Genomic DNA, 121,470 nt, shown 5'->3' with positions numbered 1-121,470 from the left:
TGAAACTGTCTTGTCAGTTCTGATAGTGCTTGATTATTTCTAAAGGAGTCAAGCATGTTGATATGTGCTGGAGATTTTTTTAATGTTGATAAGGTTCCATTTGTTAACAGTAGTAAACTACAAACTAACAATGAAAAATACGTCTAAAGCATTTAATAATTTATTTTAATTTCAGCAGTTACTGATACATAATTAAAACAAAAAAGGTGTTTAAAGGAGTAGTTCACTTTTCAAAAAACGATTTACTCACCCCCATGTCATCCAAGATGTCCATGTCATTCTTTCTTCAGTCGAAAAGAAATTAATGTTTTTGATAAAAACATTCCAGGATTTTTCTCCATATAATGCACTTTAATGGGAACCAAATGGGTCAAGGTCCAAAAGACAGTTTCAGTGCAAACTGTTCAAAGGGCTTAAAACGTTTCCAGACGATGAATAAGGGTCTTATCAAGCAAAAAGATTGCTCGTTTAAAAAAATAAATAACAAAGTTTACATTTTATAAGCTCAAATGCTTGCCTTGCTCTGTTCTGTGATGCCCTTTTGTGACTCTCCTGTTCGAACTCGTTCATCAAAATGAACGAATCTTTTTTCAAAAACCAATTTGTTCGTTTCGTTCGTTGAATGAACCAAATGATCACAAATGTGCACTTTATACAGTGCTGCCTTGATAAAAAAAAAAAAAAAAAAGTCAGCTTCCACATGTTAGTGTACTTGGTTATGTAAGTCTTTAAATCTTGTTGTGCACCATACCAATTTAAAACTCTTATCACTTATCAGCACTTTTGTTGTCATGTTTACATCTAACTCTATTCTTCTGGCTTTCTGAAGTCTTCAGATTGTCTGAGTTGCAGACTGTCATTTTCAGCCCTCAAGGTGAAAGTGTTTACATTTCATATATCAGCTATGAATTTGTTTAAGCATTGATACCTGATAGAAATAAGGAAGATTGATAACACTGTTAAGGAAATAAGATAGGAGAGGTTTTTTTCCATCAGCAGGTTTTTCTCCCTCTTTATGAAAAGCAGCTTTGCATGGCCTGATTTTATTATTCAGCAATTACATAATTTAATAACCACACAATTAACATGTTCGGCCGTGAACTAAAAAAAAAAAAAAAAGCTATATTTCCATTTCAGTTTGCACTCATTTTGTGGATTGCACTTTAAAACCAAAGCTCATTTGTTTATTGGTATCTGTGTTTACATTCGGTCTCATCAGAGAAGCCCCACTGTGCTAATGAGTGAGTTCACAGTATGCTGCTAAATACCTCCCTCGTACACGGTAACACATTTTGCAACAGAGAGATCAGAGAGCAAGAGCAGAGAAGTGTGTTTATCCCAAGCGTTTAACTTGAAGCACTCAGTAATCCCATCTAACGGCAGATGAATTACCTCCTGACCTGCCCGTACATGTGGAGAGTCAATGAGGGTACAAAGGGACATTTACCATCCCAAACATTCAGTGGGAATGTCGTGGTTTGGAAACATCATGCATCTCTTTTATTGAAAGATTTCGCAAACATTGTAAAGCGAATATTTTTCATTATAATCCCTGCTCAAAAATGTTCCATCTCCATTGTCTCTCCACAATCCCATGTTGACATTTAGCCCACATGATTGTTTCTCAATCCCACTCTTGATCCACAACATGACGGCTAACAGTAATGGTGATGGATAAAATGGCTATTTGGGTTACAATGAAGTACACAAAGTTACTTTCTTTCGTGATCTGTTGTAGCAGTATGACAGTGAAATCCCTAGATATTACAAAATTTGCTTTTAGATTTTTAGCAAGCTGGAGACAAATTGTTCCATTCGTATTCCAAATAAAACGCTTGCTTCAAAAGATTTTTCTTCTTTACCCTTAAAGGGATAGTTCACCAAAACTAAAAACTCTCTCATCATTTAATCACCCTTATGCCATCCATGTTGAACATGACTTTCTTTCTTCAGATAAACACACATTACAATTTTAAGAAAATAATCAATCTGTGAGTCCATATAATGCGAGTGAATGGCTGCCTCTCGGTTGACGCTTGAAAAACCAAACACAGCGATCGTGGTGGCAATATGACCCCAGTGGATGAATTAATGTCTTCTGAATTGAAATGATAGGTACGTGAGAGAAAAATACTAATATTTACACTCTTTTAACTATAAAGAATCACTTGTCCTGTCCTACTGTAGGTGTGTTCACAAGTTTAGGTTGACATAAATGTAAATGCGCTGTAAAGACCAAGCAAGCTTCACAACACTCTTACGACAGTAGAGCGGAAGCAGTGGTTTATAGTTTACATAGTACTTTTCTTACTCGCACCTATCATTTTGCTTCAGAAGACGGTTCAACCACTAGGGTCGTATGGATTGACGTTATGATCACCAATTTACCATGTGTGGTTTTTTATGCGTCAACCAAGCAGCACCCATTAAATGGACTCACAAAGATGGATTACTTCCCTATTTTTTCATTTTATTTGTGTTTATCTGAAGAAAGAGTCAGGATAGCATGAGGGTAAATAATAAGAGGATTTAAATTTCTGGGTGAACTGTCCCTTTAAATGTCACAAGGTCAGTCCCTGTTGTATCTAATTCCTTGGATTTGAGATCAGAGTTCAGATCTATTCACGTATTCTGAGGTCTTTCAGTCTTCGTGTTGTCGGCTGGGTTTTGACAAAGGCCATGTGATGAACCGCATTAGATAAAAGTTGTCTTCAATGGCAGCAGGTGAAGGGCTGCAAACCTCTTACAGCCCACATCAAGGCCTAATAGGATATTGACTCACATTAAAGGTCTGAAGAGCGTGTTGGAAAATGCCACGACATTCTTTATCCCTTCATCTGAATGATGGTGTTATTTGATATGTGCAGGTGTTTGTTACACTTATAAAGATTAAAACTTTAATGATACATGCTGGTCTTGTGCAAAGCATCAGCTAGCGTAAACAGAATTCTTGCAATGGATTCAAACCGAATTCTGAAACGCCGTCTAATCGAATGTTGTTTAAACATTTCTCTATCCACACATTATTGACTGTACACATGGATGGGATTACAGGGTTGTCACTGTCCATGTGTGTTTGGGTCTCTAAAGGAATGCCCTCACCAGCACCGTCCCCCAGAGTCTCTGGTAAATTGAAGAGTAACCTCACAGTCTGATCTCACAGGGGAATGCTGCTGTGTGAGCTGATGAGCGGTTGGTTGGTCTGATTAAAGGATCCGGCCGCTCTGATGTTTCTCGCGTGTCAGGTAGACAACCATCAGTCTGGACACAGACATAAACACACTGACCTTATTTCAGCTATTGTGTCATGCATTCAGCAAGACATTTGAGACAAGACAAGTGTGGGAAAACAGCAGTGTATGTGGATGTGCTTTGTGCGAGCCTGAAACTACCTTAATTACTGCGTTTTTTTATTGGGTTTAAAAGCTAATTCTGTTTTGAATGTCTTTCAAACATTATCTTGATTTGAAGATTTGAAGAAATTTAGTGGGAATTTCGCGTGGACAAATGAGCTTAAAGTATAGGCAAGCACATTTCATAATTTTTTTTAATGATTTTATTATTATCACTAGCTCTTATTTGCTGCATATATGTAGAAAAAAAAGAAGAGGCAGGTCTGTGATCGTGTAATGGAAATCATATATATATATAATAACATTACATATTAATAATGATTTTTTTTAAAGACATTACACTAAAGTTCACTCCCTTTTGTTGTCGGTATATGCTTAAATATTGAATTTCTTTCGAAAGAAGTCTTACGCTCAGCAAGGCACAACAGAGTAAAAACAATTATTTAAAAAATATTCAAATTTAAATTAACATTTTTCTTTTTTAATATTTAAAGTGACATGACCTCCCCATTTGCAAATGTATATAGGGAAGTATGCGAATTCAGATATGCCATAGATATGCAGAATCCTTCCATTGTTGACCCGCTATAGTCAACACGATTAAACAGAAGAACGTTTGGCCACTATAGAGTGCCGAAGTGATGACGTCACTTTGTAGGACAACTCAGAAGCTAGCGGCACATGGGTTCCCTCGTTCGAAAAGCTATACATTTTCCCATAGACTTTTGGAAAATCGCAAAAAATAAGATCTGTGTTTAACAAAGAGTTGTGACCCTTACACGTTTTGTCTATCACGATAATCTTTACAAGTTAACCCAAAATTTAGACATTTTGAAGCCTATATAAAGTTTTTTTTTAAAACACAAGCAGACACAATAAAGTTTAAAAAAACACAAGCAGGTTATAGCTGTGTTCTATGTCATGGATCAAAGCGTGAAAATATTTAGAGAATATATATTGTGTCTTTGTTCACCACAGACCTTATTTCAGGCGATTTAGCAAAAACCCATTCAAAAATCCCATAGACTTTAGAGCGAGGGAACCGGGAGTGCTAAAATGCTAACTTACTTCTGCGTTTTGGCCTACAGAGTGACGTCGTAACTTCGGCACTGTAGTCAAACGAACATGCGAAAAGTGTTCTCTTCGAAATGCATAAATCATTTTAGTGACTGACTTTGCTTTCGAAATAAGTTGAGCAGTTTGTATTTTTCCACCATTGGAGAAGCCTAATTAAAAGTAAAGTAGTAAGCTGAAACCCAATACTTGATTTGGAAATTTCTCTCTCTCTCTCTCTCTCTCTCTCTCTCTCTCTCTCTCTCTCTCTCTCTCTCTCTCTCTCTCTCTCTCTCTCTCTCTCTCTCTCTCTCTCTCAAAAGAAAAAAATCTGTCATCTGTGGTGTGCAATGAATAGTGGGGTAAACAAGGCACCGAAGGATCCATCTATTCTATCCTTAATTTCAAGGTAAATGAAGGATGCATTTGGAGGCGGCATTTGAAGGAACATTCGAATAGGGACAGTCTTTGTTGTTCTGCAGTGAAGCAATCAGCCTTCGAAGGATGCAGCCTCTGAATTGGGACCCAGCATGCATATGCCGTGCCAGGCTCAAGTGGAAATATAACTGGAACCGTTCCTTGCCATTCTTAGAACCGTTCGGCCCAGCGGTGGAAAAGCAGCTTTTTTCGGTGTCTATAAAGACCTCGCAGCATTATGCAACCCTTCATTACACACATGTATCATGCCAGTGATGATACCAGCCAATCATTTCCCCCATGCCCTTCATGTTCTGCCTAAAACACCTCAGGGCTTTGATAGAGCATCACAGAGCTGCTGGTGGTTATCTGTTACTGTTACTCTTTGGCTTCCATGCGCTGAGGGGCCCTTGAGATGTGAAGAGCCGTGGGTTCAGGGAAACGGTGAGTCTGATAAAGTGTTTCCTGAGTGGAGCGCATTATCTGCCCTGATGGCTCTGACACAGAGAGCTGGAGGAGTTATCAGATGGCCTCAGTCTGTGTCTCAGCTGGCTGGCTGAGCCTGGGCACTGGAGTGGCAGATAGCATCTATCCCAGATAGCAAACTGACATTGAATCAACGTGGAAATATGACATCGAAACAACGTTGATCTGACATTGTTTTGCTCATCGAATTAACGTTGAACCAACGTCAGACGCGTCATTCTTTCAAAACTAACGGAAAATCAACTTGAAATCAACGCGTTGTTTCAAAGTTATGAAAGCAAACCAATTTTCGATTTTCATTTAGCTTTGAAGAATGCCGCGTCTGACGTTGGTTCAACGTTAATTAGATGAGCAAAATCAACGTTGTTTCAATTTAATGAGAGACGTCGTTTCCACGTTGATTCAATGTCAGTTTGCTGTCTGGGATGGCATTACTGCAGTCCATGCTATGGGTATGTAGAGGCTTTGAAATGTCCCGACGTAGGTTGGTGTCTGAATGGATTTGGATCTTTGACTAGAGTAGAAGTACAGAATATGGTATGATTCGACCCTGAAGTTAGCATCACCCTGGTTCCCTCAACAAAAATCCAATAGGCTTTTGGATTATTGCAGAAAATAAGCTCTGATGCTTACACTTTTTGTTAAATGGTGTTAAGACCTTTCATCTGTCTGTCTATCTATCTATCTGGTAATGCAAAAAATGTCATGCATATGAATATAAATGTTTCTCTGCTGTGTCTCATGACATCATCATGTAGTCATGGGGTCAGGCTTGGGTAGTTGCGTGTGGAGCTCCTGAGGTCAGGTGGTCAGTTGGAGGGTTAATGAGTAGGTGAGATGCCGTGATTGAGGCAGGGAGCTGTGAGAGAGCATGTCCCTCAGTAATGACTGGGGCTGCTTCCCTTCCTGATTAAAGGCTTAGTGCAAGTGTCAATGTAGCCGCCCAACTATTAGTTGCCCCTTTACAATGTATTAGAGTGAAATATCACAGCCAGCTGACCTCACACAGCCCTCAGGCAAAACACTATGGCACGCAGATGTTTGCTTTTATAGTTTTTCTCAGTTGCTTTGGTGCATTTAAAAAAATAATAAATAAATCATTCTTAATATTTGAAAAGAAATGTGCATTCTCAAATCATTTCATACAAACAGCACCAGACATTGTATTACCTGCAAAAGCCTGTAAGCCTCAAAATCTTTAGTTCATCTCTCAAAGGTAAGTATTTATGTCAATGAACATTTCAGTGCCGTCAGAATGAAAAGTCTTTGTGTCATTGTTCATGAAGAAGATAGTCAAAATGCTTAGTCATTTTGTCAATAAAACACTGCACTCCGCCTGATGTAGGCTAAACTAAGGCAACAGTTTGGATGACAGTTACTGTATTGAAATGTACAAAGCTGCACTTCTTCTGTATGCCATATATCCCTTTCGAAAGTACACATTTACACACTACTGTTTGTGAATTATTGATTGAAAGAGACTGGATAGGATTCACAGTTACACTTTTAGTGGTCTGACCACTAAAAAAAACCCATTACATTATTATTTTGATGAAAACAAAAAGAAATAGGGGCACAAAGGCGAAAATGCAATTTGCAAATGCGAGTATGCTTGACCATTTATGACTAGGTCAACCATTTTGCATTTTATGACTTGTGCGATGAACAAATGACTGGTTGTTTTGATGACATAAGATTATTGCACAGGGAACTATTTAATGCATTTTGAGCAACATGGGATTAGCAACTGATAATATAGGAAAACGCAGACAATAATCAATTGCATGATTCACAAACTTGTTTAAAAGAATGAGAAACAGCCTTTATGATGTGCACAAGTGACGATGTGGAGGTTGACAAGTAGTATTGAGAATTTCATTTCTGAAATGAGAAATGCACCAAAGCGACTGAGAAAAACTGTAATAGTTTAGTCTCTACAAAGAAAATTTTATGGTGTAGGACTTGTGACAAACAGGGGACAAAAATGTTCTAAGAATATTTTGCTAAAGTTCCCAAACTTCCCAAATTGTGGGAACATTTCAGAATGTTCAGATAGTATTTCTTTTTTTTTATATATATATATAACTTGATGGCAACATTTTTTGTTAGTAAGTCACAAGTCCTCCTCCATATATTTTTCTTTGCATAAACGCTGTAAAAGCATAGCATAAAAAAGCAAAACATTAGATGAACGTACAACTAAAATGTTTCAGTATTTTATATATATATATATATGTATATATATATATATATATGAATAATGTTTTGTGCTTATGTTTTAAGAACATTTTTAAGGCTTTGAAAGAAGGCTTTGTTAACGTTACTGGTCCTAACTTTGAGAAAACCTTGACAGAGCTCATCAAAAGTTCAGAGAATGTTCCCTGTTAGCTGGGGAGGGGAACTCTTGAACTTTGGTTGAAAGTTTTTTTTTTTTTTTTTTTTTTTTTTTTTTTGAGACTGCTTGAAATAGGCATATTCATTTTATTTTATACATACATACAATTTTTTTTTTTTTTTTGACAAACAATTTAGTTTAGGGTCCAATTCTCAATATTTAGTAGTATGCGCATTACTAGAATATTGGCTGTTTATTAATACTTATAAAGCACATATTAATGCCTTATTCTGCATGACCATGTTCTACATCATGTATCAATACCTAAATTTAACAACTGCCTCACTAACTTACTAGAAATTAGGAGTTTATTGAGGCAAAAGTCATAGTGTGATTTTTTTTTCTTTTATAGCCAAAAATGTTGACATATATCACATCTATGACACATTTTAATCAGGTATGGGAATCACAAATAACTCAAAACGTTAAAATGTAACAGTCCAATTTGTGTAAAATAAGAATAAAATGATGGGTTTATATAGTGGATGTCACAGGAGGGTTATTTCCCTCCAAAAGGAAACTTCACATGCAAACACTATAGCCATTTCTCTCTGTCATTTCACTATGTCATTTCTCTCATGCACTGATCGGGATATTCACCTGCCCAAACACGCCAGGATTCTTCCTCAAGCTGATAATGAAACAAAAAAAGAAACGTAAGAGCCGCTACTTCCATAGAAAAGCAGAAATGAGCTTCAATACTGCTGTTTTTTTTATAGTCTTTAGTCTCTTGTCAGGAAGAATTTAGTTTTTAACTGCTGTGACTGAACAATATTGACATCTGCCGGAGTCCGCTGGAGTCTGACCATCGACCTGTGTACCATCTGTGTTGTTCCCCTGTGTTGTGTGCCTGACCAAACTTACTGTACCTGGCGTCATTGGTTAGAAAGGTCAGGGTTACCTTTTATAGTATGGACCGATCACTATTAGAACCGCCAAAAGACTCAACTCTAGGCAGGCTCGGTGGGCACTTTTTTCCGGACGTTTTGACTTTCCTCTGACGTACCGCCCGGGTTCCAAGAACATCAAACCCAATTCCTTATCTAAAATTTTTGAGCAATCTGAACGCCTGTCTACTCCCGAGTGTATTTTACCCGAGACGTTATTTGTCTCCACTCTCAGATGGGAGGTCGAGTTGAAGGTCATGAAGGCCTTAGAAGGGGTAACGCCTATGCCCGATTGTCCACTGAATCATTTGTTTGTGCCAGAAGAGTTTCGGTCCGACGTTATTCGGGGGGGCGTTGTTCCAGCATGGCCTGTCATCCAAGAGTTAATCGCACCTTACCCTTTTTTGGTAAGGCAATGATTCTGGTGGCCACTTATAGCTCGTGACATCCACAGTTTTGTCTTGGCTTGCTTGGTTTGTGCCACTGGTAAATCCTCCAATCGTGCCCCCAGATGGGTTACTCCAAAGCTATTGAATAAATCGACCATTTTTAACAATGACCAGAACTGCATTTGTCAAATTAGAAAAGTTACGTTTTTTTTTCTTTGAAAACATTTGTAAAAGTTGTTTCCCCTCCAGTCAGTCAGGGATGTTGTTCAAGACATGGGTTGATGGGTTGAGATGCAGGTGAGGAAACGGTTGGTTGAAGGGAAATTTCCTTGACAAAGAGTCCTCGGGGTATAGTGCTCATCACACCGATCGAAAAGAGCCATGTTTAGAACAAGAGCAACCTGACACACACATGTACAACAGTGGGGAATTCCTCACGAACCTTTAAGACATGAGATAAGAGCTGGAAAAAGCCTCCCTCTCCTGTGTGCTTCATTTCGCCCCACCTTTCTCTCTCTTTAACGTCAACCCCCTCCTTTCTACAGCTGACTTATTCTCATTTAAATGTCTGCAGGGTAAAACACCTCTCCCTGCTCATAACTCACAGGTGGAGTACACTCCCCTATACAGCACACTGACATGTACAGCAAAGCCTCAACCGGACACTGTTTAAGGAGGACGTTCTTCACAGTTATGGAGTTTTGATAGACTCTCAAGAGAAGTTTGGATTTTTGAAAATGTATTTTGGGAGAAAAGTGCATTGTGTTTTACTTTGTTTGTATTCACTGTAACGCTCATTAAGATTAAAACAGGACATCAGAGGACCGCAGCATCTACAAGAGGGAAATGAGATGGCAGTTTAATTATGAGTGACACCTGGATATCCTCTCTTCTTTAAAACTGATTTGTTGTGTTTTAAGTTCTGTGAGTCGTGCGGATGTAAGGATGGTTTTTGGGCTTTGAGAATGGGTTTGTTTCAGCCTGGACGTGTGTGAATGGAGCTGAGCGAGTGGAGAGCCTGATGTCGGAGCTGCTGCTGCTGGCCTGTGCGCTCCTCTCCTGGATCATCACCTGCCAGTCTGGACCATGGAGACCATGCACAGGTCAGACCCACCTGCTCATTTCACATATGCAGCTATAAACAGACGTATAGCAGCATTTGATGAAAGAATAATCAGCGGAAATTGTTTAAAATGAGCTTTTTTATCCGAGTTTATTTGGGGAAAAGTCCAGTCTCAGTCACAACTCGTCCAGTGTCCAACACTATGAGTCATGTTATCCGTAGTAATTATTGCAGACCTTCTTTCTGAATTGCCATTGGATTATGGGCTTTATGTTCAGTAAACCATTTCAGAAAATTAAAGGCAGATCATTCAAATGTCAATCAATTGTAACTATATTGTCAGAAGTCTGCCTGTTTTTGGTTTATTTACTCAGTCAGGATAAGCCGTTCTTAATATCTCGGTTTCCATGGGATGTAGGTGTATAAGAAGACACAGATTAGATGTGGTTGCCAGGTGCTAAAGTGTAAACCTCTGGTGTTGCACAGTGGTTTCATCTGAAAGACGTCATGGACCATAGAATGGCAATTACGGAGCAATTCTCTATATCTGCTCACTGTTGCTTGAATTATATGTCTTCAGAAAACTTCACTTGTTAGGGACACTCTGTGAAAATGGGACGTTTTTACTACCGTCCATCACCGTCTTGCATGCTTTTATTTGAATAAACTCTTTGAGAACATAAAGGGGCTTGTAATGGAACAGGAATATATTTAGTATCCCACTGGGCAAACTAAATCTGCTAACATGTTGATGCAGATCTAACAGATTATATTTAAATTGTATTATGTGATTTTATCCCACTGAATATGATGAAGAATAATAAATGGCAAAGATTTTGACAGCTTTTCGCACAATCTGACTGAAGCTGTGATCCTGTTTATGCTAAAAATTCTTCAAGCGGAACATCATGAAGAATTTTAATTCATAGAAATAAGAGTTATGAGCTAAGAGTTATAGTCTATATACATATGTTTTCTTATGAAGCGCTACTGAATCAGATCTACCAGAACACTGAAAACACTGAGCTGTATATGTGAATGTGAGATATTCTGTTTGCTCTCCAAAATGTGTCTTTTGCTTTGCCGAAGACTTTGAAATATGATCCATAAAGTGGTCTTCACTCTAACCATTTCCCTCTTTGATGCACTGAAGTGGGTCAAAACAATTCAAGAACACTTTGAATGTTTCATTTATAGTATTAAATTACTATTTAATACTTTAAATATATATTTAAAAAAAATCAAATGTAAAAAAAAAAATTATTTCTAACTGATTTTCAGCATCAGTCTTCAGTGTCACATGATCCTTCAGAAATAATTTTAATTGTGCTGATTTGCTGCTCAAGAACCATTTCTTATTATTGTCAATGTTGGAAAGAGTTGCGCTGCACTATTTTTGTGGAAACATGATAGAATTTTGTTCACGATTCTCTGATGAATGAACAGTTCAAAAGACCAGCATTCATTTGAAATAGAAATCTTTTTTAACATTATAAATTTGTTTACTGTGACTTTTATTCAGCAAGGTTGCATTAAAAAGGCAAGCAAGGAAAGCGCTATAAATGCACATTCATTCATTCATTAAATTGATCAAAAGTATTATTAAAAAAAAAAAAATCTTTAAAACAATTTAGTGAGCCCAAACTTTTGAACGGCAGAATATATCCAATATGTGGTTGTCATCAAAGTGTCATAAAAGTCACACTTTTACTATCAATAATGTATGTTAATATATACTATATTCATGGCTTTGTCTTAAAATTCTGTTATAGTGATTTTTTATTGTCAGCTTTTACTTTTAGGGCTGATCAGGATAGGATTACTGAAGTCTTCATTTGTCATAAATCCACTAATATGTGGCTCTCTAGAATACCAACTATAATTGATTTAATATAATAAAATGTTTGATATTAGAATAATTGTCTCAAATTATATAGTTTTTATTGTCTGTAGTCTCTTTCTCTACATTCTCTTTCTTCTCACATGATTAAATAATTTCAGCTCAAAACAATATTTCATGCCCATTTCTTTATTAGTTTGCAGCTGACAGTATAATTCCTTAAAGCAAACAGTAAACACGCACATGTTTATGATGAATTTATGTGAATTTCTTTTACAGATCTGTTACAACTGGACTTGCTGTCTCGGGTGCTTCCTGGGACCAGCACGGCGCAAGACGGGATACGTATGGTCCAGTCCAGAGGCTCTCGAGGATTCCAGTTTTCTGGATCTCCGCAGCTGTTCAGTTTCCCTGCATCTCAGCTCTTCATTAATTGTAACTTCTTTCCCGCCGAGTTCTCCATCGTTGTCACACTGAAAATCCCACAAATGGCTCCTGAGGTGAGAACAAAAAGGATTAAGATATTGTTTAGCTTGAGTTTGAAAACATCAAAGATTCTTCAGAAGCCTTTTTCTTTAGAATAGTTTCACATTTCTGAATAGTGATAGCCATCACTGTTTACTCTTTGATGTGCAGAAGAGCGAATACATCTTCACACTGTTGGACGGAGATTCAGATGAGCTGCTCCTCGGCCTGCGACTTTCCCAAAACAATCTTCACTTCCTGCAGAAGGGCCATGGTCCCAAGAAGCGCACCACTTTCAAGGCAGTAGCACTGGATGATAACCGTTGGCACACTGTGGTCTTGGCAGTGACGGGACACTACACAATTCTCACTGTAGACTGCGGCAGACCCCTCGAGCTGTAAGACTCTTTGGGAATACTGTAGATGTCAGGTTGTATAATTTTAAATGACATATGATCCAAAATGGCAATGATATTGTGTTTATGTGTTGAAATATATCATTTAGTTGTTATAAACTTATAAGATTATGTTTTGTCTCAAACAGAGTGCTTGAAAGCCCCTTCAGCGATGATCTCGATACAACTGGTTCCACATTCTTCATTGCTAGCAGAAGGAGATGGAATGGCTTATTTTCTGTGCGTATCTCATTTCAATGCTTTTTTTATTATTTTATTGAGATTTTAAATATACTTAGTCTAAATGTAATGGTTCATTCGACTGTTTTTATTGACAGGGTCTGATTCGGCAGCTGGTTCTCTTACCTGGTTCAGATGCAACCTCACGAATATGTCCCTCATCTGAGCCCCGGCTGTCTGCACTCTCTGTTCCTCAGGCTCTCTTACACCTGCCAATCAAACCATCATCCATTGACCTTCCCCTTCACCCTTATGGTGAGACTGCTAAAACATCAACACTTCTATCACCGGCTGCATGTCAATATTCATACTATTCACTAAAAGTATACTGTAAAAGAAATATTTTCAAAATTTATCACATTTTTTCTTTTGTCAAATCAACTTAAATAATTTATTTAGTTCAGATAACTTATTATTTTGAGTTTCTATTGATTAAATCAATCTTCTTCATTGTATTAACTCACTTTTTCCAGTTCAATCAATTTAAACTTTTAAGGCAACCAGGTTACTTACATTTTTAAGTTAAGCCAACAATATTTTTTTTCAGTTACTTCTCTGGTGATGGAAAATTACATATTTTGAGAATGCAGAAAGAAGGGACACACCATCAAATGTCATGTATGGTTTGCTTTTGCATGCAAGCATCTCCATAAATTCATTCACTTTGCTCAGTAACTTGAGGATGACTAACGACTAAGCTATTCAGAAGTGCTGGTATAGTATTATAATGTCCACTATCTTGAAGTCCTATAGGAATGTGGTGTGTTTTAGCTGTAAACATAGGTCTGTGATTGTATGGGGATGCGAGTAACTCTATCTCACAGGTCTGTTACTGATCCGCTGACATTGACTGACAGCCTTGTGCTTTGAGTTTCTCTCTGGCTCAGATGCTGGTGTTTGAAAGCAGGGTGTAGCTGTGCAGAGATCACTGTTATACTGTGGGCCTGTTGAGAGACATGTCACAGGGCAGTGAGAGGCCATGTTTACTTTATTTCCCCTTATGTAATGTAGTCTGTAGATAGATTCCATCCATCCACATATAGTGTAACAACCATCTTACTAGGCCTATTCTTTTTTTGGATATTTGAATTTTTATTTTTGATTAGACATTATATATTGCAATCATATAATATGAAACTAACTAAAAGGATAGGCTAATTCTTCTAAAAATGACATGCAATAAATGGTGAAAACTAATCTCCCTACCATCAATCTGTGGAATTCATATATTTGTCATTGACAGTATTGATATAATATCTGAAACTGAACATCTCTGTTTATTTTGCACAGAGGCAGAGGTTCGAGTGACTGCGGGTGTGAGTCCTCCCTGTGGACACTCTGAGGAGGGACAGCTGTGGTTCAGCACACTGAAGAAAGGACTGTTTCTCTGTGATGGCATTATGTGGCTCACTATGCTGCAAGGTGATTTTCTAACAGTAACTTCAGTTTGTTGCAGTACAGCAACTATTTAGTTTGAAATAGATATTTCAGTCTTTTTTATTATTATTAGTTTTTTTGTTTTTGTTTTTAATGGGGCTGTCATGTCTTAGTGGTTAGAGAGTCAGACTTCTACCCGAAGGTTGTGGGTTCGATTCACAATTCAGGAAATGACTGAGGTTCCCTTGAGCAAGGCACCTAACCCCCAAACGCTCCCCGGTTGTAATGTGTGTGTGTGTGTGTGTGTTCACCACTCACTACTCCTAATGTGTGTGCACTAACTTGGATGGGTTAAATGCAGAGGACAAATTCCGAGTCATGTCACTTTCACTTTTCACTGTATGGTATCTGAATATCACATTGCATCTCTGCAGTGAAAGAGAAGCTGGATTACGTGGAGGATCACCAGGATTTATTCACCAGTTCTGAGACATTTGACATCGAAGTTTTCCACATCCCTTCTGTAGGGCTTTTCATGGCGACCGCCAACCGTGATTCCAACCTCGGTTCAGGAATATACAAATGGACAGATGGGAAGTTTGAACGATATCAAAACATCAGCACTTACGATGCACAAGCATGGCAATACTTCACAGTGGGCAAAAAGGTGTGTGTGGACTTTATGCTACCAACAGAATGTGTTCCCAGTCAACCAAAAATATCATCTTATATATTTTATTAAATCTAAGAACTTTTAACTAACATTCCCATTTAGTCTTGTGTGGGTAACACTTTATAATAACTGCACACTATTAATCATTAGTTAATTATTAGTAAACAGTTAATTCTTCATTTATAAAGCATTATTAGACATTAATAACTTAAGCAGTTTATAAATACAGCAATGAATGCTTTATTCTTGATTTAAAATCACATAATGTTAATCTGGCCCCGGATAAGCGGAAGAAGATGGATGGATCTATAATGTGTTTAATAATAAGTAAGTAATAAGTAAGTAAATGATTTATAAACTAATTGTACATTCATACATCTAATTATTCAGACATACAATAATAGTTACTTTGTGCGTTAATAAATGCTTTATTAACATGTATTTCTACAGTAATTCAGGGTTAATTCAGATAGTTATAAATCATTTAGTAATGGTCAGCTAACTATTTTGTGAGCTCATCTAAAGTGAGGACTATTTATGCCTTGTAAAGTATTTACAAAGTAGATTTAAAAGCTCAGTTAAATATTTCTATGTTCTCTGTATCACTGTTGTGTTTGTTTTCCTTTTTCTGTATAACTGAGCCTTTAAATCGACTTTATAAATGCTTTACAAGGCATAAATAGTCCTCACTTTAGATGATTTCACAAAATTAGCTAACTGACCATTACTAAATGCTTTATAACTACCTGAATTAACTACATTTACACTTAGTGATCTTAAAATTCCCAAATAACTGGTTTGTAAATAATGCAATACTTCATTTCGAAATGATAAATTGATCATTAATAAAGTATGAAAATACAATAATTAAACACATTATATATGTGCTTATAAATCAAGAATAAAGCATGTATTGCTGTATATAGATAAAAGTATTAGTAATGTATATTAATGCTTTATGAATTATGAATTATGTTTATTGATTAATAGAGTGCAGTTATTATAAAGTGTGACTCAATTTACAATTAAGGTTTTTTTATGTTAACATTTAAAGAGCAGATCAATTTGAAAGAACATTCTATTAACGTAACTAAAATAATATCTTTTCATAACTTTGAAAGAACCTTGCCAGAGCATTCCGAGAATGTTCCCTTTCAGCTGGGTTATTGCTTTTATACAACAGTCAAATAAGCAAATATTGAGTATTTGCATTTTAAAGAAAAATAGACCGGTCACTTTGTCTATTTTTTCTCAGCCAACAAAAACCAGTCCTAAATGAATTCACAGCACAATCAATCGTCCTCAAACACCATAGTAGTGTTCTGGATGAATAAGTGTTTTTACACGAGTCGGTTAAGTGAATGATTCAATGTGTTTTTTAATTGGTTGAATTATTTACTCATTGAAAAAAATAAAATAAAAATTTGTGAAAAATTCCTAACACTAATACACAGTCTGACAGTATATCTGAAACAATCATGCACAAGAGGAGGGATACCAACACTTAGTGCCGTTGGACTGATATATAACATTTGAGGACTGGAACAAACTGTTGTATAAATTAAAGCCTGTGATATTGATTGAGGTTTCAATTGGAACAGCTGCTAGCACTATAAAAAGATGGAGCGGTGTACTGAACGTCTGAGTGGGGTGCATCCCCAGCAGTTCTTTACACATTCGAGTGATTTTTGATGTGGTTTTGAAGTGGGAGAAGGGGTGGAGACCTTGCTCTCAAGTTTTAATGTTGTAAATCACATGTGCATAATAACAGAAATTAATTTTGTCTGATGCTTTATCCAAAATTTACAGCAGACACCTCCTGCTTCTCTTCACCCTAACTTACTGCATGTAATTACAGTCAAGAGTTGGAAAAGCCGTATGGGACTCTGTTCATACCTGCAGTGCAATTAACCATATGTTTTTCTTCTTGAAAGTCTAAGATAATATGATTCATATTAAATTTAAAGTGAAACGGAGGAAGCCTTTGTAATTGCACCAGTGACCGGTTATTAAAAGATAAATCAATGCACCATTAAACTGAAGTTTTGAGGTAGAGGCAATTCATTAAAATACTTCTATCAGCACAGCCCTTTTCCTCTGTCTTTGAAATCCAGCCTGGATAATTAAAGGCCTGTGAAGATGCAGAAACTACCGAAAATTATGAAGTGCAAAACTCATTACAGTTTGATTTTGATTTGTATCACCTTTAACTAACTTGAAGCAACTGTCATGATTTCTTACCACCATCTTCCTGTAACAGAAGTTCCTGGTTGTTGCTAACTGCAGAGGTAAGGACACAGGGGACCAGGAGCAGTCGGTCATATATAAATGGAGCTCAAGGAAGCTGAAATTCATTCACTATCAGACTCTGAACACACACAGCGCACGTGACTGGGAGGCTTTCAACATTCAGGACGAAACTTTCCTCGCTGTCGCCAATCATAGGCAAGGTATCAGAACAGCTCAATGCGTGTCTGTCATCTCATGTGGCTCTGTTGTTGTCCTGTGTAACTCCACAGCTTTTATCTGTTGAACAATAGCGGGAGGAAGTTCATTTATACGATTTCTAAAAGAAGGTTAAAATTGAATTCCATTCAAATCTCATACAAATCTATGGTCTTTGAGGCACACAATCTGAACAAAAAGACCACCAAGGAAATCTTTTTAAGGCTAAAAGGTCTCCTTCACTTTGATTCTGCATTTCATTTCTATATGCTTATGAGTGTGTGTTCATCCGTTCGTGTGAAGTTCTTACGTGTGCCTCTGGCATTGATCAAAGCGTAAACACAGGCATAAAAGTAACCTTTCATAGCACTTTATGACCATATAGGCCCCATCTATACACCTGCATTTTTTTGGAATATATCCAAACTGAGCCATGCCAGTCCATGTGGATTTCTGTGTTACAATGGGCTATATTACTGAATAACTGTTTTAAAGTTTTATGTATGTTTTGTTGTTGTTGTTTTTTTTTTTGTCCAAAGGGGAGAGAAACCATAATATTAACAGTGTAATCTACAAGTGGGACCCAGTTACCCAGTATTTTGAGGTCAATCAGACAATCCCGACCGCCGGTGCTTATGATTGGGAGTTTTTCTCCATCGGCCCATATTACTTCCTCGTAGTCGCAAATACTTTCAATGGAAGATCAACAGTCATTGATTCTACAATCTATATCTGGCTGGGACAGATGTTTCAGCCTTATCAGTCCATTACAGTGAGTGAAATTATGTTATTGTATCTGCTCTCATCATGATCATGATCACAATTTTAAATTCAGCTCTGGCATCACATAAATAAATTACATTTAATAGATTTAAATATACTATTTTACAATACTATTTCACATTATATTACTGTTTTTTACTATGTTTAGTGTAAGAGACTTAAAAAAAAACGTTTTTAATCTTATTGTCCCCAAACTTTTAGTGTATGTGTGGGACATGATTAGCATGGCTACAAATATTTCTGGGGTTTGCCATTTGATTCTCTCATTGTCCTTTCAGACATTTGGGGCAATAGATTGGGAGATGTTCCAGATTGAAAACAGGGTGTTCCTGGCTGTAGCCAACAGTCAGATGCTAACGGAAGATGGCAAGATTCAGTACTCCATCAACTCCACCATCTATGAGCTCAGCATGGCATCTCAGACGTTCATCAAGTTTCAGGATATGGAAACGAACAGGTGAATTGTGAACTGGCCTTCGTAAGAAACTTTCTAGCTGTCACATTTGTATATAAGGGACACTTTTTTTGTCTGGATCTTTCAGTGCTTTGGACTGGGAGTATTTCACTGTGGGAGATGATAAGTTCCTGGTGGTCGCCAACTCCTATGATGGAACCTCATACTCCCTTAACAGTGTCATATACAGGTACAGCTTTCATCTAGGCTAGTATACATTAAAATAACGGAGTGTCCATTTACACCAAGTGCAAAAAGTCCGCCTTGTTGGCAAAGGCTATTTACAGTAACTCCATCCACCATTGTCTGATTTCTGTCGCAGACCGGTCAGTTTATGACATCCCAGTACATCAGGCGCTAATGCTTCTCATTTACTTTGAATGGGTGACATCAAGCATTGCCGAACTAAATTGTGGGTTCTGCTGTGTCATGTTACTGGCGATGCTTGCAGCAGAAGTTGAAAATGTTCAACTTTTCAAGCGCCAACGCAGGCGTTAGCCAATCAGATTATGCATTAGCTTTATGCAAATACCCTAGCGTAGACGCTAGCCAATTGCGTTCATGTAACACCGGAATGGAATGTGATTGGCTGTTGTCACTATGAGGGTTGCATCAGCACCAAGCTTCAAAGATGCCCTCCGTCAAACATTTACACCTCTATGGTTTACACCTACGACCCGTGAGAATCTAGCGTAAAGTGAAATGGGTTATCAAACAAGAGAAAATGTAGGGGGGGGGGTTTTGATTTTGACCATCGGGAATTTATTGGATGGTTGTGGTTTTGGTACTGCTGTGATGTCCCGTGAAGTGACAAGTTGTCTCGCCTTTGCGCCAGTAGACACGTCATCAGAGAGGAGCAGATACTATATAGTTAATAATGCAATAAAAAATATAATCGTCATAAGAGTAAATTGATGATCTGACAATGCATTGCATTCTTAAAAATGTTTAAATAACTTCATAAATGTGCATTTTGCAGGTGGCAGGGTTACGAAGGCTTTGTCCCTGTGCACAGACTCCGCACCAATGGCTGCAGAGACTGGGAATTTTTTAACACAACCGATGGCTCCTACCTCATCTACTCCAGTGCTAGAGCTGCTCTCTCTAAAGTCCTTAAATTAAGGACCATATAGTGACACTGGACATATGGACTGTATATGGGACAGATCTGCTCGGAGGGAGACTAGTTGACGAACTCATTAACTGGAAAACAAATGAACCCCTAAAATGAGATATTCTTCTATAAAAGTTATACAAAACTTGTATATCAAAAATCAAAATCCTTGAAACCCGCTGAAGGATGAATCTCCACACTAACACTCAAATCAGTCCACTGACCTCCTGAATGACAACAGCACAACAAGATGTTCCTAATATTTATGAAGACTCAAACCTGCACTTACTTGCACAGAATTCGTCAACATGCTTTTTTATGATTAAAATGTCATTATGTCCTGTTATGCATCATACTCTGCATATGAAGGCAGCTAACTATTCTATACCACAATTTATGAATGACTGGAAAAAATAGCTTTTATCAAGACACTATTTAACTGTACCGTACAATGTTTTTTTAGAAGGCCTTTGCATGAAATTGAAGTATGTTCAAGTATATGCATTTAATAAATAAAATCTTCATAATATTTATAATAAGATAATGACGAATAAACAGATTATTTTCTTTTTATATTACAACTACGACTTATTTTAGAACTCAATTCTGTCATCTTAGAAACAATGTTTTATCTGATTTGTTTTGATTCTCTGTCATAATTATAAACCAGCTGTGCCATATAAGCTATTGAATTAATATTAGTGACTAGTGATTATTAATCATTTACTGTTGTTCCAGCACAGCATCATTTTGTTTAAATGAAACATTTTCGCCTTTTGAGTGAACTGCAGGCTATATTCATCTTGTCTTGGAAGCAAAGGCTGAAGGGGAAATGATTGAATAAAAATATTGTCTTGTGCTATAATACATACAGTGATAGATTACACTACATGTGTTTATTTATTGTGTTCTTGGACATTTCTGAGTAGAAAATCTTTAAATAAAAGATGTTTAAATCTACAATAATGTTAAGGGGATGACATACATTACCTATGCTATGTCACAAAAATGGAGAGGCTTCACTGCAGAGGCAGTGGGTGGAGCAAGACATGCAGCTCCCCCTCTCTGAATGTGATGTGGGTGTAATGGGTGGAGCTAATCCTAACCTCACCCTGCTGGACCATGTCACCCATGGCGTTCAGAGAACGGGAGTTTGACGTCATTGGCTTCAAAAATTCAATTGTGCATCGTATAGGCGCCATCTATTGGATCTTATGTGGTATGACAACACTGGACTGGGTGGAAAGCAGCGAATTCAGGTAAATTAGATCACTTTTGAGATTAACTGAAAAAAGTTGCCCAGTTAACCTGCATTTAATAGTGGATTTTGTTATTGTTGTTGCGCAGTAGGAGTTTAATCTATGGTTTCATAATCAGTACAGTTGTCATAATCTGTGTGTGCTACATACATTTGTGTATTGCTTTCTTCAGGCAGGGTTAGAAGGTTAGGGTTGCAGAGAAGAAATTATACATTATTCTCAAGCGCACTTTTACTTGCCAAATGTAACGTTAGCTACTGTGCTGTGTTGGCTTCAAACTAAACAAAACAAAGGCAACACAACTTGCATTTAAATACGATTTTAAAAAAGTGTTTATTTGTTCATCTCATCTCAAAACAAAGTCAAGTGAAGAAAATCACGGAAATACAATTTAAACTCTTTGCTATGCGGCAGTATTTCCCATTCGTATATTTACGAGTGTAGTGAATTTGGGAAGAGGAATCACTATCAGCGCCGTCCAATCGCGGTCTTGCACAAGATAACCGCCATTATTTATCGACCAATCAGCTCTTTGCTTACTGAGTAGTAAAAAATCTTTCTATCGCTTTCTAGAAGAAAAACAGCAAATAGTCTACGTATTTGGTTAACCTTGGCACTAAATTCCTATGTAATCAAAATTAATTTATAAAAGTATGTTTGTGTACGTCTACTATAAACGTATAAATGTTGTACATGCGATTTCAAAAAGCATTTATCCATGAGTAGTATTTTTGACGCCCTCTTGCGGATGTTGGTTGGGAGTGGAAACGCTAGTTTCTAAATAAAGCCTCTACGACCGAGACAGGCGTTCATTTACAGAGGTCCGATTTTTGTGTGTGTTTGAGCGCCCTGTTTGTATTGTGTTATCTGCAATTTCTCACATAGTGTTACAATTGCAGCGTAATATATATTAAACAACAATGAGTGACGCTGAGAAGGAATTCGTGAAGCGGGTACGTAGTGTTTTTTTTAACCGTTTTCTCTTTTTGCACGCGCCATGTTTCTTCTAGAAATGGCCTCCATGTTGTATGTTAGCCAGGCAGACAGGCTTCATTCATTTTTAATTTTATTTGGAAAAACTGATTACATAGCATACAAATGCAATGACTCTAAATTTACTCCTTAACATTTATTAAAAAAAACTCTGTAAAATGACGTAGCTACACCTAACATGGATTTGTACCGAAATCCAAGTAACGTTATCTAGTGCTAACGTTAGCCAGCTTCAATGCTAGCAGACAGACAACGTGCTGCTTTCATACTAGAAATGCATTTATCTGTTTTTCAGTGTTCGCTTTTCTCTAGTAAGCAAAATGTTTTACAGTCCCTAATAAGTGTTGTTTTCTCATTGCATGTTTAATTAAACAGATATAATTTGTATGATTAATAATCTTATGCTAATACTTGAGAGAAGGTCATCCTGAGCCTTAAAGCAAAAAACAACAACAAAAAAACCTAAGTTAATTTTATATTCACATGCATTTTTATTTAACAGTAGCCAGCAGGCTTGAAATGTATATTGTAATTGTACATTTTCTTGTAATATTACAAGAAATGCAAATATGTACATTTTGTTTTTGCTTGAATAAGGCTCAAGATGCATCTGAATGAATCTAATTGTTTGTCATAATGGAAATTAAAGCTCACTTTACATTTCTATTGGTTCATCTGTAATGTTTTTCCCACACTAACATTAATAAATCAATAGGATTCTTGGTTGTAATGTCCAGTGTTTACACATTCTTCATCCTTTTCTTTTTTGTTAAGGTTAAGGTTGGAAGAAGAGAAATCTGGACGAAGTCAAATGTCAAGTTGTTAATGCGAATAATTTGAAGCTGAATTGTCAGTGCATGCTAATATTGCGGAGCAAAAGAAGTTCCCATATAGCATTTATGGGCAGTGAGAGAAATGGGGGAAGAGGAATGAAGTCAGAAATGAAATTGAAACTGAAGAAAGAAGAAAAGATGTGTAATGAAGTTAAGATCAGAAGTTATCTGGGATAAGATCGCAGCGCTAAGTAACTCTTAGTATGTTTGTCCCATGCGTGCATGCATAAATATTCTGTTCATTTTCTTTATTGCAGTAATAATTATTGTCCTTTAGCATGAGAGATTTACACATAGTTATTTTCATACATAATTTGATGTATTACATGTCAAACTGCAAATTCTTTAATTGTAAGTGTATTAAAGTAAATTGTTTTTACTCTAGTTCATATGCCTGCGGTGAAAAGGCCATCATCGCTGCATATTATCCTAGTCTAGATTGGTCTCAAAATTATTTCTATATATATATATATACACAAAATTATTAGTTTAACATTCTTAGTATGACCATGTTCTCTGGCTCTTAACTTGGTTTGGATGTGGTTGGTTTAGGAGTCCCGTTCGGCCTCTAGGAGCGCAAGTCCTAGAGGATCTGCCAAGTCGGCCAGCCACTCACCGGATCGCTCACCTGCTCAGTCAAAAGAGGGGTCCCACCACACTCGCTCCAAGTCTCGTTCTCGCTCCAGGTCCAAGACTCGGTGAGTATTTCTTGTCTTTTGAGGAATGCTGTATTCTATTGGTAGGTCAAACAACCTGCATGGGAGAGCAATCTTTATTTGAATCGATCATACAAGGAAAGCATTGTTTTACAATAAAAAAAGCATTAACATGAGTAACAAGTATTTCCCAAGAATTAAAAGGAAAAATGGCATAATTATAATAACATAAAAAAGGGTAAGTAATGTATATAAAAATTGTAGAATTATTTATTAGCCCTCTGGTGTTTTTTTTTTCTTCAGAAAGGTATGACACTTGGTTTCTATTGTGGCACTTGCTATGTGAATGCCAAGAAAATTGTGGACATGATTTGATTTTTTTTTTCCCTCCTTTAAAGTCACTTTTACTCCTCGCAGTCAAAAATGGCTTGCATATAAATGTGAAAAAAATCGAATTAAAAAAAAAACCATATCAACTAATTGCAATGTTACAATGATTATGATCCATTTGATTCCACAATTATAAATATTAATTGGTATTTGCCTCCTGCTGGTACACCTCTTCTGGTAGCAACCTGGTTTTCCCAGGAGGTCTCCCATCCAAGTACTAACCAGGCTCAGCCCTGCTTATCTTCAGTGAGCAACCAGTCTTGGGCTACAGGATGATATGGCTGCTGGCTTTAGATGCCCGTGTTTCACTGGAAAAGCACATACACAACAGGAGTAACAAATTCTGGCCCACGACTCGAGTACTCGTTTTTTGAGACCAATTAGTGCTCGGAAATTTAAAATGGATAAAAATGCCCATGCATATTGGTTTAATATAAATATTAAAATAAAAAAATGTATTGATCAAAAATATATTATGTTGATTTTACTGAAAAAAAAAAATTATTTAAGGTGTTCTGCCACTTCGACTGGAAGGATTATGAGTGTGACTTGTGAATGATGAGCATCAGAGGGTTAAAAAAAGTCATAAAAGCAATTATTTATTTTTATTTATTTTAAGTTTTTTTTTGTTTTGTTTGAGGGTGCAGTATTCCTGCTTTTGATTTTGTTCCAGAATTGTATATCATTTAAAACTGTTGAAATGGCCGTGTGACTCATCTGCAACTGGAATTCACAGTACACTGTCACACCTGGTGCTTTCCAGTTACAAGTTGAAACGACGTTTGGGCCAGATTAAAAAAAAAAAAATAAATCCCTCACCCTGGACTGATTTTAAGCACTCTGCAGTTGATCATTTCACATGTGTTGGTAGCAACTTGATGTATAATGAAATTGAAGCTGGAGGTTCTGGTCTGTCTAAAGAGTTTTAGACGACTTATCAGTTGGTAACTTGATAGACTGCATGTCTGTTGCTTTTTTCACTCTACTCCATCTTTACACAGGTCTCGTTCCCATCGTAGCTCTCGCAGACATTACAGTCGTTCCCGTTCACGCTCCCATTCTCGCCGGAGACGTTCACGCAGCCGTTCATACAGCAGTGAATACCAACGCCGCCGCAGTAGTCACAGTCACTCTCCCATGTCCAACCGTAGGCGACATGTTGGTGACCGGGTGAGACAAAGAGTCAGTTCCATACGTGCCATTTTATTTATTTAACAAATTGACATGATGTTTTTGTACTATTCTAATCTGTAATGTTTTCTTCTCCTTTAGGCAAACCCAGACCCAAACTGCTGCCTGGGAGTTTTTGGCCTGAGCCTGTACACCACAGAGAGAGACCTGAGGGAGGTCTTCTCCAAGTATGGCCCTCTGAGTGATGTCTCCATCGTGTATGACCAGCAGTCTCGGCGCTCCAGGGGTTTTGCTTTCGTTTACTTTGAGAACAGAGAAGATTCCAAAGAGGTGAACTCTCCAGTTGAATGGATTGTATGGATTTACTTAAAGTGAAAGGCTGTTTTGTTTATACAAGAAATTCCACCATTACTGAAATTGCAAATTGACAATTTTATGCAGGTTTTTCCAAATTTTTTATACAGAAGGTTAAGTTAGTTGTAATTTCCTGTGTATTGATTCTAGTATGTTGCATATTTTACAATACTTTGGTTTGTCAGTAGTGAAGTTGCATTATGCAGTTTATTTTATTGAAGTACAGTGCAGAATGGACTGTTTCCTCCAGCTATTTTATGGCTATCAATATAGACACCTGGAATTAATGGATTTAAGCAGAAGGAATATTGAATGCTCAGTATGGGTTATTCTGGTCTGTTTTGGTTCTAGGCTAAAGAGCGTGCAAATGGAATGGAACTAGACGGCCGAAGAATTCGAGTCGACTATTCTATTACAAAGAGGCCTCACACACCTACTCCTGGAATATATATGGGCAGACCAACATAGTGAGTCTGATTTCAGTTCTGTGTTTCTGATTCCTTCTTGTCTGTTTAATCTCACTCTAGTCAAATGATTCATCTTAATATTGTAAATATGGGGTGCAAAACTCAGCTCCTGGAGCTCAGCTCCTCCAACTTAGCTTGGCACCACTGTTTTAGATGATAAACTCTGATTGTTTTGAATATCAATTGATCTCTCTCTCTCATGGTAAAAAGATTTAATCAATGTTGAGCCCAAATCATTTTTTTTTTCTTCATGTGCAGTGGCGGTGGCCCAAGTGTAAGTCGCCGCCGTGATTCCTATGATCGAGGCTACGACCGTGGATATGACCGTTATGATGACCGTGACTACTACAACAACAACAACAACAACAGGTCATACAGGTGATCCCCTACTTTTCAGCTTTCTGTGTGATGTGTTTGCAGCGACCATTCTTCAACACTGAGTTTTCCTCTCTGCTGGCCCAGTAGCTCAGATTTGTGCTTACCCGGCTGATATTGTCACTTGTTTCTAGGGGTGTAACGGTACACAAATCACGGTTCGGTACGTACCGGTTCTAAAGTCACGATTTGGTATGTTTTAGATACAGCAGAAAGAAAGAAATGCCAGAGAAATGTCCTATTTGTTAAAAGAAAAAAATATTTTTAAATAAGTTTGAGTTTTCCTACATCTTGAAACTTTCAGGTTTATAAATGGGAGTCATTTTTGAAGGATGAACAAATAATGTTTTGTTCATCACATTTAAAATAACATTTAAATATATATTTATTTATATACTGTTTGAGTTTTGAAGTGCTGGAAAAAGAAAGCGTTTCACTATTCCAGCCAAACTGGTTACAGTGTTACTATATTAAATCAATGGTGAATGTTGCTAGTTTGTGGACGTTAAGTATTACTAGTTCATTCACGGCACAATGTTTCTCCTGGTTTCCGCATCAGAGCTGTGTGATCTAATAGAGATCTACGGTTAATTAGGGAGAAATGTGAAATGCTTCTCACTAGATCTCGCAGCGATGTTATATGCTGATTTCATGCAGCCGTCATTTTGAAATGGATCCGGTGGGAAGAAAACCGGAAGCGTCGCTTTAAATCATAGGAGAGTCGCGAATGCAATGGCAAATTGTTGTTTAATGTAGAAATTTGTTATTCTAAAAATGTACATGCAATTCTTGCATAGTTTACACTACAGTGAAATTTATAAATGCATTTTTTTAATATATATTCAGAACATAAAAAAAAGAACGGAACGAACTATCTACATATCCTATATTGGATATTAACATCTAATAGTTTATATTGCGGCAGCAGCTTCAGGTTGGTCGTCCAAGACATTGTTGTCTATCTGTACTTCCGGGATTCTTCTCCCCGGAGCCTCGCTTTCGATTTCAAAATGGCAGCTGCGTGAAATCAGCGTATTACTTCAGTGGCGAATTCAAATGTTTTCTTTACTGGATCTGGCGCTGAGTAGTAACAGTGTCGCTGGATCGAGATCGTCTCACGCTGCACAGATGTTGCTGGTCCGAACTGATAAACGATCCGTGAAGCACATAATGAGTATCGCAGTTTCGTTCCGCTTTCATTACGCTTGCCATTTGGGGTTGCGCAACTTTGCGGCCATGCCAGCATGAATTTTGTCGGTAGGAAAATTGGGTTTGGATTTTTTTTTTTTTGTCTAATGGAAATCATTATTATTTTTTTTATGGTTTATTATGTTGCAGTTTGAATGTCACCTCTTTGTTATGAGCTGTAAATGCTGGTGTTTTCATTAAATCCCAGCTTTCTGTTCACAGGAGAAGATCCCCTTCTCCCTACTACAGCCGAGGACCATACAGGTCACGATCACGCTCTCGTTCCTACTCTCCTCGTAAGTACTGCACAAAACCAACCACGATAAACTTGAATGATACTGTAGACCTTTGTATCGTTTACCCGGCTTAATGGTTTGAGAGTGTGTAATCTCAAAACAGTGTAAGTTCTCTAGTGATTTGTGTACGCATGTGAAAGCAAACAAATCCTTTATATTTGTTTTTACAGGTCATTACTGAAGTGAAGTTCAACGCTTTTCACCCTTCCTGAAGACTATGATTATAATGCCATTGTTGACGTAGATGTTTATTTCTGGTGGCATGAGTTTGGATGTACTTTAAACTCAATCCCTTCGATTTCTTGCCTAAAGGTTTCATGTGTCTTTGGCCGGTCTGGATGTTTCAGTAGTTGGATGAATATTTTTGCAGTGTTTTTTTTTTTCCATTTCTGATCTGATGCAGAATTTGTTTATTTTATAATATGATAGTGTCTGACTTACACCTCATTTGTTTTATGCATTTTAAGCTTAGCGGTGGTCTTGCAATAAAATGCTTTATACCCACCTGCTGTGTGAGTTTATGCTTGAATCATTCAAAACATGAAATATGGATGATTTTATACCTAAATGATTGAATTTAAATTGAGAAAAGCTACAAGCCATTGTCTTGGAGTTCAGAATCAGAAAAGGGAGGTGATTTCATTGTGGAGTTATGGACAGCGTTTTGTTGTAATGCATACAAATATTCTCTTGAGGCATTTGCCTTAAACTGTTGAGAAATTAATAGATTTATTGAATAGGAACACTAGCACCAGTTCCTTAAAGAGCTCTGTTCCAATTTAAGTCTAGTTACCTCCGAGAATATTGTTAATAATAGTATCAACTGAAATATTTCTCCAGCATGTGTAAAAAATGTAGTTTGGAGAACTCATGGATTTAGCATTAATTTGGACCCGGTGTGGGTGTCTGCATTAGCTGACCAATCTGGGGTTCCTTTCCTTTACCGTACCTGGCTGTTGAAGGGGATTTGAATTATCTTTCTAAAGATCTGGAATCTGTGTCACTAGGCACAACAAACTCAGTAACTGTTGTCAATTTGGTTCTATGTTAGAGTATTATGGTAGTAAAGATAAGGACATTTGCTATATGGCACTACTGCATTTGGACAATTATATTGTCGCAGGGTCTGATTTGGAGATCTAAGTGCTGAATGAAACACTGATCGCTGATCTATGGACATAGAAATCAGCATAAATATACAGGGCTAACAAGAACACACGGGTATGGCATGATGAAAAGATTTTGCTCAAACATTATCATTTCGGATAGGCGTTTACCACAGCCTACATATGTGGAATCAATCCATTGCTTTCATATATAAAGAGCATGAACCTCCGAAAACATAATTCCATAAGGTTTTTTCACATTCCTGTTTCTTTTCCATTGACGTGGGCGTTCCCATTTTCCAGCTGCTATTCTCTTTGGAGTCTGAGTTTACAGCCCTAATTATTAATCGTAGATTAAATTTATAATCAACCTCGAAAGGTGTTAAGCAATATAAAACAAACGAGTAATTCTCCCAAGGGACCCAGGAACGACCATCCATCCACAACAACCTAAAGATGTCAATCAAGCTGTCAGTCACGACTGTAAATGTAAGTAGACTCGGAATTATTGAAATACACGTAGGCTACATCCGTTTATTAACACAAGCTTAATGGCTGTAGATTACTTGTCACTAGTGACTTGAACAGACATTCTGTAAGTGGATTTAAATAAACTAAACCCCCTGTGTTGCTCACGAGTCTCATCATTATGCCGTATCCAATGATTTATGCTGGCAAATTGAAGTCCATAAACACCTCAAAAGTAATTTTGTGATATTTAAGAGCGGTTTTATTTAGAGGCGGCGCTTGTTGCCAACGGGGTAACGTCGCAACGACACTTTTTTTCAATCCCAGTAAAAGAGTTTGAGCAGGAACATAGTTGTGTATATGTAGCGGGGGGTCCGGCTGCATCTGGGGGGTGACTGCTGATTTTCAGCACATTTATTTTTTTATTTTATTTTTTTCTATTTTATTTTATCTTAGTTTTCCTTACTTCGAGCAATCCATTGCACGCGCGCACACGCCGATATATTTGGACGTTAATATTTTCTTATAGACCATGAACAAACTCTATGTGGGGAATCTGAGTCCTTCGGTGACCGTGGAGGACCTGAAGCAGCTCTTCGGCGAGAGGAAGCTACCCGTGACCGATCAGGTCCTGCTCAAATCCGGCTATGCCTTCGTGGATTTCCCCGACCAGAACTGGGCGATTAAAGCCATCGAGACTCTGTCCGGTAAGTTCGTTTTTCACATCGCGGAAAGTCACGGGTATGTTCATATATATCTGGGAGTGACACCGTAAAATACTTTCTTAGAAGAGAAAAGAAAAAGTATCGCTCGCGCATCAGCCGCGCGCTGCTCCAGTTCTTCACGCGAGCGGACCAGTGCGCGAATGAACGCCCGCGAGCTCAATCACACTCGCGCGCGCTTCTAATAAGCGATACAAGTTGGATTTATGATATAATTCTTCAAAATGCACGCTCGTTTCGACAAGACGGGGTACTAAACGCGGGCTATTTCTCAGCCGTCGGCCCACAGGAATGTATCGGATGGGTCTGATGCTCGGGTGGAAGGCATAATTATTTTTCAGTTATTTTTTGTCTTGATTTTATTGAAAAGAAGCGAGCGAACTGAGCGAGGAGAAGGCGTCACATGCATGTTCCTATGGTGTCCAGGTATGTTTTTACGAGGTGTCTTGAAGGTGGGTGATGGGGGTCTGGAGGAAAGTGCTAATAAACAGGTAGCTGGGGGGACGGAGGTGAGATGCCAATTTTTGTGCTGCGCCAGGCCACTAACAGATGCACAACACCTCTAACGTTATATTCTCTTTGCACGCTCGCGAGTCTTTGTGAATGCAACAGAAAAGTAGGCTACACATCCAAACCCACTTGAAGAAACAGGACAAATTTAGGCAGATAAGTCTTATCCTTAAATCTCCCATTCTTCAAACTCCCCTCTTTGCTTGTATGTGGTTAGTGGGAGTGGAAAGCATGGCTGCCCATTCTTATCGTATCGGCTCAAGCATTTCGCATAATATCATCAGGCATTTTAGGAAATGTGGTTAACATTACACCTTACATGTAGACATGATAAAACCCACTAACGTCCCCGACGTACATTAATAAGCACGTGCACGTGTGATTGTATCCCACGTATTTACGTTTCACGCACGGTTGTTTGTTTTACAGAAATAGCCTTACAAAAAAGCTGAAATAAATCAGCTGTGTCGATAATACACTGAAGGATTGTAATTGTGATCATCTGTTCTTTATTTTCCTCGCAGGGAAAGTTGAATTACATGGGAAAGTGATCGAAGTCGACTACTCAGTTCCTAAAAAACTAAGGTAATAAATTGTCTTTATTTTCTTTTGCAATGCAAAGCATAAAGTGTATTAGGAGGTTGGTTGTGAAGCTGTGATGTGTAGGGCGCAATTTAAATTTAATTTGAGATGTTTTTCTATGCTATGTTCTCAAGTAATTTATTATTTTCTTGGCTGTTTATCTTAATGGCAGGGTTTGAGCTTGTGATTATTTTGCATTCAATTTTATGCAATGTTGCTATCACACTTGACTGAAAATACGCTGTCTTTAAGTGATCCGTAAAGCACTATCTGAATGCATGTCAAGGAATACTGATATTGGGTGTTTCTTTGCGTTATTTAGCACCTACTGCTATCATTTTCCCCTCACAAAAAGCTTAAACACACCGTTTAGGCTATGTGCAATATATTCAGGTGTGAATGCAAACATGGCTAAAAAGTTATAACCAACTCATAACTGAAATCAGAAATTACGCCCTTTTTTGATGCGTGAATTGTAGAGCAAGATCATTGTGCATGACCTCATGGCGCGTGTTTAGGCCTTTCAGTGGCCCACGTGATTTCCCCTATAGGCCCTGCGTGCGTGTTCCACGGGAGGGCGGCATAGAAATGGTTAGAGAACAGCCCCATAACCTTGAGATTTTAAGGGTTTACGTAAAACTGCATGCCTATACATACACAGACCTACAGTTTACATCAAGTGCACGCTTGCTGCGTTTTCTCGTCAGACAAGTCGTCAAATCGAAAATTAAGTATTGTTTTAAAGGTGTGAGGGAGTTATTTCGTAAACCACAATCATACTGGTATCTGGCGCCTCATAGGGTCGCATGTAAACTCGGGGTGTGTGTTGCATAAAGTGCGCAGTCAAGATGGCCATGTCTTTGATTTGGAAGAGTCGGCCATGCTGCTAGACTCAACCTAACATGTCTGAAAACAACATGCACGAGCAGAACGCTTGTGTGTGTGCGTGCGTGAAGCTCGTTCTGGAACGTTTCACGCCGTTCTAGAGTGCTTCTAGAATCCGAGGCGTAATCTGAAGCAAACTGGCGGGGCTCAAGTTACATATGAGCGATATCTGGATATATTTATGTCGAGATATAATCCTCATACATAAGGCGCGTATGCGTTTTATATGTTAGGAATGGTTTATTAGTCTCCCATGCCCAGTTATTGTAGGCACATAACTTACGTTTGTTGTTGCTGTTGTGACTCTTTGTTTTCACTTGGATACAGTGTAATAATGAGATGTGTGATATCAATATTTCACTGAAAAATCGAAACATGCAGTAAAATTTGTGCTTATTGACACAGATGTTGTTTTAATATAAATAATTTTTCATATTTTGGTTAAATACCTTATGAAAGTCTACTTTTTAAAAGTATATAAATTACGACTGAGTTTTGGTGTCAGTAGAATTTTTCACAGCATTAGGCCTAAAGAAAAGGGCATTTTGAAGTATGAGGCAATATTTTACATAAACATTATTATTAATTTATTAATCAGATTTTTCATACCTTGACTTGTTTACAGAATTGTTGGCTTTAGTTATAGCCTACTAGTTTTGTTGTTTTGCAATTCTTTTACATTGGGATGCTTTTTTTTCTGGAAGATTTTCCAAAAAAGATATACAATAATTTTGTTGTTTACTAAACTGTTGTCTCTTAGAAGAGACGAAAATGAGTCAAAAAATCAAAGTCTAAATTAGCCTAAATAAATTAATATTTTAATTGGATTTGTTTGTTATGGTATATTGCAATGGCTGAACAGACTTTACAATTTACAGAAAAAAAATGAAAGAAAGCGTGCTTTTTACAGGGTTGAATTCTTTGTGAAATATTTTAATTAGTTAGATTATGTCTGTTTTTTTAAATACATTATATTACATGTATGTGCAATTTAATATAGCAACAACAATGTTACAATATTATCAAATAGCATATGATGAAATATATAGACAAATTTCTTTAAGTGAGTATTGTTTTTGCCATAATGCCATATTGATCTCGTTACTAACTATTGTTTGATTGTATACCAGTGATCCACTGTTTTCAGTGGCCCTTTTATTTTTTCACAAATCAAGCTGTTAAACAAGTCAAACCAGGATTTTAATCATTTTACCTAAATGTTGAGTCAGCAGCAGTCTTAAAAGAAGTTCTAAACATTATATATCATTTTAAGAATTTAATCTAACAAATTAGGTTTGTGATATTTTCTCAGTTTGTTGTTCTAACTAATCAGAATGAGAATTTGTAAGATAATTATTTAAAATGCTATTTTTGTGAATTGGTTTTGGATGTCTATTCAGATCAGAAATGTTCCATTTTTATTTTTCTGTGTATTTTGTGAAAGATCTATTGCAGTGGTTTTATTGGTTTAAAAATCTTTTGGAATAGCAGCTGTGCTTTCATTGATGTATGTTACTTTATGATTGTTAAAGTTGTTGCTTGCAATAAGCAGTGATTTGCTGAGCAGCCTGTGCTCCTTTCAGGATTCTCCCTGTTTTCCTGTGATGTTTTATTTTGAAGTGGAGTCCTGTTATTTGCAGTAAGGGAGTAGAAGAATGAGAGAGACTTGCATGTATTCATTAGATAACATTTAATGTTGGAAAAAGTTAAAATGTTCCTCCAGGACTAATAAAATATTGTGTCATTTGAATCTGTTTTAAATGCCACATTTTACAGTGCATTGATAATGTTTTAAAATTATCTAAAATGTGTCCAAAATATTAAAATTCACATCAGTGTGCTCACAGTTTAAATATGAATTAATAGCTTGTTTTATGGCTGTGCAATTTACTAGATAGATAACAGTATAATTAACCAGATAACTTTAATTCATGCCCTTGTTATTGAAGTGTCTGTTTTTGTGAATTAATTAAACAATCTGGGTTCTCAACCACCAGGGAAGGTTTAGACATATTTCCTATTTTCATTTGTCATATCTTGATGCTGTGCTTGTGTGGTGGCAAGTCTGATATTTTAATTATCTAGTGTGAATGATTCACTTTTTTATTGATCTGATAAAATGGTTGTTATTTAGCCAAATGACTTCAAATCTTGCAGTACAAACATTCATATTTAAATTCTATTGTATTATTTATTTAACAGACACAAAATGATTATAGAAAATATGATAAAAAATACTAATGCATTTTATTTGTTTTTTAATGGTTTTTAAATTGAGTGAAATTGTTACTTTATTATACTGATTCTCTGTAAGTTTTCCATGATTATAGTTCTTACAATCAAATAATTTGTTCTGCAAGTATTTTTAATCTGTTGATCATGATTTTATTGGCTTGATTGGTAGTTTAAATTAAAACTTGTTACCTCTTATTCTTTAATTCCCAATAAACCCTGCTTATCTGTTTTCAGTTTCATTTTTTAGTTATCTCACATTTATCTCAGAATGTTTGTAAAAGGATAGACTGTAGATTTTAGGGCTATATCTGGATGGCTAAAAATGATCCACCCAGTTCAAATGATTTTTCTCCATTTGCTCATGAGTTGAAGAGATTGAGATGATGAAGGCTAAGAACAGAACTGTAAAGTGGAAGCTGGAAAAGTGGGTTATGAAGTTGTACTCTCAATAGAGAACTATTCACAAAGCCCAGGGGCATTAGGGTCTCAGAGATAAGGTTGATCCAGTAATACCCTTTCCCCCCATTACAGCTTCATGTATTGCCAATTTATATAGCAAACAAATTACCTGTAATAATACATCATGGAGTATTTGTGCAAAATCATAAAACATCATTGAAACGATTCATGCTTGCTTGATTTGTTTCTTTTCTAAGAATAGTATTCAACGAATGTTATACTAAAAATCTTATTCTTTTCAGTTTTGAATGAATACTTGAGGTACTTTTAGGTTTAAGGCATCAGTCCTGACATAATTTGTTTTCATGAACGCATCAGTAATAATGGTTAAACTCTCTGTGAATTCATTGCCTCGTCTTCTTTCACACGTTCAAAATGTGTCTAAAAGTGTGTTCAAATAGAATATCAAATGAAATGCTCTCTGTGAACGCAGTATTTGAGTTTCAATTTTGCAGAGGTTTACAACAGGCACTTCAAAATCCCCATAATTGTTTGTCAGCATGCTTACCTTACGAAAGCAACTGAGAAGTGTTCATTTTGTTACTCTAAATCTTTTAAGCCTAAAAAGATATTATAGAAAAAGAGGTTTCTCTATATGTGATGTGCAGCTCTTTTCATGGAGATCAGCAAATCTATTTTACCATTCATTGTTTGTTATTGAACAGTAACTGTACTTTGTTGTCTTCTAAGCTCTCTGTACCTCGCCTCCCTTGAGATTAAAATACTGTAACGCACATTTCCCCGTTTGTTAATCCCTTTATCGTTATAAAGGAGGCAGAGGAAAGAAAGGGATTTTATCATAAAGAATGTGAGAAAGATTGTCATAGAAGCTTTCATGCTGTAATCTCCTCTGAAGCAGCTTTGGCTGCTCTCTTCACTCGCTCTTATCAAGTGTTTGTTTGTAGACTAGCGGGCTAATGATAATGTTTCTCATTTGTGAAGTATTATTAAAGAGAGGGCCTGCTTTGAGTTTGTGCCGTTGTTGAACCTAAACAGGTCTAATGTTTTATTTTGTTCAGTGGAGTGGAAGGTCTGAAAGTTCATGTTTTTTTTTTTTGCTTAATTGTTGTCATTTGAGTGCTTACTTTCAGCAGATTATTGTGTGTAATTGTCCATATGGCGACAGGAAGTACATTAATTGGTGTGTTACTATAATCTCAAACTCTACTTGGACTCTTTTCCAGTAGCCTACGTACACTTAATCTTCAGATTAATCTTGGTCTGTATATGTTTCACAGGCTTCGGTCTGTATGAAACGGACTCGATTGAAAGATATTACTATAATGTTCTGTTATAAATTCGTATGAAATAAGATTTAAAGTCTATTTTCTAAATGCACATTATTGATCTTATTGTGAAGGATATCTTTTAAAAAAAAAAAATTTGACCTTGCAATATTTAATAAAAATACCATAACTCAATCTTCTGGTGAAATGACAGACTTTTCTCTGCTGATGTATGCTTGACTTTTCCTGTCATTTAGTCCTTTTAAACGCGGACTCTTTCTTACAACCAACTGTAAGCTTGCATTCAGATCTGCCTCCGTTCAGTCAACAACTGAAGGACAGAACCAAGTCCCTTTCTGGCATTTTCTTTTTCGATAATGTTTCACTCAGATGTACATCCCAATGAAACAAGATCTGTCCATTGTATCTGCTTCTTTATCCTGTATTCACACTCAAAAACCAAACGGAAATTCTAACACAAAATAGTGGTTAGATCATGTTTCCCTATCTTTTCAGATAATGTAAAAATTACCAGTACAAATATTAAATGATCATAAGGTTGTTCGTTGTTGTCAAGCATACGTAAACGGATACTGTTTCTGTTACATTATTAACAAAAATCTTGGATAAAATGCTTTAGAACTAGTACTAAATTCGGATGACTCGTTTTATATCCACAAATATTTCTCCATTAGATGCATTGCACATCAACATTACCCTTGGCTTGAGGGAAGCCTACCTTTGCAGAAGAGGACTGTGGGATATCTCAGCTGAGCAGGGTGCTGCTGAGCGGTCGCAGCGTGAGCGTTCATACATGGTGCATTGGCACTGCTTTGAGGTTTGTCATGGTCTTGGGTGGCGCATGGCAGGCGGGGGAAACGGGCAGCTGAGATCCCAGCAGATGCCATGTCTTCCACTTTGGCCCTGATGGGCTCACTCTGACTTAACGCTGTGTGAGTGTGTGTTGGAGCAGTTGTTCGCCCCCAGTCTCAGGGTTGGTCAGTACCACCTGTCCAATACAACCTCTTCTTCTAATCTAACCATTCATGGTTGTGCTACTGCGAAGTTTCATTTGTTGTCCTCTGATGATGCCAGTCGGCTGAACTCGATGACATTTATCTTGTCCTTCTGTGCAACTGTCACAAGAAATATGTGTAATATAGAAGGAGCTGTAAATATTTCATTGCAGCTGCATCAAGGGCACGCTGCCTCATCTTACAGCATTCAGAACAGAAGAGTGTGCGCCATACCCTTAAAGGGAACTAAAAGAAATGATAAAATATTATCAGTTTTCCAACCGTTCTGGCAGAATTGAGTCTACGCCCAACAGTGAGAATAATCCTATGGTTACTATGGCAACCAAATACGAGTATTTCTTGTTTTTCTTGTGAGGTTATAAAGATGGATGAAACGGATCCTGCATTATACATTACATTGCATTTTTTTTTTGGCCCAAAGGATTTTTTTTATTGTTTAGAGGTTGTTCAGTTATGTTTTATTTAAATATCAACTTTGTAAGGTTCTGCTAAAACTCCCTAGGAGGAATCAAAACTGTTGACAAATCATAAAAGAGTGTAGAATTTCAATGCAAAGTCATGGGTTTGATTCCCAGGGAATTCATGAACCGATAAAATGTGTGCCTTGCGTGCAATGTATGGTTGTTTTGGATAAAAACACCAAATGCATACATGTACAATGCAATTAAAATGTTAAATGGGACTCATTTTTGTCCACTTGTTAATATATGCCTTTTTTTAAATTTCTGAATTAAAGTAATTTTAAATATTTTAGTTTTGTGGCATAAACTCAATTAAAATTAGGGTGATACAACTGACTGGATATAATAATGAACAAAGAAAGCCTCATTAAATGAACAAAATTCTTGAAAAGAAAACATTATGAAGTAGGTTGGCGTAATCTTTTATTATTTATCAGGATCATATTTTAACCTAACTGCTTCACTCGACAGTTTCCTTCCAATTCGAAGTCATGTGTTAAATATAAATAAAAAGATGTGCAACTTTACTTGTCATGTATTAAAGCCATTCAAAGGAAACAAGTTTATTTTATGGTCCCACCACATGACATTTTTAGAGTCATTACATTTAAATTGGTTGAACACAGTTTGTGACTTTATTGAGATCTTTTTTAAAAGACTTGCTTGAGATTACCAGGATCTTTTTCTTCGAAGAAAAGAGAAATAGAATGTTTAATAATAAGTCTACTTACACACAATGTCTCTATTTGCTCTCCGTTGAATCTCATTGCTCTCTAGGAGACATGGTTGTATTATTACATGGATGTTATATGTCATTTTTCTTGCCAGTGTAATGCAGTTATACATTCTATTATTCAGGAATATTGTGGATTTTATATCGTCACTTGTTAAATGTCATGATGCATTTTATCCTTTTAAAACTTGCTAATAATGAAATTGTCACTGCCCATCCCTCATGATCCATCTGCATTTGGCATTTAAAAAGGACAGTGTGTCTGGTGTTTGTGGGATCTTCCCCTACGCAACTGTGAAACTTTGTCTGTGAGATTTTTATTCATGAATCCCACTCATGCATCAGCCATTTACATTTTGTCTCTCCATATGTATGATTGAGAGGGCATCAACAGCATGCCCTCAGAAACCTCTGAGCCAATCGGCACCCACCAGCTCCCTGTGCACAACTGAGTATTGTTTTGCTCAGTTTGATTAGTTATGAATGAAGAGACAGCCCTTCCTGTATGGACTTAAGTGATGGAGGGAGGGATCACAGCCATCCACAGGCCTTGAGCACATTACTAATGAGTTTTGATGGAATTTAAATGATTAATTCAGTGTGTCTGTGAAATGGGTGCTTTATTTGATGGACCTTTGATGGTCCTGGCATTTTCTTTATACATAATAATGTATATATGCTGCTGTTAGAGAAACATTTTTTGGATATATCTACTAACGAGGGTTTGTTATACACTGAGAAATCTGTTTGCGTGTCCATTCAGTGGCAGTTATTTTACATTATAAAGATACCCCTTATAATGTAAAAGTAATGTAAATTTTATATGCTACCGTTTTTTTGTTTTTGTTTTTAGAAAACAATATTGTTATCTATTTTGGCACAGCTGAAGTTTCAGCATCATTACCCTAGTCATCTGTGTCACATGATCCTTCAGAAATCATTCTAATATGCTGATTTGATGCTCAAGAAACATTTCTAATTATGAACAATGTTGTGCTTTTGATGACTGAATTTCCATTTGAAATATAAATCTTTTGTTATGTAAATGTATTTACTGTCACTTTTGATCAATGTAATTTGCCCTTGCTGAACGATTAAACCCGAATCTACTAATTATTACAAACAGATTTTTATTGATTAAAATTTGATTAAATGAAAAACATTTTGAAATTTGCATTTTATAAATAAAGGCTCTTCTGTTACAGCTGTATTATAAATATTCCACAATGAAGCTGAAGTCTGCTCCTTGCATATTATTGTTTGGAATATGGCAACAGAAAACATTTATCATAGAACCTCACACTTGGTACTAGTCAATTGATGTCAACATTTTGTTCCCTACAAAATGAAAATTGATATTGAATCAGTCTGCTATTGATGTAAAAATTCATTGAGTCATATTGGGAGAATCATTCGCTGTTGTCTGTGGGGCTCTGAGTCTGAGAGTCACTGACAGAGGGCAGTGTTTCAGAGGTGACAAAGTCTACCTGCCACAGTATGTGCTTAAAGGAATTAGTAAGCCAAGAAGCTCAGTCAAGTGTACAGAAGACCTCTATGCCCTGTGATCTACTCATAGATAGTCTGTTGTGGATGCAATTTGACAACGGACGGAACAATGTCAGCCACGTCGTTCAGTTACACCATTTTTGGACTGTGCGTCTTTGTCACCCTCTTACTGAGGGAAATGCCTCTGCCTCAGCCTTCTTTGTGGGAATCGGTGAATGAGGACATTGAATGAAACTCTCCCTGATAAATATTTAGCATGTTTGACACAGACTCTGCAGGCCAGACACAGAGAAAGAACCCCTTGAAATCATCATGCTACCGAGAGGCAGTTTACGATCACTGATAGACTTAAAGGGGCTCATCATATTATCTTCTTTAAACATGATCATCCCAACTACCTTTCGCTCACCCTACCGTGAGACCCTAAAGAATCCGTTCGTTTTTTGTTTTTGTTTCCCCCCCCCCCCAAATCCTGTTTTATTAGTTTAATTAAATATTAATAATAATAAAAAAGCCTTATCAAATAAACGTGGTAACCATAATAGTGCAGAAATTCTGTGCATGTTGTTTATGTATTCACCGACCATATTGCGTTTTGGTTACGTGTACAGCCCTACTTTTAGTTATTCATCCAAAATTTGTGACATTCCACAATATACAGTAAATTCCATTTTAATGACTGGATTGGATTCAACTATTCCATCTGTGTTTACCACATCGCAGAAATCATAGGTCCCTAAATACCTGTTATTAGGGGTTGACGTGCTGCCTTTGAACAAACCCAGTGTGTTTAAGGTAAAGAGCTTGTGTCTTGTCAAATATGCTAGATGTCACTCTCCATCTCTAGTACTTTGAGAAGGGACGGGACATAATATGCTGGTGGTATATCGAACCATGGTAAAGACTTTGGGTTAGGGTTATAAAACATTTGTAGCTAGCTATATTTGTGTGGGTTTGGGCAGAAATGCTTTATTTCTACATTTGGAAACATGTAATACAACAGTTAGGAGGGACGAGTCCCAAACAAGTCAAAATGTGGAATAACTTGTTACTTAAAGGTGTTTGCAACAGCAGGACGCCATTTTAGTTTATGATGAGCAACATCACAAACTTGTTTCATTAATATAGATTTTTTTGTGGTGTGTTGACACAGGTGCATATGTTGGATATTTTTCAACAGCTTCAAATGTGACTCATTCAAACAGAATTTAGATTAATAATTACCCGTTTAATGTTTGCTTTAGTATTTTGAGTCTTGTTTTTAACCCATGTTAGGTACACTACCATTCAAAAGTTTGGGGTCAGTAAGGTTTAAATACTTACAAAGATGCATTAAATTGGTCAAAAGTAACGTTAAAGACATTTTGTAATGTTACAGAAATATTTCCATTTCAATTCTGTTCTTTTAAACTTTCAAAATATTATTATTATTTTTTTTAATCATGATTTCCACAAAAACATGAACTGTTTTCAACATTGATAATAATAATAAATCATACTTTAGCATCAAATCAGCATGTTAGAAGGATTTCTGAAGGATCATGTGACACAGAAGACTGGAATAATGATGCTGAAATACAATCACAGGAATAAATTCTATTTTAAAATAGGAAACAGTTATTTAAAAAAAAATAACACACTTTTGATCAAGTAAATGCAGCCTTAAGTATTTAATAATTAATATTTAAATAGGCTGTTACCAAAAGATATTGCCACTTTCACATACCACTTTTGACACAACAAGAGTCCAATCAAGTCCACCAGTCAAATCCTCACCAATTTACAGCAGTTTTACAACATCTGGGTGGAGAGCAGAGCATTTGAGTTGCGTGTAGAACACAAGACTGACGAGAGCCATTGTCATGGGAAACAAAACCTTCAGATGACAGACAGCTTTCTCATTTCTCTGTCAATGTAAGATACCAAAATCACAAGTGAATCCTCACAAAACACGGTAGACGCATATTTGTGCAGTATAGCGGGTCTCTCTTGCTGTATGACGTGACCGACAACTAGTTGTTCTGCATTTTCTGAGAATACGGTTGTGAGTTCTGAAATTTTTTGTGTGTATGGTCGGCTATAGAATGTGGTTGTCGCTCCCATAAATAACTAAATGGTGTGTGAACGCAACCGTACTGAGGACTCAAATACAAGACTGACAACAAGTTTGCTGCTGTGTGAACGTGGCCTTATTTGATGGCAGTTCCTCAATCTTGTGACTTCGTACCTATAAGCTTTTTAGATTACAAGGAACCAACATAACCTTTAGCCACAAACCTTGACAAAGAATTCCTCTTAAATTCCCCTGTACTGACTTGTGACTCATCTGCAATCATTGGTGATTCATTGGTGAAAGTGATTCATTCAGAATATATTCATGGATGCCAACTACGCCACTCCAAATAGAACGCCGCCATATTTACGACCGATCTCGCCCGGTATGGCCGCCCAAACTGCCCATTTGAATGAGAGAGTCACCTGGTGAAAATTTCAGATTCCGATCCTTATTTGTTACCCCAAGTTTTCTTTCAACTCTTTCATACAGTCATGGTCATAATTGATGGCACCCCTGGTAAATATGATCAAAACTGGCTGTAAAAAATAAATCTGCATTGTTTATCCTTTTGATCTTTTATTCAAAAAATTTACAAAAAATCTAACCTTTCATTGAAGTAAAAGAACTGAAGGTGGGGGGGGTAAATCACTAGGGCTGTGCCATATCATACCGCCCACGATAATACCGGTATAAAATTTTACATGATAAAAAAATGTCATATTGTGATATTGATGTTATAGTGGCGCGATGACGTATGTCGTAGTTATTCATTAATTTAAATAAATACTATAAATCATTAATTCAAATAAATGTAACTGTAATGGAGTTAAAGGATCAGGGACATTTCAACATTTTATGCACTTTAATCAATAAATAAATAAACACAAAGCGAAAGTAAAAGCGGCAGCCCCCTCATGGATGACTGACACGCACATAAACAAAACCTAACGTAAAACAGTCCAAGCCTGGTTCTTCACTGACGTATATGCTTCTGAAGCTCCTTTTGTGAGAAACTCGAGACCTCCATGTCATGCATTAGAATTGTTTAAGTTTAGGCTAATATATCTATTAAATAATAATAATAAAAAAAAACTAGACTAGCTATATAAAACTAAAATTAACAAAAGCTTTTAGCTCGAATTAGATGTGAATCTAAGAAAAGCTTGAATTTTGTTAAGTTCTGGAATATACAAGGTGAAAATGAAAGTAAAACTCTAAAGCGTAGTGAAGGGTTCATTGCTGTTCATAAATAAATGTAGGCAGGCAAATGTTCATGTTCATCTGCAAGGGCATGTGGGACAGAGCCCAATTTTCCAATCTAAAACTACTGAAAAATAGAACTGTAGTGCACTCTAATTGAGAGCCATTGGGGCAGTTTACCTCACCTAAACCTTGCTCTAAACCAAGATGATCTCAATCCGCTTCATCTGTGTATATTGGTCTGCATCAGGACAGTAACTAGTTGGCATGTCTGTTCTTCCTATAGCCTTGTGAATAGCCTTTATATAGTTCTGTTGTGTTTGATTTATGTTTGTTCTGAGATTAGAACTCACAACTTGTAACATTCTAAAACAACATTCTGAGGCAACACAAATGGGTGTGTACGCCTGTCAATCAATATTAGAGCGCCTCCCTCAGGCTGAATAATGCAAGGACGTTAAACCTCAGCCCAAAGTGTGTCTGCATGTGATCAACGGTTCGAATTTAAAACGTTACAAAATGTTTATCATAAACTAGCGCCAAGACCCAGAATCTGTCCAACCTACATTTATGGCCAGAAGCCACTTCTGGTTAGTGTGCTGGTAGTTCTGGCATCATAACAGTGTTTCAGTCTGAGCTTATATTCCATAGGCTGGGTAGAGCTTTGAATTGTAAACATTGGAGTGTGTGTACTTGTAGAACTAATTCTGTTCTGTAACTGCTAATAACAATCCAGGACACAGAACATTTCTCTCCTTTTGCTGACTGTCGATCTGTTACGGTATTCAGAGATGATTCATTTTCTAATTTGGAGGCCTGTAGCTCTCTGTGCACAGGTGGATTGTGATGGATGTCACTTTATGGGGTGGAGAAACTGGTCTGTGAGTGCCAGAGCAGGTTCAGAAAAACCACAAGCCTGCCAAGGGCAGTTCATGCTATCATCAGCTCGTTGACTGAGCCAACTGGGTTTCAGATGAGAATACAGTCTCTCTAGCACATCCCTGTTTTGTCAACACTAACATTTTAAAATGTCCTTTACAACTTGTCTTATTAAAATACTGTTGATGTTTTGCTGTTGGCCTTTTGACTAGAGCTGCGGAATTGATCGTATAAATAATCAAGGTTACTATTGTGCAATATGTTGACTACAGTATTGCATTAGGTCTACTCCCATTGCATCAACATTCACTGTTGGCAGTGTGTTTTTTTTGTCAGTGGTTGAGCTTTGTAAACAATTACTGACATGTCTGTTGTTTTCACTTAATTTGATGTAAATTCTATTAATCAAAACAATTACTGGGGAAATAATCATTATTAATGATTTTTGCCATAATGCATCATTTTCTGTAGACCCGTAGTTTTAAACGAGACGATTCTCTAAGTCAGTATTTGATTTTGTAAAGAAAAACAGGTGTACATGAGTGTGGTGTAAATTAGTATAAGCATAAATGAATGTTATGGTGTATATAATTCATTAAACGTATGCAAAGCTGCATAAGATTCATTTTTGTTTCTCTCTCCATCATGGTGATGCATGATTCTGAATTTTATTTACAATCCTATCAAACCCAATGGAAAATACATCTTCCTGAAGAACAATAGATGCTTATTGGAAGGAATAAGAGCCTAAGGGAATGGTTTACTCATTACATTAGGTAACTCGTTAAATGAAGTCACATTAATGTAAACCATGACAGACAGTGATTAAGGATTTTCCACAGGCCTGTTTGATTCAAGGCTGCTTCCTTTTGCTGGATGAGTACTGAAGAGACATATAAACAGATAAGCTAAACTTGGGCTGTCAATCTTATGTAAAACAGCATAAAAATATTGAAACTTGAAGTACCAACTTTTTTTTTGTAAATCTGCTGTTAGTTTTAGCTGTTTTGCCACCTGGTCTCCCAGCCTACCCAAAACCATTTAACCGGCCAACAGACAGGTCTGACAAGCTAATGCTAGCAAAGTTTAGTTTAGGCTAAGTTTAGGTTAGCTTAAGCAGTTTTTCATCACCAGTGATCAATGTATCTTGACTTCTAAACTCGTTTTTCATAACGTCTATGCATTGATTGTTTTGTCTGTAATAATATCTGACTTTTAAATGTTTGATTTGTCTTCATATTTTGGATGCAATTAAAGCACATTGTAACGCTTGCTGTAAGGTGCTATTCGGTTGTTAAGTCGTGACGTAATCACACTCTGATAATACTGTTTCCGGGTCCAAATGCTGGGTCCTCTCTATCTGCTTACCGCTTTTGCCCGAGTTTTAACATGACGCAGTGCTGTGTCCCATGTTGTTTAAATAGATCGGAGTTAAAAAAAAAACAAGTGACATTCAACTGTCATTCTACCGCTTTCCCTGAGACGAGAAAGAAAAGAGAAAATGGCTGCAGTTGATAAGGTAAGTTACAATTCTTTCCTTTATCCCTAACACCCACTGGCGCTGAAGCGAAGCCAGTCCTTTAAGAAAAGGGCTTACTCTAACGTTATGGGTTGTAACGTTAAGATATGGACGAGCGGAGCGCTTGGACCCGGAAGAGGCTAAACATCACGCGTGACGTCAGACTTAACAACCGAATAGAAATAAAAAAATACTACTTAAAGGATGTTCATTTGGGGTTAATTTTATTAATTTTGACTGGGAATGGTAATTGGGAATGACTCTATTAGCAGTTTTAGCAGACTGATCTCATGAAATGGCATATGTATGACACGCCAATTCGTATTTCCATTTTTGGCGTGCTATCAACACGCATAATCGCTTTTCAGCGTGTTTATAAACGCTGTTGACTTAACGTTACATTACTGTATATATAATATATGACCTACCCCAACTCCGTCGCTAAACCTACCCGTCACTGGGGTTAATACCATTTATGAGTCTTCCCCTACCATCCTAGAAAAAAAAAATATCGCTCCCCATGATGTAGATCTACATTTTGCTTCGTTTTGCTCGGACATTCAATGGCGTGTACATACATGCGGAATCACTCAGACTTTTAACGGCGTAGACATACACACGGATAGCTCAAAATGCGTGTAGATAACACGCCACTTGACTTGAAAGTTGCGTCTATGTTCACGCAAAAGTCATGATGCCATGTTGGTTTTAGAGATGCATTGAGGATGCCTCATGTAAACACCCCTTCCTGTCTCTCAGCCATTCATATCCAGGAGCAAAGTGGACAAGCTCCTTACCAGAAGTACTCTGTGTTTCACTAATGGGGCTGCTATTTATGGAGCATGCATTTCTCAAAGAGTAAAACAAGCATTTCACTGTCGCCCATGGGAGATGAAAGCACAAAATAACGGATAAATACTTGCAGATTTGTGTTGGCTAGGTTTTGTGTCGTGTGTGTTTGTGTGTGTGTGTGTGTATGTGTGTGGCAGGCTGACCCATAAAATGGAACAGGACTGGAAACAGCTGGCAGACTGTACCTTTATTTACCAAACAACAACTCTGCACCATGCTTTGAAAGCAAACTCCCAGCATGCTGATTACTTAATGCATCAGTAGACTAACAATGCCCTCCTCCAAATCCTGTGATCTCTTCAGCTGAACATTTAAGCAAAAAGTGAACTCAATGTACCTGCACGGTACTAACAGTGTTCTGTTATGTAGCATGGTGTGCAGTAGTCAATTCTCTCTTGCTTCCCTGGCTCAATTTATACCTTATATAGAAGCATAATAGTATTTTTCACAAAAAATAAGTTGTTACAAACATTACTTTAAAAAGTAAGTTTGTGTGCAATGTGAATTATATTTTCTTAAATGAACACCAAGTAACACTAAGTTTACATAATGTACACAGTAAATATGACATCAATATATGACAGTGGCAAACGGCATATTCCAAAGCTGTCCCAATAATGTTTGGCATCTTGTTTACAATTCTTAATATGGATTCTTTATTCGTTGACTTGCATTATGTTTTGGCAGGTCAAGTGATATGGGAATCATGAGGAGTTTAGCAGTTCTCGTTGCATAACGTTTTCTTTTAGTGATTCTTTTACATTTTTTCTGATCAGTGACTTTTTAGGAAACCATTCTTTAAATGATTATTTTCTTCTTACTGAACGACAAGAATTACATGTAATTCCAATTAATTTAGATTAAATATACATGTAATCTTCTGTAAAATAATATGCTTCAGTAATTCCCTCAGTTCTCCTGTCACTGTTTTGCTTCATTGGATGAGAGTGTAGTGCTCTCTGATAGGCTGTGCCAGTCAGGCTTGAGAGTGCTGCTGTGTGATCTCTCTCTGTGTGTGTTAGTGAGCTGCAGTGCAGCTGCTCAAGTAATAGGTGCGCCTCTAGCAGTGAGCGCTGCATTGTAAATTGTAGTATATACACAATATTGAGCCGGCCAATTAAATCAAAGTAGGTTGGCCTTACATGTTCACAGATGCCAAACGTGAATTACAGCGACACTTCAATTTTAACTGTGAAAGAGTGGGATAAGATGTAAGTAGCTAAATATCTGACAATGTTTTACGATAGAAGTGTTAAAGGATGACAAGTCATGTAATAATCATTGATTCTAACTAATAGACTATTCTTCCGAAATTTCCGTTTTTTAATTAAAAATGGCAGCTTACCCAATTCTTACCCTAGGATAAATTTCCTTTTCTGACGTGTTTTTTACTTCCTCAAAACTTCATGTCCAAGTACTAAGCATTCATAACGGCATATAGTTCTCTCTCTGAAGCCAAGTTTGGGATCCATGAGTGACTCCTAAGAGCATGACTCTCTGACTACTGGTTTCAGTGAGTGAATATTGACAGCAGCAGAGGGCCTTGCCCTTGTCAGGGAACTGCTGCCTCCATTTACTTCTCCCTTCTGCAGGATCTCAGCCAGGCAGGTGAACAACACACTGCATTCTCATTAGCCTTCGCCTTGAGAGTGAGAGAGAGAGAGCGAGAGAGAGAGAGAGAGAGAGAGAGAGAGAGAGAGAGAGAGAGAGAGAGAGAGAGAGAGAGAGAGAGAGAGAGAGAGAGAGAGAGAGAGAGAGAGAGAGAGAGAGAGGGAAAGGGTGTATATGATGATGTTGTTCTTCTAATCTAAGGTCTTTGTATGTCTAAGGCAGAGCACAAAAGGCAGTTTAGATCAGTAGTTAGGGTGGTTTCTGTACTGATGAATCCTTGAGCATTTGCTATTTACGTCACTGTCACATGTGGCACATTCATCATCAGGCATGTGATTGGCTAAGGACAAAAAAGCAGGAAAATATACTGAGACCCCAATCAAACTGGAATATATATATATAGAGAGAGAGAGAGAGAGAGAGAGAGAGAGAGAGAGAGAGAGAGAGAGAGAGAGAGAGAGAGAGAGAGAGAGAGAGAGAGAGAGAGAGAGGGAGAGAGAGATAGAGAGAGAGAGAGTATATATATATTTTTTTACATCTTTTTGTTTGTTTTTTGGAAAATCGATTTTTGACATTTATGAATCGATTCAGAATTGTCCACGTCCGCATCACAATGCATCTAAGATTCAATTTTTCCCCCAGCCCTAATAAAACATTGCTTTTCCCTGTCATGTTTATTTGGTGGGAAATCTGTTGTCTCTCGTCTAGTTGCCTCCTTACACTCTTAGATTGAGTATTGACACATTTCTTCATCTGGGATTTTAAAATGTAAATTGTTTTTATACTAAAAAGATGACTAGTAATTACAAAACAAATGTGTTGCTTCTTCAACTAAATGGTATTCTCTTTGAATTTGTACTTAAAATACAGTGACTATGATAGGAAACATTTTCAACATGGCATAATCGTCTTTTCTTTTTTTTTTTTTACAAGTGTCTGTTCTGTTGCAGTTAGGGAAGTGTTTTAGTGACACTTGGACAGTTCAGAGTTTTAGTTCTGTAGTGACTTCAGGAAACACTGAAAGCTCAGTCAGTTGTAACACCGGAAGTCATTTGTGTTAATCTCAAGACAGACAAAACATTTGTGCAAAAGTACTCGCAACACCATCTTCAGTAACTTATCTGACAAGAAGACAGCCCCTCTAGTTTAGGTGTTAACCTCAGTTTTTAGTGCGCTGAATGCTGATGATAGTGTTGTTGTATTACTGTCCAATTTTAGCTGATTCTGTGTATTTGACTTTGGTGAGGGGGAGATGGTGAAACTGATTTCACATCTTTGTATATCCAGGAACAACATTCCAATGCACCATGGCTAAAATAATGGAGATAATGGCTAAAATAAATGGCTAAGATAAAAGGCTATAAATCTTTACCTCCAACATCCTCACACGCAATATAGCCTACTAGCCGAGACTCATTCTTGTACAGATGTGACGTAATGACGCAAAGACTTGCTTGAATCTCCCGCGGAAATCCACCAGTAGCACTGGAATTAAAAACATTATTACAAGCTTACAGCTTTGAGCCGAGCTATGGCAAGCAGATAGTTTTGAACACTGGCTGGTTATGTATATTCTCAAATATGTGTTTTGGATCATTTTTAACCCCCAAAAAAGCTACAGACTGCAGCTTTAAATTAAATTCCACATTCATCCTCACATTTCCAAAATACCCTCTATGAATCTGTGAAATTCTCAGAACCCAGGACATTTGCACGCATAGATACTTTTTTATCACAGGGCTCCTGAGACTGAGGGAAACCCATTGTGGCTTTTAAAGTTCCTGTGCATCCAAAACTATTAAAGCCAGGAATGTGGAGTGTCTGGGTAGATTCACAGCCCAAGACAAGACATTTGAAGTAGGATTGCATTTCATCTAAGGAGGGAGCAAAAAACGTACCTAAAACTGTTGACTTAGCTCTTCTTCTTTGACTCTTTATGAGGCCACACTGCGGGACGTATAGGACAGACATGGAACATTGGATGTCTGTGGCTTGCGAGCTGCCGCCTGGTGTCAGTTCTGCACACCCTCATGAGTGTGTGTGTCTATGTGTCCTGCCACCCATATGGAGTGGAGCCACTATGTCTCATCTCCGCATGAGTGCATTTTTTGTTCATGTGGATGTTACACATCATGACGGTTGCTCCTTTCATGAGACTAGTATGTTTAGTTTAAAAGATGCCACAATAAATGATTGGGCTGGGTATTGATACAAATTGGATTCAACAGTTCATGTCTCTATCAACTAAAGGTGTAAACTTTATTCAAACAACACTATAACAGAAAAGGTTCAAATAAACAGAGTCCGTTCTTAGCTTTTTTTGATCAAAACTGCAGTGAATTCATCACATGACATTGTAACCAAAGTGCCAGTCACTTTTTTAATTGCCTTTCGGTGCTCATTTCCTGTGCATGAATCCAGATAAGAGTCAGCTTCCTGTCTTTGTTGTGTCCACCACAGCCAGGGCATTGGAGAGAAGTGAGGTCCACCTCTTTCTCATTCTCCAATGAGGAACGCCTGAATATTTGTTCTCTGTTTGCACACGTGTGACTCACAATTATCCGCCCCTGCTCACGTGCCCACGTTGTGGCTGAGTGATTTATGTATGGTGAATAGCATTTCGTCTGGCTGACAGGGATGATCAGATGGTGGTCGTTAGCAGGTCTGAGAGGTCCTGGCCCAAGGTGAATGGTCCTATTCTGACCCGTCTGCTGCACGCCGCTTCCAGTGGCGAACGTTCCTTCGCACCATCCACGCGGATGTGAGGATCAGTATGCCAACATGGTTTTCTAGCTTGTGCGCTGCATCTGGCTGCTGTAAATATTAGCTTTTCAACTGAACGTGGCCACCCTCAGATATTCAAAGGCAGAAATTGAGAAGCGTGTTTTTTTATTTAGTTGTCTGGCACCCTTTTCTAAACCAGCAGCAGACAGCTTGGTTACGTTCAACAAACATACGGCAAGCAGTGCATTCAGTCTACATCTTCTAGTGCTGGTGGTTTTGGACTGGGGTGAAGGGGTCTGTGAGACTGATTTCAAAAGTGCATTGGGTTCAGCTCCATTACACATAAATAAAAACAAATACTCACTGAAGAGATTCGAAAATAACAAGCTAATAAACCTGCTCCCTCTTGATGAAACATCATAAATTAATCCTTAGAGATCCAGATCATGCCTGTCAGTGTTTGTGTGTGAACTGAACTTATTTATGGCATTACATGCGTTAGAGAGTAACAGGCACATAATTCAAGAGTTTTGTTTCTCTATGCATGTGTCTCTTTTGTGTCATTTTGCGTATATACTAAATTCACCTTTTAAGTGTTTTTTTAGGGATACACCAATGTAAATAATTTGGACTGATACTGATAATTTGTTTCATGTTATGAATGATGACCGATAAATTGTTTAAAGGGGTCATGATATGTGAAATCAAATTTGCCTCAATCTTTTGACCTATACGAGGTAATTTGTACCATAAAAAACATGAACAAGTTTCATAGCTTAAAACATTAAAACACAATTTTATATGCTACAAATGCTATTAAAACATGAACAAGTTTCATAGCTTAAACATTAAAACACAATTTTATATGCTACAAATGCTATGCATTTAGGCATCAAAAAATATAATGTACAGTATTAAGTTATTAAGTTAAGTTAAGTCAATTCAAACTACACTAAAATGAATATGATTTATCTAATCAAAAAAATTGTGGCAACAGATTACAAGCAATATTGTTAATTAAATGTAACAAATTAGAATTAAGTAATATTTAATCAAATTAATTCCTTCAAAGTTAACCATTTAAAATGAGTAAAACTTACAACAACCAAAAAAACATAAATTGAAAATTTGTCACCATTATGGTGATCGTGTTTGTTTTAAAATTACAGTTTTCTCCTTCCGTGATTCTGCTTGTTAACATCAGGTGTCTTCAGTGTTGGCAATATAAAATAAAGAGTTCTTAATTAATCTCTGACGTCTGTGTTTTAGTCAGATATATTTTTTTGTGAACTTAGTTTAAATGGTTAACTTTTAAGGAATAATTTGATTAATTATTACTCACTTCTAATTTGTTCAATTTAATTAATAATATTGTTTGTGATCTGTTGCCACAATTCTATTGATTAGATAAAGTAAATTTATTTTTACAGTGTAGGCGAAATGAACAGCCAAGTTTCTACTCTACGATACTGAAACACTAAAAATACGCAAAATTTGCCAGATAACCAACTTAGTACCAGTACATTTTTGGACTTTTTTTTTGCCACATTATTTATAACAAATGACGCTAGTTTGACTCAAACCTGTTTACTGAAAAAAAGCTGCCTTAAATTTTTAAGTACAATCAACTGATGTTAAGTCATTTAAACTTAAATAACATTAAACTGTAAAAACATATGTTCTCATAACTTATTGATCATATCATTTTTTAAAGTGTTGCAAGCACCACTGTGCACTGAGACTGAGAACATGCAAACAAAGCGGACAGCTCAAGTCCTTATGTACATTTCTTTTGTGAGAGTGAATGCGTAGAAGATAGGCAGAGAGATGTTCATGCTGAGGTTGGCCAGGATCCTCCTGTGATGGGCAGGGCGTGTGCATCTGAGCCTGTGCACGTCCAGGAAGGGCTCAGTAATCCAGTGCTGCCACAGGCATGCTGAAAATGAGGAGCCCCTGAAAAGCACTGTCACTTTTTCCACCCCAGCAGGGTGGAGGAAAGATGGAGAGATGGAGGAAAAAAGAGGGGAAGAACATGGATGGTTATGGTGGTTAGTGAGAGAGAGAGCAGACAGAAAAAAACAGCCGTCGTCCACTTGTTGTGTCGTCGGCATTTGAACCTCAACACAAGGCATGACAGAGAAATTAGCAGTTGCTTCTATTCTTTCCTTTGCTCTGATCCAGCTTTCCCATTTTCTCAGCTTTCGGCCGTTTTTTTCCCCTTCATAACTCACAGACCTAAACAAATCCACCCTCCATCTTTTGGTATTAGAAGCAGTTATATGTGCCTAAAGTAAATGCACCATCAAAGGGTTAGTTCACCCAAAAATAACAATTCTGCCATTCGTTATTCACCCGTATTCCATTCCAAACCTGTATGACTTTATTTCCTGTCTGTAACACAAAAGAAGATACTTTGTTGTTGGTAACCAAACAGCTTTGGTTATTATTGACTTCCACTGTATGGACAAAATCATATTACAATATGTAACTAAGTAAAAGCTGTTTAAGACAGATGAGGATAATAGTGTGACTGGAGAAGCCCTTACAAGTGCACCGTGAATGGAAACATCACGTCTGCCAATTGAGAGCGTCACAACTTGATACAGTGGACTCTTCCATTGATTATAATGAAAGCAATTTAGCTTATCGAGAGGTGCTGCTCATGTCTGCTGTAGAGACAGTGTTAAGGCCATTGCACACTGAGTACGAAATTTTCGTATGCGTATTTTCGTGTTCGTCAGCCTAAAAATTTGTCACGCATAGAAACCTTGCACACCGAGTCCGTTGCGTATTTATTAAACCTTTGCGGGAAAAAACACAAAAATGCCAAATGGATTCGTCAAGCAGTGAGGATGATTTTTGCCTTCTCTCTTATTGAAAAGAGAAGGAAGAGAAAATATTACGTCCATCCAATCCTGAAATTGCGCTGAAAGGAAGGAGAGTTCCTTTTCAAGGAGTTGGGAATTTATCCTGAGCGATTGAAAATTTACCTCAGAATGTCAGTGGGACAGTTTGATGCTTTGCTAGCGATTCTGAAACCACATATTAAAAACAAGACCACCAATTTCCGTGAACCAATCGATTCTGAACGGAGACTGGCAGTGTGTCTGGTATGGACCAGGTATGGACACACACCACACCTGCGCGCGGCCCGGTGGAAGCGCTGGGCAGACAGAACAGCTATTATTGTGTAGTTATTGTGTAGGCTATATATTGTGTATATATTGTGCCCAAATAATACATTAGTTATCGAATAGGCTGCTCAATCACACCTTATTCGATCCTAAATTTCAATCTGATTGAAAGGGGAGGTTTATTAATTTCATAATCCAATATAGAGAAGAGAACATAAACACTTGATCGAATTGAAAACCGAAACTGAAAGCACGGCGCATATGTGCAATGATTTGAGGACGAGCTCCCCCGGCTCTGAATTGTCAAAAGACCTCTAAAAATGCTGGCTCTGGATGCGAAAAACGCAGAAAATCGAACCCGATCCGATTAATTTTATGACGGACGAAAGTTTCGTGGCGGTGTGCAAGCGTGACTGACATAACGTGAGGTCGAATTTTTTTTTTAATGTGCGAAACTTTCGGATGCGAATTTCGGACTCAGTGTACAATGGCCTTTACAGTTGAACCCTCTAATTTTTAAGGGTCAGGATGAGGAGGTGTTGGTTTGAGCTAGCTGAACTGCCATGCTGAAATGGGAAATTGCCCCTTCTCAGGAAGCTTAGAGGGATTGACAGTTAGCAGGCCACAGCATTAGCCGAAGCTGAAGGGATGCGCTAAGACTGAGGCAGTTAGAAGGTTTGAGGGGCGTAGAGGGAGTGTCACGGTTTACAGAGCTGTGTGTGTGTTCGATTCCACGTAGAGCTCAGCTCTCTCACTAGAGTATTTCAAAGTGTGCTGGGCAAAGAGTGAGGAAATGTGTAGAAACAACCAGGGCAGCTTTTCTGTGTATTCAGTGCACTCTGGATGAATGAAAATTAATCTCTTACTTCCGGGCACGGTGAAAGATGATACTCAGTCGGCACATAAGTAAGCCTCTTGCGTTTCACTGTTATCCGTCTGTTGTTTACTCTGTGTTTGTCTTATCAAAGTGTTGTGGACTTATTTCTTCTAATTTGTAGGAAACTCAGAAGCGAAGACCAGGAGACTTGAGTCTGGTGTATCTTTTTAAGCAGGATTCTTTATTGCTGTTGCATTGCTATAGTCTGCTTCATCCAAAAATCTTAGCCAAGTCTAACTAAGGCATATACTGTACATTGTAGTTGATATACCTTTCAAGGGGGAGGGGTTACATAGAGGTGGAGACACTCTGAAACAAAGTATGTTGATTCAGCTGGTTACTTGATTTCATTAGAAAACTCAGAGCCTTGAAATGCTAATCCAAACAGCCTGATTAGATCAACAAAAGGCCCAGCTGACCTTTGAGATGTGAACATCACCTAAGAGATGTTTGAATGCATGTGACTGACCTTTGAGATGCGTCCAAAACCTTCATTGTCTCGAAATGGAAGACTGTGTTGAACTTTTTCGGTTAAAATACTATTGTATTGGAACCCAAAGTCTACCTGCAGAAGAGCCCCAATAAACTGAGTGTGAAAGTGGCTCTGCAGATCTCGTTCTGCCTCTCTCTCACTGCACTTTTAAATCTCTTTCCTCTGGCCAGCTTGATTCCACTCATTTTAATGTAGTTGTTAACAGCTTGTGGTGGAGTGGTTTGTGTGGCTTTGGTGTTGGTACAGAACTCTCAAAAGTTGTTGGGTAGTGCCGGACTCGACGAATGATGGAGCACAGACACAGACGAGTCACTCTGGTGCAAAGTTGTGAATGAGGGACCTGCTCACTCTAAACTAATCCATTTCTCTCTCTCTCTCTCTCTGTCTCTCTCTCTCTCTCTCTCTCTCTCTCACTGAGCATGTGTCAGTGTGGACAGTTGCACAATGAATCATGAAAATTGGCTTGTGATTTGTGGCAATTTTATCTTGGTGCAAAAATCAAAATAAATATATATAATTTCGCAGACTTTTGCGCGTCAGAATCATTGATTCTGAGTTTTAGAATTGACAGAGTTTAGACCATTTCTGTCTTAGTTGTGAGAAGACATGGGGAAAAATGCACAATAAAATCCTTACCATATTCACAATATTTTTCAATTTTATATTGCTAATAAGGTTACTGTTGCTCATGTTGCAATAAATGGACAACTGAAAAAGAATGACTTCTGCTTGCTTTATAGTTCTAAATCTCTGTCAATGCTCACACCACTTTAGAGATGATCATGATTTTCATCACTTTGATGCTCAAGCTTTATAAGAGTTTTGTTTCACCCCTGTATGTTTTAACGCTGTAGCACCCGTACGCTGAATATCGCTGCACTTCTGTTTTCTGATTTCTCCTTGCACTCTTTCACTTTCTTTTTTGTCTCATTGTCTCTCTCGCTTTGTTTCTGTGTCTGCAGGAGTCGGAAGATTCAGATCCGGAACATTCCTCCTCATCTCCAGTGGGAGGTGAGTGTGTAACTGCTCAGGCAGAGAGAACAGCGTGTGTGTGTGGTCAGGGCTCTGTCTGTCTGTCTTTGGGCTCCAGCGCTTTCTTCTCTAACTGACGATGCATTAGAGAAGCTCCGCCCATACACACAAAATACACTTCCTCTTCAGTCCGTGTGAATCTGTCTGGAGAGTGTTCAGCCCTGGTGACCCGATTGTAAATCCTGATGACATCATCACAGTGAGCTCTGGCCCACTTCAAAACTCTCGCTCTCACACACTTCGTTCATGTATTTGGACATTGTGCCTCTGTATTCTGCATTGCTCTCTTGAGTTTAGCTCACTGTGTGAAAAACGATGTGTTCATTGTTTACTAAGGCCATTTTTTGTGACATTACACACCACTTTTAAAATCTGGACAAGAGTAGAACTGCAGAATATCCCTGGGTAATAAAAATGAAGACAAAATGAAATGAAAACAAAACTAATGACAAGAGCTACATTACCAATTTTTTGGTAGTTACCATTACCATGTTTGGATTCAGTAAGGTTTTTTTTTTTTAATACATTTATTCAGCAAGGATGCATTAAATGAAACAAAAGTGACAATAAAGAAATTGATAATAATACAAAACATTTCTGTTTCAAATCAATGCTATTCTTTTTAACCTTCTATTCATCAGAAGAAAAAAAAAAGATGTGTCATGGCTTCCACAAAAATATTAAGCATGATTTAGAACAGATTTCAACATTGTTAACAAAAAGAAATGTTTAAGATGAGTAATGATTCTGCAAATTCAGATTTACCTTTACAGTAATACAGTTTTAAAACATATTATAACAGAAAAGTTGTTGTTGTTGCTGTCTTTCAAAAACATTATAAATCTTACCTACCCCAAACTTTTGAACTGCAGTCTATGCAAAAGTATTCTTAAATTATAGCAGATTTTGATTTGATTTTAATTTTGGAGTGAAGCATTTCTTTTATTTTCCAACTCTCATATTTTCTAGTATTCTATCTAAAAACAGTTTATTATATTTTTAGATGTTTTTCTGATTGTGCTCTTCTCGTTGCAGGTTTTGGACAGCCTGTTAGCTCAGTATGGTACTGTAGAAAATGTGGAACAAGGTAAAGACTTTAAATTGTATTTTCTGTTTGGTTAGTTGATATTTCAAGCAGTGCAATGCTGTATTCCATCTAAAAAATGTATGTAAATTATTTTGTAATTACCATGCTTGCTGTTTGTATGATCTTCTAGATTTTTTTATTTATTTATTATTTTTTAAAATCTTTTAATGAGGACCATTTAAATTAAGCATAGTGAAGACAAATAGTTTTTAAAAAATACTTAAGAACTTAGGAAAGAAAATGGTGACTATTAAGGTTGTCAAATGTATTATCCTATTGAACACGTTCACTTTATTATTTAATATGAATGTAAATATTTCATTTAAACAGTGACATGTGCAGAATTGTTTTATTAAATATTTGAATATTCATATTTACGACACTAGAAAATGGTCTTTTCACATTCACACAAAAAATGTGAATTTGAAAAGCTGTATTACCATGAAGCATAAGCAGAGCATGCACGCAAATTATTTTATAAAGTATTTACTTTTGACATCCCTACTATCTAGTTAAAGCATATAAAAATGCACTTTCTTTTATAACCCATTACTTTTCAAGAAAAAAAACCCACAATTTTATTTTTAAATAATTAAACACTGTGTTGTCAAAGTTGATATTGTTGCTTTCTATATGGTCAGACAGACTTTTGCATGTTTCATTATTTTATTAACTTTTGTGACCCTGGATCACAAAGAAGTAGCATGGTTATATTTGTGGTAATAGCCAACAATACATTGTGTGGGTCAAAATTATCGCTTTTTATTTTTATGCCAAAAACCATATGACTATTAAGTAAAGATCATGTTCCATGAAGATATTTAGTAAATTTCCAACCGTAAATGTATAAAACATTTATTTTTGTAAGTGTGAATGCAGCACAACTCTTTAAGGCAATTTTCTCAATGTTTCTATTTTTTTACACCCTCATTTTCCAGATTTTCAAATAGTTTTATCTCAGACAAATATTGTCCTATCCTAACAAACCATACATTAATGGGAAAAACTTACCCATGTGACTGTTTTTTTTTTTTTTTTTTTTTGGTTCAGGGTCACATTTTACCAAAATCAAGTTAAAATTGCGAGGTTACAAGGTTACATTTTTGACCTGCAAATTTCGGAGAATTTGGACATACATGTTTTGTCTGTCATTAGAACCAGCATCTGGACCACAATGCGTTTTCATCAACTTACAATTTATTGTAGTTGTGTAAGCGCTCATTTTTTTCTGTCATTTGGACAAAATGAAATGATGAAGTGCTACTCACAGGCTATTTAGGATGGTATTGGCTGTGACTAGAGGACAAATGCTAAGACACTCTTCCCTGCTCATTAAACATTAGTCTTTATATCTTTTATATTGGGGACTTTGTCAAATAGCACACTTGCTGATGTACCTGTGTTTGTGGATGAATTTAAATTGTAAACGGACTATGGACTACAGAGTCAATGTGTGCATGCATTTAGATCACACGTTATCCAAACTTAAATCCCATCAACACTTGCTGCCAGTGGAGGCGTCTCAGTTGTGAGGTTTTGTAATCGTCTTTCCCAATAGAGAAAGGTGTGATTGATAGGAAGTCTCAGACAGACAGTGCATGAGAGAGGGATGAGCACTATGGCTGAAATGAGTGGTTTGATGGCACACCAGTGTGTGGATTGAAGTGTGAGAGTGTGGCCAGGCTCTAGCTGTAATGTGTGTGTTTTCAGGTATTAAGTTTTTAGTTTTTTCAGGTATTAAGTTTTTGGGAAGATGTTACATCTCAACTGATTTTACCTTGTAAATAGTTAAATTATCTGAGAGTTTGTCATATTTTATATAATAATCAAATATGAAGCAGTAAGTATCAGAGAGCTTATCCTTCTGATATCTTATACTCTATGGCCTTAAAAAATATAAGACAGAAATTAAAAATGCTTGTAAAAGAAGAGGTAAATTAAAGATTTTTTATGTTCTTTTTTCTTCAGTGTTTTTGTCATTATCCTGAATAATAATTGTAACTCCACCATTGTTTAGAAAAGGAATCCCATTCAAACAGTCCCATTGTGCAGGCACTCATCCTATGAAACGAATATGATGTCGGCATGATATGAGGACAGTGCTATTTCTCGTCATTCTTTCTTAAGATCTATTGATGTGTCTTCATTGGTGACACTCATTGGTTCTGAGATTGATCGCTTGAGCTGCATTATAGTGAGGCTTTGTGGTTCTCTTCATGTGTGAAGCTCTGGATTTCTGCCCAGCCATCCCACTCAACTTCCTTCAGACAGACTGTCTAGTTCTCTAGACACATAACTCCATCTAATCAATAAAAAGGCAGGCTTTCCTCTTAAAAATACCATACACATACACACACACATTGTCTCTGCAGTGGTTTCTGTCTGTAATTATTGCAATGACCTAAGGAATTCTTGTAATTTGAAACAGATTTAATTTAATCCCATTTCACATTCTTCAGAAAGTATAATACAGCTTGACCTTTTAACACAGCGTTACTCAACGTTTCTCAACTGTTGGGTTGGAGGGTGTGAGGTCAAAGAAACAACAATATGTTTTTCCTGAATCAAGACTTATTTTATTTATTTATTTATTTATTTTTTCAAAGATTTCATTTTGGCGATTTTTACCTTTATTATTATAGGATAGTATAGAGTGGACAGGAAGTGAGGTGGGAGAGAGAGAGAGGGGCGGGATTGGGAAAGGTCAGTGAGCCGGGACTCACGCTGTGTGCTTTATATCACTTCACTATATAAAAAGAGCAAAATAATTTTCAAGCTGTCATGCAATGTCGTAGTTACATTGCCAATTAAAAATGTCATGATATTACCAGAAAGAACCAGTCAATTCCATAACTTGTACTTAGTGTGTTAGCTGGGTAGGATTTGCATGCATTTATGATGATTCATCAGGATCATTAAAAGCAAATTTATTATAATTTATATATTATATAAATTGTGTGTGTATATATATATATATATATATATATACACACACACACACACACAATTATAAAAATTATAATAAATGAGAACCACTGTTTTATAAGGTCCGGAGTTGTAAGTGCTATAGTTGGCAGTTGAAAGTGTATAGCAGCATAAACTCTTGAAGTGCACAGAGCTTTGATCCATGGACGTCAGGGTTGCTTTGTGTTTCTCTTGTGAAGTACACATGTGGCCATGGCACAGTAATCCTCATTTAACATGCAGACACACGAGTGGCTCTTCACAACACTAGTGTAAAGCTGCATTTGTTTGTCTGAATGCATCTCATACAAAAGCTTGCAGTCTCATATGCTTATGAATATGACCAAGCTCTTTGTTTTTAAATATTGACTTCTCACTCCCTCTCTCACCTGATTTTATTTCTTTTTGCAGTTAACACTGATACAGAAACAGCAGTGGTGAATGTGACGTACTCAACAAAAGAGGAGGCTAAAATGTAAGTTTTTTTATTATTATTTATTATCCATAGGGATATGACAAAAATCATATTTAAGACTATAAATAAATTGATTATGGTAATGGTATGTCAAAGTTTCGTTGTAATATCTGCAAATTTTGTTTAATAATATTTAAATTATGTAATATTTTTTTAATATAAAATATGTATAATTGTATACATTTAATGAAATATATAAGCTTAAACACATAATAATGTCATCTTAATTTAATGGACATATTTAAATATTTAAAGTACTCAGCAAAATAACTATTTCCTCATAACATACACCACTATTGAGATATAAAATTACTCATAATTCAATATTTTGTCTCATTAATGGTGTAAATATATAAACTTTTTTCCTAAAAAAATGTATCCTAAAATGTTTTATATATTACATAATCAATTAGTATTGTCTGTGTAGTTTAATTTTGTGAAATTTATGCTAATTTAATTAGAGAGACATCTGTTTTTTTGTTTTGCGAAAAAATAATAAGTCTGAAATTATTAGTGCAAAAACTGCTACACATTATTATGCAACATGAGTTTAAAACACTCAAAACTGTCATAGATTATAAACGATGAGCCATTTTTGACACCATTGTAAAATAGCAGATAAATCTAAATGCGTAAATCTAAATGCTAGTGCTGTAGCGGCGCGTCGATGATTCGACGTCAAAATTGCGTCGACGTCATATTTTTGCATAGACGCTTCTTTATTTATTTATTTTTTGCATGTTCCCGGCGGTACAGCTTGCCCCACACACGTGGGAGACCGAAACATTGCAGAATAGAGGACGAAGACAACTAGAAGTGAATGTGCTATCCATTAAATGAATCACACACAGTAAACAAACCCTTAAGAAAAAAAATTGCAATTTAGACGCGCAAACTGGGTGCCGGTGTGGTGAGACGTACAAGCTCGGGCAGATTCGGCTTGAAGTTGTTCCCGGACGCGGCGCCGGGCGCGTTGTTAAAAAAAAAAGGCATACACACAGCCAGCCACAGTCTTCCTGGTCTTGCGCACCCAACGGGTCATTTTTGCCGTGCGCACATTCGCGCTCGTGTGGACGTGTCGAGTATAAAACAGGCTTTAACTCCGTGTCAGCACGCGCTCTGATCAGTAGGTGAACTCCGCCTCCGACTCCGTTTCCCTCCTCAGCTGATATTAATATTTAAACATTCCCTATGATAAAAAATGTAAGAACACGGTTTTGGCGGTTGTAGAGTTATGATTGTGTTCAAATACATAACATTAGACTAACGTTAGCCAGCTTATAGTATCTTGATTCAGTATGCTAGTATTTGAGATATTGTTTTTTTATTAATTGAGCAGCAGAAAAAATATTCTTTATATTAGTCGTCCAATTAGTCATTAGATTAGTCGACTAATCGATAAAATAATCGCCCAACTAATCGTTTAGTTAATAATCGTTTACCCCAGCCCTACTAAATGCGTATTAGCACAAAAGTTGAACCTCATCGCAGAACCTCCACTGGTTGACACAACTGTCACTGGGTATTTTCCATCCATCATACTGCCAATGCCAGCCCTGATTTTTTTATTTAAAAAATGCCAAAACTCTCCATCTTTATACTGTCATTGTATTCTATTGATAATTTTCTCTGTGCTTGTCTTCAGTGCTGTAGAGAAGTTAACAGGACAGAAGTGTGAGGATTACTCCTTTAAAGTGTCTTATATTTTGGATATGGAAGCTGCTCCACCCCTGCCTGCAACCCGGAATCGCCGGGGTGGAAGGACATCACGAGAACAGGACTCCCAGCCCGGGACCTCTGGAGGCTCCCTGGGGCTCCGACAGAAACAGCAAGAATTCCCCCTGCGCATGCTGGTGCCCACACAGTTTGTGGGAGCCATCATTGGCAAGGAGGGTCTCACAATCAAAAACATCACCAAACAGACACAGTCTAAGTGAGTGAGATGTATTGATGTGGTTAATTAGAGTACATTTTGGACCTCAATTAATATAACTACAATTATTATTTTTCTAATTATATAATACATTTATTAATTACAATTGTGATATACACTACTGTTCAAAACTTTAGGTCTGGTACTATTGAATTATATATATATATATATATATATATATATATATATACACACACAATTTAAATGAACTATTTTTTATTTGAATATATTTTAAAAGTCTAATTTATCCCTGTGATTAAATTTATTTTCAGCATCATTACTCCAGTCTTAGTGTCACATGATCCTTCAGAAATCATTCTAATATGCTGATTTTCTGCTAAAGAAGCATTTCTTATTATCCACGTTTTGCTGCTTAATATTTTTGGGGGATTTTTTTCCCCCAAGATTGTTTGGTGAATATTAAGTTAAAAAGAACAACATTTATAATGTAAAAAAATATTTCTATTTCAAATAAATGCTGTTACTCTCACATTTGATCAATTTAATTCTTCTTTCGGAAAGCGGAAAAAGTTCTGCGCATGATCTACTTATTATGACAAACAAATTACAGAACACAGACGCAGCTGGATGCAAATACCTGTAAATTGACTAGCGTAAACCTTAGTAAATCATTTTGTGTGATTCATTTAAATACTCTCCTCTTATAAATTTTGTGTCTGAAAGGGAAACTCCTACAAATGCATATACAATAAGCTGAGACGCTAAAATGACTATCTACGCCTTTTAGTGCTATTTTTTCACTACGTGTCTTTAGTAAATCCTGACAGTATTATTTTAACGGCAAAAGAGTGTTTGCGCTGGCGCAAGCTGTTAGTACATCTAGCCCGTAATTTCTTTCGATAGTACAAAAATCTTGCTGTCTCCAAATTTTACAATATAGAACTTTTTAGAATTCTATTATTTAATACATTTAAAAAAAAAAATTTAACATAGAATTGCTTAAATACAAATTTAGATAATATATGATAATAGTACACATACACTGTGTACTATCCATTGATTAAATCGTCAGTATATTTTGGACATTAAATGTCACATTTATTAATCAAATCTGGCTGTGACCATCAATTCACGTTGATTAAAAATACCTGCTTGTTTTACAGTGACAACTTTTCACATAGCCTAGTTTGATCGCTGCTGAATGGTCATATTCCTGTCCTGTTAGGGTGGACATCCATCGTAAGGAGAACGCAGGAGCGGCAGAGAAGCCCATCACCATCCATTCGACTCCTGAGGGCTGCTCCGCCGCGTGCCGTATGATCATGGACATCATGCAGAAAGAGGCTGATGACACAAAAGTGTAAGTCTGAATCTTCCGAAGTCTGTTTTTATTTTACGGTGTTCTTTAAATGCGTCTTTGTAATTGTCAACTTGTGTTTTTGCTTTTGTAGGACTGAGGATATTCCTATGAAGATCCTGGCCCACAACAGTCTGGTTGGAAGACTGATCGGGAAGGAGGGCAGAAACCTGAAGAAGATTGAAGAAGATACAGAGACCAAGATAACCATCTCCTCGTGAGTGTCTGTTACGTTTGATGGCTTTCAACAGGTGAAAACAACGGAAGCTCATAATTATTTTGCTTTTGTGGCTGTTATTCAAAAATAAAGTAAAGCTGTAGCTCTTGTTTTGATAGGTAATGCTGTTTTGTTGTCAAGATATTGATCATAACATGACCTGAACATGTATTGTGACCTTATAATGGGCTGCTGAGTGCTAGGACCTGGTGCAGAGCATCAGTGTACAGGTGGTTTTAAGTATTTGCCAGAAATAAAGTGTGCGCTGGTCACACAGATAGCTTAGGAAGTGAGTCACCCAATTAAAACCTAACCATCACTCCCAACGTCATTGCTTAGCTTTCCCTGTAAAAAACAGCCTTATTTGCCAGTGCTCATCAATACAAATTAAAATAACTTGCTCTCTACATAGAATCCCACTTCCTTCCAGGTGGAATCAGAGAAGAGCACAATACTAATGCGATTTAATAATACTATTTTTTAAATAAGCAAAGTAGCAGAGTAAAGTTTTGTTCCTTCTTATGTTGCTAATTGACATGATGTTGATAATAACGATGATAATAAATATCCCCCTAAATATTTCCCCTTTTTCAAATCAAGTAGTTAAGAACCGAACAATGAACTCTGGAAACAGGGCTTAGATAACACGGGAGAGCTAATAAGATAATTAACAGATCAGGTGAACGGAATCTGTTGTAATAATTGTTAGTTTATGTTAAATAATGTAGTTTACTAATGGTAACAAATGAAAACTTTTTGTGAAGTGTTACAATACTACTACTACTTCTACTTCTAATAATAATAATAATAATAGAAAAGATATTTACACATGATTCAGACTGAAGTAATATTTCTAAAAACATTGTAATATTAGTCAATACCAATGTGGTCACATCATATGATCAAAATATAATAGTTAATCACTAAGAATTCCCTCAATTCAAACACTGCTCCAATCTGACAGGAGGAACTGTGTGTTTCTTAAATATGTACCCGTAATTTTAATCTGCTTTTCTCTTTCTTGGTCCATTCTTCCCACAGTTTACAAGATTTAACTATTTATAATCCAGAGAGAACCATTATAGTGAAAGGGAGTATCGAGGCCTGTTGTAGGGCTGAAGTGGAGATCATGAGGAAGCTGAGGGAAGCCTATGAGAATGACATTGCTGCTATTAACGTAAGTGTTCGCGGTTTTGATGACAGGATTTTCACACTTCATTTTAATCCACTGTCTTTGATGTTATAATCAATATGACATTTTTCAGATTTAACTTAAATTCTGTTTTACATAAAAATGCTGTTATAATGTGACAAACTTGGTCCTGTAGTCGATAAGGCTTTTAGACGGCTCGTCTGTTTGGTTGTGTTCAATTATTGACTGTGTTTATAGGAAACAGCTTTGAGTCAGTTCATTCCCTGCTGTGCATAAGGAGAACGCATCCTGTCAACAGCCGTTCACACAGACATGCACGCACATGTACACCATTCTCCCTGTTTACACACATGACGTCACTGCCTGTGCCTGAGGAAGGTGAAGCCATAGGCAGAGCAAATACTGTAACAATAGGATCACCGTTCTAGTTTACACCGTCGCATGATCCGAGGACCCCTTTCATCTTTAGTGAGTCATTTGTTTTGCGGTACATTTATTTTGTAACTGTCTTTTAGTTGAACCGTGTAAACTTAATTCCGTTTTGAATGAAAGAGGCACTGCAGATGAATCAGACAGAAAGTGAAAAATCAAGCATATCTCTGTCAAGACTAAACAGCATACAAACTTATCTAAACGCGCTTACCACATAAAATGATGCACCGGGTCGATGGAGCCACCTAGCGTGACAGTAACGATATTGCAAGATGTTATGACAAATATTCACATTCATATTCACTGTTAAGACTGTTCATACAGCTCAGAAATACATGGAAACTGAGAGATCTAATCTCAAATTAGAGTTATTATCAAAAAAAAAAAAACATGATTGCTTGTGTTCATGAACTGAGTAAGCATTTATAATCCATGATGTTATTTCTTTGTCTTGCAGCAACAAACCAACCTTATCCCTGGGTTAAGCCTGAGTGCACTGGGCATCTTTTCAACCGGTCTGTCTGTATTGCCACCAGCTGCTGGGCCCAGAGGCGTCCCACCCATACCCCCGACTGGCTATAACCCTTTTCTTGTGAGTGCAAACCACAGTTTTATTATAACGACTACATATGTGGATGTTTCAACCACAGGAATGCATTACATTTAGCTCTGCAAAATTCAGATTTTAACAATTGGACTCGCACCACAGAATGTTCAAAATTAAATATGAATGAGAATAACAGGAAACAATTACTGCATTGTGATTCACAGAAATGCAATGTTGTCCAACAAGGAATTTCATTATTCCAACACACATTTTGCAACAAAATATAAATAATTATATAATTAATATGTACTAATTATTTAAGTAATTAGACACATTAAGACTCTAATTAAGTTAAATTGTCAGAATGGATCAAACATCAAAACAAAATTTTTGTATGTTGCACTTTAAAACAGTTGTTATAAATATCATGCATTTCTGGAAATACCCTTATGTTGTGTATGATAACATTTTTAATGGGGAATTTATACTCAAGTTACAATTTCAGTCCATTAACATTGTTAAATTTGAATGACTACATCCTGTTTTCTACCTCAGTTCAATTTCAGGAATTAAACTTTAATTTAAAGTCCCTTTTTGGGACTTTAATCAGAATTCTAATCTAAATGGTAAACTATCCTGATGTTTAGCCTCCCGATCACATTGTAAACATCGTCACTTTCTCAGTGAGTACTCGCCTTAGAACGCATCTAGTCATTGTTGAGTTGTGTAATCCTTCCGTTCGGTTAGTGTGCTACAGGATTCCCCTTCATATTTAGTGATGAGTCAGACAGGACAGCTTATGGCTCACGGATGAACTAATGAAGGTAGAATGAGTGTGTGGGTGTGTGAGAAGGCACTCATTATTGAATGAGTGTTAGCTAGTTTTTATCATCCTCAGTAGGACTGTAAAACTTGAATAGTCATTTAGTATAAGTTATTACAACTGTTTTTTTTTTGGTGCAGTTATTTGCTTACAGTAAATTTGTTTTTGTTTATTAATCATTCAGGTTTCTGAATGAGTGTTGGCAGTTCTTTTTTTCTCAGTTTTTTTGCATGACAATTCGTGGTCTAATCATGTGAAGTTGAGAGCAAAAAAAAAAAAAAAAACTTATGAAGAGTGACTTATGAATTTTTTTCTCAGTATTTACATGTGTAATAAATGAGAGCCAGTGAAATATTCTTGAGATATAAACTATTTGTAAATTGACCCATCTCATCCGTTCCAGGGTCACTCATCACAGCTGGGTGGGCTGTACGGTGTTCCGCCTGCTAGTGCCGTCTCTCACCAGCACACAGTAAGTACTGGAACTGAAACTGGCCCGTAAAATAGATAGTTCTGCTTTTAAATTATAATTGGTGGATAGTGTTCCAGCCACAAAAAATACTACCAACCAATTTTGTTTTTATAATTGCATATATTGATACTCTAGCTTATCTTCAAATGTTTCCATTCATTACAAACCTGGTATTTAACAGTAAACATGGTTCTAAACATTATAATATTCACCATATTAGAGTAAATATTGATACTAGCCTAACATCATGCTGTGTTTTATTATCAAACATAAAAACATCCTCGTGTCGTACATGTATACATTTCCTGCTTGTGTAGGCAATAGTTCATATTTTAATGTTTCTGTCGATTTCATAAATTTTAGTTTAGCAGCAGATCATCTGGAATGTTAAGTTTATGTAACAATACCACTAACTAATACATTTCTTACCTTACATTTTTCTTGTCTTCAAATCACGTTCTTCTTCTTCTGAGGTAAATCCAATGTAAGCCCACTGCGTGTCTTCCAAACTCGACGAAAAGTAGAGGACTGAAGTTTGGTGCATTGTTTTTTAGGTAACCAACATATTCGCGCTCCTCTGTGGAGATTTGCATATCAATCTCTTTTGCACACGTGGTCGTGGTCAAATAAAAAAAAAATAATAATGAGCAACCGTTTGAGACATCTTGTTGGTTTTATACAAATTAAACAGAAAATTTGTTTTTGTTTTGAATCAGATCATTTAAAAGATACACTGATTCAAAATATAAAGATACACTGTATATGTCATGCCTGGGTGAATAGTATTCGCTGAGTTTTGTTTTAGTTTAGAGACGTGCTCCAAAAAAGTTCACGGAGATTGAGAGCCAGAAAGCACACCCTGTTTATTTTCTTTATTTTACAAAAGCACAATGTTATATTTTTATTGTAAAAAATCAAGCAAAATGCGCCGGCCCGTTTGCTGACCCCAGAGGGATCGGATCACAAGTAGACGAGGGACACTCTCTCGTTTACACCTGGTGTTTTAATCCGTCTATTTTGTCCACTTTCACCAGGTCCTGATTTCTTCTAGGGGAGGAAGATTAATTAATTAATTACAGTTTTTTCTGATTGCTTAAGCACATTTTTTGTAACTATTGGCTAGTTTTGCAAAACTCTACACACAAATAAGAAAACCTTTCACCCAATTATCAAAACATTGTAGTTCTCTTGCAAAATCAAACACAGCTAGATTAACTCTTCACACCTTCGTAAAAATTGTGTTTTTGTATCAAACAGTAAACACAAGCCATCATCTACTAAGCACACAATGTGCCAACTACACACTGATGGTATGAATGCAAAACACATCTGGCTTTTGCTGTCTCTGTTTACAGATGTCAATTTGAGGTCATACTTTTGTCATAGTGTCATGTAAACATACAAGGATACAAACTTCAAGTATTGGTGTTTATTCACACTCATAAAAACCAAGACAAAGTCAGAACACAAAAGAGTAATTTTGCACAAAAAAACCCCCAAAAAAAAAAAAAAAAAAAAACAATCAGCCTACATCATGTCGTCTTTCTGGGTTCGGCCGCAAAATTCCGTCCACACATCGCATGCAATATCCTCCAGTCCAAGGCACCGGGGAAAATATCTCCTTGAATGCCTTATCCAGGCCTGACATGATGCCTGGTCAATATCTCCACATGCCTCCTCCATTGCCTGTAAAAGTGCTACCTGTTGATGAGGATGACGGTCGTACACTTTCCAGAACTCCTCAATGGGATTTACGTAAGAATGGAGAGTATGGAGGGAGGTTGAGTGCCATGAAGAATGTGTGGTCTGTAAACCAGTTGCGGACCAAAGCAGCCCTATGGAAACTACATTGTCCCATATGATGACATATCGGGTATGCTCTTCAACTCCACATCCTCTCCCTCTGCCTCCTTGTCCTCTTCTAGCTCCTTCCTCCAACTTCTTCACCTCCACGTCCTTTTCCTCCAACTTCTTCACCTCCATGTCCTCTCCCCCGGCCTCCTCTGATTCTCACTCTTCTCACTCTTACTGCTCCTTCCATTGTACTCCACACAGACAGCGTACCTGTGACTTATTTATAGTGCTTAGGCTGATTGCAAAGTTAACTAATTTTCTAAAACAGTTTTCACATGTGAAAGTGAGCCAGACAGTTGGCAAAATAGTGTTAATGATAGCCATACATGTGTATAATTTTGCTAGTTGTGTTTAAAGTTCTGCAAAAAGAGTGTTGTGCAGTGAATTGTGCCTACAGTTTTGCAAAGTGTGTGTTACAAAATTGCAAATTGAGTGCAAAGCAGTTTTTGTGCTTTTAGTTTTGCAAACTCAGTGAGTGGTTTTGCCATACGTATTAATAGTTTTAGAAATTGTGCTACAAGAATCACGATTAGCGCCTAAGCATTCAGAAAAAACTGTAATTAATTTAATCTTTGTTTTTTCTTCTTATTTGATTTCTTTTAATCAAATAGATGAAATTAGCTCACAAAATGTATATTTGAACACGGCCAGAGAGTCGTCAAACTAAAATTAGGTCTTCAGCTGACAAAGTTTGAATCCTGTGTCTGGCTTGTGCTCTTCCCATAATGTTTATGCATTAGGTCAGTAGGCAGAGAGTAGGTGGTCTTTTGTGGCTGTTCGACTCATTTGACCACGAGAGCGCTTACTCTACGAAACCAATCCGGTCAAATGCTTTTTTCACATCTTAATAACAGGTGTAAAAAGGGCCTTAGAAACAAATAAGTGGTTTGTGTTCTCACTTTCGTGATAGATTGAGTGTTTTTGCTTTCGTTCAAACCTGTGTTAACATTCAGAGCTCAACCCCTGTGCTGAACTGAGCAGTATCAGGTATAGTTCAGTAACATTGGAGTAAACAGACACATGGACCTTCTTTACGAACCACTTCTGTACAAGGATCATATACTCGGGTGGATTTTAGAGGAATCCCTGATTTACAGCATCAAGTTGAATTAGAGGTGTAATATGTTGCATGTTTCTTCTGCCCTCTCCACTGCAGGCTCCTGAACAGGAGGTGGTCTATCTCTTTATCCCAACTCAGGCTGTAGGTGCTATTATTGGCAAGAAGGGTCAACATATTAAACAACTGGCAAGATTCGCAGGAGCCTCAATTAAGGTAGGAGTTCCTGCTTGCTAAAATGCTTCCGCTGTCATGTCACATCAGAATGAAATGAAGATTCCTTGTGTAGCGTATCTGGACTGTGTCAGGATGACTCATTCAATTCTACATGTGAAAATGCTTTTAACCCCTTTGACTCTTATCCGTAACTCTTACCTGGCACCTTAGAGTTTGCGTTAAAATTGCCCGTTGACACCTTTACGGCATGAGAGTGTTTATATTACCCCAACATCAATAAAATAGAACTCGCCCCAGCCTCAAAGAGATCAGTATCTCCTTAACGCCCCCTTCCTGCGGAGAAAGGAATGCCAGGTCATCGAAGAGAAAGCTCCTTTCTTCATGCACACACACATACTTTTACATTAAACTCAGAATATGAGCCATTACCAACTGTATATGATATGTTCCTGTCAGAGTTTCCGCTAGAAAAAAATGGTGCTGGTCAACTTTGACCGGCAGAAGTTTTGTTTTATGGACATTTTGATGATATGCATTCGAATCTTCATTCGAATTTCAATCTATCGGCGTTGTGTATCGACGTCCCAGTCAATCGTCCGTTGTTGAGGTCTATATTAATGCAAGCTAGCTTACGCAATACGAGAGAACCTCTCGTAAGAGAACGTATCGGTTACCTAACGTAACCTCGGTTCTCTCTAGAAGAGGGAACAAGTATTGAGTAACCGGCCGTGCTCACGCCATGAGCGACTTCGATTCAGTTGATGAAAACCAGGGAAGCAGCCTCTGAATCTCGCTTATATACACCAAAGCCACGCCCATTTTGGTGGCCTCTGATGCCATGAGGGCGTGGGCGCCTCTCATTGGGTGTGACATTACGCCAGGTTCACTGATAGGCTGCTGCAGTTGCCGCAGGGCAGCCTATGAGCTCGCTAGATAGACCACCTAGGTCTGGCAGCTGCTGCACTGCGTTGACAATAGATACAAAATTAAGGATCATTTTTGGCTTCAATATCTCAGCTAGCTTACGCAATACGAGAGATCCTCTCATAAGAGAACATGCAAATTAGGCCGTCCTGACAAGACAAAGGAACATCTTCCCACTCACAACTCTCGAAGGTGATTGGCCGTTCACCCCAAAGGGGGTGTGAAGTGTGAACGATGGAAGGCCAGTTCCTCCTCGTCTTCAGCTCTTCATCTCTTCCTTCTTCAACTCTTGGACTCCTCTCTTCATCCATCTCTTCAACCCTCTTCAATTTCCTCCACAAGATCTTTTCTTCAGTCCTTTAGTTTAGCTTTCTTTTGTTTTCCCATGTTGTATTCTACTTTGTTATTTTCCACAGACGAGTGAAATGAACTTAGTTTTCCTGAATTTTTTTTTTTTTTTTTTGAGCAACTTCACTTTCAAGGGACCTTTAAATCCTCCAAGATCGAACGATCAGTTTTGCTGGTTAAAGCAGATTATTTGATAATAAATTGACCCCATGAAAGGTTAAATTAATCTGTCAACAGCATTTGTGGCAAGCCTCCTCTGAGCTCATCTGTTGAAGGTATGTTGTTCTTGTTCCTGTTGTTATTCATGTTCAGATCGCACCTGCAGAGAGTCCTGACGTCACTCAGAGGATGGTCATCATCACTGGCCCACCAGAAGCTCAGTTTAAGGTAAAGCAATATAACACACACTTAAAAGCCCAGTACAGTTAGTTACATTCAGTCTTGGTGCAATGGAATGAATGAATGATTGAACATGTGAGTGATGGTTGAAAAGAAATGTAAAGGCCTTTAGCACTGTTGTACCCTATCCCAGGCCCAGGGCAGGATATTTGGGAAGCTGAAAGAAGAGAATTTCTTTACTGCAAAAGAGGAAGTGAAGCTGGAGACACATATAAAAGTGCCCTCTTCAGCAGCTGGGAGGGTCATCGGGAAAGGCGGCAAAACGGTGAGAATACAGTGAAATATAAAACTGTTAAATAAGATCAGAAACTTTCAGTGATGCGCCATATATAACATAGTAGGACTTCATGTATCAGGATTGTGTTATGTTTAGTGTTTTAGTTCTGTTTTCCTGTGACCTTGTTTCTCAGTCCGTTTCATTCTGTTCACCTTGGGCTGGTTGCACAAATATGACCCTTATGTTGACTGTGTCTTAAATACTAGTATGACCAACAAGTGTTGAATCAAGGGGGAATCAGTCTTACTTTCTAGTATAAAATTAGACCAATCTACGTTTTTATATAACTGACTTGAAACAGTTATTAACAGTCTTAAAGAAAATGTGATGACTAAGTTGTAAGACTAGTCTTAACCATTTATGCAACCAGCCCCTGGTGTTCCCTCGTCTGACATAAAAACTCTGTTTTGTTCAGTTCTTGGTCCTGTCTCGTCAGTGTTTTACGTGGTTGTACTATTGTTGCACTATTGCTTCCTTGCCTCTTGAATTTATTGGATTAAAGACCGTATTTGTTGATCTCCTTTATCTTCGTGCAGAATCGATAGTTTATTTAAGTAGGGTTTTTTTACACCCTATTTTTCCCCCATTCTTCCTATCACCATGGACTTACCTGCAGTTTGCTCTTTGTGGGTGGAGTCACACACCAGGGACTTTTTGGAGTTGGCATGGCTAAATCACTATCCAGACTGCTTGCTCTGCGTTTTTTACATCGCCAGTCTGAGCCGTGCCAGTGAGCCCTACTGAGTCTTATTCCGCCCCACGCCACGTCTGAGGTGTGCGAGACTGCAGCAAAGCTCATCCCAGAGGGAATGCTTGTGGAACCTGAAGGCATGGATCTTCACCTTGGTTAGATGTCACCCTGGCTCCAACGCAGGGTTCCTGGCTATTGGTTGCACCTCTGCCCTCCATCCCTTTTGCTCCACTGGGCTCTGCCTTCCCGTCGGCTGCACCTTTGTCCTCAGTCGCACTGGCTCCATTTAATTTTATTACAAAATGTAATTAAAAAAAATTACAATGGGGGAAACGGACTGTTCAATAGGGTTTATTTATTTATCTCTGTCTGAAATCCCTATTCACTCTGAGCTTGAGTAATATGCCAGACTTAATATAGTATTCTGATTTCCAACAAGTTGTTGTGTAACACATACCATCACAGCTGTTTGCTCATCACTAGTCAATATTCCTTTCATTATGCACCATTATAAATGAATGAGTCAAAATGTGTTTGCAGTAGTAAATAGTGATTCCGAGAATCCATAAAACATTTCAAATAGCTTTTCCAAAAACAATTAAATGTTTACTGTTAAAGAATGGGAACATTGTTGATTAATCAAAGTTAATGTGGTGTGAATAGTTCCTGAGAGAGCTCACATACGCCACCAGAGCAAATAATGAATATGTTATTGTTTTTGATAATCGTTTTATATGTACCTGACTAATTTTTCCAATAATTTACTGTGCCGAAGGACTGAAAAAGTATACGAAAGCTTTTTTCAAGCTATTTAAAGGGGGAAAAAATATTAAGTTTGGTTATTATGTTATATAACTGTTACATTTCGGTCAAAGGCTTTGAAGAGAGCAGGCTGATCCAAATCACTGTGACCTGTTTTAGTCAGGGTTATGCGTTTCAGGAACTGTACATTTTGCTTCTAGTAAATATTTGTCTCTATTCATGGGGGTTCCAGCCACCGGGGCATCATTTGTAGAGTAGATAGATGTTGCATTTGGTACCCAAGGCAAGGCTTTAACAGCACATTGGTCTTAAAGTATGTCATGTACCTATGAGCAACTGGAAATGTGCTGCTTGTTCTTTTATAAATCTGATTGACACGTAACATTGGCACACTTTGACCCAACTGGCATTATGACTGTTAGGTAGTGATGTCATCAGCTTGTTTCTCTGAACCTCTTTTAGGTTAACGAGCTGCAGAACCTAACCAGTGCAGAGGTCATAGTGCCACGGGACCAAACGCCAGACGAGAACGATGAGGTCTTTGTCAAAATCAGTGGGCATTTCTTTGCCAACCAGGTAAATTATACATGATATTTAACAGAAACCTTGTGTTGTTTTGTTCTTAAGGGCTGAAATTTACAGCTCTAGTATGTACTGCTTTAGTAATGGATCTTAAATCTGAAAACAGTTCTGAAAACTATGCTCTATTCTAAGCGTGGGGCGGGAGAGCATGTCAGAGGAGGCGCAGAGTAGGGCTGAGCGATACGACTGAGTCAATCAATTTAGAGATTTATCTGTATTTAAATATATCCATGAAATGCAGGATTGCTTAAATACTTTTATTCATCAAGGACAGATAAAATGTATTAAAAGTCAGAGTAAACACATTTTTAATTTTTACAAACATTTTTATTTAAAATAAAGGCTTCTTCACATTTATAAAAGAGTTCCACTTTTTTTTTATCTCAGTTTCCATAAAAATATTAATCTGCACAACTGTTTTCATCATTGATAATATTAAGAAATGTTTCTTGAGCAGCAGATCAGCATATTATGATTAAGTAATGTTCATCACAGGAATATATTACATTTTAAAATATATTAAAATAGATTAACAGTTTATAGAAATTATAATAATATTTCACAACTTTACTGTTTTTACTCTATTTTTGATCAAATAAATGCAGCCTTTGTGATCAGAAGAGACTTCAGAAAAAAAAAAACTTACCGACCCAAAACTTTTGAATTATAGTGTGGTTTACTTAATTTTGTTCCTTGACCACGTAAAAGCTAAATGCTGTTGAATTGGGTGTAAATAAAATCACCTCTTATTGGTCAATGACAAAAACTTGAAATCATGATGTCTTCTGGTGCCACCTTCAAGCAGTCGCCTCTCTCCTATTGAAACCGAAGTGGAACCAAACATTTAGCACAATAAACATGATCTCTTCTGGTCCCACAGACTGCACAGAGGAAAATCAGGGAGATCATCCAGCAGGTGAAACAACAGGAACAGAAGCACCAGCAAGGCACCCCCGTGACACAGCGCTCCAAGTGACCATCAAGGCAGCCCCAGCGGGCACCTGCCAATGAATGTAGCCCTCCCAACTGGAATCAGACCAGACCGGATGCAGGGGACCGGCCGGGCAGACCAGCAGCCACGGGATCAAAACCAAAGAACTTCTTTCTAGGGGAGATGAAGGAGCCACAGGCAGATGGGGCTCTGAGTGCACTGCCAGCTTAGGGAGGGAGGGGAGGAAGGAAGGAAGTGCAAAGAAGACAAGCGTTCCTTTTATTGTTCAAACACACCCTGACTGGGAGACGAATAGGCATGGGGCGTCTGCTATCAGGACGGGACACATCACGGTCGCCCCAAGTAACAATTTCTTTCGAAACTTCTTAATTTCGGCTTAACATAGGGTTAACAAAGATAAGACGCTCCATTAACACGTGTACACTGATGCATTTTGACTGAGTTGTGTTGCTGTTGTTTTTTTTTGGGGGGGGTGTAGGTAAGGGGGGGTGTACACTAGCAGTTGGCGACCGAATTTTGTTTTTTGTTTTTTTTTTTATGCTCAGATTGCGATTTCAGAGATCCTCAGCAGTATTGTCACCAGTACACTAGAACAAATATACTGTTTTTTGAAGCAGAAGTATGATTCTTCTTGTTTTGCACAAGCCAGCAAGCGGGCGATTAGTGCACATACGCGGTTGCGTAAGCATAACATTAACATTTTTCTAATTTCTGTGATGATGGGATGAGAATGTTGGGAAATGTAAAGGACAGAACTTTTACTCATATCTTAGCTTGTTTGCATTTCAGGACGCATCATCCAACCCAACGGATCCTTGTTACTTAAGCCTGTGTGTGCCAACGGATGCAAACATTGAAACATTTTCTTACTGTGCATATCTTTCATTTTTTAGCTTTTCGTGTATTCTTATTTCTATCCAGCTCTTACACTCCAATTTTATTTTAACGCCAGTGTTTTTGCAGCCTCTGCATTTTGTTATTTCATCGCTGCCACACTCCTTTGGCGGTAGTCGTTACGAGACGAAGTAGGTATGTTGTAGATGTGGATTAGGTGTTACCACCCCTTGTTTGCTTTAGGGGGTATGAAAAAATCTGAAGCAAGCACCAGCGCCTGAAAGAAAGCGCACCTTTACTGGCTTGGCATTGGGCAGAAGCGAAATCGAATGTGCACCAAGAACTCTGCCTTAATCTATGCTGAAAGCAAACGAAAATATGGGTGACTCAAAATGTGATGGAGGGTCAGGTTGATTGTGGGACAAGGATGCACCTGTGGTACACACACACACACAACCGCGTTTGGCTTTAAATCTCTTTGTCAGGGAGCTTTCTAAACGGCATGACAGCTGTGAATGTACAATAAGCAGCCTTTTAGAGAGAGCACCTCCCTGTCATGTTCAGTGAGCTGGTTGGTCAGCGATATTGTTTTATTTTTTTTTACAATACTCTGGCTGTTTTTTGGGAAACTGATCGACAGGATGGATATCACTTTGTGCTTTATTTTCTTCTTCTTTTTGACCATGGAAGCTCGTGGCCTTAACGTCACCGGTCTATGACATCACAGACAGCTCCCTCGCTCAATGAGAGCTAAGCCTCATCTTCCAGACGCAAGGTTTTTGCCAATACGCACAGCTTTTATTTGTGTGTATGCGCGTGTGTATATAGATATATATATAAAGAGAGAGAAATATTTATGAATCTATTTTTTTCCTATTTTGTGACGAGAGCTATTAATCAGAAGCAAACAGAAAAGGACTCTTTTTGGGGGGGGGGGGGGGGGGATGGGAGCGAGGTGGAACACTGCCATGTTATTCTAAAGGGAAATGTTTATTTTCTTGGAAATAGACTGAATATTGTTAGTATACTAACAGTAAGAACAGCAATGAATCAACGCAACACTTTGATCAGAATGTGATTGGCGCGCATGTCAGTATTGTGATCTACCTCAGGCGTCAGGGTACCTCAGTCCAATTTTAATTTCCCTTTTTTTTTTCTCCCAACGTTTTGTATGCCTTTTAAACTGAAAGTTTTGAACGTTTTCTTTTTTATGATAATCATACAAGTTCAAGAAAAAGACTAGTCTGAAGTCTCCTGGTCCATCTGACAAAGAAGAATGGATCTTAAAGCTTTCAAAACTGTATTTACAGCGTTCTTTTACCGATCACAATTTATAGAATGTGTAACTGAGGTGTACTTAACAGCCCTAAAGGGTTTCTAAATGTGGAAACTGTGTACTGATGTCTAGATCAATAACAAATGGTTATAAAAGACTATGAATATCAAGTAGAATGGCTTAATTAAAAGCATTCTCCAGGAGCAGTTACATTGTCTAAACTAAAGCGTAAGCCAGCTTTCATTTTGTAAAAATTCAGGAATTACAGTAAGACCAATTTTTTTAATTGAGGTTTTTCTATCAGGGCCTTTCACAAAACAAACCTGGTTTGATATGAATAAAAAAAAAAACAATGAAAAAAAACAGCTCTGTTAACTTGATAATAATAATCACAGAGTCACTGTTTGCTTATTGTAATCACACAGAAATCACAAATGCAGGTATTTTTGTCACCTCAGATCTGCTCTGGATCTGTTGCTGGTCTACTGTTCATGCGTGTTATCTCTTAAAGACCGAGGCCTATGTCAAATGAAAATGGAAGAATGTTGCTTAGCATTCATACAGTAATGCGCGCGATTTGTCTGTGGACTGCAAACTGCAAAAAGTCCCGCTCCATAGTTTTAGTAACCGTTTTTGCTAGGGGTGTGTTACCATAGACTTGTGTAAATCGTTTTTTACGCACTGAAGCAACTTGTCCACACTTATCCACAAAGAGTAGCACAGACGCCAGGTGTCGATGCTGTTTCTGTTAGTAAAGGCTTGAAGCTTCTGTTGGATCCAGTGACTTCTAACACGTTTTCACTCTAGAAGTTGAATATGGTTCTTGTCTCTGTGAAGGCTCGTAGCCAAATGAGGGCGTTGTTTCCCCTGAATTATTGACTTTCTGCTTTATCTCAGGTGTTTGCTTGTTGGAGTTCAGGTTGTGTAGCATTATGGTAACTCGGTTCACTTTTAAGTGTTATTGTAACTGTAACGCGCCACGCTGTCGATAGACACCTATCTAATGTTCTACAGTGGTTCTTAACTTTTCTTAAAGAATTTGTATTTCAAAGCTTTGTCAGGTGTGCATCAGTATTTAACTCTGCAGAAGCATTAATCCATGCATTAACTAACATCACACTGTTTTATTGTCTCTGTAATCTGGTAATCACGCTGTCTCGCTATCCATTACGATATCCTGTAACATGACGCTAGGGATAATTGAGGTCTTTGCATTATCGTTAGGCCATAAGTCATAGCTAATATAAGTCGAACGAATCAGGTCAGTTTAGGGTTAGCTGTTGTTTGTAGTCTTGGCATGAAATTTCATTGTTTGCTTTTGGGCCACCCTGTTGGGGTGAACGGAGACTTAAAGTAGGTGCTGTTCTCTGTTTTTTTTGATATTCGAATGATATTAGAATAGACCACAAACACAGCTGTTGTTGCTCACGGTATGAAGACACCGTTCTAGTTCCGTTTAACTTGGGATGAGAGCAGGAAATCAGAGCGATGCATGAGAAATCAACCCAAATCATTGGCTGTGAAAACTTCTTTGCGCCTTTTCCACGGCAGATCCATTCCTACGCAGCTCTCTATATTCTCACGTCATTCTCATTCGAGCGATGTGAAAAAGAGACTGGGCTTGCTGCACTGCCTGTCATCTCCCCTTAGCTGGATTGTGGGTCGTGGAGGGAGAGGGGAGGAGGACTGAGAGCTGATCTTTTTTTTTTTTTTTTTTTTTTTTGCTAACAACCATGTTGTTTTGAAATGTAGGCGAACTGTACTGCTGATCAACATGGATTTGAGCAATAAAATTCTTTATAAAATGATTGTGTCCGAAGCTCATCTTATTGGCCAGGGGTGTACAGTCCTTCTCTTGGAGGGCCACTGTCCTGCAGAGTTTAGCTTCAGTCTTTATTAGACAAAAGTGAAGTTGCGAGACTCTTGTAGCCCTAGCATTATATAAGGGGTGACTTTTTCGGACACAGCCCTAGAAAATTCCAGGCAAGGGTGTTGGGGCAGGCCGGAGCTTAATTTTGCAGGACAATGGCCCTACTAGACCAGGATTGGACTTGGGTATGAATGATCGGGTCAAACAAATGCACTAATCATAACGTGATGAAACATTCCCTTTAATTTTAAAGCAGCGTTCATAATATTCCTCAATTGTACATACAGTATTGGAATGAACGCCGTGTAGGTGTGATTAAATGTTCTGACAGAAGCTAATGGAATGAGTTTATTGTCAGATGATTGATTACATCATAAACAGCTTTACTCACATGAATGATGTTGTAAATGAAAATAGCGCATTCTGCTCAGAGCATTGCTAATGGCACGGGCACATACCATTTAAACACTGCCAAGTTGGATAGGCTTTCGGTGACCAGACATGACTTCACATATTGAATGTCTGCCTTTCCATGTAGAAAAAATCCCATAGTGAATATATACAGCTTGATGTTTCATTTTAATATTTACAAGTACTCCACCATGTTAAAATATTAAATATTTTCCCACTCAGTGAGGTAGTTGACATTTTTAAGGCTAATGTGATATTTCCACAACATCCAAATTACAGTCTGCATTAAATACCTCAAATACATATACTTTTCTGCAAGATTCCATGTCTTTTAAACCAAAAAAGACAAACATCCCAAAATGGCACCTAAAAGGTCCTTTCTCTCACATACATTACAACCTGTGCCAAAAAAGACGGCAGCTAAGTAAAAAATGTAAAAATTGCACTTCCATTTTTAAACATGTTAGGCCACATAAAACAAAAACACATTTTGAATCCTAGTAGCCACCCACAAAGTGACTCTAAGTAGGATCAGATCAATGACCCAACACTGTCCCTTATCTGTTCTTCTTGTCTTGCCCGAGTCCATTTGTTTCAAGGCCGTCCAGGTGGAGATGCCGAGTGCTGTATTTACGGATCAGAGCTCCAGGCAGCAGGGCGACACAAGCAATAAGGAGCAGTTTCAACAACACACTCCAGGAGAACAAGTCATCCAGAGAGGAGATATGAGACAGCATGGATCCCGTCTGGACGCAGATGAAGTTGTATGGCATCAGGCCTAAAAGACAAACAAACATGTTTCAAATAAATGCTACAAGTATTAAGGGAAATGTCCCTTTATTTTACAGTGTTTACCAATGAAGACAGCCATGAAGAAAAGAGTGACAGGAATATTAAGTATTGGCGAGGTCATGTTTAAGAACCAGTTTGGACTCATGGGAAAGAATCTCAGGAACAGTAGAAAAAAGAACAAGCTACTTCGGTTTTCCTCGACCTGGAAAAAGGTAAAAATTAGGAACGATATAAATGAAATTCAGTGATGATTAACATACTTTGTGCTTCTTAGAAGACAAGATAACTAGATGTACCTTCTTCTGCAGCATGGCCACCTTGTCAGGGAACAGTCTCACAATGTGCTCCTTGCCAAACGCCTGGGACAGGAGGAAACAGAGAGTGGCACCTACTGTGGTGAGGACACAGGCAAGAAGAAGACCATACCATGTCCCAAACAAGGCCCCAGCCAAGATGTTCTAGAGGGGATAAAGTCATTTAACGTAAAGTCAATATCAAAGGATATGAAGATGCATGTTGTACATAAGCCTTCAGCTGTGTCCATAATATGGGAACACCGTTTGTGTGTGTGTGTGGTGGGTGGGGTGGCTCTCAAATTAACCCCATGTAATTCGCTAAAAATAGCCCGTCCTAAAACACTATAACTACAGCTTGTCAGAGACAACAAACAAAAATTTCCTTTTTTTTAAATTTTTTTTTTTTATAGTTATGACTACTTGCAGTGACTATTTTATTACAACTAAGCATAAATAGCATCTAACATTATTTGTGCTTTGTGTAAATTAAATTTATTGCTATTTGTACTTGGTGTAAATAAATAGCCTCTGCCTTTTTCTTATGTCTGGTTCTCAGAGCCTTATCAGGGTAAAATGGGTTTCTCAAACTTCCTGTTAGTGATGCAACAGTCTAGTATTTAAGACCCCCAAAAACGTACAATTGTGACTGAAAACTCAAGTAGATGAAGAAACAGAATTCTTGGATTCAGAAGGTGAGTCTTCGATTTAACTTCTTAAATTCTTATAATTCTCAGTCTTACGTTCTCATGTATTTCATATTTAAAGGGATAGTTCACTTCAAAATGAAAATTATGTCATCAAATACACCCTCAAATTGTTTCAAATGTGTATGAATTTCTTTCTTCTGATGAACACAAAAGAATATATTTTGAAAAATGTAAGTAACATTTTCTGTTTTTTTGCCTGACTTTGTGTTGATTTTTGACAGATCACATGGAAACCAGTAAGGGTCATTTTGATCGTCGTCACCAAAATATGTACAGCCTTTCCAAAACACATTCTTAACCCTAAAAAGAAAGGTTTCCAGAAGAAATTAACAGTTTAACCAGAATGCGGGTTAAATTCACCATCAACACAATAGGGAAGATAAAAGTGTACATTCAAGTATAATGTGTATTCTGTGTAAAAGTGGTGATCTTACTAAAAAAGAGGAACCGGGTATGGCAAAGGCCTGCTTGTAGAGGTAGGCACTGCAAAAGAGTAACAGCACATATCCTGTGTACTCTGTTTTATAAAACTGCAACAGCTCTGCCATCTCTTTCAGCTCATCCAGGTCTGATGGGAACTTCAACCTAGACCAAAATAAAGTCACATGACATTTGTAAAGGACAGTATCTATCTGGTTTAAATACATAATGGTAATACCTCAAGTATCACCCTTTTACAATGTTTACAACCCTTTGGTTACCAGCTTTAAAGGGTGGATTAACCCAAAAATTAATTACTCGCCCTCATGTCGTTCCAAACACGTACAACCTTTCATCTTTTGAAAACAAATTATTTTTTATGAAATCCGAGAGGTTTCTGAACCAGCCATAGGCAGCAACGTCATTGCAACTTTCAAGGCCCAGAAAGGTAGTAAAGACATTGTTAAAATAGTCCATGTGACTGCAGTGGTTTAATGTTACCTTAAGCCACATGTGTGAGAATTGCGTTGTTATTCTAGTACTTCTAGCGCAATTCTCGAGCATGCGTCGTGAAAATCTCTTGAACTCTCGTCTCAGGCCCAGAATAAAGTCGTTATTTTTGTTTTATTTCCGCACAAAAAGTATTCTCGTCTCTTGATAAACTTATAGTTCAGCCACTGTAGTCACATCGAATATTTAAACATTTTCTTCAATGACTTTCTAGGCTGTCAAGTTTCAATCCCTTAGGGTGCCTATGTAGCAGTGATCCACCTCTCAAATAAAAAATATCTTCATTTGTGTTCCGAAGGTCTTATGGGGTTGGTACAGCATGGGGGTGAGTAATTAATGACATAATTTTCAGTTTTGGGTGAACTAACCCTTTAAAGCAAGATTATCTATGCTTGCATAGAAAAAAAAAAAACATTAAGATAAAAATAAAAACGAGGGGGAAAACAACTTAAAGCTATCCTAGAAATATCAATATAAAAGATAAATTAATATACTAACATCGGGTAGGTAGAGTTAGTATTGCAAATAATAGTAAGATGGTCACGAGTAAACTTCTGCATTATGAACATGGCAGCAACACAAAACAGATCTAATTTTAACTGCAGAAGGACAAATGACAGCTGGAGACAAGGACAAGATACCATCCATTTTAATAATGCTTACACTATGCTAACGACACATCCTCAGACTGTTTAGCATAAGACTGGTAAATCACAATTTCAGCTGCGAGAACTATCTATCTATAGCGAAAGACAGACCGTCAATTAGATCACACATGCATTAGAGAAGCACACCTGGAGGCTGCAGTCTTCATTTCATTCTGGTCTTCACCATTAGATTTTGCCGTGTCTCCTTCATGGTCCTGTTTAGGCAGCTGGGGTCCAGGGGGAAGATAAGAGGAGAGTAAATAAAGGTAAAATGTAGCCGTTACTATTACAGCGATCAGTCCAGCAAGCGAGCGCATGACTATGTTGTTACTAGAGAGCCCAGATACTCCTGCAGATACTTCATGTCTATTCCCTGGCTGCTAATAACTTCCGGGAGCGTACGAATCCTACGTGGGTGAAGGCCATAGCAGAGAATGTCGGACTCTGGCCATACTTATGAATTCTAATATACACCGTATTATTTAAAGTCTAATAATAATATTTAAAATGTGTTTCTAAACCTTATGTGACCTTTGATTAATATTCAGTCAGTCCTTGACCATAGTAGAATTTGTAAATTCACTTCCGGGAATGGAAGCCGCCTCCTGCCCATTGACAGTAAGAAAAAAAAAAAAAACCTGCCTGCGGTGACCAGATGTGATTTGAATAACGTTAGATTTTTTGGCAAAGCAATGTGTTTATTATCGCATTAAAAAATAATCTTCACGGAAGACACATAGGAGATGTGACGTGTCAATTAGAGTGGGTGTGATTACATTGATGCACCGAGTTTGCTGGTCACAAGTTCCAAAGTCCTGCAGTTCTTTCAACTCAAAACACAACACAACACAACACAGCTCAACGCAATGGCCCGATACGAACTTGTTAAACGATCAGTTGCTCTGATCACTCTTACCAACCCACCAGTGAACTCATTAAGGTGAGTAAAAACCTAAAAAAAAAAAAAAAAAAAATATATATATATATATTTTCCAATCCATTTATATTTGTTCTTATTAAACCAAGACCAAACTAGCAATTTGTAGAATCTTGCATATCTTCCTATTGTTATGTACATTGTTATAATTCTAACTTTTGCATAGTTAAAAAAAATAACTTTTAAATAAGATTGTTACACATGATCTTCCACATAGAAAAATACAAAGTATCATTAAAAGTGTTTTCAAGTGCATAATTAATACAAACCCATTATGATAGTGATTTTAACATGTCCATCTGCTTTTTTCCTTAGTTCTGCTGTGCGTCATGGCATTGCAAAGACCATAGATCGAGCCCTGAGTGACCCGAAGGTCACTGCTGTGGTGATCTGTGGAGAGAATGGAAGATTCTGTGGAGGTTAGATTATCACAGATAAACATCCATAAACAATAAAAATGACATTTTCAAGATAAACATGCTGGCGCATGTATGTTGCACAGGACTTTCACTGATTTGCTTGTCCTAGCCAAGTTATGTAAGAAGACCATCTGATAAAGCATTTTTCTCCAGGTGCGGACATCCGTGAGTTTGCTGGGCCTTTGAGAGGACCTCCTCTGCTACCCTTGTTGGATTCCATAGAGGCCGGAGAGAAGCCTGTGGTTGCTGCCATAGAGGGGGTAGCTCTAGGTGGGGGCCTTGAATTAGCCCTCGTGTGTCACTACCGTATTGCACACTCTAAGGTAAACCATTTTATGTTGCTGTGTATTCTTATGAACATGCTTGAATATTGTGCAATACTGTCTAGTGCTGCTAAGTTAATGGGTTGAACTTTGATATCAATATTTGAAGAAGGAAAGGTTGTTGGTTTGTGGTTTATGCATTAAAGGGATAGTTCACTTTGAAATTAATTTTTGATATGTTTTAGCTTACCTCAAGGGCATCCAAGATGTAGGTGTCTTTGTTTCCACAGTATTTTCAATTTTGACATTTTTCAGTCATACACTGGAGGTTAAGGGGGTCCACCAAAAAGCATGCACAGAGAAGTCAAAATTAAACATGATTTAATGACTCGTAAATGTAAGTACACATTGATGGCCTAAGACACGAAACGAGCAGTTTGTGTGAGAAAACGAACAGTATTTATATCGTTTTTACCTCGTGTAATCCAAGTGATCTGGATCAGTTGTGCAATGTCCAACTGAACCGAACTGAATCAGTTCAATGTTACGCCGGAAGTGATCGCTTGCGTGTGACGTCACGGAGATTTCGGAAGTTTTACCTTTTACTAAACACATTTAGATACCGAAATCGTCTTCCATTGCGGTTTCCTGTATATCTAAATATGTTTAGTGAAAGGTAAAACTTCCGAAATCTCTGTATAAACAAAGAGTGACGTAGGCGTGCAAGCGATCACTTCCAGCGCATGCGCAGACCGAAGCGCCCGTGCCGTCAGATCATTTTGTCATGGCTATGATTACAAGAGGTAAAACAATATAAATACTGTTCGTTTTCTCACACAAACCGCTCGTTTCGTGTCTTAGGCCATCAATGTGTACTTACATGTACGAGTCATTAAATCATGTTTAATTTTGACTTCTCTGTGCATGCTCTTTGAGGTGAACCGATTGAGGACCCCCTTCACCTCCAGTGTATGTCTGACAGACAACAACGGTTTGACCAAAAAATGTCAAAATTAAAAATGCTGTGGAAACAAAGACACCTACATCTTGGATCCCCTTGAGGTAAGCTAAAACATATCAAAAATTAATTTCAAAGTGAACTATCCCTTTAAGTATGTAATGTACTATAATGTATTTTGCGTTCCAGGCACGTCTTGGGCTTCCGGAGGTGACTTTGGGCCTCCTGCCAGCTGCCGGGGGAACTCAGCGTCTTCCCAGGCTCATTGGCATTCCTGCTGCTCTAGAACTAATCACCACGGGTAAATCATACACTTAGCCTATTGGCATACCCACAATTCACCCCAACAGATTTCAGCCTCTTTGCTAATTTCAGCCACATACCCTACTCTGTAAATCGTAGCTCCACAAAAAACATAACAGTCAAAGTCAAGTGACTGAAATATGTCCTGCAGAGATTGTTTTTGAATTTCCTGATTGGCTAAAATTTTTGTGAGCTTTTTTGCTACTCAAAAATAACTGCTGTGTCTCTGATATTTTCAGATGAAAGAGAAATAGATTTCATAAATAATTCACTAGTTCTTCAATGTAAGAAATGCTAGAGTTAATCTGATCATCCAATGTACTTTATGTTAAAAATGAAAACAGTAGGGGACTACATTTTGTTTTCAGTAATAAATCAAACTTTTCCCACCAGGTGTCAGCATTGCACAATGTGTCTGATTGATTTGCTTTAGGGCTTATATTATATAGCAACAAGTCAAATCCAGATAGCGCTTTATACAATACAGATTGTTTCAAAGCAGCTTTACAGGGATAAACAGGGAAATAATGATTCACTGATGCAAACAGTTTTCAGTTCTGCTGTAAAGCAGCTCTAAAAGAAAATAGTGTCATTGTTCAGCGTACAGCAACAGTTCATCCAAAAATGCACACCCTCATGTCATTCCAAATGTAGGCTATGTATTATAATTGTTATTATTATGGTGGACCGCAAATCTTTTTATGTACATTCTTTAAAAAAGTTATATATATTTTCCACTAGTAAATTAACAGCATATGGGATTGAAACACTGTGAGGGTGACTCATTTATTTTCATTTATGGGTGAACTAATCCTTTAAACATGCACAGTGAGATTTCAGTTATTTTATGGTAATGGTGGGATTTTCCTCACCCACTGTAATAATGTATAAAGCAAAACAAGAAATAATAATAATCAAGTAAAACACCCCCACATCGCTCAGTTTCTACTTTACCAACTCCAGAATTATTGTTTCATATTGCAGGCCGCCATGTCTCTTCCCAGGAGGCTCTGAAGCTGGGCATCGTTGACCAGGTCACAGAGCAGAATGCTTGTGAGGTGGCTGTGGAGTTTGCCCTGAGAGCTGTAGGTATGTCAGCGTGAGCATGAGCTTGCAAATCAGAAATGCGGATATTAAAAAATGAACAGTAAAGGGAAGCCGAGTCTTTGGCAGGCTTTCAGAGTCAGGGGACGTTACAGATAAATCCTTTGTCACAGCAAATGGAATTAATGTTTCATATCCTTGTCAACGAGTTTCAGAGTCGTTCGGTGCTTTTTGATCTATTTTTCAAGAAGTGAAAAGGAACTAACATTGTTTGAATATTAATTGTGACCCTTCTGAGCATTGGAGAACAATTTAAACATGGTATATATATATATATATATATTAGGGCTGTCAAACGATTAATCGTGATTAATCGTCGCATCCAAAATAAAAGTTTGTGTTTAGATAATATATGTGGGTGCACTGTGTATAATTATTTATATTTATAAATACACACACATGCTTGTATATATTTAAGAAATATTTTCATGTATATACTGTATATAGATTTATATATTAATTTATATATATAATAATTTATATGATGTGTAAATATAAATATTTAATGTATAAATAATATGTTTTTTTCTTACATGCATGTGTGTATGTATATATATATATATATTAAACAGCTCTCATTATTACAGATCTTTTATTTACTTTTGATGATAAGATGGTCTTTAAATCTCATCGAACTGGTTTAAAAACATGCAAAATTATATCATATTTTTTTATATTTAATTATATTTGTACTGACTTTCAGTACAGCCGTCTTAACTATATACGGGGCAAGTGAAGTCTAAAATCTTTGTTTATACTGTTGAATTGTGCTCTCGCTGAAAAATAATTAGAGATTCTCTGCAGCTTCTGAAAAATGAATGCCAATTCTTCACCTTCTGCTTGACCCCCATTTCCTCCAGTAATGACAAATCATATGAGAGCAATTAAATAATTGAAATGATTGCCGGGCTCTCTGAAGTATTTCTGTCAAATTATTCGGCTTTTCTAGGTCTACCGTAAGTGCAGCTCTTTATTATGCTCTACAGAGAGTGAGGGAGCCAGAACTCTTGTAATGTGAATGTTGTGAGTGACACTCGTATGGAGAGATCAGGGTTCATCTAGAGTCAGGATAAGCTGTAGAGGGAGATTAAAGATAGGCCACAAAAGCTAATGCTTTCACAGTAATCACTTGCTGAGCGAAGATGAACCCGACAAAATCCTTGCAACAGTCAACTAAATGGAATTGAGGAGCAGGAGCAAACTTGACACTGGTATGCTGGACAAACTCAAATATGACTGATTTACTGATTAATGGTAAACTGCAAAAGGTCCAAATCTGTCAGAATGTAAACAGGTTGATTCCATCTCAAATTGTGGCCGCACAGAATCTGTTTAAAGAGAATGGCTGAGAATTAGCCTAATCTCATGTGTGTGATAGATCGTAATATCTATTGTGAGACAGTAGAGTCCCAGAGGTAAGAAATCCCATTATTTTTCTCCATTGATAGAGCTCAGCAAAGACCTCCCAATCCAGTAAATCATTTCAGCGCATATGTATTATTCAACAATTACAGAGACTTTTACATTGTTTCAAAAGATTTCAATTTCAAGTAAACGCTGTTCCTATCACAGTTTCCACAAAACATTTTTCACCATTATTAGTAAGTGTTTCTTGAATAGCAATTCAATGTATTAGTATGATTTCTGCAGTATCATGTAAATATATTAAAACAGAAACAAGTTTCACAATAGTACAGTTATTAATGTTATTGATCAAATAAATGCAGCCTTACTGACTCCACACTTTTTAATGGCTGCATATATGAATATTTTATGAGTGCATTCTTACTTCATAATTACTATACTGTAAGTCAATCGTTTTATATTGTATCATTGATTTTGCTTCAGTAACATCTTTCACAGTGCTTCATGGGATGAATAGTAAATTTACTCATCATTTATGTCTTTTGTTTGTTGTTGCCTAAAATCAAATGTTGAAATGGAGTGATTAATCTTGCAGCTAGTTCGTTTAGTAGATTACAACACTTTTTTGTAGATTCTTTCTCTTGACACTCATAGCTACAGAGATTTATCTTGTTTTCCAGTCGCTGAAACATCTGCCACATGCACCTATCAGGATCTGACCCAGCCCTACTTACAACAAATCACAGCATTAGTGATTCAAGTCCTTCCCACAGCACCACAGATTAACCACAGCAACATCTGTAGTGTCCACTATACAGTAGCACAGTACACTAGACATCAAATTGGACACTCGTGCTTCTATGTGTTACTTGAAAGGAACACCACTGTTTTGAAATGCTAATTCCTGTCAATATACTTTTTATTAATTGCTCAAAACAGGACAGAGCAAAAAAACAGACAAAACTGTTGGTTTCTGGTCCTGCTGGCCCTTTAAGGCTCATCAGAGTGACCCACATTCCAGAGAGAAAGATGAATCTAATGCAGTTAAAAGCTATATTGAATCAGGTACCTCCCTGCGTAATCCTTTTAGTGAGGCAGGAAGTCAAAACACTAAAATTGCAGTTTTGATGGGCTGTTGTGTTATGTGTGTGTATGTGTGTCTGTCTTCCTTTCGGACTGGTTTGAGTGAGGAAAAAGAGAGTAAAGTTAAGACATTTTGGCAGGTGCTCACTTTCTGACATCCCTTTAGCGGAAAACAGCTTATAAATCATACTAAATGATGTTTTTTGAAAATGTACAAAACTACAAATTTAAATTACACAGTAAATTACAAAGAAGACCCTTGAGCTTTCATTTTGGAGAAAACACCAGATCACCATGCTAATCGCGTGAGCAAAGTGCACACTTTTCTATAAATCATGCAGCACAAACAGAATGATATCAATATCACGCTAAACAGTCGAGACCTTTATGTTAGGCAACCGTAGGCAAGTGCTTCCCCATCTTCCCGCCGATTTCAAATTTCAGAGCGTCATGCGAGTCGTGTCGACATGCTCACTGCGCAGGAGGCTACAGACACTGTTTTTGATGTGATTTAACATTATATTTTGATCAAACGGGTTGCAAAAATCTGCATATAATTAGGAAAGTGAGGACTGCGTTCATAACGTGATCTAACATAATATATTTGACGGTGCCCAGGACCCCTTAGATGTCATGGGCCCCTGGGCAAGTGGCCAGTTGCCCTAATGGTTAATCCGGCCCTGGATAGAATATACAGTCTGTACATATAAAAATCATTATGTCTGTGTAAAGTCCACATAAAACATGAAAACTGACTCAAGTCAGGCCAAGTGTTTATGTATTTTGGTTGCTATACGATTACACACTTTCAGAAATCCAACATACTTTTTGAAACTGATTAACATAAGTATTTTTGAATTTCTTCTTGACCATTCTATTTCTACTGATTCGGAGTAATTGCCATGTTTGTTATAAAATGACCATAAGTACTACACGAGGTTCAATACTATCCACTTAGTATTGCCTTTGTTTATCATATTAGGTTATATTTTGATATCATATCCATTGTATATTTCACAGACAAACCACTGTCTTCTCGAAGACTGAGTGCGCTGACCGTGCCCTGCCCTCCAGATCTGGATGTCCTATTGGAAGCGGTCACTTTGCAGATTCAGAAGAAGGCTCGGGGAGTGATGGCACCTTTGGCTTGTGTTCAGGCCGTGCGGGCAGCTGCTACACTGCCTTACAGCCAGGGAATAAAGCGGGAGAGTGAACTGATGGCCACTCTCTTCAACTCTGGCCAGGCCCGGGCTCTTCAGTACTGCTTCTTTGCCGAGAGGACTGCTGGGAAATGGACTCTACCTAGTGGAGCGCAATGGAATAACACCAAACCCAGAGAGATCCGGAGTGCAGCCGTTATAGGTACCAAAACAGAATGTCTTTAGGTGCTTGAACAAGACCTAGGGATGGTAGCAGGGTTATTTGGTTAACTAAAACTATTAAACATTTTTGTGAATTGAATAAAAATAAAAAATAATTTTGGCATTTGGCAGACACTTTTATCCAAAAAGGTTTGCATTGCATTCAAGATGCATATTTAGAGTTTTTGCTTTTTCCATAGGAATCAAACTTATGACCTTGGCATTGCTAGAGTCGTGCTCTACTGTTTGAGCTGTTTGAAACTAAACAAAAATTAGAAATGTTGCCTTGGCAACTAAATGAATTAGTAATACATTTTTGGAAATAAATAAAAACTAAATCTTAATAAGTTTGGTAAAAAAAAGTAACATAAAAAAGCATATAACACATTTACAAAACACATTTACAAAACACATTCACTAAAATGTACTAAAATAACTGAAATCATAATAAAAACATAAAAGCTAATTAAACAACAACTATAATGGAATACACTTTACTCACCTTCATGATGTTCCAAACATATGACTTTTCTTCTTCTGTGTAACACAAAAGAAGATAATTTGAAATAGAGAAGCACAACACTGGACCCCATTGACTTTCATTGAATGGACAAAAAAAAAAAGGTATTTTTCTAAATATATTTTATCTTCCACAAAAGAAAAAAGTACAGATTTGGAACGATGAAATTATGAATAAATGATGACAGAATTGAAAATGTTCTGTATCATTTAATATTCCAAAGGAAAAAAAAAAGTGTTTTCTTACATTTAGATTTATTAAATCCAAGGGACTTAAAACATACATTTGAAATTGTAAAAATACATTTAAAAAAATGATGTTCAATATTCTTATCTAGGACAGCTTTATGCACACTTATAGGTTGTTATGTGTGCCTATGTTGTTTTTCAGAAGTGTTGAAACATCCGTTTCCTTTACGTTTGAGAAAAGCAGAGATTCTTCTGTGATCATAGAGGAAGAATGCTGGCAGTATATGGCTCAGTTTTGTGCTCTGATCAGTTTCACCATCTGCTAATTAACAAGTGCCTATGTCTAACCGTACCTATGTTGTTTTAAATTGGTGGTTTTGTTTTACTCTGTTGACCATTCATTTGTCACCCTTTTAGGTCTGGGCACAATGGGCAGGGGCATTGCTGTGTCTCTGGCACGTGTGGGAATTTCTGTCATTGCTGTAGAGTCAGACAAGAAACTCATGGAGACTGGCAGGCAGATGGTGATTGGCATGCTAGAGAGAGATGCCAAAAGACGGGGAGTGAGTGCCTCTCACAATCTCCTCAAATTCACCCTCAGCTTACAGGACCTGAAGGATGTGGACCTTGTTATTGAAGCAGTCTTTGAAGACATGGCACTTAAGAAGCGTATTTTCCAAGAATTGTCTAAGGTGTGTAGACCAACCACTCTACTCTGCTCCAACACCTCTGGTCTGGATGTGGATGCGCTGGCCGGTGTGACGGATAGACCGCAGCTGGTGATTGGGATGCACTTCTTCTCGCCGGCACATGTCATGAAGCTCTTGGAAGTTGTCTGTGGGCCTCGCTCCTCAAGTGAAACCATCGCTACAGCGATGAGTCTCGGGAAGAGGATGGGAAAGCTGAGTGTTGCTGTTGGAAACTGCTCTGGTTTTGTTGGAAACCGTATGCTAAAGCCTTACTCTGATCAAGCCACCTTCATGCTGGAGGAGGGGGCCACACCTGAACAAATCGACAAGGTTCTGGAGGACTTTGGTTTCACAATGGGTGTCTTTAGGATGTCTGACCTTGCAGGTCTTGATGTTGGTTGGAGAGTCCGGAAGGAATCTGGGTTGACCGGGCCTGATGTCGACCCGAAAAATCCCCCACGTAGGCGCCAAGGGCGTAAGTACTGTCCCATTCCAGACATGGTCTGTGAGCAAGGCAGGTTTGGCCAGAAGACTGGTCGTGGCTGGTACATGTACGACAAACCTGGGGGCACAAACGCAAAACCTGACCCACTGATCCAGAACCTCCTTGAGACGTACAGGAGCAGGTACGGCATTAAACCGTGCAATGTTACTGATCAGGAAATTATCGAGCGATGCCTTTTTGCCTTGGCCAACGAGGGCTTTCGTATTCTGGAGGATGGCATAGCTGCCCGACCGGAGGATATTGATGTCATCTATCAGTTCGGGTATGGCTTTCCAAGGCACCGAGGTGGGCCCATGTTTTACGCCAGCATTGTGGGCCTGGAGAGAGTCCTGGAGAGGTTGGAGTATTACCACCAAGCCCACCCTGATGTGTCTCATTTAGAGCCCAGTCCTCTTCTGAAAAAACTTGTAGCTTGTGGCAGTCCTCCTATCCAAAAATGGAGAGAGCATATCAAAACAATGCACAGCCATCTGTAAGAGCAGCATGAACAACATGCTATATGTTAAGTTTAAAACTATACATAAAGCCGGTTATTAATAAGAAATCTACATTCTCAACTCTTATCTGTCGTATCGGATTATTATTTATCCCCGAATAGGTTTTAATGGTCTCTGTCTGTGTATTTTTGCATTCTTGGTAGCAGACATAGATTTGTCAGAAAGGACAGTAGTTGTAAATCCCTGTTAGTAATGTGGTTTATTACCTTGGTTTATTTTTTGCACAGCACTGGTCTCATGCCCATTGGTGCCATTACTCCTTAGTGTCACATGATCGTTCAGAAATCATTATAATATGCAGATTTGGTGCTCAAGAAACATTTCTTATCAATGCTGAAAATGGCTTAATATTTTTTGTGGAACCATGATACATTTTTTTTTTTAGGATTATTTGATGAAAAAAAATATCTGTAACTTTTGATCAATTCAATGCATCCTTGCTAAAAAACAAAAAACTTTTGATCATTAGTCTATATATTATAAATTACCTGTATGGGTGTTTTCATTAGGGCAATTTATGGCTGTGCATTCAGTTTAAGGAAAACTTAATTACTTTGGCTCTTGATATGTGGAATAGTTGACCTGTTAGGTGTAGTGTGTATGATGTGATTTGTGCTTTGCTGCAAGGGATAAGTTAATTGCTATTGCTTCTAATCACTGTGTGTGTGCGTGCCACAAATATGTCCTATATCTAAAATGTTTTGTCCTTGTGGGAACATATTTTGGTAGCCATGAGGAAAACAGCGTAGGCTACAATTCATACTAAGTGATGTTTTTTGAAAATAAAAAAAAAATACAGAAAGTTTTCATTGATGGGTATCTTTAGGGGCAGGGTTAGTGTAAGGGGGTAGTATGAATATAAAGTTTGTAAAGTATAAAAATCATTATGTCTATGAAAAGTCCTCATAAAATATGAAAACACAACATGTAACACACACACACACACACACACATATATATATATATATATAGAGAGAGAGAGAGAGAAAGAGAGAGAGAGAGAGAGAGAGATCAGAAGTTTGCATTAGTACTCAGATTAATAAATCTTTTAAATGTTCATTGAAAACTCAAATTTGAATTTTTAATTCAAAATGTATTTTATAGAGATTTGTCAAATAATCAATATCTTTTTCATACTTTTTCTTTTTTGTTTTTCATATTTTGCTTTCCCCCCACTGTAATAATATAAGATTGTTAGTCAAAGTACAATTATTAATAATAACAATAATAAAACATTTCTAGAAAATCTTTCTAAAGTCTTTCCGGTAACACTTTATTTTACAGTGTGCTTGTTATTATGTTACATGTACCATAGTAATAACAGTAAACTGCATAGCTAATACATGCAACTAAACCTCAACCAAATCCTAATCCTACCCTGACCCTAGAGTAAGTACATTAGTTAATTATTATTACTCAGTACTTAAATATATAATTACACTCTAACAATGACACCTTAAATGAAGTGATTTCCCTTATGTAGGAGGCTACAGTAAAATCATGATTGAGAAAACCTTTGTAGTGTCTTTGAGCGCCGTCCTCTGGTCAAGTGTTGTCACAGCAGCTGTGTGTGTATGTGTGTGTGTGCATGAGTATAATATTTCCCGTCGGTGTGCCATTAGCACTCAGTCAGTCCCGCAGCATCGTCCACTGCGACTGCAACTGCAACACTAGGAGCTCATGTGAAACATAAGTTTTAGTCTGCGCTTTTCTCTCTCTCGCTCCTTAAATTGCGAGCGCTCCAGGACCTTTTACATGCATGGTTGTTCATCAGTACGGATCTGGCAGATACATTTTTATTTTAACTCAGTTGATCATTTTATGGAAATCTATGAAGGATTATCCTCATCGAAAGCCAGTCCAGTTTAATATGGAAAAATGTCATTCTTCATATTCAGTACGGCTACAGCGATCTTAATGCTGATGTTGTGTGATGGTAGGATATCATCAGCAGCTGTAAGTGACTGAGGTAAGCAAATCCAAACTCCAAATACTTTTATAGTTCGTGTTATTTGAGACTAACACTCAACTGTTTATCATTTGTTTTTAATACCGTAACACAAATTATAGTAGCCTGTGTATTGGATGATAATATATAATACAATCAATAATTAATAAACGTGCCATATACCGTAAAGTCTGACCTAAATACATTTCCTTCCTCAAGCAGTCCTTCCTATTTGTAATGTCTCTTAAATCTGTAGGCGTTTGACAGTGTATATTCATTGCATGTCTCATTTCTTACAGTAACCATGGCTTACACCGGAGCGCAGAAGGTTTTGAAGAGCGATAAGTTAGATGAAGCTCAAGCTCTGGCCAAAAGCTGTGCAGGCAGACCAGACTTTCTCCCCTGTGATGGACTGTCCATTTGCGCGACACACAGCCACGGAAAGTGTTTCAAACTGCACTGGTGCTGCCATTTAGGCTGGTGTCACTGTAAGTGGACCACCTCCGACATGCAAATACATTCTATTCTATTCTATTCTATTCTATTCTAAATACATTATGAGACACTAGTAAGTGTGCACTGTTCAAATGAGAAATGGTACAAAATATCATACACTTCACACAATAATGCAGCTGATCGTATGATTAAAGATCACTACCCCACATATTCTATATAGCAGAAAGAAATCTACTTTCCATCATCTTGCAGAAAAAAATAGGTTATGTAAATACACTGTAAAAAAAAATTAAATAAAATATTTGTTATCACAACATTTTTTTTTCTTTTGTCAAATCAACTTAAATAATTGATTTAGTTCAGATAACTTATTATTCTGAGTTTCTGATGATTAAATTAATCTCCTTCATTGTATTAACTCACTTTTTCCATTTGATCAACTTAAAATTTTAAGGCAACCAGGTTACATAATTTTTAAGTTAAAGCAACAATATTCCATCATTTTCCATTTTCTTTTCTATTTTTATGAATCTTCTCTCTTATGAGAAAGGTTCTATAAAACGTTATATAGGGTTCTGCCTGGCACGTCATGCAGTCCCTTAGTATGTTTACTTTACAAGTTGTTTAATTCATAAAATTGAATTAAAATTACAAGCGAAATGAATTAAAACTAAATCCATGAAATGATCCCATGATGGATTTTTTTGTTTGTTTTAATTCTTCTTTTTTTTTTTTAATACAATTTTATAAGTTAAACAACTCGGAAACATACTTTATGACTATAGATTTTTTTTCAAATAACCCATTAAACATGACATTATTACACAAGCTTTTAAAATATTTCTTCTTTAAAAGAACCTTTTGGGTACAAAGGGTTCTTTAAAATTGAGTCAAGAACCTTAGGGATCAACATAGAAACCCTCTGAACCATTTTAGGGTTTCAAATATGACATTTATTTGAACAACACTTTCCATTGCATGTACGATCAAGCAAGCTGTTATAAGCTTGCAGCTGTCTAGTGTCACACAGGTGCTGTTTCAGCATAATATGTCTTGCCTGAGCACAAGCTTGACAATTTCTCAGTAAGCAAGATGTGTAGATCTCCCCAGACATATCTCGGGAGAAATTTCATTGTGAGAGTTCAAACCTCTATAGCTGACTTTATCAAAGCTTCCTGAACCTTTGCGTCACCTCTATATTCTCCAGTCGTTAGCTAGACATGACCCTGTATCCAGCAGTCATGAGCGAATACACACAGGAAGTGTCCGCTCGGCTCCTTGAGCAGGATGTTCACTTCCTCTAGTTCACGTCATTCTGACTGAGTTCAGGTCTCGAGTGATTGGAAAAGCTTTCATTGAGTTTAAGGGAGGTAAATGTCAGAACGAGCCCTTTAGAACTGTGTGAACAGATCAAACCGTATTTAATACCCTCACTTCGGCCAAGAGAGCTGAACTTTATTAAGTTCAGCCATCAAATAATAAGAGATTATTATCCTCAACGGCCAACAGTAGTTTTTTAATTTCCTTTATATTTTCCTCTTTGTATTTTATTAGGCTACTGGCCAGTCCTACAGTATGTTTGTTATTACTTTTACAACACAGATAGGGTTACTCTATTTATTTATTTATCTGATCAATAAAAGCATGTCTGTAATCCACATAAATTCTAATAATTATGGTCTACAAATGCTGCTATTTGCAGTGCATCATTGTTTGCTTGCAGTTTTATCATTTTGTATGATCGCATACATCCACAGTATGAGATATGAGGTTGAATTTGGATTGTAATATGGGGGTAGGTAGACACTCAGTGTTTTTTTTTTTTATCCTTTATCAGTCTGTGCCCATGATGACAGCTATAATCTGCCATTATTGCAATAGAGACAGAGCATTATGTTAATGTGCTCGTGGTTTATCAGCCAGCACACTTGCCCTGTGAGAACTACTGACTGGTGTGCCATTGAAAAAAGCATTAAATGTACCATAAAATTATAAACACAACAAGCTCACCCTGATATGTATTGTTTAATATGCCAGATCTGTTAAATAATTCATGGCTGGAGATCCTGGAGCTTTGTTGCGTAACTGTACAAACTAAGACTTTTGAAATTACATCTAGCACAATTGTTGGCTGGCTATTCACAATTCCATGCGTGGCTTTCTATCAGGGGAAGCACTTTTTGTTTTATGGCAGATCTACATATATTTTAGTTTAAAAGGATACACCCAAAAGGATTCACCCAAAAATGAACATTTTGACATCATCAGTCATCATTTACTAACCCTCAAGTTGTTCCAAACCTGTATGCATTTCTTTCTTCTGCTGAAAACAAAAGGAAGATATTTTGAAGAATGTTGATTGACAAACATTTGATGTTCCCCATTGATTTGAATTGTATTTTTTTTAAACTGTTACAGCCCATAAACTGTTTTATTACCCATATTCTTCAAAATATCTTCTTTTGAGGGGAGTTAATGATGTTAAAATCAATTTGTTTGTGTGAAATATCCCTTTATTTTATTTATTTATTTATTTTTTGAAAGAAAGAAAGAAAGAAATGAACACTTTTATTCAGCAAGGATGCATTAATTTCATTAAAGGTGTTACAGTAAAGACTATTTTAAGTAAATACTGTGGTTACACTTTACTGTGACGTAGTTGCATTGTGCTTAGTATGTAATTACTATAGATAATACAGTTAGTGTTAGCCTTTAGTCTAGCGTTAGTTACTTGTAATACAGTAAGTATATATAGTTTACTGTTATTAGTACATAAATGTAGTAATGTGTAACTAACTACGTCACCGTAACATAAAGTTACCAATACTATTCTTTTGAATTTTCTATTTATGAAAAGAATATGAAAAAAGTTTCCCCAAAAATATCCACAAACATTAATAATATATAATAACATGAATAATAATTTTCTTGAGCAGCAAATTAGCATATTAGAAGACTGAAGTACTAAAAATCCAGCTTCCAAATAAATAATCTTTATTTTAAATTATAACAATATTTCACAATATTTTTGTTTTTACTGTATTTTTTAATCAAATGCATTCAGCCTTGGTGAGCATCAGAGATTTCTTGATGAAATCATTTTTTTTTTAAATCTGACCCCACACTCCCCCAAATTCTTTCTAATTCATTTCTATTTCCTTTCTACAAACAGTCTTTATTGTGTTGTTGTCTTGACTGTTCTTATGGTGCAGTGAGTGCCCCAACGGCACACCGCTGTGTTATGGTGTACACTGTGATGATTTATTAACGTTGCTCTTGCACAGCACCGCACCACACATGATACCGACAGCTTTGCTGTGCTGTGTTTGGGTTTGACAGTACCCAGTCATCCCCTGAGCAAATCCAGGGCTGTGGTGGTGAGAGACCAGAAGCTGTGAGAGTGGCGTCTGTGCTCCAGGCGTGTACGTGCTGCTTAGTGATGTTATGTGGCCATGTGTGAAACGTAGAGAAGGAAGCCTCCTGTTTCTGGCTCTGTGCCTGCAGCTCCAGCTGTCAAACATTGATTTCCTCTCTGAGCTCTATTCTGGCTTGGAGATCCGGTCCTTGTCCAAAAGATTTATAAAACAAAGAACCGACAGAAGTCTGTAAATGAAGGCCAGATCGTACAAGTGGAACCTCCATTGTTGATTGCACATGAGAAAAGTGCAGTGAAATAATTGCGTTCCGCTCAGTCGAGATAGTCGGCACCCCCGTGCAATTTGCTTCGTTTGCTCTCTTCACAGGACATTTTTGGAATCTCATTAGAATGTAATGAGTTTGTTTTGCTTTTCTTTCTTTTGTTGTCTTTGCTTTTCTTGGCCAGATATGTTTATTAAGTTCCTCTCATGACTTTGATACAGAAATCAAATATCAGGGCTGCAGGAATTGTTTGCTAGAACTACTATTACTTGTAGAAATGTCAACATTGATATGTCCATTTATTATTAAACTGTATTAGTAGTAGTGGTAGTATCTGTTTTATTACCCTACCAAGATATTGAATTCATTAAATTGTTGCAGCATATTATTTTGTATATCAGTACGAATTAGACAACGCATTCTCACCCCAAGGCGTCACCTTTGACCATGCTTCAATATTTGACGTTTTAGGCGCCCTTTAGCGTCACTTACATGACGCGATCCTACGGCGTCATCTAACTGACGCTAAAGGAAAGCGTCAGTTAGAGGACGCGGTTAGGTTTAGGTGTGGGGTGGGGGTAGGGCACACGCGATCCTAGGGCGTCATCTAACTGACGCTAAAGGGCGCCTAAAGCGTCAGATATTGAAGCATGTCCAAATGCTTCCCAAGGCGTCAGTTAAGTGACGCCTTGGGGGTGAGAATGGGCTGAATTAGAGGATGTAAAATCCTCTGTTTTGAATCTGAATGAATATCCTCTAAAATTAATCAAACTCCCTGTAGTGCTTCATATGAGAGAGTCATTGAACTTTTTACTTGAAAAACTACTCCCATGCTGTTTTGAAATGTAGTTTACTTAGTAGTGTCACTATTTAAACCCTGGAATAGTCATCTGTTTACAGCACCAAGCACAAGATATTTGACTGTTGCTATCTAATGCATTCATAAGTGACCTGTATAAATCCGTTGTGGTCAAGTGAGTGGGATGGATGGGGCTAACGGTCATATTTTATCTCTGTAGAGCTGACCCCTGTATAATTCAGGGGATGCTTTTGAGAAAGAGAAAGACAGAGGGTGTGCATGTGAGAAAGACCCTTAGACAGAGAGATATGAGACAAAAGACTTACTGTCAAAGGCCATAAGCGAGTGAGTGGATCTGGGCCTTAGATAACAGGGGATTAGTGTTGTCACAGATGTCCTGATCACATCCCGGCTGGATTCTGCAGATGTGTGGAACGAAACGGAAATGAAATGTGGTGCTGTCTTTCTGGACTTTTTATTTTGAACTTTTTTCAACAAAGGAGCAACCAAAAAAAAGACAAATTGGACAACAGCAACAAAAAATCCTCCTTGATCAAACTTTTATAGTATGATTAAAAGGGGTTCTTTCATGGAAAACAAGATTTTCTTTTTTTATGTTGAAATATTTCATAGACAGGGGGCTGAGATTAAGTCAGGATTAGGCCTTAGTTCAACATTTATAAAAGTGAAAAAAAAAATTAAAAAACATTACTGACAAGTTGCCTTCAGTTATGATGGCTCGATCATGCATTTTTAGTCTGGGAATAAGTTTTAGCTTTGTCTGTGAAACCAGGGGATGGTATTTTAACAAAGCTGCAAAGAAGAGTTAGATCAGAAATCATCATATTATTGACACCACAACCATGAGCACATTCAAGCGGGAGACTTGACAGAGATTCCTTAAAATGTACTGTGATGGAAAACAATAGAAAGCTATAATATAATATAATATAATATAATATAATATAATATAATATAATATAATAAGAGGCAGTCCAGTTATGTAAAAGAGTTTATTCTATTCTATGATATGATATGCACATTTGTATTTACTGCTATGTTTGTATTTCATGTTGATTTTATTTTATAATTAACAGTCAACAGATTAACCATGTATTGCACATATTTAATCATTTGAAGTTTTTGATCCCTTAATTAAAAAGTAAATAAGAAACAACCAGGTGTACATATCAAAGCATATTTAACATTCACCATCTTGGCAGTTAACACTATTACTCATCATTTCAAAACCAATCAAACGGTATACATAGACATTTAAAGCTACAGTAACAAAGGAAGGGTGGAAAATTATGTAAAACTCTTTCGGGGGCAAGAAACTATACAAAAAAAAAAAGACTATACATAGACTAAAGACTATACATAGACTAATAAATAGACTATACATAGACTTATATATATATATAAAAAAAAAACAACACTGTGTAAAATAACCATTAATTCGTTCTGTGAAAGTATGTTGCTGCACTGTAATACAACCTCAGTGGATTACAGCATGATCGTCTTTTTGGATAATACTTTTTTTTATCTCTCATCATACTGTATGTGCACATGTTTTTATTTATTTATTATTATATAATTAAATATGTTTCAATGAATTACACTTGAGTATTTTAGATTTTGATCTCTCTTTTTCTGACAGCAAGTCGAAAGATGAACTAAACTGGTGTGTGGCAGTAGTTTTCATTAGCATGTAGATCGACGCCACAGGTTTTTGGTTACTCTCCATGTGAGATATTGATGTATATGCTTTAATGAAAACAAAAATAGATTCATTTGTAAATGATGATGACTTTCAGATCAGAGGCTGCTGGCATTAATACTGCAGTGCACTGCAAGAGATTATACATAATGAAGCATCCTGTGAGTTTTAATGCAGTGCATATCTCCTTCAACTTTTGCTAGCTAAATATTATAGTCTGAATTTACTGCTTGCTTCAGCCTTGTTAAGGTAATTCAATTATAGTACACAAATTAGTATGTGCTTTCTGATAGATATTTAGGTAATGATCTCCTTTTACTCTGTCTGTACAGGTAAATATGTCTACCAGCCCATGACCAATGTGGCTCAGCTACCAAGCACACCTGTGCCGGTCACTCCATCTGACTGTACCAACACCATTGATCTGACCATCTCTCTGACTGAACGCTTCCTCCGCATCTCCCCCTGTTTCCTGCCACCTCCTTGTCCCGAGTCCCCGAAGTACTGCAACATTGCCGAACTGTTTATCGACGACTACATTGTCAAACGCATCAACGGCAAGATGTGCTACGTTCAGCGGCCCCCAGTTCACACCGAGGCTCCTCTTAGCCCACCTCAGATAAACCCTGCTTGTCAGGTAGCACAGAAACAGCACACTGAAGACAAGCAGACAATTGAGGAGACCGTTAAAGGACCAAAAATGGGCCACTGCTCTTCGCCCTCCAGCTCTGAGGACTCGGGAATCAATGCTTTGGGAGGTCACTATCTGGAGTCCTATGAGGAAGAGTCTGAGGAAGAGGACGAACTTAGCATGGATGGACACTCTAGTCCGGGAAGTCTATGGGACCAGGATGAATGCACCCTACTGTCCCCTTCCAAATCCATTGTGGAGATTATTGAAAATATTGAAACTACTGTGTGATTTTTTCAGACTGCTTATTTCTGGTCTTTTCACATCTCTTTCTCTTTGTCTGACAAGATTAACTCATTGTGTTAAAATAAATATTGTACGTAGAGGAAAATACTTCACCCATAAAGACTTTGCTACACTTTACATTTGTCTGTAATCTATATTTCTGTTCTCATTGTCATATGATCCTTTGTTTGAGGTTTATCGGCACAGTTCTTGACTTTAAAAAAAAGTCATAAAAAATAAATAAAACCCCCCCCACAGTTTTCAGAATTGGGTTCTTGCCTTACCCAAATCCACTAAGCCATGGTGAATTATAGTTATGTCATAATGATTCTCTGAGTGTTGGCATGGTAATGTGAATGACAATGTTGATATATTTGGTCTTGACAGAATAGATGTGCTACACAGCTGCTGGTGCAGAGCAAGAAAGGGACTTGCTACTGCCAATACATACACACAACACGCAGCTGGAGGCAAGTAAGACAAAGTTATGACTGTTGCTGTACAATCTAGTGTCCAAATTACCCGTAGCATATCTATAAAGGTGGAGCTGGGGAAGGTGGAGGGTTTCTTAAAGCGCTCTGCACAGCTACGGCAAATGTTAACCAAGTATTTGAAGGTTGAGCACTTGAGCTCATTGGCTACTAATACAGCAAGAACCAATCAGCTGTGACCTATAGAGAATGTAGTGACTGCAAGCAGATTGAGTTAAGGACCTAGCCAGCGCAGTCTCATCCCAAGACTTCATACAACTGACGCTTTTGAACATACGTCAACATCCGCCGTTTTAGGGTACCTTTAAACGTCGGTTAAATGATGTTATCTAATCCTAACCCTACCCCAGACCTAAACCTACCCCGTCACCTAACTGACATAAAGGTAAAGCGTCAGTTGGATGACGCCCCAGGATCGTCATCTAACCGACGTTAAAGGGTACCCTAAAACGGCAGATGTTGACGTATGGTCAAAAGCGTCAGTTGTATGACGTCTTGGGATGAGACTGTTAACCTAGCCTGCATCATCTAGAGTATCATGACAGAACTTTCTATTAGTTTAGCAATTTGTTCAAAATGATTTTAGGAACTGGAGGTAATTCATTCAAAATTAATTATTTTTTGAGTGGACAGGTTTTTGTGGATATTTTGTGTTTACGTCATTCGTGCTTCAATTTACGTCATGTCAGTAAACCAAGCTGGTCAGGCTCCTGTTGTGCCGCAGACATGTTACTTGCTCAAATTACATATATTATCATCTTGTTTGACTTTCTTTTTACTATTAGTAAATTGTGGTGTCGCTATTAAGATATGGTGATCACATGTAACCATGCAACTTCAAACCATCAGATTAATTTACGCAGAAGAGCAGTGTTGACTCAACTAAGATAAAAAGATAGGTGTGTTCTTGATACGGGGCTGCACGGACTGATCAGAGTATAACTTCACTGTACTGTGAGAGGGATTAGAGAGCAGATGGTTATGCTTTTGCGTCACTTTGATATCATACATCGTTCGGACTGCACGGCGCTGCTTCAAGTCGAATACACCTAGTAACTCTTTTAGTAACTGCAACTTTCTTTCCACCACTGATGGCGATAGAGAGGCCAATGTTTTGTAGTGCAGCTTTGAGAGAAAAAAACAAACAAAGAAATGACACATCTGCTCTTAAAACTGTTTCACCACATTATAACAGATTGTAACTAGTTGACCAGTGAGTTATGTGAAATATCTGCCACCTTGGACCCTTCTCTGTGTATATGTCATTCTCACTGAAGGAGTGCTTTTTTTTTTTTAATGAGTTTTAGAGTATAGAAGTGATGAACCTGGCATCTTGACAACCATCATCGAAGAGGTTAGTGCTTTAAATGTAATTTTTTTCTTTTAAAAGGGCAGAGTAACAAACAAGGTATAAAGTGTGTCTGTTATGTGTGTTCCCTGAAATCAAACCCATGGTGTTGTTAGCACTCTATGCTAGCAGATGAACTATAGTGGAAGTTGCAATGAAGACATAGTTGGCATTTCTTTTTCAGGTTCACTATTCCTAATAGTTTTGGAGAAGAAAATGGTTTGTTGGTCTTTGATAATTGAACAGTCTCTAACTCTAAGTACTGAATATGACTGGCTTTTCGAATAACTTATGTAAGACCAATCAAAGCACTCTGCAGTGCCGACATGCATTTTCATCACGGTTAATCCTATTCCAATACACAGAACATGAATAGGGCACATTATGAACATTGGATGCAAATTATATTCTTGCCATTATAACTTATATTAGTCATAAATGTTCCCAGCAATTATGGCCATGATCGCTAAATACTTTGTCAGTTTTCTTGCCAGGTCCAACAGAAATGTGCAGGTGTCTTTTGATATAAAGGTTTCATTTAGTTCTGGAGTCATTATCTTTAATGTCATGGTGCTCGCCTCACTCACTGAAAAGCTTTTATTCTTAAGTCGTATTATTGTAATTTTCATGACTACACACCTAAAATGTTTTTCTTTTGCCTTAGTCATATGAAGATGTCATTGCCTATTATGTAAAATGTCCTTTAAATTCACAGAAAACCTTTAGATTCACATGCTCTGTTTCAGGATACAGCCTTTATGATTAATAATAATAATAAAAAAAAGGTGCCCAGATTAAGATACCACCTATTTGAATCTATCAGTGGATGATGAAAAAAAAAAAATCCTTAAAGGGATAGTTCACCCCAAAATGAAAATTCTGTCATTAAAAGTGCATTTTGGGTGACCCTTCTTGATCAACCTGTCTCACAGTTGTACGACTTCTAGTAGCTGTGGCAAGACAAATCTTAATTGAAATCTGAAACAAATCGTTTGTTGAAATATTTTGTCCCTTTTATGTACTCTATTTATGGGCTTCTACCTTTACGTTGTGCCTTCACGTCCCGATTGCCTCATAGACAGTAAAATATTGCCTGTGAGCTTCTCCTTCTGTCTATACGGAAATTTGTATGACGCAATCACTAGCCTATTTTTACAAAAGCGGTTTCTACAGGGCCATAACGTAAGATACAAAGTAATGGAGATTTTTTTTATACATTGTCATGTTTCTTTAGAAATAAATAATGGACAAATGGAGTCTTTGGACGCCTTAAATGTAAAGTTATTCACTGTCAAAGTGACGCCAAAATGAATGGGAGTCAATGGAATGCTAACAGCAGGTGATGGTCTGCTACAATGCAAGCCAAACCCCCAATACACTGTCTCTTACACTGCATTTTTATACAGGACTAAATACCTATGTCTGCTCTTGTTTGACCATCTTTTGTTTTATAAACGAATAGCTCCTTTAAGTACTGTAGTAGTTGCAAACAGAATGACTTTAAAGGCACAGTTATCTCCCAAATGAAAACTCTAGCTTACAGTAATTTAATGATTCCAAACAACTTTTTCCAGTGGAACACAAAAGGAAATATTTCGAAGAATGTTGATGCTGCTCTTTTCCATACAACAAAAGCATATCTTCACCAGAAAAGGTAAGCAAATAAATTTAAAAAAGCATCCTGAACCTTCTTGAAAACTTTTCCTTTTGTGTTCCATGTAAGTAAGAAAGTCCATATAGGTCTAAAATGACACGAAGGTGAGTAAATAATGACATAATTTACATTTGAGAGTGAATTATCCCTTTAATTTCACAGAGAAAACACAAGCAATCTTAATTATAATTTGACATTTATTGCCCCCATTATATATGCATGCTGCATAAAGAATAATAAAAAAAAATCTGGACATCAAATGGCAGGTTCATCTTTTTGGTTTTCCAACATCGCATTATATGTGTCCTTTTCAGAAATGACATATTCCTCTGAAAATATGAATATTTTAATACATCAGCCCACACCAGAGTGAGCACACACAGACACACACACACTGAGTCAGCTCAATGAAAGTACACACCGGCAAACGCATGCGCCGAATGACGTGTGATCTCATGAGAACATTCTTATTTTCAGAAGGACAATCTTTTATCTCTCCTTCGTTGCAGGAATAATTTCCCTCCGATTGAGGTAAATCAAGCCACTACTGGATCGGAAAGTCGGGAACTCACCAATAGTTCACCTGATAAACAGCTGCCACAGTCTGTGGTCTGTATGCAGACCTCTGTGGGAGATCTGGGTTTGATAAGCTCCATAAATGTCTCTGAGTCACCCGCCGAGGCCTCCGTTGCACTCCCACTGTAAAATATTCATTGCTTTTCTCTTCTCCTCAAAGATTTTTTTTTTTTTTTTGGAGGGGGGTTGTTGTTTTTCTTCAACATGGCCCTGACTCCACAGTCCGCAGTCTATTCAAACATTCATTACACTAACCGTGCAAAAACAGAGATTTTTCAAGGAAAACCAATGCTGATGAGACGGGGTCAAATTCATTTATACCTTATGAATTGACAGTAGCATCGTTTTTATTGTTCTGAGTGTGTTATTAGCCCACCTTGGTAAGAATAAATTCATAATAGTGTGAGTCGGTGTCTTCTTGAAAATGATTTCAGTTGTCAGATGAGAATATGAATCTGATTAAGGTAATAGTTTTGAACTGTATAGAATTCTGAAGACTTCTGACCCTGAGGCATTAGATAACCGGCTGTGAAAGGAAAGAACAACGTAAATACTGATGCTTTTATCTCCAACGGTTTTAATAATCCACTCCACATTTAGAATCTACTTACATGTTTTTTTTAACAAAAATAAAAAAGAGGCTAACCATAATTCCTTTCAAAACAAAATGTTATTTATTTATTAACCGCTAAAGCATCGGCATTCATGCCCAAAGGCTCTTAAATGGGGCAAATTATTTTGGTTATTATCCTCACTTGTAACTTATACTCATTATTATGAAGTGCTTATTAATTATTCATGGAAATATTAATAATTCATATTCATGAGTGTTTTTTTCCTGACAAAATCTGTAATCAGTCTATATTCGAATTATAGCACAAGTGTTTTACTCCATTTTAGTGAAGCACTTGTGACAAATGAGCCACTCAATCTATGAGAGAATAGCACAATAACAAATCAGATTTTCATTGTTCTAAATGCTTAAACAAAATGATACTCAAAAAAGAGTGATAAAATTAGGATAAATATTGGGCAAAGCAAACATAAGCAGTCTATCTACTCAAATATGGGGCAAAATGTTTTCAGTTTTTATGCATATGTTTTAGAAATTATCTCTTGGATGTTTTTGCATTATAGGAGAACAAAAAGTGCTTACAGTCATTGTGCAATCTTCACTTACTTAGAAAGTTGTATCCATGTATATGTTGCTGTGATAGTACATTTTCCAAAAGTTTGAGCAGTAGAAGGCTACTGCCCATTACACAACCATTTTTTTTTAAATGTGTGCCATACTAGTGCGGTTTCATTGTGTTATCTAACATATCTAACCAACATTTATTTGTAATTTTATTTAATTCTTTAAAACATTTTTTTTTAAATAATAGGGTTTTAAAGGGATACTCCACCGTTGTTTCATATTAAACTATTTTATTCCCTTAACTAAGACGAGTTGATAAACACCTTTCTCATCTCACTAAATCGTTCTGTCTTGCGGCGAAACTTTGTTAGCACTTAGCTTAGCCCAGTTCATTCATTAGGATCGAAGCAGAGAACCGACCAACACCTCCACGTTTTCCCTCGACCAAGAATGGTGACAAAAAAATAAAACGTTGCGCTTTTCTAAGCGTGTAAAGAGAGGGAGAGAATTGTTCACGAGTGATGATATTACTGCGCCGAGTCGAAGTGCTCCCAAGCACTTGCTGTTACATTTCCACCATACATTATAGTTATCCACGCTTAGAAAAGCGCAACATTTCTTTTGTCACCATTCTTGGTCGAGTTACACTGCTTGTGTAACTGTATTTAAATTGGGAAAACGTGAAGGTGTTTGGTCGCTTCTATGCTTGGATCCTAATGAATGAACTGGGCTAAGCTAAGTGCTAACAAAGTTTGTGATGAGTGATTTAGTGCACACGCTGAGACGGTAACAACTCGTCTTATTCAAGGGAATAACATAGTTTAATATGAAAAAAATAAATAAAAAAGGTGGAGTAACCTTTTAAATAAGGTGTAATTGGTGTTTGGCTAAAATTCTTACTGTTAAAAAAATTGTTTTTGACTTCACTGACAATCCCAGGTCTTCCCAATTCTGTGCATATATTTATAGCTCATATTCGTAAAAACACATTGCAAATATTCCTCGAAGCTGCACATCAAACAGTTAAAGGCAGAACCAGCCATAAAGTATGCTAATGTAGAGCAGCCTATTTCACAGGTACATCTGGACTCCCTCTCCCCCTCTCATTTCCTCTCATATCCAAAACTGAGCAATTTTCTCCTCCATTCAATATATGGAAATGAAATGGTAACAAAACCCGGTGGCCATCGTCAAATTCTCTTGGGAGTTGAATATAGCAGACTCATTTGTGTTTGAATGGCCTAGTGCGGTGGGGAAACCGTGAGGGAAGGGCTGGGCTGGCAAACACCACTCTGCTGATGAACTGCCATGTAAATTGGGCTGTAGACTGTGCAGATGGGGGCTCAGCAGATGGTTTTCCACATCACAGGGACATGTGCCACGTTGACCTGGAATACAGCACGCTGGCGGTTTTCCCCTCTCATCACCTCTCCACCCCCAGTCTATTATCATGAGAAAGAGCAGCATGCTCGCTGGCGGTGAATACTGATGGGCTTTGTTCTGATAAGTGGAAGGCCATTGTGGCTGGATTATGTTTTTTGACAGATGTGCTAAGTGCTTGTTTTGGTGATTTGGTTTGTGTGCTTTTATAAATTGTCTGATGTGGACTCAATCTATGCTGTTGTTCTTAGATGCCAAGCATTTTATCAATGTACAGGCCAGCAAATGTTCTCTTTTTTCTGAGTGAAAGGTTTATGAATAGAAAGCAGTGAAGCCTGTGAGCTTTTGTAATGAGCAGTTATTTTAGTCTTTTTCAGCATCTCAGCAGTTCTCTTCACTCTTAATTCTCAGCCCATGGAAAAATGTTTTGAACCATATTTGGTGTTGTTTTTTTGTGCTATTGTTGTTTAACAAAATAGTACAACACACTATATTAGTTATTTAGGTATAAAAAAAAAATTTAAATAAAATAGGGCTTGGGTGTCATGACGTCATTACTTGGCGTGGCGGCCATGTTGACTGCTTCGCAAATGTAAGTTTACAGCAAGTCGAACGAGGAGAAGCAGCAGAGTTGGGAGAAAGAAAAGAAAAAAAGAAAAAAAAAATCTTTTTTTTGTCCACATACCGGTCCCTGGTTTCCCTATTAAACGTATCCCGGTAAATTCCGCATTCTTTTAGGGATTTTAACATCATTTTTGTTTTCTTTCTTCCAAATCTGCTACTTCTCCTCATTTGACTTGCTGTATTTTTACATTCGTGAAGCTGTCAACATGACCGCCATGTCCCAGAATGCAACGCGGCGCCCAAGCCCTATTGCACACGTGTTACATGCAAATGACAAAAATAAATAAATAAATAAATAATGCACCATGACTTAGTGTAATTTGGTATTACAATGACATCATTTCTGTTAAATACCTTAAAAAATGGATCTATTTGTATCTATTAAATAAAATGATTATAATTTAAAAATATTATAAACCTGTGAAAAATAATAGTAAAATATATAAAAATCTAATATATCATTGTGTAAAAAAAAATAAAAAAAATATTGCAGCATAGGGTTCCAAACTCATTGCCTTGCCGTTTTGCATCAGATTGTGATGTTTTATTCTCTCCGAGCGTTGGTAAATCCAACTCTAATCACTCAGTAAACCTTCCCATGGGACAGAGACAAATTGTCTCTCCTGTTTGCTCTCTTGAATCCTGTCGAACATCTGCAAAGCTCCACCGACAGCGGACACAGGCCTATTTGAACCGTCACTGTTAATCCCGCTGTTTCAGGAAGAATCCTAATCAACACTGAAAGAGTGAGTGATGGATGATCACTGCCTACCTCTCTATCTCTCCTCTCGCATTTCTGCCTCAGCCTGTCTCCTTAGACCCTGAGTAATAATTTTCTATACAGTTCATGCTCTGTTCAGAAGCTCAAGTATACCTCAAGCCAGCCCTCTGAACATTCTAATGTATTTAGGAGCCATTACCTCTGATGCTTAGATGTGTTAGGCTCCCATAATCTTTGTTAGGATTCCTCTAGTGCTGTAAAGTATTCTTTTAGGGGAATAAAAAGACTGATTATGCTCTGTCTCGATATTTCTGGTGCCAGTTTTGGGCTCTCAAACACTCTAGCATCACCATTTGCATTTAGTGGATGATGGCATGCATCATTGAAATTGATGCCAAGAATGCCACATACAGAAGGCCTGTTTATTCAATTCATAGCTTTTACTTAATGAATTAAGTTTTTGTCATTAACCATTTGTCATTTAATCATACTCTGAGCACCTTTTTGTCATTCTGCAATTGTTTTTTAAACAAATTTAATTTACGCCCAGTTTTTAACAAAATTATCTTAGATCATAATTAGATCAAACTTTTGAAGCGCAAAACCATGTATACTGTAAAAACAAAAGTTGCCTCAAATATACTCACAGAACTTCAAATTGTATTTGAAGTGCTCTAGGCTTATTGGTGGAACCATTGACCGTCTTTGCAGTTCTTACAGGAACCTATGGGATCCTTCAAGCTCTTTGTATTCATTTGATGTTTTGGAGTAACCGTTTCATTACCATAAGACCTTGAAGTGCTTTGGGAGAAATTTGAGGAACTTCTAAAAGGGTTATTATAAGATCTGTAAATATTTCAAATGGTTCCTGGAAGATACCTTTCGTAAAAGCCAGCATCTGGAGGAACCTGAAAGTTCTGAGAGGCCACAATAAGTTGTACAGCCTGAAACATTTATTACAGTATTAGCCTATTATTAATATTATTATTATACTTAAAGGGTTAGTTCAAACAAAAATGAAAATTCTGTCTGTTATTACTGACCCTCAAGTTGATTAAACCTTACAATTTTTCCTATTTGTAGTGGAGATGAGTGGTACCCTGTGGGATCTTCTGCTGTAGCCCATCCGCCTCAAGGTTGTGCGTTTTGTGGTTTCACAAATGCTTTGCTGGTTTGCTACCTCGGTTGTAACGAGTGGTTATTTCAGTCAAAGTTGCTCTTCTATCAGCTTGAATCAAGTCGGCCCATTCTCCTCTGACCTCTAGCATCAACAAGGCATTTCCGCCCACAGGACTGTCGCATACTGGATGTTTTTCCCTTTTCACACCATACTTTGTAAACCCTAGAAAAGGTTGTGCGTGAAAATCCATGTAACTGAGCAGATTGTGAAATACTCAAAATTGCTTAACCTTTCTTTCCCATTCTGACGTTCAGTTTGGAGTTCAGGAGATTGTCTTGACCAGGACCACACCCCTAAATGCATTGAAGCAACTGCCATGTGATTGGTTGATTAGATAATTGCTTTAATGAGAAATTGAACACGTGTTCCTAATAATCCATTAGGTAAGTGTATTTAGGATTAGATGAAGTGAAAGGACAACACATTCTCATCCCAAGACGTCATCTAACTGACGCTTTTGACCATACGTCAACATCCAACGTTTTAGGGTAACCTTTAGCGTCAGTTAGATGATAATGATGACAGTGATAACAACAGCTAATTATCATTGGTGCTCAATCATTCATAATGGGTTTTGTTGTTTTTGATCAAATAAATGCAGAATTGGTGAGCATGAGAGACTTCTTTCATAAACATTAAACAAATCTTAATTATTCTAAGCTTTTGACCACCACTGCACATCATGAATATTTTAAATTCATACTCCAATAACAGACTGCAGTTCAGCTCTGTCACTCAGCACTTTTTTGTTGTCTGAATATTTATCATATTTGATGTAAATCTCTCTCTTTTATAATCAGCAGTTGCCACTTTGAAGGTTGGATCACTTGGGTGAACATTGCTTGCATGCTAAATAAGCGCTTATTGAAATTTCCACATGGTTTCTTGTTTGTTAGCAATTGTGGGTTTGATGCCAAAGAGAGGTCTGGTTAGGCTATGGGAAGCCTGTTTGAGGAAAGATGTGTTTTCTGCACAGACAGCTGAATTTGCAGGTCAGTTGAGTGAATTTAATGAGGTGGATGTGCAATAAAACTCATGACACAGTGCTTGGCACCACATTTCCCCTCTGCCCCCTTCACACTCAAATCCCGTCCCACCAGACTAATCATTTAGAAAGTAAACGGGTGAATATGACGTGTAGTGAGTGTGGAGGGCTGAATACAGAAGAGAAAGATGAATTATAATAATTTTCAAAATGAACTATCTTTGGAGGAAAAGAAACAGGCTTCAAATAAATGTTAAACTTGAGAATAAAATATATTTAATTCTTGTTACAAGATGCTTGGAAAACCTAAATAATGTAGGGAATGAAAAAGGCTAAAGAATTTGCTTTCATAACTTTATTTTGTGTCCTGTCAGCTTTTTTTGTCTGGGTTTCTCTTAGATCTTAGAAGGATGTCTTTCCCCATATTTAACAACATTCATTCTCCATTATGTTTTGTTGTCTAAGCACGATATTTGGCTGTGTGTCAGATCGGTAGAAGTACATCTAATTAAGACCAAACTGCTTGCTTGCATTTTTACACAGTCTTGGATCTTGAAAATATCAAAAACATTCTCACTGTTAAGTTATCTGCTCCTTTTCCTAACTTTAACTTTAGCTTTATTATATGAAGTGACATTAAATTTGCGTGTTGAGTAATGGTATTACTGAACTTTTGGGGTATTGCATGACAAAGATAAATTTACCTCATCAAATTATCAACTTGTTGAAATGATATTTCATTACTGTGTATGTTCATATAATGGGTGATTAGACTGTTTAATACGCAGTTGATGAATTATCCAACCAAGCAGTGTTTCTTGTTGAAGAGCCCCTATCATGGATTTTTGAAAATGACTGTTCATATGGTGTGGAATATACTGTAGCTCTAAGGGAATGAGAACATCCTGCAAAGATTTATATCTGAAAGTGCACCGTATATAAAATTATTGTCTTTTAAAAGTGAGAGTCGACTCTGAGTCTATGAATTGTTTATGAAACGAGTCATTAGCTGTTTCGTAGTGACGTAGATACGAAACATAAGCATATTGGCCGCACCCAGTTACTGCGCGTGCAGACGGAAGTGTAAACTTGAAGTCTAGAAGTCGCTGTGTTCGACAATGCAAAGATAGTTCAGCCACTTGTGAAGCATGTAAAGAATCAGTGGTTAGAGTTCATATTTGCAACGATACCACAACAGTATAGCCCGATTGTGTTCTCATCATTTTAATGACAAATCATTCAAAAATATAAATGAATTCAAATGTGGATTCGGAAGCGGTTGTTCCTCAAGGAGGTCTCAGTACCCAGTGTATATGGATCAGCTTCCTCCTCCGAATCACAACCTGTAAGTATTATTAATAATTGTTGCTTTTATGGGTTTTGAACGGTTTTGTAGCTTCGGGGCACGAGGAGGGAAGGCGCAATAAGTATGTGTGTGTGTGTGTGTGTAAGTTACGCTCAGCGCAGCTTCTAGGTCTCCAATGTCAATTTTTTTAAATATGTGAAATGTTTGTCGCTGTTATTGGAGTTGTCACAAAGAATAGAGCGTCTTGTAGTACTGCAGTGCTTTATCAATATGTTTATGCGTTGGGCTAACAAACAATAACTGACTGGGTCATCTGACCAATCACCGCCTATTAGCGTCACACAAAGGAGTGGTTTGGATAAATGAGTCATTGTAAGAATCATTTGAGAGTCGGTGAGCAAATCAGGTAAAAATAAATGCATATTATAAGACAACAAAAGTGTTTTTTGTCATTGCATTCAAAACTGTTGTTGGGCACTCCCAGAACAATATTAGGAACATTTTAAATGCCATAATAGGTGCCCTTTAAATTCTCCCCAAATGTCCCAAATGTGCATGTAACTGCATGATCCATTTCTGTGTGAGACATTTTAAGTACAACTCTAATATATCTGAAAACCCACTACTGGATGTTTTGAATGTGTTATCGCTTTCCGAGAAGAGGGAGAAAATGGCTGCCTGAGCGGCTTCAACATGCTCTCTGTCAGAGACGCTAATGTACATAATATATAATGCATGTGAGTGTAAATGTGTTCTTTACTTACTGAAATTGAATCGGAATGATCAGGGAGGGACCTGAGAGAAATACTTCACACTGCATGCAAAGGAGAATAAAATAATTAAAAATAAGAATAAGAATAAGAATAAATTGAAAAACTTAATGAACATCATTCAACATTCGGTTTGGTTTTGACGGACATATTTTTATGCAAAAATTCCTGTTTCATTCCTGATTTTAATATTTTTAATAATTTTCTATTCTTGACTAATTTTTTGTTCATAATTTCAGCAATATATAATACTGTTAAACTAGTGATTTGATGAGTCCCTGTCGGCTTCCAAGTTTTATTAGGGTTATACTTCACCTTTGGATTTACTGATTTAACTCCCCATCACCCGCAGCAAACAAATTTAGGTTCTGGGAATGTTAGTTTTTGGTTCCCAGAACATTCCTAGAACTTTCCCTTAAGTTAAGGGAACGTTCCCGGAACATTCTCCTTATGTTATAAAAATGGAACCTAAAAATAATCTACATGGAACGTTCCTATAACATTCTTGTTTGGTTCCCTAAAAAATAACCTCACGGGACCATTCCGGAAAGTTAGGGGAACGTTCTGTGTTTGCTGGGCGGCTATTCACACACTGTTACACAATCTCTTTTATCATCAAATTCTCTGTCAAAAGAGATGATCACCAATCAGAAAGTCTGATCTATTTCTTAATACTAACACAGTAATCTCGCTGAGATATTCTGATGTTGTGTCAACTGGCCAAAGACTGTTTGCGCTTCACAGATTCCAGATGGATGTCGCTGTGCTGGTTAGACTCTGGAGGATCAGAGAGATTTAGGAAAGAGTTATTACTTTATCTGAACAAAACTGTGTGTCAAGCTGTGATGCTGATTTTTAGCTCATTCTCAAAAGGAAATTTCAAAAGTTTTTATTTGATTCTCTCTAATTTTTACCTTTCCTTTATTGATATATCAGTATGAAGGACTTACTAGAACAAAACTAAGGAGTTAGAACAAAAATGTTAGGACACTGTAAACCGTTTAGATGCCAACATGAAGCATTTTAAAAATATGAATTTGAACTCTTGTTAAATGAAATGTGCAATTTCTGCACCATTAACTGTGGCAAACCACTTTCCTGAAGACTCCTCCGGTCTGCCATTGGTCTGTCAAACAGATAATCCGCCTTCAAACACATACTAGAGTGCAACAGTCAGGTTATCCAATTCATATGAGGGAATTGATTTTTCTTAAAACTTATGAAAAAAAAACAGCCTTATGTGAGCTATGTTATTGTTAGTAGAGTGTTGAAGTTACGACGTCACTCTGTAGGCCAAAACGTGGAAGTGAGTTAGCATTTTAGCACTCCAGGTTCCCTCGCTCTAAAGCCTATGTGTTTTTGAATGGGTTTTTGCTAAATTGCCTAAAACAAGGTCTGTGGTGAACAAAGCCTTTTTTAAACTTTATTGTGTCTGCTTGTGTATTTTTTTAAATCTTTATATATGGGCTTCAAAATGTATAAATTTTGGATTCACTTGTAAAGATTATCTTGATAGACAAAACTTGTAAGGGTCACAACTCTTTGTTAAACACAGATTAGCAAAAAAATAAGCACTTATTTTTTGCATTTTCCAAAAGTCTATGGGGAAAATGCATAGCTTTTTGATCGAGGGAACCCATGCACCACTAGCTTCCGAGTTGTCCTACAAAGTGCCGTCATCACTTCGGCACTCTATTGATGTTGTGTATTTTTTTTGGAACCATTTATTATTTCAACTTATTTTTTTAAATAATCTTTAATAGCATAATTCATAGTGAAAAACATCTTGTTTACGTATGGTAACCCCTATTCCCCAAGGAGGGAACGGAGATGTGATTCTGATGAATGGGGATCGCTTGTGAGAGCTATCTCTTTGGAGTGAAACTAAACGAGCCAATGTATATGCGATAATGGCACCAGCTGCTGTGCATTGCGGCACGAGCATATAATGTCATGTTTTTCCGCTAAGGACTCGGCCGTACAGCGAAAACTCAGTGGTGAGGGGACTCATGGAAATGTGGAACGAAGGTTTAGGTTACCAATACGTAACCGAGGCGTTCCCCTTTGTCAGCTCACTACGACGTGATTCAGAAGAGATTCTGACAAATGGAAATATCTACCAAAATGCCACGGCTGCTTGAGCCTCCTGGCCTGACTGCAATTTTTGGGCAGAAAGTATGAGCTCTAAGCAGAGAAGGTCAGTCACTGAGAAAAGCCTAGACTCAGAGCCTAGAGCCTTGAGCTCAAGACTAGATTATTGTAATGCTCTACTGGGTGGTTGCCCTGCATGCTTAATAAACAAACTACAGCTGGTTCAAAATGCAACAGCTCGAGTTCTTACCAGAACTTAAAAATATGACCACATTAGCCTGGTTCTGTCAACCCTGCATTGGCTGCCTATTAAACATCGTATAAATTTTAAAATATTGCTGATTACTTACAAAGCACTAAATGGTTTAGCTCCCCAGTACTTGAGTGAGCTCTTAACGCATTATAGTCCTTCACGCCTATTGCAATCTCGAAATTCCGTCCAGTTGATAATACCTGGAATATCAAAATCAACTGCAGACAGTAGATCATTTTCCTGTTTAGCACCAAAACTCTGGAACAATTTTCCTAACATTGTCCGGAAATGGACAAATACCCTCAATGTTACGATCCAATTTGACTTGTTATGCTGCCCGAATCATACACCGTTCCTTCGTTGGCCAGAGGAGAACTGGGGCCCTGAGTGAGCCAGGTTTCTCCTAAGGTTTTTTCTGCCACCTGATAGAGTTTTGGTTCCTTGCCACTGTTGCCTTGGCTTTTGGCTTGCTTTGTTGGGGACATTTAATATTCAACAATAAGATTGATCTGTGTTGTATTATTTTCTTGTTATCACTGTGAAGCTGCTTTGATACAATCTGTATTGTATAAAGCACTATATAAATAAAGGTGACTTGACTTGAATGAAGCTGTTGAGTACACAGCAATACACCTTTGTTTTTAGTCAGATTTTCAAGTTTCAATGTGTTGTGATTTAACTTATCTTTGTTTCGTTCATGTCTTTTAACAAAGACTTTTTGAAAATCCCTATCGAAAAAATATGAAAAATAAGATATGGTTATGATTAAATTTTCAGACAGGAATGTCGTTCCAGGATCAACAAAATCAGGACGTTCCTGGGTTATCAAAAATGCATTAAATTGACATTTACTTGGACATTCAGAAATAATGTTTTAAACTTAAAAAAAAAATGTTCATGCTAAATTCAGTGAGACCCTATATTCACTTTGCAGACACGTCTCAAAAACAGCAGACATCTGGTGTTGTGGGTGGTACTGCAATTCTTTAAGTCATTAAAAGTCACCAAAGCTCAGAACAGCAGTTTTACATGCAAGTCTGAGAGGGCATAAAGACTCACGCTGGTTGTTAAAGTATTGTGGGGGCCGGATGTTATTTGGCAGATGAAAGCCCAGAGGACCGCTGGATCCATGCTAGTTCAGCCCTATCAAACAGTTCTTTTGCACACATCTTTCCAATTGAAGGCAGCCTCCCCAAATGAGACCCATGGGGAGGAGAGTAGACCAATGAAGCAGCATGAAGACATGTAAGAGAGCCATTGTGCTGCAGAAAGGACATTTTCACAAAAGTGAACAAAGAAGTGAACCCAAAGTTGTCAGTTTCACAATGGGTGAGCATTGGTGGCATAAAAAGGCACATTCTGTTTTGTTTTTTTTCCTGACAATTCAAAGCTGACACTGACCTGGATACAGGTAAACGACAGAAATAAATGACCAGCATGACTTTCCATGGCTAACCCCTGCAGCATCTTTTTAACCATGCTTGGAAGCATCTTTGATCTTTAGTCTTTTCTTGAGCCCTTCTCAGCTAATCAATGGGAGAAGCTTGTTTGTCCAATGTGGTATAAGAACGATTTGTATTGTTTATAAGCCATCTGTACAATTACACAACACATTTTGTTTTCATAGCTTGATACAATAATTTCATAACATATATAAAAAGCCAGTCTGGTTTGGCTTCATTCAAGGACAGTACAAAAATGGTTACACCTGATCCCCTTTGTCCGAGGCACAGTGCCATGAGACACACACACACACACACACACTTAGAAAGAACATTTCCAATGTTTCTTTGCTATAAGAGTGTTTCATTGTTTCAGCACCTCACCCGTTTCAGTTTAACACCTTTGTGAGTTGAGTCTATCAGCATCTTTTCCAATGATAGTCCATTGTATAATGAGCTCAATGAAGATACATACACACACAGAGAGAGAGAGAGAGAGCTGGCAGGAGAGGCCATTTCTGGAGATGTGAGACTGAAGCAGATGGGCTCTCATCTCTGCATGTTCTTTTGATGATATTCTCCATCTTGTGAGATTTGTTGAGATTCAACCAAGTTGCATCCCTTCTAAATGGTGAGGCAGATGGCTTTTGCTCTATTTATCTCTCTTGAAGTGTGTGTCTGTGTGTGTGTGTGTGTTTTCTTTTATACTGTGGGGACAATTTTGTCTCCAGAAGTTAGATAAAGTAGACAAAATCTCCTTTTGAGGACAAATGGAAAAATGTGCCTCTACCTACATTTTTGCAAAACTCACAAAATGTACCTGTTCATACGATTCACTGCAGTTTCCTAAAATGAACACGAGTGGCAGACCACAAATGTTTTTTTAAAAAAAACTTTTATTCCTCTTCACACAAATTATGATTACAACAGGGGCAGAGTATCCAGAGTAAGTCCCTTTAGGCAAGTCATGCCACTCGGCCGCCATCTTGGCAAAGCCTCCGGGCAAGACCTAACAAGACCAGGCTCTTATCTACACTGCGACCCCATAGACTTCAACAGAGAAAAGTGAAATCAATTAAAGGCACTCACTTCCTGAGTACCAAGCATACTGCGCAGGCTCAAACTGAGCTTGATGACGTAGATGTGACGAGAGCAACCCATCTCACAGTTGTACGTCTTCTAGTAGCTGTGCCAAGCGGAATCTGAATCATTCCCTTCCAAATCTTGCAGAGCCAGAGATCGTGATTATTAGCTGTCCATGAGCTAACAACAGGAGCAACTTTACTATGTCTTTAAGAAATATCTATGGGCTTCTCCCTTGACTTTACGCCTGCACACCCCACAAATTTAATAGGCACAAATTTAATAGGCTACTCGATCAAAAGAGTTAACACAACTACAAGCCAAGTATACTTTGAATACTTAATTATACATTTAAGTGTATCTCAAGTTGAGTACAAGTACAGGCCAAATATACTTGACTTTTCTCTCAAGAAGTCAAGTATCCTTAACTGTAATTTTAAGTATATATCTGAGAAGAACATAAAAAGTAAACTGAAAGTATACTTTCTTATTTTTTATGTATTTCTTTTTTTTTTAAGAAGTTATAGCACACTTTTTCGTAAGACACACTTTTTTTTATTGTGTCTCTGGACCGGATCAGACTATGAGCGCGCTGCGGTGGTTTGCGTCGGGTGACTCGTGAAACCAGACATCATTCGCCAAAAAAAATAGGGTATTTACACTGTTTGAATAGTTCCCTATCCCCTAAATAGAGCACTATGTGCAATTCACCATGTAGAAAATTGTAAATGTGTAAACAAGTGACCAATTTCAGATGCAGCTTCAGCATCTATTTATAATGCATAGAGGATGGGACTCTTTAGATTCAAGAAAACAGTTCAACGGTAGGCTATATCCTTATTTAGATAGAAAGAAGTAAAGACACACACACAAGAGAGAGAGAGAGAGAGATCCAAAGGGTGAGTATTTCTGCATTTGCATTTCTCTCTGTGACAAGAAAACAGAATTACACATGACAGCACAGCTGCTCTCTGGGTCTTTCCAAGCTCAATTAAATTGAGACGGATCCCCATATTAAATTGGATTTTGCTTGGTAATTAGCATACAATCACTCATTTGCTTAATAGAGAGACTAGACATTCAAGCCTCTTAATGATGTAAAGGTCATACACATATTTCAATTCATGGCCGATGTTAGTGCATTTTCATGATTTATCTTAAGTCACATAAACCTCCCGTGACTACAGTACCTGACATTGCCATTTATCACACACTACATAACAAAACCACTGGTGAGCTTAAAGGTAAGCTGTGTTGCTTCTGCTCTACAAATGGTCCCAAAGGGAATTAAAAAAATAATGACTGTTTCCAAACAGTTTGAATTGAGGTTCCTTGAATCTAAACCCATGCTGTAGTGAAACATGTTAATATTACACCATCAAATCAATGTGTCACTTACATTTGCATCCACTAACTCATTTTGCGCTCCACAGCTGTAAGAAAAGTATACAAGTTTGGAAAAATGGGAGGGTG

General features: G+C 37.4%; 6 protein-coding genes across 9 annotated transcripts; 5 read left to right on the top strand and 1 right to left on the bottom strand.

The window, feature by feature from the left end:
• The first annotated feature begins 7,857 nt into the window (after positions 1-7,857).
• Positions 7,858-20,801, top strand: tspearb (thrombospondin-type laminin G domain and EAR repeats b). Its single transcript, XM_039683367.2, has 12 exons — positions 7,858-10,083; positions 12,163-12,383; positions 12,520-12,746; positions 12,893-12,983; positions 13,082-13,238; positions 14,274-14,405; positions 14,795-15,027; positions 17,294-17,483; positions 18,018-18,250; positions 18,540-18,718; positions 18,804-18,905; positions 19,695-20,801. Exons 1-12 carry the CDS (start codon positions 10,002-10,004, stop codon positions 19,846-19,848), a joined length of 2,001 nt encoding a protein of 666 aa, XP_039539301.2. The 5' UTR covers positions 7,858-10,001; the 3' UTR covers positions 19,849-20,801.
• Positions 20,802-21,854: 1,053 nt separating this feature from the next.
• Positions 21,855-28,275, top strand: tra2b (transformer 2 beta homolog). 4 transcript variants are annotated; one of them, XM_039683370.2, is made up of 8 exons: positions 21,855-22,041; positions 23,467-23,612; positions 24,962-25,142; positions 25,233-25,421; positions 25,797-25,912; positions 26,171-26,281; positions 27,698-27,771; positions 27,942-28,275. In XM_039683370.2, exons 1-8 carry the CDS (start codon positions 22,009-22,011, stop codon positions 27,950-27,952), a joined length of 861 nt encoding a protein of 286 aa, XP_039539304.1. In that variant the 5' UTR covers positions 21,855-22,008; the 3' UTR covers positions 27,953-28,275. The 4 variants fall into 4 exon arrangements, with proteins under 4 accessions (XP_039539304.1, XP_039539303.1, XP_039539306.1 ...); XM_039683369.2 differs by having other exon boundaries at positions 21,856-22,041; positions 26,171-26,290; XM_039683372.2 differs by having other exon boundaries at positions 21,859-22,041; positions 24,962-25,130.
• A 1,410-nt stretch (positions 28,276-29,685) lies between these two features.
• Positions 29,686-77,217, top strand: igf2bp2a (insulin-like growth factor 2 mRNA binding protein 2a). Its single transcript, XM_039683555.2, has 16 exons — positions 29,686-30,052; positions 31,102-31,162; positions 56,009-56,057; positions 57,114-57,165; positions 60,541-60,604; positions 62,250-62,537; positions 63,724-63,858; positions 63,950-64,072; positions 65,114-65,249; positions 66,115-66,249; positions 67,431-67,499; positions 70,510-70,626; positions 72,172-72,246; positions 72,392-72,523; positions 74,451-74,564; positions 75,451-77,217. The coding sequence occupies exons 1-16, from the start codon at positions 29,878-29,880 to the stop codon at positions 75,544-75,546; spliced, it is 1,821 nt and encodes a 606-aa protein (XP_039539489.1). The 5' UTR covers positions 29,686-29,877; the 3' UTR covers positions 75,547-77,217.
• A 2,505-nt stretch (positions 77,218-79,722) lies between these two features.
• tmem41aa (transmembrane protein 41aa) lies at positions 79,723-83,799 on the bottom strand. The gene is made up of 5 exons (XM_039683557.2): positions 83,433-83,799; positions 82,143-82,293; positions 81,002-81,163; positions 80,769-80,907; positions 79,723-80,691 (listed from the first exon to the last, which is right to left on the bottom strand). Exons 1-5 carry the CDS (start codon positions 83,600-83,602, stop codon positions 80,471-80,473), a joined length of 843 nt encoding a protein of 280 aa, XP_039539491.2. The 5' UTR covers positions 83,603-83,799; the 3' UTR covers positions 79,723-80,470.
• A 179-nt stretch (positions 83,800-83,978) lies between these two features.
• Positions 83,979-94,733, top strand: ehhadh (enoyl-CoA hydratase and 3-hydroxyacyl CoA dehydrogenase). Its single transcript, XM_039683554.2, has 7 exons — positions 83,979-84,225; positions 84,538-84,641; positions 84,795-84,964; positions 86,052-86,163; positions 87,150-87,254; positions 90,738-91,079; positions 92,204-94,733. Exons 1-7 carry the CDS (start codon positions 84,152-84,154, stop codon positions 93,454-93,456), a joined length of 2,160 nt encoding a protein of 719 aa, XP_039539488.2. The 5' UTR covers positions 83,979-84,151; the 3' UTR covers positions 93,457-94,733.
• Positions 94,734-94,850: 117 nt separating this feature from the next.
• LOC120487309 (UPF0524 protein C3orf70 homolog B) lies at positions 94,851-103,201 on the top strand. Its single transcript, XM_039683616.2, has 3 exons — positions 94,851-95,446; positions 95,725-95,913; positions 102,372-103,201. Exons 2-3 carry the CDS (start codon positions 95,730-95,732, stop codon positions 102,959-102,961), a joined length of 774 nt encoding a protein of 257 aa, XP_039539550.2. The 5' UTR covers positions 94,851-95,446; positions 95,725-95,729; the 3' UTR covers positions 102,962-103,201.
• Positions 103,202-121,470: the final 18,269 nt, after the last annotated feature.

Source organism: Pimephales promelas, chromosome 7 (assembly GCF_988280905.1).
Source record: "Pimephales promelas chromosome 7, fPimPro1.hap1.1, whole genome shotgun sequence".
In the NCBI taxonomy this organism is placed as follows: domain Eukaryota; kingdom Metazoa; phylum Chordata; class Actinopteri; order Cypriniformes; family Leuciscidae; genus Pimephales; species Pimephales promelas.
This window is presented reverse-complemented; position numbering and strand designations above follow the sequence as displayed.

Excerpts from the sequence above, each read along its gene's own strand:
- tspearb (XM_039683367.2), top strand. The coding sequence starts at position 10,002 with ATGTCGGAGCTGCTGCTGCTGGCCTGTGCGCTCCTCTCCTGGATCATC. Across the intron at positions 13,239-14,273 it reads CCTTCCCCTTCACCCTTATG|AGGCAGAGGTTCGAGTGACT; the intron begins GTGAGACTGCTA and ends TATTTTGCACAG. Across the intron at positions 18,719-18,803 it reads CAGGATATGGAAACGAACAG|TGCTTTGGACTGGGAGTATT; the intron begins GTGAATTGTGAA and ends TGGATCTTTCAG.
- tra2b (XM_039683369.2), top strand. The coding sequence starts at position 22,009 with ATGAGTGACGCTGAGAAGGAATTCGTGAAGCGG. Across the intron at positions 22,042-23,466 it reads AGAAGGAATTCGTGAAGCGG|GAGTCCCGTTCGGCCTCTAG; the intron begins GTACGTAGTGTT and ends TGGTTGGTTTAG. Across the intron at positions 23,613-24,961 it reads CGCTCCAGGTCCAAGACTCG|GTCTCGTTCCCATCGTAGCT; the intron begins GTGAGTATTTCT and ends ATCTTTACACAG.
- igf2bp2a (XM_039683555.2), top strand. The coding sequence starts at position 29,878 with ATGAACAAACTCTATGTGGGGAATCTGAGTCCTTCGGTGACCGTGGAG. Across the intron at positions 31,163-56,008 it reads TCAGTTCCTAAAAAACTAAG|GAGTCGGAAGATTCAGATCC; the intron begins GTAATAAATTGT and ends CTGTGTCTGCAG. Across the intron at positions 60,605-62,249 it reads ACAAAAGAGGAGGCTAAAAT|TGCTGTAGAGAAGTTAACAG; the intron begins GTAAGTTTTTTT and ends GCTTGTCTTCAG.
- tmem41aa (XM_039683557.2), bottom strand. The coding sequence starts at position 83,602 with ATGCGCTCGCTTGCTGGACTGATCGCTGTAATAGTAACGGCTACATTT. Across the intron at positions 80,908-81,001 it reads TGGCCATGCTGCAGAAGAAG|GTCGAGGAAAACCGAAGTAG; the intron begins GTACATCTAGTT and ends ACCTTTTTCCAG. Across the intron at positions 80,692-80,768 it reads CTTCATGGCTGTCTTCATTG|GCCTGATGCCATACAACTTC; the intron begins GTAAACACTGTA and ends TTTGTCTTTTAG.
- ehhadh (XM_039683554.2), top strand. The coding sequence starts at position 84,152 with ATGGCCCGATACGAACTTGTTAAACGATCAGTTGCTCTGATCACTCTT. Across the intron at positions 84,226-84,537 it reads CCACCAGTGAACTCATTAAG|TTCTGCTGTGCGTCATGGCA; the intron begins GTGAGTAAAAAC and ends TTTTTTCCTTAG. Across the intron at positions 86,164-87,149 it reads TCTAGAACTAATCACCACGG|GCCGCCATGTCTCTTCCCAG; the intron begins GTAAATCATACA and ends TTCATATTGCAG.
- LOC120487309 (XM_039683616.2), top strand. The coding sequence starts at position 95,730 with ATGGCTTACACCGGAGCGCAGAAGGTTTTGAAGAGCGATAAGTTAGAT. Across the intron at positions 95,914-102,371 it reads CCATTTAGGCTGGTGTCACT|GTAAATATGTCTACCAGCCC; the intron begins GTAAGTGGACCA and ends CTGTCTGTACAG.